The sequence below is a fragment of the Phoenix dactylifera genome, chromosome 11 (assembly GCF_009389715.1).
Source record: "Phoenix dactylifera cultivar Barhee BC4 chromosome 11, palm_55x_up_171113_PBpolish2nd_filt_p, whole genome shotgun sequence".
Lineage (NCBI taxonomy): Eukaryota > Viridiplantae > Streptophyta > Magnoliopsida > Arecales > Arecaceae > Phoenix > Phoenix dactylifera.
Window position 1 is genome coordinate 5,748,803 of NC_052402.1, and position 142,505 is coordinate 5,891,307.

Here is a 142,505-nt window from a genome sequence, read left to right on the forward strand (position 1 = left end):
TATGATTGAGAACACAAGCACACAACTGAAGATGAAGGAGAAGGTAAAAAAGAAATTTTTTTTTCTATTCTTTTCAGCAACTGTGGCATCCCTTTCCAATCTGGCTAAATAAGAAAAGATCTTACGCAAATATGAGCTTGTGCCTCTAGAGAGAGTTACATCAACTGTTAACATATAATGAGCACCTAATGGAGCACTATATCGAGCAGCCCAGCATCAAAAATAACCTTACTTTACCTGAAAAATGGAGAGTAACCCATCAATAAAATGTCACTGAAGAATTGGTGAATGCCGCTGAGAGGTCGCAATCATGAGTCAGAAGCTACGCTGGTAGAGTGCTGCCGGTGAATCTGCTGGAGGAGCAGGGACCGTGCGCGGTTGACGGCGAGGAAGAAGAGGCAGATGTGCTCGTCGAGGTCCCGGAGCTGGTAGAGAAAGCTCGGGTGGTTTATGCGGAGCTGCCGCACCACCCCCTCGATGGGGTGGCGCTGACCCCGCCCCCTCTCCAGCACCAGACGCACCAGCTTCTTGTCGCTCTCCACCGTCTCGTGGAGCCGCGCCACCAGCCTCTCGATCGTATCCAAATCTTTGTCGAGCACATAGGTCCCCCTCGCCGCCGCGTCCAGCTGCGCCATGTGCTCCCTCGCCTGCCGCCTCCGGCCCGCGAGCAGGTCACCCGTCGGCAGGCACACGGCAGCCGCCGCCGCCGCCATCGCCGCCAGCGCATGGGTGGCAAGCGCCAGCCCGGCCACGGCGGCCCCCGTGGCAGCGCCGATCAGGCAGGCGGCCGCGCCGCGGGTGCCGTGGCGCAGCAGGCGGTGGCGGCGGCGGGCCTTGCGGAGGCGGGACTCGAGCTGCTGCCGGAGCTCGGGGAAGCATCGGCGCATGCCCTGGAAGCCGGCGGAGGGGGCGGGGAAGGGGTTGTCGGGGCGGTCAAATTCGAGGAAGGTGTCGAAGGCCAGGTCGCACTGTACCGGGGTGAGGAAGGAGCCAGGGGAAGAGGGGGAGGTGGAGGTGGAAGGGAGAAGATCGAGGAGGGTGGTGATGGGGGCGTAGATTCTGCGGGCGCGATCGACGGCGCGGTGGAGAGAGAAGCAGAGGGCGGAGGTGCTCTCGCTGCTGTCGAAGTAGTGGGAGACGAGGCGAGCAAGGTGGGTGGGCGTGGCGGCGCCGAGGGCCTCCTGGATGGCCGCGCGGTCCGGCTGTAGGACCCGCGCGACCCATCGGGCCGGCGATGACTCCACGGTTTCCGGCCCGTCGCCCGGGTGGATTTTCGCCCAGATTTCGCTGTAGGAGTTGGTTTGCATCGCGAGGGTGTACTCGCGGCTGAGGTTGATGGTGGAGCCGGAGGAGGTGGTGGGCGTCTGGGAGTTGCTCGACATCGGGCTCTGGTGCCGCCTTCGCCGCCGGTCATTCCGTCCGGCGTCCTCGTCGTCGGTCTCCGTCTCGGTTGGTGAGGAGTGAAGCCCGGGCGAGGATGATGGGTGGGTTTGAAATTTGGACAGAGGAATGCTTTGCTTTTGTTTCATTTAGTGCCGTTAACTTTCTCTATTTAGTCGAGAGGGGGAAAAAACGAGAAGGCGTTAAAAAGGGATGTCGGTGATGGTGATGTTGGGGACCCTCCGGCTGGTCTCCACTGAAGCAGTCGAATCGATTGGAAGAGGTGGCGGTGGTTAGTACAACCACTCAGCTAAGTAACCAATTTGGCTGGTAATATTGGATCCGTTTTGGATTTTTGGAAGTCCGGGACTCAAATGAGAAGGAGAGGGTCGGCCGTCGGCCATCTCTCTCTTTGCATGCGACACGAGAGAGGAGGGTCTTTGAATCCCGCCGCAAGAACAAGTGAGGCAGTGCAAGATAAAATGGCCATCGGATTAGGCTTCAAGGTAGTTGTTATAGTCTGATTTTATTGCAAGTGTGCCAGAGAATACATTTTTGGTTATAAGCTAGCTTGGTTCCGAAGCAATTCCAACTGGAGCCAGAGAATGCGCAGAAATGTTGAAGAAACTAATCAGAAAGCAGAAAGCAAATGAAGATACAAATCAGGCGAGAAAAGCTACACTTTGGACCTGCCAGTCTTGTCTCATTGTGCGAAAATACATTCAGACTTTACCCAAGCTCAACCCAAAAACGATTGCAAATGTCGAGCGAGAATGGCTATAAATGTTTTTGAGTATTCAAGCTTGATCGAGCAATTACTGAATGAGCTGGAACAGCATACCGTCATGCAATACCGCTGCTACTTTTGTTCAGAGAGCCCATACTGTTTTTGAGTCATTAGCTTGCGATGAGGCTTGAGGTTGGCATTTTGACTTTAACAAGCTCAAACGATGACAAAGGCAATGCTCGAGCAGCATCATTACTAGAGCGAGAAAAAGCAACAGAGCTTACATCAACCTTCAAGAGGTCAAACAGGGGCTGGGAAATCAATATACTAAAATCCCAGCTCCCTCTCGAAGAACAAAGTCTGTCATTTCGCAGCACTCGAGCTATTCATGAAGAGCTTGGCTTGTTTGTTGTCTCAGAAACAAGTGGTTTGAGGGAAAAGCCACTTCATGATGTACATAATTAAACTAAAATGCGTTCCCATTGCATCTCCCCTGAAATGCAATTCGGCATTGCCATCCATGAAAGAATAATAAGAAAAACAGAATATTCACCAAAAGTTTGTTTCCAGATACAAACACAAACACAGTATAACATGAGTAACAAACGCCTCATAGGCACCATCTACAAAACAGAGTAGTATAAACAGTAGTTTACCTTATACAGAGAACAATTCCATCCTTCAAATACAATCCGAACCACGCCTTTCACACTAACACATCTTATAATGGAGCAGTAGGACGACGTCCATTTATTTGTGACATCCTCTATGAGGATCCGATGAAGATGGCCAACTTCATCCTTCGCAGATTAAGAAGAAGCAGATTTGCCAGATGGGTTGAGAGCCTTCTGTTCAGCACAGTCAAGATTTTCTCCAGAGGACTCGCGCCCGACCCCCATCAGGTCCAGGTAATATTGGTAGTGGGATATGATGGTGTTCATGGAATCAACGAAGCCCTGACCGCAGACAAGATCCCCATACAGAATGTTCATGGTCATCCCGAAGCCAGGTAGCCTCTTCTCCAAGGTATCATTCTTCGATGGCTTCCAGTTGCCCACAAACACATCATGGGCCGAAGGCTGCTTCTTCTTCATCGGGGTCATCCACCTCCACATGGCAGCTTGGAAAGCCAGGGTAGCATTCTGCTCTAGGTATTCTGGATGATCCAACAGAGCGATCTTGAGTGCCTCCCCAACAAGTCCATAATTGTAGTTCCTGAAAGTCATCCAGCAAAGTATAAGGCGAGGTTCCGTTAAACTTATTATTAGAGCTCATGAAAGATGGAAAGATGATATTTGCATACCAGTACACAGGAAGAGCACCGCGACCATAGTACTCAGCACCCGGGGTGCAAGGGTACTTGTAGTCATCTGCACAATAGGACTGGCTTGGGCTCATTTCATGGTTATAGCAAAGTCCCCATGCAAGGGGGCCGCCGGTGGCAACACCATACCCACCTGCAAAAGGCAAATCAGGAATCAGAAGACAAATCGTAATTGCGCCACCGATGGCGGTGACCATCAAAAATTTCTTCAGCCTGCATACATCATGGAATAAGTTCAGTTATGTAGGGTTTGATAGAAATTTTCCTAAGAAGTTCATTAAACCAACGGGTAACATCTCGCGAACAAATTTGGTTATAAAGATGAGAAAAGTTGCATCATATTTAGGATATGCTATGGCCTCAGGACTCCAAGAGGCACCGATAATTCTAATGTTGGCATGATGTCTCAAGAGTATTTTCTCGAAGCAATCATCGCTAGATCTTGTCAAATTTCTTCATCACATGGAAGAATATACAATCATAAGAACCCTGCATCAAATTCAATAACCTAACAGCAATAACACCTTTGGTCTGCATCAGACTCTTTTTTATTCAGACTCCAATATCCATCATGAATACTTGACAAAGATGAACACCTGTTTTAATCAATATGAAGAAGGAAGCCACCTAATAAACACACATATACGATGCGGATCTGGCGCAGAATTGCAATGCAGATCCAATCTATCAAGACTCTGCGAATGCGCATGTTGGCTCCAAAAAATGCAAAGAAATGCAAGTCCAGTTCTTGAATTTCTCTTCATTCTCTTGGCAATTCCAGCTGCATGTATTTCCATCTCCCCCAAATAATCCTTGCCTTTTAAACAAGACAGCAATCCTCAACAATAATCATTTATTAAAACCTTTCCATAAATCTAAGGATGCATATCTAGATCTATTTTAATCGACACCCCTCCCCAAAGTTCGCTCCAATCTATTCCCCCTTCCCTCTGTAAGAAAAGAGAAATTAGGTTTCCCAAAATTGGAAAGGGAAAACTATCAGATCCATCGATCCCAAGCCATCAGCCTCCAAATTAACAATTTACCACCAAGAATAGAAGCAATAGAATAGGTGCATTGCATTCATCGGAAGAGAAATCTTACATGAGGTCTTGCTGCCGACATGGCCGAGGAAGGCGGCGACCTCCTTCATCCCCATCTGCTTGCCGCCGGTGGTTCCGAAGCCGAGGGGCTCGTACACGGAGGCCGCCGTGATGAAGGAGTGGTAATCCCAGAACCCGACCGCATGGGCGACGGGCGCATTCCTCTTGCTGAATAGATTCTCGAACTGATACACCTGGAAGTAGTCGGTGATCGTCTCGTTGCAGCAGTATTTACTCCCACTGCACTCCCACCCCTTATTGCACACCTTCTCCTTCGACTTTTTCTTCCCCTCCCCCACGCTCACCACCACCAGCAGAACCACCATCGCCACCACCACCGCCGACAACCTCCCCATCCCTGCCGACGACCCTCTTCTACTCGTTCGACGCAATGCCTGAGAGAAAAATAAAGAGAGAAAAGAAGAAGGCAGCGTAGATCTATCAAAAGGAAGCCAAACTACGGAGAGAGGAGGAGTCGTGGACGCGAGGAGAGAGAGCGGGGTGGGTGGAGGTGAAATAGAGGGAGAATACCTTCGGATGGAGTCGGTGGCGAGGGTGGGGCTTTTGGCAGCTGCCGTCGTTGTTAGGTGGCAAGAGTTTTCTCGAAGAGAAACGCTTGCTCAAGAAAAAAGCCACAAGGTGACACGAGACACCCTGGAAACGTGACACATCAGCTTTGTTGCTCGCTGTGAGGTGTCTTTGTTGCATCATCCGTAGTGGCTTTTTTTTTTTTTTTTTTTTGTGCAGATTAGAAGGCAATTCCAAGGTTGAGATTCTTTCCCACTCTTTTTTTTTTTAACATGACTCACTATTTCTTATATGTATTCCCCAAAAATTCACTGGAGTCCTAATACTGTGTGGTCCTCGACACATGCAAGCTTGGGAGGGTTTAGATTTTTAAATGGTGAGGACAGGTTGGAGACAGCAACCTCTGACCCACCATCCTTTTCCGGGTCCTTTTCTTTTTCTTAATCACAAGAATAAGGAATTGTATTTCATTCTTTTTTTTTCCCTTCTAGTACTGCAACTGCAGACCAGTTTGAGAATTGTAATAACATATTTCATCAAGTTATTGAAAACTGATAATATACAAGAATTTTTTTTATTATTATCTAAGTTTTAAATGGTCTTAGAAATATATATCTTCACTTCATCAGAGAAAAGAAAAAAAAAAAGTTGCCCATGATCTAAATGTTGTGCACTTTTAAGGTCTTTATTTGATATAAAATATCATCATCAACTCACCTTTTCTTCTACTACTATTATTATTATGATTAATTAGAGAAGGTTTTTACATTGGTTGGCACTCTCTCGTTCTCAAGTGGAGGGGATGTCACAACTCACAACCTACCATCGTCTCTCTTGTTCGTTGAGAATGGCGGATCTGCTATCTCTACACCAAGATGAGCGGTGGAAATCAATTATCGAGTGTCGGCAGGGTTGTCATGCCACCGTCCTTCTCAAACACCGACACTAATTGTTCCTTTATGGTTTTTTTGTAAAGTCCGTCAGCTTATACTTCAAGTTAAATTATAATAAATGAACAGCCTAATTGACGTTACTTTGTTGTTTTGCAAATTGTTTTTTATTGAAAAGATTTCCTGGTCACGAAACACGTGTGCACGCTTGCACATACATCCGGACACGATGGAGTCTGCATATCTCCCATTGTTACCAAAATTTCCATGTTGGATAATTCACACAGTCATTATAATTATATATATATATTGGAAAACTAGCGGGCTAGAAAAAAGAAATAATGTTTTTTTATGAAATGAATAGTGCTGTTGCTTTTATTTTTCGTTGTAATATCATTAAAATAGAAGTTTTTTAAATGCTAAGGAAGCTTGAATACTACCCTTGAGAAGAAATTACTGCCAAAACAGTCAGCATGACCATTATGCCACTATAATGCCATTATAGAAACCTTAGTAGAACCCTGCATTCCACATACATGGAGGTCCTGATTTAAGGAGCTGGATTTGGTTCATCCCTTCATGCTTCACAGCTGCAGCTTTATTTTTTCTTTGTAATTGCCAAATTGCATGCAATGGAATATTTGCTCACAACCCTGTGGGGTGGCTATGGGGAAAGACCTTCCAAATCACAGGGGGTAAGAAAAAAGCAAAAGAAACAAAAGAAACTGCATAATTTTATAGCTTTTCTGTGCATTCCATCAACTAATCACTCTTGAATCAGCCACACGCGTCCCATGTGGGATGGAGGCGTTGAAGAATTCTGTTTATTTGTAATTAATTTCAAGGCCACTTGCTGTGGAGCACGCATGCTTTCATCTTTGCATCATTTATGTTCTAATATTTCCTTCTTAATGAGTAAACCCTGTTCGGTTGACTCCAGCATCAGATCCCAATGGTCAACATCTTGATCGATCGCTCTAATCTTCCCGACGACTTAAAACCTAAGCCAAAACTTGTGCATCTGATTCATTTCTCATCATAAGCTTGTCCGCTTTGCCCATGATGCCCATTCATTGGAAGCATTCGGTTCTAAACATTCATCTGAAATCCATGACAATGCTGCCTCCAAACGAATAGGCCTTATTTTAAGCCCCTAAATTCACAACTTTACCTGAATTCACCAAACAAGCCCATCTGATGAAGCCATGATCAAGCACTTCGATCATATCATACTCATCTACCAAACTCTAATTCCCATTATATCACATATATTGCACCTACCATCTACCAATCACTGGTTGCTCCACAACCATTCACCAGAATCAGACATGATGAGCTATAGTATGTACAAGCACTAATCCACCGCAATGCAGCATAAGGCGATACGCTTAGTGCCAAATATATCTGCACTTCCTGCTAACAGATCTGCACTTCCTGAAAAACAACTGACAGCAATACAAAGCCAAACAAACATTTCTGAAGAACCAGTGGCAAAATGCTGTATCCTGGCAAGCCATCATCATTTTGCCAAATGATCCTGCACCAAGGGAAAAAATAAAGAAAAAAGTACCAGAAACATGGCTTAGTTTGGTAAAGCTTCTAAAACAAGCAAGATTTATGCAATCATGCAACATTTCTTGCACAAAGTAACAAGAGATGCTAAATCATGAACCAGGAACGATCCAACTATATACATACAATGACCTCTTCCTTCTATAGCATTATAAAAAAAAGGGGGAAGCCACACAAAGAAACCTCTGATGTACAATGCAAGTCTCGGTGTTGCTGGCCTAGTATGACATGGGATGTAGAACAAAACCCACCCATATAAAAAGCACAGAAGGGGGGGTTGCACGCTGAACGGACCCACGGCCAGCTCCCTTTGTATAAATAATGCACATTGATGACAACAATATAGGAGCAAGGGCAATCCAACTACCAAACTACTAACACAAGCAAAGCACCCAATGAATGAGCTTTTCTGATACCAGAAATGATAAAATACAAGACGATCATATGGCTGGCCGGCTTCTCCACTACTGCCTGCTGATCAAGGATGCCTATGCGCACCAGGAGGTGCAGTAGGCATTGGGAAGTTATAGGTGTACCGAGCACCAGCAAACTGCGGGGCCTCCACATATGGGCTCTGGCAAATAAAGAGAATTTTTTTCAATCATCTACTCACTAATTTTTTTCTTGAGCATGGGAAGATTAAAAAAATGCAGAGAACCAAGGCTCCCACTCAATGATGGCCCAAACTGTAGATATAGAAAACGGAGGCCAACTAAATTATAAAGATTTCCAATCAACAACCAAGCATCTCGAGCGGGACCAGTTCTTTCGCACATATTGAAATGATAATGGATGAGAATGGCTACATATGCATACCTGCGGAGCAGGCGGAGTTGCATAAGGTAGCTGCTCGATGGGAGCTTTTGGTGATGCATCAGAACTACCACCGTTGGACTGGTCATTTCCATTTAACTGGTTTGGTACTCCACTTCTCAGTGATGCTTCGCTCTCACTTGCACTGACAGACTTAACCCTCTATACAATAGAATGCATACATAATTAATTATATATAGGAAATAAGTAACTAAGTAATTCATGGTATGGAATCATGAAAGATACCTGAAATATTTTTCCAAGAGTTTTCAACCCTTTGGCTCGAGCTCGGAGTTCCTCTCTCTTGACACTGTTGTCTTGGAGAACCTGAAATAAGTTTATCACCATAAATTCAACCCAAAAGGTTAAGGTGAAAAAAGACAAGATCTTAAAAAGGAAGGAGAAGGCAGACCATCTGACAGACTCGGGATAGGGTAGCTTCAATATCAGCAACATTTAGCTTCCACAAGGAATCCACCATTAACTTTTTGTGAGTCTGCATATAGTCCTCAAGTTCTTCCTCTGTAAAATTGCCCTCAGCACTTAGTTGCTTCCTCAGGTCCTCTTGCAGCTGCATTAGAGCAATGGCACCTGCAAATCCAAAAATCAACCACTACTTTCAAAATCTGTCATATATTATATGTTCAATCAGGACTCTGAAGAGCATAAATACATGCTCTGAACACATGAATGCACAAATACCAAGCGCTTGCTAAATGAAAGCAGACAGAAGAAGAATCATAAAGGCCGAGAATTAAGTAAAATGTGCATTTTCGATGAGCCAATTTAGTTGTTCACCTGTCACAGCTGTTACTTGGGACTTGATAAAGTGGCCTTTGTTTCTGAACCATTCAGCAACAAATGGCACACCTAAATATATAGCTTTTTTTCCAAGCTCTTTTGCTGCCTGTCTTGCATAGATGTAACCAATAGTACTTAACATATCCGCTCCATAAGCTGTAGCAATCATTAGATGGAATTAATTAGAAAGAAATCACCAGAAAGAAATTATATGGAACCAACATTTCAAATGCAAATCTAGAGAAGGTAGGCACACAATATGGGGAAAAAATTCAAGTGTGCACCATAAAGATGCCTATATTTTTAACCATTGACACATATAGAGATGGTCAAATAATAGAGGTCTGGCATATAGTCCTTTGTCATGAACAAATATCTAGAAGGGAAACTAGATGGTGTCATAAGACCATGAGAAGCTGCTGAGCAATCCAGGCAAATTGCATCTAGTTGACCAGGTGATGTGCCATACAGGTAATGCAATTCGTGCATGTTTCATTGAGTTATACTTTATATCCACCTCTGGAGACTCCTGAGACAACAACCTCTAACTGACATGTAGCGCCATTGTGTGCTGGGCCATATGTGCCAATGGAAAGGGGAAGCATTTAGTGTTCTCAGAAGTCAGTGTATAAGGCATCTTTTTCCAATCTAGTTCCCTGATTTTAACGGCTATGCTCATTTACTTTCCTAATCAATCTAAATTTTAAGAAATTTCTCAGAACATAATATAATAAAAATGGGATCCAGGCATGTGTTTGTGCTCATGGCTTATGTCCCTGAAAATAGAAGGATGAAATGCATTTATAGCTACATGCTAGAAAAAAGATAAGGATTTTATAATATCAAAATTAATAATTATCTGTAATTTTTAGGAATACATTAAGACTTGCATGTTTGTTTATGCTCATGTCAGGAAGTTACATTAAAAAAAATAAAAAAGGATTTTAAAAGTTCACTATAAATATACATATACATATATATATAATATATATATATATATATAGAGAGAGAGAGAGAGAGGCAATCTATTACCTCTAAACTGCTTACACACCAAAAATTGTATAATTTGGAGATTCCTAACCTATATCAAATAGTCAAAAAATAAAAAAAAAGTTTTGCATTATTTAAACTATCCCATTTTTTTGACTACCTAGGGGTCTCTAAAACACATGATTTTTGATATGTAAGAGATGAAAGGCCAAAGGAACATGAAAAAGAATTCATGAAATGAGGAGTCCTGCTAAGAATAATAGATGGTGAGAAAAGGACAATGAAAAAGTTGCATGGAAGTCTATTTAAAGAACGTCATGGTTGGGGATTAGATGCACTTAAATGACTTGAGTTGGATCACATGGAGTCAATTCTGGAAAAGGAGGGAGACATGAATTGTGGTCCTTCAGAAGGAAAGTAATTACAAACAGATAAGATGGGTTTAGTAAAAAATCTAATGGCTCCAAAGTCACAACAGCTCTAGGTAGACATGAAATTGGTGCTATCATATAGTAGCTTTAAATGATGCAAGGCCTCTTGCCTACTATAATCAGGATACGTAGCAAATGAGCAGCAAAGTGTCATAATAATCTAAGATGTTTCTGGAAAAATTCAATGATTCTGTTCCCACATTCTTTATAGTTAATGATAAATTGAATTTTGAGATTTTTTCAAAGAGAAAACAGAGAAACCAACAATATACATTATTACCTGCATTAGAAAGTCTCACCGCCTCAGCCTCAGCATGACTAATAAATTCATCTTTGTGTCCTTGAACGTAAAGGTTAAGCCGGTCTTTCAGTATCTGTGCAAGTTTGTCCTCTCTTTCTTTTTGAACAACCTGTAGTTGGGGAAGCAAAATATCATTAGCAAATTTTATAAGATAAATATAATACTGAATGGTAGAATCTTATTTTGACCATCAAACAACTAATTAAAAGAGAAAAATTGTATGAACTTTAAAAATTAATAAGTAGAAAAGTAAATTAAGACATAAAAAAATGGACCAAAAAAAAAATGTCAGTATAACATCTTAAACTTGCATAAATGAACCCAAAGCATGCAATCAGGTTTGAACCATGACTAGACAGATGTAAACACAGAAATGCTGGAGTGCTAATATATGTAACTCGATATTCATTAAGAGTTGCATGTAAAAACCCCGAGTTATTTCATGTAAAATATACATACATATATATGCAAACCCCAAGTTAAATATCAAGCCTTGTCCCCAATAAATCCTATAATGGTCTACCTCCCTTATCACATATCTGAATTTCCATATTTCCATATCCATTATTTCCATATCTGAACTTCTTTGCCTGCTTTATTACATTATCACTTATTATGGTTGGTCATAACTATCTTATTCCACAAATCTTCACACTAGCCAACAAAATAAATGACCTACACCTATGGGGTATTATCACCAGAAAAATCCAGGAGGCTCCTAATACATATGGCACAATATTTCATGGAAGGATTCCACCTCCATCTGTTTGCCATATCTTCTAGAAGCCCATTGGTGAAAGCGAGAAACAAAAACAAAAAATAAAAAATTATAGACTAACTGAAGGATTATGCAACAGGAGATCACTAGTTGAAAACAATACCCTCATCTTCTCTTGTAACATTTTGGCATCAACCTGTTCCCCTTCAGTGAACATATCAAGTGAAGCCATTGATGCCATGGCAAGTTGACCAATGTAATCCTCAAAAAGCTCACTACCAAATAGCATAGCAAAGATTGCAGCAGGATCGATAATTTTTTCCCTACAATGTCAGCAAAAAACGAAATATTAGCACATAGTATTCCCAATGATTATTTAAACATAACAAAAAGATGAAAGATTGAAAGTGGTGAACCCTTTTTCCTTTGGAACTGCATATAAACTAAAAAAAGAGCATTTCATTTCCCCAAATATTCAGTTTTTCCCCTTTTCTTAAAGGGTACATGCTTAAACAGAGAGCATACGTTGAAATGCCTGATTTTCCATAAGTGTCATAAGCTTGGCGCTGTGCTGGATCACTAAGCACCTGGTAAGCCTCCCCTAAAACCTGAATCACAATAGCACTAAGAGTGAGTAGCGAATACGTTAAATGAAAAACTGATGGTTAAAACTAAAAGTTCCCAATAGGCAAATATAGTACAGCAGCATCAAGCAAATCCATTACAAAATTTAAAGACAATTACTAAGCTTTTAACACACAAGAGGTTGATTTGTGTTTTGAACCAATAACACCCAGGTCACAGTGGAGCAACCTTAAGTTAAACCAATGCTCGTCCTCTAACCAAGATCTATGATGTTTACATTAAATCTTCTTCTTCTATCTACTTGATGTTTCCTTTTGAGGAAACATGACTGATGTTTTCCCATTCTTTCTTTTTTTCTAGAACCTTTTCGCTTCTTTCAGAAGTTAACCATAGGTTGAATTTCCATTTTTTTAAAAAATTCTTCCTATAAATATAATTGTAGCATAAAAGAGACAATGTCGCTTGCTGGGAATTTAAAATATTATCCTAATTACCTATAAAATGTCTGCAGGTGAATGGAAAAGAATTCTAAGAATATATCAAGCAACGACTATAGGTAAGGAACAGATAACTGCAATCATCAGTCAGAGAAACACCAAGTGAGCCAAACAGCTACTCCATTATATTGCTCAAGCATGATATACAATGATCGTCAGGTAATTTTTATAAGGGGTCTGTTGGATGCTTCCCTATTGATGAGTTGGAAGGGATCCCTATTGATGAGTTGGAAGGGATGGAAAGACGAGACTGCACGAGGCAAAAAAAAGGGGGAAGTTTTAAATCAAGTAATGCCAATACATTAAGGATATTATCATCTTTTTAAAAGGTAGGTTGCAGAATCCCAAGATTTCCAGGATTGTGGAATCTAGTGGTCTCCTTTGATTTGCTTGTTCTCCCCTTTCCCCCTGCACAGATTTCTACTTCCTACCAATGTGAGGGATATAAAATGAATAGGTGTCATCCAAACAGGCCCAGCTTTACTTGGCTGTGGAGTACGTGAAAGAATGGGAAGTTAGAGAAGAATCTATTGCCCATTGTTTCATATGCTAAAGAAATTTCAGAGAGAAAAACAAATAGATAATAAAGAATCAAAATTTTGTCGGCCAGATGTAAAAGTTTTTCCTACAAAAGCTAGAGATTTTGAAAGAAACTAACAAATAGCCAAGTGGTTAAAGATAATCGTATCACAACCAAACTCTACAATTTTCTTAGTTTAACTAACCAAGAAAATTCTCCATATTCTTTTCTTTTACTTTCTTCTGCTGATTTGCTTTTCGTTTCTTCAATTATATTGGCAACCAAAGAGAGTCTGAAGGAATTCTTCAAAAAAGCATATATGGCTAAGAGGAGCAAAGTCAATGAACAAGAACTTTCCCCACTGTCTCAACCCTCAACTAACTAACAATAGCTTAACGGACGAGTGAATGAATATTGCTGAACACCAGCAAACATAGCCTGACCATTCCAGAAGCTGAAGTGAAATATCATATAAATATTAGACTAAGAAAAATATAGGACTTGCCTGAAAATTTTGTGCTGCAAGGGGATCATTTGGATTTTTATCTGGATGGACCTGCCTAGCCTACAAGTAGCAAAGAAAGCATATAATACAAAGTTAGTAACGTCTAGCTTGAATAATTTATTCAGCTGCAAGAACAAAAGCATTCTAAATACATACAACAGGAAAAGTAAATGAGCACTATACAAACAAAAAACTGCAAACGACAAGGCTGTTAGAGGCAGCCATCTAGATGCCTGCTGGGTTGTTAGAGGAGTGCACCCTTTAATTAGTGGAAGGGTTGATCAATGCATTTTACTCTTACTGCTTTCTTTTATCTTTGCTCCATAGATTCTTTTGAGAGCTTCCGTTAAGAGCTTGGCCTATCAAAAATAACCCTTTGCCCCCTTCTCATGGCTACAATAGCATAGCATCTAGGAATGATTCCACCATGCCATTTGCACTTCCCATTTAACTTGTACTTGGCACATGCCATGCATAGGGAAGGACTTAAGTCTTCTGCATGTAGGGTCAGGTATATCTGCTTTATGTCCTTAAAATTTATTTTTGTAAAAAATAATATTTCATGGAATTCACCTTCTCCTTGAAGAACTGTAAATCCAAGATAATTCCTATATTAGTAGAATATATGATAAAAAGCTACACGTGAAAGGTCTTGGAATTTGGCATGGCGCTACACTCCAAGCCTTTAATATTACATATAAAGAGAAGTCAATATTAGCAATTTCTTGTTTTCCATTTAAATTTGCATGTCAGTGGTAGCTACTACCAATTGAAAAATGATTTGAAGAAGATAATGGCTTGCTAGGAATAAAGATTATGCTAAACAAATTTGACTTCAAAAGGAAGAAAAAAAGAATTTAAATTATAAAGAGCAGCAGTAGAAAAGGTCATCAATCTTTAGTTACAGGAGCCTTTCTCATATTGAAATTAAATAAAAAAAAATGTTATTCATATCAATGGCATGCCCTCATCAAAACTGTGATCATGGAGTATAAGGTAGATTGAACTTACCAGTACAGTGTTTAGCATGCAAGAAATTTTCAGAAAGATGTATGTAAAAAATGAAAAAGGGAAGATTCTCTACAACAGGGAATATTGATCCGGTGGATCCTTAAAATTTTCGCTTTCAGCCAATATGTTGGAGTCTTTAGTACATATCTTGATAGCCACATGTCCAAATTGGAGTCTTTTCCATTAAATACCAGACCATACAACACGGATACCAGATTATCAGCCTATCCATGCATTTAGCCTATCTATGCATTTCAATCAAATACACGCAAGCAAACACACCTCACAAGCATAGATAATACATTATTGCTGTCTTTTTATTATTTCAGCCAAATTCAAATTATTGTAATGCCCCCTCTACTGATTTACTTCCAATCATTACGTCCATCAAATGTTGAGCGAGTCTCCTAATTAAGGTCAAGAGGAAAAATGAAGATACAGATTAAAAATTAATCACATCTGGTAACTGATTTTTTTTTCGATAAATGGTAACTGAATTTTTTAAAAAGTTTGCGAGTGAAGCTAATAGCATATGGCTCTGACTTCCATCCCGAGGACCTGCAGCACTACAAAGCAACTTCATGCACAAGATTTTTGAAAGTTCAGAACAGACTGACAAAAATCAAGCAATTAAAAATGCTGACGTGGCCACCATCACAATAACTAGGAATTCTTACACAATCGAATGGACTTCAAATTAAGCACATATTTTGAAAAGATCACAGTCTAAGTGGCCACAGCCGAGGTAGTCGCTCTAAATCTCCGGGAAAAATTTGAGGACACTAGATATCAGTCCCATCATCATAGCAGAGCCACGATCGCATGTAACTTGCATGATTTCCATGAAATTCTTTAAATTTAATGGAAGCGGATGGGTTTTTATCGATGTCCCTGTCTAGTTCCCAAATAACCAGGACAGAGAGTGGAAGGTACAAAGTGGAATTTAAAGGAGATCTGGCTCCAAAGCCTATCATCATCAGATCTGGCTCGCCGATCACAACCCTCGCGATGACTTTCTGCCTCGACTCAGTTAGGGAAGATAAAATGGATACTCATTGCATGCAAAGAAATCGACAAACATCCTTGTTCCAATGCAGTTTTCACTATTTTCTTAAGTGCAAATCTAAACCCCGATCGTGGAGCATCCGACCGCCATTAAATGTAAGAATTGAGCGAAAGAGAAAGGAACCGACGAAGGGCACGCCCTCCGATATCAAAAGCGCCCGTACTGCCCCAATTGAAGAGAATCGGAATGCCAACAATGTTGCCCAACTGCTAGACCTAGCCAACAGATAGGGACAAAGGAACGCAAACCAAAAAAAAACAATTTTTTATAGCAACAAGAGGAAGATGAGAGAGAAGAAACAGCCACACTTATCTCTCTTCTGGATCTATAGATAACCCACAAAAAAAAAAAAAAAAAAAATTCACGGAAACAGTACCGATGAGAAGCAACACCAGAATCGGAAGACTGAAAAGCCCTAATTCAATCGCATATGGAAAAAAGAAATTACCTTGACGTAGTAGGCCTTCTTGATCTCTGCCTCCGTAGCCGTAGGGCTGATGCCCAGGACGTCGTAGTAGTCCGTCTCCTTCACCATCTCCTCCTCCTCCCCTTCCTCTACTTCTCTCTCGCAAAAGAGATCAGATCGAGCCCAAAGAGACGAGAGCGATGACAAAAGGCAAGGAACAAAGAAGATCGGATTCGGCCTGAAACGTTATTCCCCGTGGGAGGACGGAGGAGAACTCTCTTTTTTTTCCCTATTCTCGGAAAAGTCGAAGTGAGACGCAGTGGCCTTGGTCTCGAGTCTTCCTTTTGACGGGAGACACCGACGACACACACGGCGGACAAGGGGCAGGCGGCGGAGAGAAAGAGATGGAAGGAGAGAGAAGCAAGTCGAATTGATTCCCCTTTAACAAAAAGCGCGTCTGATTTCATTGGAGAGAGAAGAAGAGAAAAGTTTGATTTTTATTTATTTTTTATTCGTTGGGGGTTGCTGACCTCGGAGGCTCTGACACGACCCTCGCGGAGAGATTATTGCCCGCGCTGCATGCTTTTTGGCGATGCATCAAAATAATCCGCGGTTGTTATTGGCTGCGCGCACGGCCACGTGGTGCACGCGGTGTACGCAATAATTTCACCCCGCGTTGCTTGCGCGTGCGTGCGTGCGTGGTGCTGGGGCGGCCTTCGTGACTTCCTCTGCCTTTCCGCCCCACTTTCACACGTCCTTTGTCCTCTAGCCTTTTGACCTCTTTCTTACCGTCCGCGGAGTTGGTATCAACTGCCTTCGTATATCTTCTGTATACTTATTTCCGCCTGTTCCTTCGCATGAATGACATCAACTTGAATGGACGGCGGATTTTGAGTTTTTGACCCGGTGAATTAACAATTTTTTTTTTATACACTAAAATGGTAGTGCGGTGGGAACGGAGATTTAATTTTACTAAAGTGGCTCAGAATCGAAACGCGCGGACCTCGATTAAATGCGAGGATCGAATGTCTTCCTGGTCTACCAGTACTTAGATGGTGCTGGTGTGACGTACTCACATGGAGATATGACTGCCATGCTAGTAGGGCTCTGCCACAGATGGGGAGGGTATGAGTAAAAAATATTCTATCTGCATCGAACACTCTCCAGCAGGAAGAGGGTCCAGTAGGGGTTGCTATGCACGTGAGGTTCTCCTCATCCTCCTCTTCCCTTTCCCCAAGCAAAATAATAATAATAATAATATTTTTTTGGTACAACAGGCAACGAATATGAGCGCAGCCAACTGAATTAAAAAAAGATGAAACAGTATTAAAGAACAGATACCAATGCAGTATAGTGGGCTGCGAAGAAAGCCACCCAATCAGCAGCGTTATTTGCCTCTCTGAAGATGTGCGAAGCTTGTGATAGTCGACACTTGGCTAAGAGTCTACGGATGTCCTAAAACAACAGTCTGAAATCAGCACCACGTCTTCGACCTCGTATCTACTCGATCACTATGGCCGAATCATCCTCAAGAAAGATGTGGTCCGCCTCCGGTCTCACATAGATAATACCCTTCTATGCAGCTCTGAGCTCGACGAAAAGTTAAGGCCCAAAAGATTTCCGCGTGTGTTATTTGAAAACAAATAAGTTAATAATTGCTATTTTTAAATTATTTGTCGAAAAGTTATGTTTACCAGAAAAATCATTATTTTTTACATAATTTTTTATTTCTTTAACATATTTGTGATTGAGCCCAGAGATTTATTTTTTAATAAATTAGAAAATAAAATATTTCAGAGAGAGAGAGAGAGAGAGAGAGAGAGAGAGAGAAGCATATTCGCACGTCTACAATCCCTCGTCAAATGCTTAGCCATAAAGATACAACCTAATCCACTAAGAATGTAATTTAATCCGTCGTTTTGTTGGCTTTTCAATAAATATGACTAGCTTGGAAAGTGATATACTTCCCATCATACCGCCAAATAACTTAAAACAGGGAGGGCAGAGGTTAATAGTTTTTAAAAATAAGTTTCATGACGTAGCTTTTAGCAATCTTCTATTCTTTATTTTTTAACATATAAAACACGGTTTGCTGGTGTCAGATTTTGAGTGGAAATCGAATTCTACTTGGTAGTCTCGTTCCATGTTGAATACGGCCGAGTTATACTCATTTGTTTGAACAAGCTTTCTTGCTATTAGATTTTCGTTCATGAAGAACGGTGTATGCAAACAAGCTTATATTTTGGAGGAGTCGCCAACAAACTTGTCTACATTCTTTCAAAGGAGTATATGATGCAGGAGAACTGCAGAAAAGAGAGAAAAGAAGGAAGAAGAAGAAAAGAGGAGAGAAAGAAGAAGATCCAAGGGCTCGGGTTACAAAATAACAAAAAAACCTCTAAAAAAAATAATTTAATAAAGATTCTAAAATAACAATATACAAACAAAGTCAATTAATATAAAATAAAATAAATTAATTCAGTCACAACAAAAGTGGCTAGACTGTTCTTCTGTAACGACCGTAGCTTTATATAATAGGTGGTCTGGTACTGATGTCGGCACGAGCACATGATTAGTAAGCTAGGTTCAAATGCACCAGCCTTGCAGTTATATTAGAAAATAAGAATCATCCGCATAAAAACCATTGATGGCAGATCTGACCCATCATTTCACCTCCGTGTGAAAAATAGAGTGCATTGTTGACTAAATGTAACCATTATCTATTTATCTACCATATATGATCAGCTTTATGAATCTCAAAAGAGTACGAAGTTCCAAATCCCCATCATATGCTCATCACAAGGATTTTTTTTATATATAAAAAAATCATACTGTTGCTGGAAATTGGACCCGGGGGCGGCCGTCGGCTGAGGAGGAGGAGCTCCGAAAGGGCTTGGCGAACGGCGGTGATCCAGCGATGTACGGCGTCCTCCGGGGGACCTGCAAAAAGCCGGTGGCCGGGCTGTCCGGCGCCTGCCCTCTGACGCTCAAGTCAGTGAGGGCAAGTGTATGAACGAAGGTAGAAGTAGTTAGGATTTTTCTTCCCCCCCTCAAAATGGAGAAATTCCTTTTTTATAGAGGGGGCTGGGTTACCTGTGATGTGATGGGGCAAACAGCCTTTCGTACAATTGGGCATGCAGTAGAAATTAATACTCGATCGTGTGAGTCAATGCTGTTACTGCAGGAGATTAGGCCAAAGCCCTCAAGCCCTTGTGGAGTCATGTCATCATTCGTAGCCAAGCGGGCTCGCCGTAAAAGGCTTGATGTCCGTAGGCAACCGAAACCATACGCTTTAATTGTTGAGCGAGCTGAGTGCCTGCAGGGGCCATACACATTAATTGTTGACGAAGACAAAGTGCGGTCTTTCGGTCGCGCCGCAGGGGGGGAATGTGACCTCAGCGCGTAAGTCGGGCGTCTTCGGGTTGGTGGAACCGTTCGGCTGCTTCCGGGTCGGAGGGGGTCTGCTCGGTCGGCCCCCGCTCGGAGGGGGTCTGCTCGGTCGGCCCCCGCTCAGAGGGGGTCTGCTCCGCCGGGCGTAGCGACATTTTCCCCCAATACATACAAATACATTCATTAAAAAAGTAAGGAAAATACTGCAACCCAAAAAATTTTTCGAGATAATTGTACATGCTTAGTCAACGGCTTTAGCTGTAGAGGCGAAAAAAACTTTATGTTGCATGTTCCAATGCCGTGCGCATGCATTTTAGGTATCCAACATACAATCTTAATAATTTATTTGGTTGTTGAGAATGTGAATGAATTTTGAAAGAGAGTGTGTCCCAAAGGATATAAGATCTACAAGCAATATTGTTATATGGATCTAAAGATCAAGGATGCACCATTCCATAATTGAACATCAATCTTTGGTTGCTAAATATATAGAGTGTGCGGCCGCTAAGACAAACACCAATTCACATAAATTTGTTAGCGAGAGAATGGAAGAAATTTCTTTTTCTGATGTTCAAGGGTAAGAAGAAAATTCAAAGAGAAAAATCCAAAGAAAAATACATGGTAAAAAAATTCCTTAAGAAGTTTGTTTTTTTATTCAAAACATTGCAATTTAGAAAAAAAAAAATAATAAGAAGGTGAGCAGTTCAAAATAACTTAATAATCATATACCTTAACCATTTTCTTAACGACTTTCAATACAATTTTTTTAAACTAAACATAAGAAAATACTCAATTTTCTTTTGTCTTCTCTTCTTTTCTTTTATTCCACCGGTTTATCTTTCGTTTCTTCTATTTGCTTAGCAATCAAACAAAGCTTTAAATTTAAGCCAGGGCAATTTGCGTATGGCCACAATCCAAATAGCTCATTTCTCTGGAACTCATGCTTCGATTTTTGCTTGTTTTCAGCACATAAATTTTATCAACATCCAAAAACCATCTCTTTCTCCCCTTCTACAATCCAATGCACACCCTTTTTTGTTATGGCTGCTGTTATAAAGCATGATAAAGCTAGATGGGACCAACTTGGAAAATAGGCTGTATAATGCTCACGGATGAGAGGCCATACAAGCTGACAGCCTAGTGCCTATTTTTCATCTTTTCCGGTGCCTAACCGTTAATACCAAACAACAAGGATTACAATTTCAATAATTCTAAATTACTCTAAAAAAATCTACCAAGTTTCATTTCGCAGAGTTTTTGGTAGGCCAGAAAGCACACTTTCTGACCTTCCTAAAGTGACGTTTGGTAAAAAAATCGAAGAGCTATTTTATCTTTGCTATAAAGCTAAAACATCTTCTCGGAAGATGTTCCAAAAATGATGCTTCTTCAGAAAAACACTTTTAGCATACACCTGAAATCTGTTTTGATTTATAAAATTTTTTCTTTATAAATCAAAATATGCATAATAAAATATTATAATTATAAAAAAATAGTTCTTAAAAATATTATACTAATAAAATATTAATATATAATAATAATTATTATAATATTTTATATTTTTATTATTGTATTATACTATAAATATTATATTATATTATATTATATCATTGATATGTTATGTTATATAATATCAAGTTATGTTATATTGCCTATACAATATCATATAACTATATTAAAATAATATAATATTATATTGTATCATATATTTATATATTAATATATATTATATTTTATTATGCTCTAATATATAATACTATGCAATATTTTTGATGATTATTTTATTATATTAAAAATATTTTTAAATTTATTTATCAAGCATTCTACGTTATTTTTAAAAATATAATTACAAAACAGTGAATATTTTTTTTTATAAAAGTTCTACTCTTTTAAAAAAAAAAAAATCTACACTTAACACTTCTACCATCAACGGTCTGCCAAACGGGGCTTAATTCATTCGTACCTTTTTAATTAGATATAGTTGGCAATAAATGCTAAGGACAAAGGAGATAAAAAGTAGGTGACGAGCAACGGACGAGCCAGCTCTTTCCCAACTCCCAACTTCTTGGTCTGGCGTGTGGACGGCGGCGTAGATGCGTGGTTGTCGCGGAAGCCGTTTCATATAACTCCCATCGCACCGCGCCGACACCGCCGACGCCGGAGGAGGATCGGAATCCATCATGTCCAACGCTTTGGCCAATGGCTTCGCCGGTGCCGGCGGAGGCATCATCGCCCAGATCATCACTTATCCCCTCCAAACCGTAACAAGCCCCCCTTTCTCTCTCTCTCTCTCTCTCTCTCGGTGTTTCTCATGCGCTCCCTCTCTTCCGTCGCTCTCCCTGACTTCATTTCGTTCTCGCAGGTAAACACTCGGCAGCAGACTGAGAGGACCGCCAAGAAGAAATCGATCGCCGCCGACGGCGCCGCCACCGCCCCGCCGGGCGGTGGAACTCTCTTCCAAATCCTCCAGGTCATCAGAACGGAAGGCTGGGGAGGACTTTACAGCGGTCTCAAGCCATCTCTCGTCGGCACAGCCGCATCGCAGGTGTATTTCCTTTTTCCCCACCTTCGATTCAGAGAATTCAATTGCAATTGCGACCCCTATTTCTTGAAAGGAAAATCTTTAAGCTTCCGCTGTCGCTGCTGCGCAGTAGACTGATTTTTACCCAGTTTGTGGTCTTTTATGGCGATGTCCAGGGCATATATTATTACTTCTACCAGGTGTTTAAGAACAGGGCGGAGGCGAGAGCGGTCGCCCGCAAGAAGAAAGGTCTCGGCGATGGCACTGTCGGCATGTTCTCCTGGCTTATTGTTGCAGCGGTTGCAGGGTGAGATCATCCTTGTCTACTGCTTTGTTATACAAGCTGCTGCTAGTTGTTTAGCTTCTCACGGGAATGCAGAATTCCGGGATGATTCAAATTGCAACAATGGGGCATATATGATAATCGATACAAGTCCTGAGATACTTAGGTGCCGATTTTTTTTTTTCACCATAAAGGAGGCAGTACTTTCCCTTTGGTTTAGGGATCGAACACAACCCATGGATCTTACCTCAGAAATTAGTGAAGTTCCTGATAGCAGAATCTCACCTGCTTGTCCTTGTCTAGGGCATTATGGAGAGTTAACACCTCATGGTTATGCGCAGTCCCTGATCTTAAGCAAACTGCTTTCCATGTTTTTCAACACCAATTCAGGCAATATATATGTGCTTTCCAAGTTTTTCGACACCAATTCGGAAATGTCTATGTCAGGTGGACTTACAACCTAAAATGTCTTAAAATTTGATGGAACATACTTAGGCATCTTAAGCAGACTGGCTGACCCCACAATCCATGGAGATACAAGGCTTGTCGGTTGAGGCTGATATACAAACTGATCCCTTTTTGATCTCCTCTTGTGAGATCCATGTGGGCGTGTGTTTGGTCCCACATTGGCTATGCACTAGTAAGATCTTGGGTACCTATACGTGGCTAAGGAATCCAAATAATACCTTTGATTAGCCTTTTTGGGAGAGATCTTGGGTTGTTACAAATGATGCCAGAGCAAACCTAGCTCATAGCCATATGGACTAGGGGATACTGCAACATGAGTCCATTTGGATTGACCATGGTTTGATCGTGGTTTTTGTGATTGGATTTGTTATACTTGTGATGAGATTTGAATAGATTTGGACTCTTAGCCCGACGAGAACATTGAAATTTAAACAAGAGGAGGATGTGAGGACCCATGAGGGTGTATATTTAGTTCCACATTGGCTATGTACTAGGTAGATCTTGGGTATTTATATAGAGCTAAGGAATCTAAATAATACCTTTCGGCTAATCTTTTTTGGTGAGATCCTAGGTTATTACACCTCTTCTGAGGATATATCGTTCTTCTTGTTTAACTTTGGAGTTAGTGCTCTTATTCTGGGAGGGGGAGTAAGCCAAGATCCTTTATGGGATTGGTCAAAATAATTTTAACATAGCTATATTCCCTAAAAGGAGAATCTATTTGTTTATTGCTGACTATTGGTCTCTGTTTATGGTTTTACAGGTCAGTGAATGTCCTACTGACTATTCCGATATGGGTTCTTGTGACTCGTATGCAGGTACGTCAGGAACTAAGTTCATGTATGATCTACGATCATGTGTATTCTCCATGGGCGCCAACCCAAAAACAATGCTACCATATTGGCATAGCGATGTGGATCACCGTAGACAACTAATATTTTTTAACATACTTTCTAGTGTCTATAACCAATTTTCCCTCCAATGTTGAAATATTATACATAATCATGCCTGGAAAGCATCATCTTAGGGTCATCTAAGCCATAACCAAATTGAACTTCAAGGAATAAGACTATTTCGGAGAATATTGTTGAAGATTTGTTTGCTGTGTTTGCTAAGTCAACAGCTACTTTAGGTTTCCATTCAAAGTGGGTGCTTGCCCTGATGGATTACACAATGCTGAAGCAATCAGCTGTAAGTGGTTTTTACATGCTGAATTCTTCTGTTATTAGGGGAATTCAGCAAATCTAAAATCTGATCGCCATCTTCAGGTTTGAAATCAAATTTTGAGATCTTTCAAATCACTAACTCTATTCCAAATGAGTGTAAATATTTGACACTCTCGATTTTTTTGTAACATGCTCTCTATTGCCCATATGGATCTCATCATGCATTATGTTTTCTCTATTACCATGTGGTATTCACTTATGCTTTTATATTTCATTTAAGGCTGTCATAATCTCATGGGATTTTGTTCATGGTTAGTTCCAAATATGTTGTATGAATATACCGACTGGTCTAAGTGATGAACAGCCAAATGCAAGTCAATCTTAAGTCAATATCCATTCCTTCTGTTACTAATAATCATAGCTTTAAAATTAACATAGTAAGATATAATTGTCATACTTCTTTGTTTCTGTCAGACTCATACACAAGCAGAAAGAAAAATCATGGAGGCTAAGAGGGAGGCTATTCTGATGGAAGCATCTGATGCTGATGCCACTGATATTGAAACTCTTAAGGAAAAGTTGTCTGAACTTGATTCAGTCAAACCTCGTCCCTATGGAACCTGTCATGCGGTTGGTATATCATACATATTAATATGTGTCTGTATACTTCTAGACATCTTTTGTATGTATTTAAGTTAGAATCATTACCCTTTCTATATTGCATGGAATTTGTCAATGCTTTATTACTTAATGTAAGCTCTAGAAGTAATAGAGACTATGCATGGAATCCATACCTTGATATCACTATTGGCCTTCGAACATGAATACACACATTTAGAATAATCCTTGACTATTCAAATTCTTATCAGCCTTACAGATCTTCCAATCACCTTCCAAGGACCAAGTTTTCCAAAACTGAGAGTTATATAGATACATTGTTGTTGTTTCGCACTTTTATTTGGCTTTAACTTACATGGGAGACCTTATTGGGGTCCTACGCTACACATGCCTTTAGCAAATTTTCTCTTCCAATCTCTAGTAAGCTGCTTCTCAAGCTTCAAACTCTTGGTTGCACTCCAAGTCCATGTATTTCATGTTTTGCAACTGGTAACATACCTGTTGCATCTCAGAGATATGCTAGCCCAAAACCGTGTATTATATGCAAGTTCAGTGTCCAAGGGAAAGCAATATTTTATGTCTAATGATCCTTAAAGCAATAGAAAATTATCGATACTACAAACTCAGATTACATAAGTACAGGTTTACTGGTTTACATGCTTCTGAGACCTCAGTAAACAGAATGCACCAACTATTCATATCATTTATTTGGTTAAAAAAAGAAACGTTATAGAGAGCTTGTCTTGCTCTACAACATCATCCTGCAAAGTTGTTGTTTTTTTTTTTTTTTTTTTTTTTTGGTTGACATCAAAATGGGGTCGGCTATGGACCAAAACACTAAGTTGCGAAGGATTTATGGAATGATTGGGTAGATCTTTTGACCAATTATCACAAGACGTCAACCCTTAAAGAACATGTGCCAATATCTTGACCAATGCAACTTTAGGTGGGACAGGAGCCTGCCATCAAGACTTAGAAGACTAGTTGAGATATGAGGAAATCTACCTTATTGGTTGCATATAGTACTCATGCAGCTTAGGAGCAATCCTTTTTAATATCCTTTCAAAGAGCTTGATAAAGAGGAAAGGTGGTCTGATCAATATGGAAATACTTTCCTCTCCGAGGCACAAAATATAAGAATATGGTAAAATTGAAACACAATCCCTTTTGCAATAGAGAAGCTGGTCGACAGCATAACCTTTCCTTATCACCCTATTCGCTTTCATAATCTTTCCCTTTTGCAAGAGGGAAGCTGGTCAGCAGCAAAACCTTTCCTGATCACTCTATACACTATCATAATCTTGTACCTCCATTCACAAGGTTGCAAGGACCAAAAAAAAAAAAACATTTTATGGATTTACCAAATAGAAACCTCCTGAATTGTTTTGCTAGATTCTCTGACTCTATTACAAGTGGCCCTGTTTTGGGAGTCCTTGGGATAATACTTTGAAACTTCCCTTTGCTTTCAATTAATGTTCTTTCTTCAGCTAGCTAACTTGGTCAATCAATTGGACAGGCATGGGAGGTTTACAATGAAGCAGGCATAAAAGGATTCTGGAAAGGACTCATGCCAACACTTATCATGGTCAGCGTCCTTAATTGACTGATGGCACAGAATCTAAATCTAAATCTCATGTTTTATGGAAGTGTTAATTCTAAATAAGAGTTATCATAAGCAGCTAACTATTTTGAAGCATATTGTATTGATAGGTATGCAATCCATCAATCCAATTTATGATTTATGAAACCTCATTAAAGCGCCTTCAGTCAAAGCATTCTGAAAACAAGCGTGGGATGAAAAATATCACTCCCTTCGAGGTATATCTAACTGTTTGAACCACCAGTTGGCTGGATTCTATGATTGATGAAGGGCTTGATCTCTTCCCCCTTGTAGTCATCTTTGTATTAAACTAGACAGGCAATGTAATTATTCAAAAAAGTCGCTTTGGGAGCAGGTATTCTTGTTGGGGGCACTGGCGAAATTGGGAGCAACAGTTTCAACATATCCTTTGTTAGTTGTGAAGGTATACTTAGATCTTTGGTCATTTTATATATTTATTTGAAGTATTAAGAATAGTGCAGTACTTGAAAGTTTTATATGCATTAAATGTCATAGTGTAAGGAGTAGTACAGCATCCAAATCTAAATTTGTGAATTAGGTAGGGAGTTGCCAAAACTCAATCAAAGCAAAAGAGAACTTTGGGAGCTTTCCATTACTGTTGACATGTTACATGATCTATAAGGTCCAATCAAACCAATAATCATGATAAATTTCTGTCAGTTTTTGTTTCTTGTAAGCTTCACTTCATTTTTTACTGATTCAAGTGAATATGTGATTCAAGCGAGTGAAGTTGCAAGATCCATGTGAAAGTAATAGAGAAATAAAAAAAATTAAAGAATATAGGAGATCTTGGAAAAATATCATATATATATATATATATAGTATCATAATATTGTTATTGGCAATCTCTCTTATTAGGGATTAGAGTAATGGATTTCAATGTTTTTATCTCTTCTTTTTTTCTAATGGACTCCTACTCCAAAAAAAGGGGAAAAAAGAGAGAAAGAAGAAGAAATAATGCCAGCTATTTTAATTCAATAATGATTTTTTACTTTTTTAAGAAGTGGTAAAAACCAAAAGAGAGGCGCTAGAGATTTCAAAGGAAAAGAAAGGAAGGGCCAAACTAACTCTAGTCTTCAGCAGTGGTTAAACAGTTCTCTCATTATTGGAACAATAGGATCAAGGACAGTCTCACCTTTTGTTAAAGAATTAGAATAATATTTATGCCATATATTATATAAAACACGCATATATACTCTGACCTGTGAATTGCTTCCGATGGAGGTTGTTTGCACCTTAAGGTTTATAGCTAAAGACCAAGAAATAGTGTGATATTGGAAAAAATATATTATTTATGGGCATAATGTTAGCCATTTAGTGATGTGGAGTGATGAAAGGTGAGTGTTCTTGGAGTCTTCGTGGAAATTATTTAATGTCTTAGCTTTATGTATTGGTTCTGGTTCAGAAATTGTATTAACTATATTGTTTTTTGCATGTCTTGCTTTTCTTATTTCTCAATTTCTTGTGTAAATGATTTTTATAATTTTAATCTCAATGCAGTCCAGGCTACAAGCAAAACAAGAAATCGGCAGGAATGTCATGTTAAGATATACAGGTAAGTTTTCTGTTTATTTGATGAGCAAGCCAGTCAACTGTCATAGAATTCTCCTGTTTGTTGCATTATCCTGAAGTGGATAACTTGAGACTTTTATATTATCTTTGAGCATTAGCCTTCTTGGTTTCATGTTGAGTTTGTCTGACATTAGCAGGGACGTTGTGACTGCACATGTGCAGGATATGGGCTTGTTGCTTGTCAATTAATGATATAATTACGAGACCTAACCACATTCTTGGAAGGCCAGATTTGCCATGTGCTAAAACTCTGTTGGTAGATCTATGAAACTTACTCTCAAATTGCCATATCTTAGAACAGAAGTGCTAATAATTGTGCCTAAAATCTCGGGCAGTCAAGTCTGGGCTGTTACATGCGTTTGGACCTCTGATTCAGTTCAGTTAATGTGCAATGCTTGCCCAGTTCATTATTTGTTCCTGGCTTCCTAATTCTTGATTGTTCTCATGAATTAAATGAATGTAATCAATACAAGTTCACTGAGTTGGTGGTTTAAAGCAGGCATTAAACCTAACTGCAAGCCACCAAGTAGGAGACCTGGACTACCTCATTGCATGTCATAGTGTTTGCTTTTATATGATGCTATAGCTGCATTGTTTCCGTAAGAACTGTACTGAAGTATGAGATTTATCACAAAATTGTACTCTGATTCTTGTCAATGAAATAATGTCTGCTTTAGAATAACAGATAAGCAGTGAACTTTCTTCATTTTGTCTTGCCATGGGGGAAACAATAATAAGCTTTCTCTACTACAAAAATAATAAGTTTTCTCTACTACAGGTACTCTGGATGCAATAATAAAGATGATCCAGTATGAAGGACTGTATGGATTTTATAAAGGGATGGGCACAAAGATTGTACAGAGTGTTTTTGCAGCATCAGTTCTTTTCATGGTAAAGGAAGAGTTGGTCAAGGCAATTCTTTTCCTTACTGATGAGAGCAGGAAAATCCTGTTAACTTTTGGGAAGCGATAAACAGTCAGTAGGAAACATGTTGCTTCCATCTTGGGTTGTCTCATGGCTGACGTTCTGATTGGTAGTAAAAAAAAAGGATGATAAAAGATGGTGCATTTCTATTATGTGTTCTAGGATATATTGCCATTATTACACTCATAAAATAAACGTACATTTTGAATTTATCTGCTTATAAGCATGTTTGTTGCTTTGAAGTGTAATTTATCAAGGCTTATACACAGTTATTTTTTAATCCTTTTGAGGATGAAACATATCATATTGCAGGTGTTATTTAGTAAGTTTGCCTCCAACTTTAAGAATCAGTTGGTGTACATAATGATTTGTGTTAGAATCAAGCAGGGATTTTAAAGCAATTAATCTCGATGCCTAGTAAATGTACTATTAACACCTCTATGGTTGAATTCTTAAACCATCCTCTTATACCAGTGGTGCATGCACATACACATTCTTAAACCAACCTCTATTGTTGATTTGGAGTTTTTTTGCCTCTATATAACATTGACATGATAAGGCTTGCCATATTTTGAAGGATATTGCCAATTAGGAATGATGAGCTGACTTCTTAGATCCAGTGCTTGTTTGGGTTACTTAGTTTCTGATAAACTTGACCGCTATTGAGTGACTAAATCTCTTGCATCGATTTTTGGAGCCATATCCAGTATCTGTCTGTGATTTCCACCTGATGAACGCATTCCAGGTGCCAAGGTTTTTAACATTTTGGTGCAACCTTTTGCATTAACTTCCAGATCTACGAGTACTTTCCTGACAGATATGTTAAGCTTGTAAGGTTTCATTGCCCAGTCACATTTTCAGATGACTTTATGTTGAGAAATTGTTTTAAAATCATTCATCATTTGTTTGCATTATGCACCAGCAAATAACCACTGAGGGGCTTGCACACAGGAAAAGTCAATTAGGTGCTTGTAGTAATTTATAAACTATGTAAGTAATCGCAAGATTAGACAACTAACTTGCCTAAAGTTCCAACTTCTGAGGATAATTGCTTAAATCTCTCACTGTCGTATACAAACAATAAGAGGTTAGTGTGTTAATGTTTTTGTACCATGTGTTTACACCTAAAAATTAATTGATCATCGACCAATTATAATAAGTGACCAATAAGAGGCTTGTATTGACCAATGATTTAATTAATTATTTGTGTTTTGACGCATGGAAAGCTCAAGGTTGGCCACTTTTTACTTATATAAGAGGCTACATTTGGGTGGTTGATTGCTGGAACTTTTCAATTTTGAGGAGGGTTTGGCACTGCATTTTCTTTTATAAAGTTGTGCCCTAGAGTCTATACATTGGCTTTGGAGAGCTGGCTGATTATATCGTGTTGAAATCCTCGATCTCATTGTCTTATTCTACGTTTGGAAGAGAACTGTTTGGTGCTGAGATTGAGAATTTTGTTTTGATCCTACATAGAGTGGTTTGTTTGTATTAACTTCGAAAGGGCAGCTGTTGTTGCTTGGATTGTGTGGTCGTACTCCATATAATGTTCCATGACTTATCCTTTATTCTCTCCATTTTTTTGCCCTAAGCTTGATGCTAATGATGGAGTCTTACTACTGATCCAAGACAATTGCTTTCTTAGTTGCTTGATTGGTACCATAACTATTATCATAACCATCTGGCATTTTCCAAATTATTTGGGGTTGGCTTTGCGGATACTCATTCACCATGTTTCCTATTTAGGGTTATGGTATATAGTGTAATTGGAAGAATGTCAGCATAGATGACACCTGCAACTCGCAAGTGTATGTTCTATGTGCCTTTGAAGTTTGAATCACACCATGATTCCTCATTTCTCTGCTAGCTACATATGAACCAATTTATCATTATGTTTAGGCTGGTGGCATTCAAGTTGATATTCCTCTTTCTTTCTCTTGTTGATTATGGATGCCTGCCATCTTATGCTGATGGAAAGTTTCTTTGACTTTTGGACCAGTGCTGATGGCATTGATTCCAGCTTATTTACTTGTTGAACTAACTACCAAGTTATCATGGATGCCTATCCTCCTAAAAGTTTTTGAGCTCTCTCTTAAACTGATTACAAGTCATTGATGCAATGATGTGACTGATAAGCAATATGTGTTGTCTTTACTTACAAACTGGCTTTGAACTTTTAATATCATCATATTGTTTACATTTTATAATATGTGATGTTATTTTAAGAAAACAAGCATATATTCTAAAAAATTGACCTGTTTTTACTTTGAAAAAAGTAAATCCATTATGGCCATTCAATAACAGATTTGTTTTTTGTTCCCTCTTATCTTAGCTCTTATTAGCAGGACACTGACACTTATGGTGGCTCATCCATTTCAGAATCTCTTAGGAAACTTGTTGATGCACCCACTTCCTACGTATTTCCTTGTTCATTTTTTTAAGAATTCAGTTTCCCCATACCCGCAACCTAATCCGCTCCTGCACCTGCACCTGCTTGTGGTAACTAAAATCTGTCAGCAATCTGATGTTCCATTTCTGTAAGCCCTTATAAGCTGGCGGTTAAGGATCTTCTGCCGTGCATTACATGTAACCACATGTTTCTGTTCCTGGTTATTTCTTTTAAGTCATTGATGTTTTGGTTTGCCTCATGATGATTAATTCTATAAGATTGTCATAAGTTAGTATTATAATTTGGGATTCATGTGGAGAGTTTAGGCACCATTTACACTTTTCTGCTTTTATTGTTAAACTGACATCCATTTTTGATCTAAACTCAAGTTTATATATCTTGCATTTGAATCAACGTACATAACTGCTTAACAAGACACTGCAAGATTCAATTAACATGCTCAGCATTCAATAAGACACTGCAACTATAGGAGCTGCATGGCTGGATTTTGTGTTATGATGAAGAATGTGATGAAGTTGGAGGAGTCTTCCTTGGATACTTTTGGGCCTTTTTAGCTTTGTTGTTTGTAATGCTGGGATCTTTGCATGGATTAATCCATTTGCGCATATGCCTATTAGTTGTGAACCCCCTTATGCTGTTGTTCACCTTCAGTTTCCACAGCAGAATTTGTATATCAGGAGCAAGTTTCTAGCTTAGTTAATTTATAGCTGCAAAATGAGATCTTACCATTGTTTCACCCCTGCAAAACCTCTCAGTGCAACTCCAAAAGTGATTCAGATCCCTGCGCAAAAGACAATGGCTGCTTTAGTATTCTTATGCAATTTTGAGAAATATGGTGGTCATGTACCACCACTGTGAATCGAATCTGAGACCTCTTCCAAAGGGGAGAGGATGCCTACCAGCTGCATAGGTTGTGTTGACATTCTTATGTAATTCTTACTTATGACATCTCAAAAATGCCCATTACTTACATGTATTTCATGCTGTTGCTTTGTTGTTTCAGCTTTAAAAGGTCCTTGTAGAGCTTTGAATTCTTTGCATGCATCTGTATATCTGCTTTTGCTTCCTCAAACAACAAATCCTGGCTGTATGGCTCAACGCTTGCATCTCCCTGTTGTATTGATGATATCGACAGCCATCTCTGCTTATAGGAGGCCATTTCAGGATCTTTGATGAGACTATCTCCACATCCTTCAGTCAAGTGACCAGAGATATGAGGTATCTCTGGACTCCAGGCTATGCTTTCTCTGATTATTCTGCTAATATGTTTTTCTTTGTGGGCTTGCATTTGCCTGCTGTTCTGCAGTTTTGTGGACCTCCAATTACTGTTCAATGTACACCCAGAATTCTGGCTCATGCTTCGTTTCAGAACAAGCCCTCTGCCATCCAGGCTACTGGATGGTCTGGATATTTGAAGAAATTGTGTTCTCTGTTTTTGGGTACAATCTGGGGCTTGCTTTTCATTGTAAGTTGTGGATTTTGTACTCACAAATTCTAGCTGTGTTGGTTCATGACTGATATTCACAGTGACCGGGCATCCAAGAGCAGCTTTAAGGGCATTTGAGATGGATTCTTCAGACTTTTCAGCTGCTAGTTTATCTTCTGAGTTCTTGAACATTAAGTGCAATATGGCTTCGCCTGTCAAGAGTGGTGTACAAATAACTGATAAGTGAGAAGTCCCATAGGAGATTATGGAGTTGCTTCAGTTTGGCAGAAGTGCATTACCTCTTGAGACAGTTAGTGATACAAGCTTCCCTTTCTGGTTCAAGAATTCTGCTAGGACTTTATCCTGGATCCTCTCTAGGATGCTGTGCCATACTTCCTCCACATCAATTCTTTTGAAACTTTCTTTCAGGTTATCAGCATTAGTACTTTGTTCTGGCACTGAATTAGGGGCATGATGCCTGACCGCATTGCTGTCAATGTGATCAGAGGGTCCAGGCTTGTTGATATCTGTCCCATCCGACATGCATGCTGTGTCAGAACTGTCTCCTGCAAGCATGTTGAATGTTGGACACCCATTCACTACATGTAGCAAATTATATGGTATTTGCCTCGAAACTTTCTTTGGAATGAGTGTACAAGCTTAAGAGGACCAGTGATCTTCCACATGATTTGTTAATGTGAAGAGAATACCTGCTAGGGTTGTCTCTTTAGGCAGTATGATATCTGAAGAACTGCCACTGAAGCTGTCCCCCGATGCAATCTGCAGTAGAGCAGCAGTAGCCCAGGTGGTGTGGTTGCATGGAGAGATAATCAGCTGCTTCTCAGTTTCCGTAAGTATTTTCAAAGCTCGACACAATCTCTCTGGTTGGTTATCCCCTGCAACAAAGTGTAGTTTGTGAACCGGAGATATCCAGTGACTGAAAAGGAAAATATAGGTAACTAGTTGTGACTGAGTTTGCATTTTTCTCTTATCCTGTGATGTTGCCAATGGAGAAGTACCAGCTAGAATTTCCATTACAAGAGAAGCTAACTGAGACACAAGATCCTGTGGTTCAACGCCGAGTGCGATCAGATCCCTAGTGCATCTCATTGTCTCCAGGGAATTGCCAACAAGTGCTGCCTCAAGTAAGTGACTTAGCTGGTCATGTGAAACCAGACCCACCTATGAATAGACAATTTCAGATAAGAATGGAACAGTTAAACAAATAAGCAGCAGCATTGGGATAATTCGCTAATAGCAGCTTGACAATAGATGATAGAAAGTGGCTAAGGGTACAAACTAGTTTTTGAACCATAGAAGTGGTGATGCATTGTCCAAGAAGTGCTAGCTGATCCAGCAAGATCTCAGCTTCCCTGAGACTTCCATCAGCTTTTATGGCCACTAGTTGCAGAGCATCCTTGCTGATTTTAATTCCCTCATGAGATGCGATTGTTGCCAGTTTCTGTGCGATGTCACTGTCTTTGAGCTTGGCAAAAGCAAATTTCTGACATCGAGATGAGACTGTTCTAGGAATGGCTTTTGCATCCTCTGTTATCAAAATTACAACTAGGGAACCATCACAATTCTCCTCTTCTATCATTTCCAGCAGTTCTCGCCAGGAATATTCTGCCAGAGAATGACACTCATTGATGATGAAAACCTTGAAGCCAGGAAATGTCTGCACGAATGTAGTGCCCTCAAGTAGGGTTCTTATGTTTTCAAGAGCAGAATTTTTATTTCCAGAGCGCAGCTCTGCTGTATACAGGCTTCGGGAACAACTGGTGCATTTCCAGCATGGCTTGGAAGGAGAAAGAGACTCACAGTTCAAAGCTATGCTAAAAATCTTGGCGGTGGATGTTTTGCCGGTCCCACTGGGTCCATGGAAGATATAGAGAGGTGAGACCCTTTTCGTCTGGATGGCATTTGAGAGTGCTTTGACCACCATCTCATTGCCAATGATCTCCTCAAATACCTTGGGCTGGTACTTGTGGCTTAGGCCTGGATTGCACACCTTGCTAGGACCTCTGCTGTCTCCATCAACAGAGGCCCTGTGACCTTCTTGGTTTTTGCTTGGCAAGGCCTGTGGGACGCTGGAGTCCGTCATGGTATCGCCTCTAATAATGTGATCGATATCTTTGCCTGAACAGACTGGTCTATCAAAGGAAATGAATCGGCTCTCCTCTTTGGTTGAGATGCTCTGCTGCTCTGCAATTTTTGCTGCTGACTTATGATGGCATTGCTGGCTCAATTCATCAGTAGATGATCTTCCTTTCAGATCTGCGGGCACCTCCTTTCTGCTGATGATCGCCATCGGCATCCCTGACCACTGCTTCATTGGATGTTTACTGCAGCAGGCTCCTTCATTTCGTGGTGACCTGTGGCCATTGCTCACAGAATACTCCTGCCCTGCTTGCAAGGAATGCAAGACATCCACCTGCTGTGATGCAAAGTGTTTAGAGAGGGATGGGTGGTGGCAGCTGTGGCTATTGTTGGATTTGGAGTGGTGTCTCCCAGTTGAGCTGCTCCGAGATCGACGTGGCAGGCCGATCCTTTCCGACCATTCTGCTCTATCATTTGTCTTCTGCTGCCGCTTGACAATTTGTTGTTCAGCAGCCATTGATACCCTGCAGGTTATAAGTACCAATCCTATATTTGTTTCTACCCTTTTTCTCCTATATCACAGTAGTGACTAGCAGAGATTGGGAATGAGAAAAGATCGGCTAAGTTCCGACCGTGTTGAAGGGTAGAAGGAGCATGATTCTCAATGAAGGTTGAGCTGCTGAGATAAATGTCTCTGCCGGCCAGCCTAAATGATCAAATTCCAACTGAGCAATGCATCAAGGTGTCCACCGAGGAGAGGATGGGCGAGTTTGTTAGTTTTTTTGGCCGGCAGAAACATTGTTTACCAATCCAGCAATCGGTGTCAACTTCCCTACTCATCCTATTATCACCATCATCTTTATATTATAGTAGTCTCAATCATCACTGCAGTCTTCCGTCAGACCACAGTAGTTTCTTACAATATGACCGGGTTGGTTTGTTCCCAAAAAGATAGACGATCATTTTGTTTGTTCCGCCATGGGTGAGTTTTAAACGATGGATAGCATCCATTGCTCATTGTGTCTATTAGTATTGCTGATGATGATTCCAGCAATATCCCCATTAAAATGGACGGTAGCAAAGGAGAAGGCATTTAAAACTGGGAAGTCAATGGGTGTGTATGTTGAAAGAGAGGTGTCTACCGTTCCTCCTCCACTGAGTTGTCTTCTTTCTTTTGACTCTATTAGCTGTGTTCATACAAAATTAGTATGAGCGGCTGTTGTACCAAAAAAGAGAAAGACAGGTGGGGCGGGCCGAGGTCGCACGGTGACCAGGAACCACCAGTGAATAAATGATTCAGAAACTCACCATTGAGAGCGGAGGGCACCGCGAGGGTTGGTGAGACTGCAGTTTTGGAACCTTTTGTTTTCCTTCGTCCAAATGGTGGAGGGGGGTGTAGAACCTATGCCATCTTTTTCTGTTTCCGTGTGTCTTCTTTACATCTGGGAGAGTTTTTGTGGAACTTGATTGAGGCCTCTCTTCATTTAGGTTAGCCTCTCTGCTTCTTATTAGGAGGGAACATTAAATGACTTGGTAGGAACTCAAGCTGTTAAATGAATGGATGGTTGTTTCCTTCTTGCCATATTGCCATGGGAGCATGCAGACGACACTCTTTTTAATCGCTTGGTGCTCTGGTGTAGAACTTACAATCAATCAGTTATGCATGAGATGTATGATAATTTGCATATCGCTTCGGCACAAGCATCAACTATCGGTCCCTGTAACTTATGTTAATAATATGTGACTTATGTTGCTTCATTGGATTGTTAAAATGGTTTGATCAGTGTTGGATTTCCCATTCATTGGATTGTTAAAATGATCTGATGAGTGTCGGATCTCCCATTTGAGAAACAGCTGATGGAGAGGACATCTTATCATTGTTATCCAAGTTACACCATTATGATGGATCGTCGCCACCTGGTTAGCAAGTGTTTCAAATCCCTCTCTAGGGCTCCTGGGTTCTTGTTTAATTATCTTAAATTTAAAAACAAACTCCAGATAGATGCCAGGTAAAAATTTTATATATTGCATACTATCGTTTTATGATACAATATCTTTTATGATATAATTAGATAGTTGATTTGTATATCTTTAGTACTGTTTGTGTTAGAATTATTGTTGACCTGAAAAATCTAATGGATGATAATTAATACTCTATCTAATTCGATCCAACTTGAATAGAATTGGATTAGGTTTAGATTCGTTGTTTTTTTAACTAGATTCATTCCTCATCCAACCCAACTCACTTTATAGCCTTAGCAGTGAGGCTGCAGCACTTTTAGTTGGTCATCAGAGGGATTTCACTCTTCCGAATTCTGAAATAGTTAGCCTCCAGCGATTTGTTTCTTCTTTGTTCAGCTAAGCAGAATTTGCAACTATTTTGATTTATTTCAGGTTTTTATTGAGACAGAATACTATATATATTTGCCTTGAAAAAGAATAAAATGGAATATTTTACTATTATACAAGTTTCACCTTCATGAGGGGTTGTAGGCTTGTGGCCTTCCGGGTGGTAGTGAAACTCCTTCTCGGTGCATGAGTGCTGCATTCAGATTTCTGGGGATTTCTGGGAATTAGAGCATTGCATGCTGGTGTCCGCTGCCCGTTTTATTAAAGATAAGTGGAATTTTGAACAGCTAAATGATTATAGCCTCTTAGAAAGTTAAATATTATTATACTAAAATTTTTGAAAACTAATTGACACCATAACCAGAACTTTTAAATCTTTCATTGAGAAATTATGATGAAGATTAGAAAAATTGCAAAGTGATTAGCGGACAATTTCGTGGGAAAGACACCACCCAAAACTCACATTCACAACCATATTTTTAATTTCCATTTTCCTTCCCGGTTATGGTGTACTTCTACAACAGCTAGGTAACAGGAAATGCAGATAAGATCCCATGCTTTACGTATGCTTCATGTAAGGTTTAGGCCAATCAGAAACCAAGACGGTGGGCTTTGAGTTTGGACATAATTCTCTGAAGATTTTTTAGTGAACGCTTAACATATATGATATATCATTTTTCAAACAACACTTTTTTCTGATGTAAAAAATAAACCTTGAAGGATAATTATTCAAGTCACGAAAAGTTCGGAGAAGAAGCAACACCTTTTTCCAACTAATCATCTGCACTAAAAAATGCTTTAGGGTTCGTTTGGTTCGAGAAAATCATTTTTTCTTCTAGAAATATGATTCTTGGAAAGCAGATTTTTAGGAAGAAAATGCATGGAAAAGTACTTTTGGCATGTTTGGTTGACTATGAAAAAATGACAGATTTTCAGAGTGCTTATATTTGGTTGACCATCCATTTTTCTGAAAATGTTATGTGTAATTTTTATTATAATCTTAATAAAAATTAGGCCTTTAATGCATTTTTAATGCTGAAGGATTTTTTTGAGAAAAAATAAAAATGGAGTAATTCTCGACTCATGAAAAAGTAACTTCCTCATGTTTCTCATGAAAAAAAAATTTCTATAAAATATGAAAATCATGTTTCTATGAAAATATAATTTTTTCATTTTTTTTTTTAAAAATCCTAACTAAATAAGTGGTATCTTATTACTTTTTCGTTAACCATATTTTTTTTCTCCGCGATAAAAAAAAGGAATTCCAATAGCTTTTTTTTTTTATAAACATCATTTACGATATCATTAGTGAACTGCATTAATTAATACATGATTCTGTCTCTGACCCAACTCTTTTCCGTGGTCCGAATCAATTAAAGCTTAACTCCCCCACCTGTGCTCAGCCATGCTCGAATAAGAACCATGAAGTTTAACGCTGCCTTTTTGGCATTTTGCAGCGAGTACGAATGTGCAATAAATGTGGTTCGCATGGCAGCACTGGCCAGCAACAACTTCGTAAACCCAAAAAAAGAATCTGCCGAAGAGCACGAATATTTATTTGTTATGTGGATTTGGACTTATCATCTAAAATTTGCTGATAAATAAATCTCGAATTCGATACTTCTTTGAAAGCTCAAGATCTGTTCATGGTGCGGCACTTTTTTTTTCCTCCTCTTTCAAAAAAAGGCACTGAAAACTTGGATCGAGCTCATTTATATCTATCGAAGCTTATTTTATTGACGGAGTAGCTGCATCCCACTGCATACATTCAGAATATTATTGGAGCTTACAGATTAAGATATAATACATATTAGAGAGAGAGAGAGAGAGAGAGAGAGAGAGAGAGAGAGATGTGAGTGAATTCCAGAAGGCAGACAGAATAAGAGATAATTAATCTACTAGCAAGTGAGAATTTTCAGGGCCCATGAACGTTAAGCAGAGCGGAGTAGCTCGGGTAGCGGGACGCCGGAGACGTATCCCAGCCTCCGTTCACCGCCGGCAGCATCGCCGTGGCGGAAGGGACGCCGCCGCCGTGCATCCACGGGATGTAGCAAGGAATGTAAGGCAAGACGGGACAGTATTTTGGTTGCTTTAAAAACCAGGCGCATTCCTCCGGCGACCTCTGGTCCGGCAAGCCCGGGATGCAGTTGTGCCGGACGTCGAGAATTCCCCTGTCTATCAGCTCCCAGCAGCTGAACCCCAGCCGGGTGAAGTAGTTGCTGGAGAGAGACAGGTTGGCGAGGTGACCGTAATCGGCCAGGCGGCACACGACGTCCGGCACCTTCCCGTAGAGCAGATTCCGGGCCAAGTTCAGCTGCTCCACCTTCAGCAAGCAGCCGAAGGAGAGCGGTATCGGGCCGGTGATCTGGTTGGTGCCGGCGTCGAACACCGTGGCCTTCTTCAGCAGCCCAACTTGGTAGGGGAGGCAGCCGGAGAGGCTGTTGTTGAGCAAGAGCACTTCCATGAGCGTATTGCAGGCTTTGCCGATGGAGGCCGGAATCGGGCCGGTGAAGCCGTTGTTGGCGAGGGTGAGGTAAGAGGCGTTGGTGCTGCCGAGGTCGTCCGGGAGGGCCTGGGTGAAGTTGTTGTTGTTGATGAAGAGGACGTCGAGTTTGATGCCGAAGACAGAGGGCGGGACGGTGCCGAAGAACTGGTTGAAGCGGAGGTCGAGGAAGGAGATGTTGGCGAGCAGGGGGAGGACGTTGATGGGGAAGGAGCCCGTCAACTTGTTGTTGCTGAAGTCGAGCTCGTAGAGGAAGCGGAGCTTGGAGAGGTCCGGGACGGTGCCGGAGAAGTTGTTGGAATTGGCGTGGAAGATGGCAAGATCCGGCATCCGGTCGATGAAGCCCTGGAGGGTCTCGGCGCCGAGATTGTAGCCGTTGAAATCGATGGAGGCGACGTTGCGCATCGTCTTCCGAGTTGGAGGGATGCCGCAGAAGAAGCCTTTGTAAGTATCCTGAGTGTGCTTATGACAGATATCGTACCCTCTCCAGCTCTTGCTGATTCCTTTGGGGTCGTCTGTGATCGTTTTCCTGAAGCGTTGGATGACAAAGTAGGCTCTGTACAGCAGGATGTTTTCGAAGTCCGATGGCCCCGGCCCCACTGGCTTCGGCGGCGGCGGCGGAGGCGGAGGAAGTGGGGGAGGTGGGCAAGGAGGAGGAGGAGGAGGTGGTGGACAGATGGGCTCGGATTCTGGAGGGGGACTGCCGCCGCCGCCGATGCCGATGCCGATGCCGATTTCGATGGCTTCCCGGCTGTTGCTGTGAAGTAATGTCGGCAGGCTGTTATTGGACAAACTTAGGACACTGGCCGCCGCCGCCGGCGGCAGCAGCAGCAGCAGCAGCAGTGATGTGAAGAGTGTAGATGAATAGCTGCTTCTGCTGCCTCCCATACCTCAGTCAGTACTCGCACTGGCAATTAAACAAGAGTCCAAGTCGAATGAGAGAAGCGAACTATTCCAGGAAAAAATCTTAATACTGCACTTTAATAGGGAGAATCTGTCTAATACCGGGCCATAGATGTATATGGAGAGAGTGTGTGCGTGTGACAGAGAATGCAGTCAGAAATGTGATATATTGGCAGATAGTCTCGGAATGCATGCGCGAGCATGTGTGATAGGAGAATGCAACGACGATCACTCCTTGCAGGGGTTTTATAAATAGTATTTGTGCCTTTTTTTCTGGGTCCCTTCATCTTTTTGTTAGGACCGTAGGCAATCCGCTGGTGATGGTGAAGACTTAACCATGATCTTTAAACCGACCATCCCAAGCATCCCCCGACGTTCTATTGCGATTTGTCCCACACCGGCCTCCACCACGGGCAAGCCTTGTTGATCACTTGGCCCACACCGGCCTCCGTCAACACTTTTGGTCATCTCAAAGTTAACTTCGATAGCGGCATATCGATGGATGGAGCATATGGAGGAGCGGAATTTATGATCATAGACCACCAAGGCAAACTGATGGCGGCAGGTGGTTGGCGCACTCTCGGTCGGACTGTTATTGAGGCAGAGCTTCAGGCATCATAGGAGGGCATCTCCTATACGAGGCGGGTACTGGGTGCAGACAGAATATGTCTTGAGGAGGACTCCACTACGGTGATCGATTGGATACGGGGACGATCATCCACTGATTCGTAAGACTCGTACGTAGATTGGTCAAGAGTTTGGCTTCTTTTCAGACAGTGCACGTGTATCGAAAGACTAACAGAGCTACGGATTGGATCGCCTCATATATGGCTCGGAGCATTGGAGAGATTTTTTAGACTAGTATTAATAAGATCTCCTCTTCTTTGTATCAATTTATTGCTTTTGGCTTGGCAGGTTGTATAAGAGTTACATGATTGCCGTTTTTACCAAAAAAAAAAAAAAAAAACATAAACAGTATTTGTCGGTGCTGACCAGCAGTAGCAATCGCTGACGGCTAAGACGGGAAGACCTGCGAAGAAAAAGTTTGAAGGGAAAATGAAGTTTGACCGGGGAGAAGCTCCCACTTCGACTACTCACGGGCTTGCTGCTCCGCCGGCTCCCTTTCCCGGTACGGCCCGTTTGGACGCTCACGGACGTAAAATGGTTGGTGGCGCGGCCACGTCTCGTCGGATGGCGTCAGCCCGCGCTGGTGCGCTCCTCGTGTTCCTCCTCATCTTTTTTATTGATACCAGTTCACGGGAGTCGCACGAGGGGAAATTATTGATGCGAGTTCACGGGAGTCGCACGAGGGAACAGCAATCACATGGCGGGCACCCATAAAAATTACGCATGCTAGAAGAGACAATTCACACACACAAAAGAAAAAGAAAAAAAAAACCATTCTCATCACCTTTCTTTTTTGTTGAGCCTGTTCTTCCATCGTCTTCCTCATCATGCCGTCTCTTATATCTTCTTTCGAGTCGTTTTCTTTCTTTTTAAAAATTATGTATCAATTTATCTAAATATGTGTATTGAAATATTGGATGATTATTTTACTAGGTGTGCATTACATGATCTATAGTATGTGCTAGTGAATATCATGTTTTAGAAACAATATATCGATTTACATAAAGATATGTATTGGGTTGTTGCTAAGCATGTATCAGAAAGCTAATGAGTGTGCATTATTTGACTATGTAGTGTATACTAGTGAGCATCATATTATGAAAATTGTATATCAATTTATCTGGAGGTATGCATTAGGATGTTGAATGACTATATTGCTACGCTTTACCAACTAATCATATACTATTACGTTGGTGAATACGGCCATATCCTAGAAACTATGTATTGATTTATCTAAAGATACGTATTAAGTTGCTACTAGGTACATATTAAAGAAGTTTATAGCATGTATCAGGAAGCCGATGAATATATATCATTTGACGAGAAAAAAAGAGAGAATGTAATAGTCTTTCATCGCACATGGTCTCTATTGGCTTGTCGATTCTTTGAATAGAAAAGTTTTATTTTTATTTGATTTTTGAGTTTTTTCCTTAAGATGTGCATAGGAGAAAATGCTGTAAGCTGGAAAAAAAAAACTTTACCCCATATGAATTATGTTCCGCGCAAGGTAGTTCTTGGCCCCGACCCCAGGCCCAATTCATTAGGTTGCAGGGAGCACGAAAGAATTAAAGTCAGAAATGTTGTAGCCTTTAAGGCATGAACCAATGCTTTCTTTAAGATGTCAGCTGCTCCCATTTTGAGATATCCCAAGTTCGTTGATGGGCTCCAAATAATGCACCCATGAAATACAGCAGTCTGCTAGTAATTAACAATCTTGAAAATTATTTGAAACTTGTCTCTCTCGTACGGATAATTAAAAAATAATGATGCAATTGTGTATGGAATCTAAATTGCATGCTGAAATGGGCTCCGCTGCGTTTATGGAAGCCAACCGTTGCAAAAAAGACAGAAGCATGGCGTCGAAGGAGGATTCTGGGGGCTCTCAAACGATGAATGGGGTCCCTCATGAATAGGTAATCGTATGTGACCCGGAATGAATCAACGGAAGAGTCGGTGACATTTATTATTTTTAAATATCCAACAGTAGATGAATATGACAGCTGCCAGCTTTCATCCTCTCTCTCTCTCTCTCTCTCTCTCTCTCTTTTTCTTTTTCTTTTTTTTTTTTTTTTTTTTTTTTTTTTTTTGGTGAAAGCTTTTATCCTCTCTAATAGATCGCCGTCCCACTAAACATGTGGTTGTTGTCCCATCCAAGATAAATAGAAGTCAGCATTACAGGTCCGAATTCCAAAGTAATTACAGCCGACATCTGCCAGATTTTTGATATATCGATCTCAGAGACAGAGTTGAGGACAACCTAGCTTGGCTTGAGTTGTTGCTTGTCTGCATGTGCTATAGTATTGCAGGACGACTCAGCGACGGTTATTAGCTAGATCCAGCAGAGTATGGATAGTGTGGGCGATAGCCATTCGCTACTCAAGGACATTCGAACTATGATACGTGGGAGATGGCCATTCAGGCTATGTATCGAGAGGCCAGCGGGACAGTAGACTGGGTAGCCTCTTATGTGGCTAACTATTCTGGAGAGACCTTCTGACTAGGAGAGGAGGACCTATCCAGAGTACTCCGGAATTTATTATCTTTTAATTTTTTTTTGGTATATTCGTATCCGCCAGATATGATACATTCGTTTTAGGAAAGAAAAAAAAAGACAAATAGAAGTGACCGCGGCTAAAGCAAGAAGTTGGCAGTACATTGTTGATTTGTTGCATAGATCAAAAATTTTTTAACTCCAGCCACCAGTAGTTAATTTTGGACCCAACAAACTATACCACAAGACCTCTATCAAAAAAACCCATACCACAAGATAATTTCTGTGCAAGTTCATCTCCCATTGGTAAGATTGCGTCGTCTCGAAGCCTAATAAAACCTTGTGAAAGTTATATTTATTTAGTTATTCACTGAGGCAGTAATGCCAAAGCTCTCGCTGGTCCCCGGACTAGAGGATTTGAAGCTCAATTATTTGAAGGTTAGATGACACTGACCTTTCAAACATAGTAGATATTTAATTTTCCTGCAGCAGCTAGCGTGTACCAATATACACCACCAGTGAAACTCAAAGTTTCACTCTCCTCTTTTTTTGTTTATTTTTTGTTACACCACCACTGTCTCATGCTTCACTGTACCAAGTACTGTGAAAAATAAAGTGGGAAGGATGATGGCATTTTTGTTAGTGAACTTGGATATTTAAGATAAAAACAGGCTCTAATCCAGTGGTTGCATCCCTTTTTTATCAAAGGAAATTTCACATTCAAATCCAAGGAGTTCTTGGATCATGGCATTGTTGGATCTCAGATCATTTGATCCACGGCACAAAGGTCTAACTTGAATCTTTATTTAATTTTTGAATCTATTAATGTTAATTCAAATTTGAACCAAATTTAACTCAATCAAGCTTTGATTCGAGCTCGATCCTTGAACTGATGCCTAGCTTGATTTAAGATTTTCAAGTTGATTTTTTCTCAAAAAAAAAAAAAGCCAAGCAATTAAGCTACACATACGCGCGCACAATAATATATATATATATATATAAAAGGCATTTTGGCCCACAAATCAAAAGGATTAATAGTTTAATTTGATCTGACTCCATTGGAACAAGAAGAGGGGGTTTTCAGTACGCTAACAATTGAATGCAGGTAGGCCAATATAAACAGACATCATTAGAATAAACGAAGAATGGCAGCCAGCCTGCAAACGAAAAGGCATCATAACCTCTAGGCATCACAGGGTTACATTATTCTATAGAGACCGAAATCCTGCTTCTCAATTGCCCCACCACCACTACTTTTTTTGGATTCATCAGCTGCAGTTCAGATTCCACATAATATTTTACTTGTAGCCTCATATGGTCGGCCCTACAAAAGAATGCTGTTATGTAAGAAGAATGCTTGAAGAAGACAAGACTGTAAAATTTCCAGTCCAATGCAAATACATCAGAACAATCATTTGTGCCATCATTTATGGGATGGATGGATTCAATCAAAGCTTCCAGACTAGGAAGCGTAGAGATACACAAGGAGATTATAAAGATGTAAGGATACAGAAAACATTATTCAATTAAATGGACAAAAACTCAAGCATCGTAACTCATTAATATACAAATCTCAGTATTTTAACGTTTGAAGACCACTACATGACGAAGTTGGTGATGACCTTTTGAACTAAATGCTCTCCATAAATAGACTTCTCATACTTTGCGATTCCACCTGTCTTTTGCTTACAAAAATCTGCCGGTTCTATGCATGTATCAAAATTTGGCTGTTCATGTAACAAGCACGCATTAGGAAGTGAACATGAGGAAAAAAAAGAAGCGAATAGATTGATTGCCATACCTCATAAAAGAATGCAACAGAAACACGATACTTCGGAGAGTTGTTAACCACCCTATGTAGAGTTGACTCATATAATCCATTAGACCAGATCTAGAAACCATGAAAGCAATGAATCTTTTTCTTTAATGAAATTAAAGAAGAATATTGAACATGTTTGATAGAAGGCAAACCTTTAGCATATCACCGATGTTACAAACAAAAGTACCAGGGATAGGAACAGCACATATCCACTCACCAGATCGGTTTCTCACCTGCAATCGAGCTCATCAACCAAGTAATAATATCTTGTCTAAAATAGTCAGAAGCTGATCTACTGGCAACAAAATTCCACTCAGTATGTTGGCTTCTCAGGCACAATCCATTAAAAAGTGTACTTATTCATGGAAGTTAAAATAAGAGTTAAGCCATCAGCAACAGGGGGCATATGATAGTATTATATCCTGATATTAAATTGAGTTTCAATAAAACTCAAACATGTGAATTTCAATCCAAACAACCCAATCAAATCCAGGAAAAGGTTCAAAAAGCAAATTTATTTCATTTTTCAAAATATTTCTGTTGACCTTCACTTCCCCTGCTTATACCCATAAGTCAAAATGGTAAAAATATTATCTTATTTTTGAAAATAAAACCAATCTAGAAATTAAACTATTTTAATAGTCATAATATCTGAAAAAAACTGGTTCCTAACCAATCATGTTCCCTTAATAAGAAAACTATTCTAAAATATTGGACTCTTATACAACAAATCTAGTTTTCACCAATATGGTCCCATATATTGCATGCCTAATGAGACAAATATTTTGTTTAGTTATCCAAGAAATTTACATACTATCTATCAATTTAATTATTCTTTCAGGTAGAACATTTTAAAAGAAACAAGGACAAGATTTGAACATATGTTGTAAAAACACAAAAACTTACAACTTGTTTTTAACTCTATAAATTACATAGTTGCTAATTTTACTTCTCAAGACTAGTTGTTGATAAGTAATTTAAAAGCCACATAATCACATAAATTATAGAAAATGGACCCCCTTATGATCTACTATGTAATTAGCATAATCAACTTGGTTCTCATGATGCAGAGGAATGTAATATCCATCATATTGATCTAAATCTTGTGAACCTCCACTGATCCTGATCTACGGAAAGGGTCCAGATCATTTAGTACCAATTTGATCCAGATCGTGAACTGTAAGATCTTAACAACATTGACATCAGCTACTAAAGAAAAAAAGATATTTGCATAAGAAGTGATCAACTATATGATTTATCTTTATCCAATTCTATGTTGTCTTTTCTAAAATTGAGAAACTAATAGAAGCATCAGTTGCCTAAACAATCACTCTTGGTTTGGTGTTACTAAAGTAGTGAATTAAACTATGTAGAGATATTGAATGTCAAAACATACAAGCCAGTGCTGGTTACATGATTATTTACACCAGAGAATCAGCATTCAACAAAAATTATGAAAACTTCAGCAGAAGTGGCATTAAAAAAAAAGACAACCTTAGCTTCTTATGTGGGCGCTCATGGTAGGTGGATATATGTGGTTCATGGTGGCCAAACATATCAGCATTAGGTGACACACATGGCTGCCTAACTATGTGTTTTTTTTAAAATCCATAAAAAAGAATGTTGGATTTAATATTGTAGACAAGCTTTACCACGATCTTTTACTTTGTAAGAGTTATACCAAGCAATGTGTTGCCGATTGCTTCTGGTGTTTGAAGAATTTTTCTTTTTGAGTGCATTTGGTGTTTGAAGAATTACTTGAAGTTCTAGGAAATTAAAGTGGAAGCACTAATTGTTTGAATCCACTTTGATTAATAGACAGACTTGTGAGAAAAATCATATACCACAATTATGAATAAGTCTGGTTTCGCTTCAAAGAATAATATTTTTTTAGTTGAGCCCAATATGCATATGCATACGCATGTGCAGTTTTACTATATATAACATAACATTACAAAACAAACACCATAGAAGAACAAACAAAAGTGTTAATAATCTAGTTCCCCTGTAAATTAACTATTCATTCCGACATGCATTTCAATTTATTTTTTTTATAGTGAAGCATAATAGTTACTACATACTGTGTATCTAATATAAAATTTTATGGTACGACTTTCTAAGCACTAGCATCTTCTATGATAGCATGAGTTAAATCTGAAATTGTAACATAACTTCCATAATATCTACTGTCCCTATGCAGATAAATGCATTCATTCTTTCTAAAAAATTATTCTGATTACTTGGGAAAAACAGTGCACTTTCCTAGGACTGCAAAATTATTTTGAATAGAAAAAATGTCAAAATAAAGATTACATCGCCAAATATACACGGTGCTGCTAATATTGAATGTAATAGTAAAGATAATTAGTATCTAGGATACCATTATACAGTGGAAAACCTTTCAATGAAATTCAATGGCAGTGGAAAACCTCTCAATGAAACTCAGTGATATCTTTGAAGTTGTCAAGATTTATTGGCTAGACATTCAGCTAAACACTGAGGTTTACAGGACAAAGTAATACCTCAAGAGCATGAATGTCATCATCTTGGTTAACCAATGTGAGAAGACCTGTGAATTGCAAAAAATTACAATGAGAATGTAGATTAACTTAATAGAATAAACAAGGAGACATTTACATGATCTTCAAAACTCAAGTACACAGAATACTGAGAAATGCCACCTTAGTACAAGACTAAACATAAATGTAATCTAAAAAAAAAGGAGTACTAATTTCAAGAACCCTTAACCATTAATCTATGAGAAGATACTATCTTACCATAATCTGTGTGAGCTCCACTGTGTTTGTTTATTTTACATATGCAGCAGAAAACAGAAAAAAACGTCATAAGAAACTTAATGATCAAGAGGTCTGATTCTTTCAGAACATTTTGACCATGCATCTAATAAACAGTATGTCAGTACCATCCTGTATCTGTACGTTGCGTCTCTGGGATATTGGATGAGACTGGATATCCAATTAGTCGCATTACCCAAAAAGGATCTCCTGCTACTTGACCTTCAAATGCATCTGCTGTCCCACCCAAGGCTAAAGCAATTCCACGCATTATCTTTCTTGAAAGATCTGTAATAATGAAATAATAGTATTACTGGAATACATAAACCTAGACATGCTAAGTATAGAAATAAGCAAATAACAAGGTGATGAAGAAAAGTAAACCTCTGAGAAGGCAGATATATTCTTCCATCAGTTCTTTGAAGTGTGAAGGATAATCTGGCCTGCAGTAGAAAAACTTAAAATCCTATTCCACAGTTTAGAAAGTTTTCTCAATTTCTAGTCAATATCTCCTATTAGCAAACATCCCAAAAGTTAGAATTTCCAACAGTATCTCTAAGCTTGGACTCACAATTGATAGTTGCGATTAACTCAAATTTCTATTGATAGTCTTTGCTACTATATATATATATGTGTGTGTGTGTGTGTGTGTGTGTGTGTGTGGCATAAGATAACCTACATCATTAATCTCAACATACAACATCTACAATATTTTATAACCAAAAATTGACATTTTAGAATTTTATAATGCATCAAATAGAAACAAAATGGATAACATTGATAGTGCATCAGTGCCAAAAATATATTTTGGGCTTTTAAATGGAAAATCCACCCACTCAATGATTCATACATATTCAAAGACATATGGGTCAAATTGCAAAGTTCAGTCATTTTGGATGCTTCCATTAAGGCCATGTTTGTTTCTAGATAAGTGTTAGAAGTGAGAATTAGTACTGAGAAGTTGAGTTCTGCTATTCATTTTTGCAGGATATTGGCGAATAGGAAGTGCAATATTTAGGTGCTATATCACTAAATCATTATGAATAATAATTATCGTTTAAATATTAAGGGAATGAGTGGGAAAGTGTTAAAGTAGCATAAACACCCCCCCCCCCCCCCCCCCCAAAAAAAAAAAAAAAAAAAAAATCAAGATCAATGGTTTTGGATGAAATGACAGCTTAGGTTCCTCACTTTAGGATCAGTTATAAGGAGACAATGGTCAAATGAGGGCACTTGTAATTGAACTTGAGTTCAGGACCCTGAGTTACCGGGATATATACACGGTCTTGACACTTTAAATCGAAACATTTATCTTAACATCTAAAAATAAATATTCATTTTGTGACTGCCCAATTTGGTGGTATTTAGGAGCAAATGAGGAAAGTGAATCATCAAACAGTGGTTTTTTAAAAAAAGAAGAAAAGAAAGAAGCTTCAACCAATGGTTAGTGCAAGTTCAACTATTTAGCCACTGTACTTGTAGTCAAAGAACATATACTTCTGAGAAACCACATACCATAAATTGGATCCTTCCAAAGGTTTACCAAGAGTTCCATATGTTCCCGGATCAATTGCCCTATAGCACTACAAAAGCGACAATCCATTCACAAATTCATAAGAGGTTCTACACATAAAGAATAAGTAAAATCAAAATGAATGTATTTATAGATATAAATGAATCAATGGTGCCAATAGTGACACAAATAATGCGAAGCCCTACTTACATCAATAGCTTCATGCATGTCAGGCTTTCCCTTGGTTATATTTTCCCCAATTCTTTGATATCCTCTGATTATAAAAATCAGATAACCAGTTTAAGGTGGAGCTGTGAAATGGTGAAAATGTGCTTATTTCAAGAAAATACAAAATAATAAATGAATTCAACTGTACCTGTATCCACTTGCTGGTCTCATCTTAATCTTTAATTTATCCTCACAAGAAAGACCAAAGAATTTGTGCGTGATATCTCTAACTTCTTTAACCAGTGAATCAGGTATACCATGACCCTTCTGTTCAAGATAAAACAAGTATACAAATGGACAGAAGAATAAGTATGAACTCCAGTGACAAATATCCACTATCATTTGGAAAAATTAATGACTGATTTTCCACATTTCTAGTCAATATTTCATAGTAGAAATGAACTACTTTGCAGTATAAGCACAATTTACCACTTTGATCTACAGAAGAATGTATTTTAAATTCCTGTGATGATGCACCAATATGGGAAAGAAAAATAGAAAATGAATTAAAAGTAGTTTCTTTTATTTTTGGTTGATTGAAAGGGAGGCGATGCCACCCATGATTGAACTAAAATTAGCTTCAGTACCATTTGATTGACCTTGTGGAAACACAAAAGAGGATCTTCAGGAGAGTAAGAATATTAGAAATGATATGTAATGACAGAAGAGTGCATGCAAATTTCACCTGCATAATTGTTACCAGAGTTTGCAAAAATGTTTACCACTGTCTTTATAGTTTCAACTCAGTATCATCTCTTACTTAAGCATTACAAGATTAAAACACCCAAGAGCAACATATGAAAAAATTTTGCTGGACTCAGTAACATTTAGTTTAAACTCAAGTCTACAATAGAGGTGCTGAAGCTTATGTCAGAATATAAATATATAGTTTATACAAACTCAAATATGTGGAAAATTTTAATATGGGATAGAAGTAGATAATGAGATTCAATTAGTTCAGCTTCCACTAAATGAACATGATACTAGAGAAGTGTAGCTGCATACCATTGGATTAGCTGTTTGTTCTATTCTATATTTGATTCAATATTTATCATATCTTTTCTTTTTCTTTTTTTCTTAGTGTTATTTATTAGTTATTCCAATTTGGAACATTAACACTATACAAAGTAAATTCCTTCATGCAGACACAAGACTTCATGTGTTTCCACAGTCCATGCCTTCATAGATACTCTTATCTTTAATAAAGTACACACCTTGGTTCAGTTCATGATCCCTCTCCAGAGAGCAACAAGAAAAGTGCACCAGCCAAAAGTGGGAGTGCATTAATCAGATGACCAACGTATAAAATTTTATACTCATAAATAGGTAAAAGATATTCTCCAGTAGTTTGTCCGAATATGTTTTTCTAAGTTTTACTAACCACGCCAACCTACAATCCTACCATACGACTCGGAAGGTAAGTCACCTAGCCCTTGTTTCGTGCTTTTCTGTTGTTTTATCGCTAAAATGACATCAATGGTGCTGAGCAATTATGCACGTATCCTCCTAAGCTGTTCTTAGTGTATCTGCTGATCGCCTTCGTATCTTTTCTTATTCTACCATATTTCAGCAAAATTACATTATTCTCACTCATATTACACCTAATTTGATATATAAGTCGAGTTTTGTCTCCTCATCTAAGCTACGATGTAGGTTTCCTTTTTGACTGCTTCAAAGCTAACCTTTAATATAGAGAGATTTTTCAAGACTTTCAGAAAGGGAAGGGCATTTTCATATACATAGGAATTCCAATAACTCAGCTGATAGATTAGCAAGTGCAGGCCAGCAATTTGAAGCAAAGGACTATCAAGGCGCACTGTATGCTAATCTATATTTATCCAAAAAAAACATGATGGAGAAATTTTATGATGAATAACAGGTACCATAAAGCTAATTTTGAGCAATGACAAAGAATTACCACCCAAATAAGGCCAGATTAATGATGATAGACAAACTACCCAAGAAGAAACTTAATCCAATCATGAAAATAGCTCCCTTATAGTGGGATTTCCAACAATGTATAACTGAAGTTGAATATTATGATATCAAAAAAAAAAAAAAAAAGAAGATTAAGGGTCAAATAGAGAACAATATTAGGCAAAATCTAAGAGCTAAGATTTAAGGAAGATTTGTTACTCGTAAGTAAGCTGACTAACTGGTGCATGTGGAAAAGCATTAACAGGACTGATTCGTATAGTCTGTACAAACACAAACGAAGAATAAAAAGAGAATATATAGGGTCGCATCATCAAATACATGCTTATCGGATGTGACTCAAGTAGAGAACTGTATAAGGTTTAGTAAGTTGCTTTCGACATGAAATAAGTACAAAAGCATGTCAATAGGAGTTACCACATAGAAGAATCCCGCATCTTTACAAGCCTTGTCCAGCATTCTAATAACTTCCCTCATTTCTGCGTCATTGGTCATCTTTGGATCATCGATCTTTTCCACAAGAGGGCCAATATCTGAATAAAAAGAAAAAAGGTTAATAAAATGTTAAAATTATTGTAGGACTATTGATTGATTTGTGATTGATTGTGCCAAACTTAGTCGGCCCTACCGAACTTCATCTTGATTGATTTGTGATTGATTGTGCCAAACATAGTCGGCCTTACCAAATTTCGTCAGCCTCCTAGTATTATATAAAAGCTGTTCTTATACATTGTAATTGATAGACAAAAATACAACTCTCTCTCTTATTCTTTTTTTTCAACAACAATAATAATAAGAAAAAGATATCGAACAACATAAGAACATCAATAAAACAGAAAGTGTGAGAATCTACATGATGATAACAATAAAATATTAGGAAAATTTCAGACTGCCGTATTTTTCCCCAACTAATTCCTTTTCTTTTCTCGATAGAAGAACTAGCCTCAACGCAATCAAACCTCAAATATATAAAATATGGTGCAAGATATTTGCCGAAGCAAAACCCTAGCAATAAATAAATAAATAAATAAATAAAGTTCTTGTTCTTCCGTTCTAATTCCATATTCCGAGTTCAAATTCTGCCACACATCCACTTTCTTGAATTCAAGAAATTCCAATCGAAAAGTTCAGCTTAATCATTATTAGATCTAACACTCAAAAGCCTCGATCGAAGATTGTTAGGAAACCAAAAGTCTAAATTTGATGACAAAGAGTGGAAGTGAGTCGGAATCAATTTAGAGAGGGAAGGGAAGGGATCTGTCCACACCTATCACGGGGATGGTTTGGAAGTCGGATCCCATCGGCGACGATAGATGGGTAGAGAGTCGCCCTTTCGGATCTTTTCCGATGGAAAGGAGCAGGAGCTGGAGATCTGCGTGATGGTGAAGGAGGGATTAGAATCGAGAAAGGGAGGAGTTATCGTTTTGTTTTGTAGCGGGGGAGAGAGCGTTTGCAGAAGCGTGTCGGTCTCGTATCTTTCCGCAGCCTTCACGTGTTCCCAAAATAAAGAATCCTTACGGATTCCTAGGCCAACCAGGGAGCGACGAAAACTGGCTCGACCAGAGAATCCAATCTGACCTAACCGCGTCTAAATTTAGAGTCTGATTCAGGTTGGATATCGGTTAGAGTTCTTGACCTAGATTTTGAGTGGGTGTGGGACTGGTCACAGGTCAGACAAAACTTGGTTAATAATGGTAGAATTTTTGTATGAATCCGATTATTACAAGTACACCCAGGATCCTATGTGTTGAGCTGGCATACTGCAAAGTACTGTGCTTTCTTGGTTGGCCGTCGTCAAAAAATAGACAGCTATAATATGGTATATATGTATAGACTGTCTTATTTGATGGTCGTTCATCTTTTGATGGCAGCTATTCATGATATTCTATGGTGCTGCATGCGTTCCATAGAGATTTCGTATTTAACTAATCTTTTTCTAAGGTGAAGATAAAGGGTTGTGTTTATATTCTTTCCTCTCACTTTTGTACCCTAATTCATAATTAGGTAGGCTATGGTAGGGGTTGGACCATGTAAGGTGGAACGACTTTCACGGGAAGCAAGGCTTGATTAGATCATGGGAGTTCATGCTTGAGTGGGAATGGATCAGAAAGTCTCAACCATGTGCTAGATTTGGTCGGGTGTGATCAGGGTTGCTTAGGTTCTGGCTCGGGCTTGAATCAAGTCAAGCTTGACCAAATGTATCATTCACTCCAACCGCGAGTGGAGAATAACCAAATGTATTCTGTTCAGAGTCCAAAGCCTTCTTTTGATCCATTGAGCTGCATTGATATTTGGTAGATTGATGTGCCACACTAATTTGTGGAAGGTTGTCAATTTCAAGGACCCCATGAATGCATATGGCTTGAAGTAGTTTAGCGTGGAATCATGTGGATCTTAGAGTGGGAGGTATGTCTTATAGTACGATTCGTATTTATTTTATCGTGCAATATTTTACACATTGTTTCATCAATATATATATATATATATATATATATATATATTAGACATTGTTCCAAATATATATATATATATATATATATATATATATATATATATATATATATATATATATATTAGACATTGTTCCAAACAGGTCCACATTCACACGGTTACCAATGCAATCAAGGAGTTCACATAAGAGGAAATAGGAGTAAGGAGATGGACAATTTTGGGGTCCCATCTCGTTTTCCTTAGGGAGAAATATTTTGTCTACACCAAAATAATCATACTTAATACTACACCAAAATTTATAACTGTTCTTTATAATTGGTTATCTTTCTTGTTGTTTGTTTTTGAATGACCCACGTAGATATCTTTAACCCCTTGGTGGACTAATTTGAAGTAGTTATTAGTGTATATGTTAATCTTTGGGAAAATTACATAATCATCCCTTGTGCAGTTCCACTTAGATCCCAAACATTAAAAAAATTTCACTTAGCCACCAAACTTCATTTTTGTTCCAATATGACCCTGCAGTTTCTCTGGATCCTTGCACCATTAATGGAGCGAGAGAAAAAAAGACCAAAATAACCATTATTCAAAGAGGCTGAATCGTGGCTTTCTGCACAAATTTTAAAGCATTTTGTTCTCTATCATTAGTCCACCTGTATATATCTCAAAGCGCTCTATTCTTTATCATCCATCCACCTGCATAGATCAAATCACTACATCATATTATCCATCCGCTGCACAAATTTCAAAACGCTTCGTCCTCTATCATTCATCCACCTGAATAGATCTCAAAGCGCTCTATTTGTCATCTATTCACTACACAAAACTCAAAGCGTTCCATCCTCTTTTATTTATAGGCTTTCATAGTTCTGAAAGCACTCTATCTTCTATCATTCATCCATCTGCGCAGATCTTAAAGCGCTTCAACCTTTATCATCCATGCACTTGCATAAATTTCAAAGCGTTCCATCCTCTCTCATCCACCCACCTATATATCTCAAAGCACTTTGTCCTCTATCATGCATCCACTTGCATAGATCTCAAATACTCCCTCTATCATCTATCCACCTTATAGGTCTCAAAGTACTCCATCTATTATCATTCATCCGCTTGCACAAATCTCAAAGTGCTACATCTTGCTATCCATCCACTTGCATAGATCTTAAAGTACTTCATCTTTCGTCATCCATTTTCTGCACAAATCTTAAAGCACTCAATCCTCTATCAACTATATGCTTGCACAGATCTCAAAGTGCTTCATCATGTTTTCATGAAAAAACTCTGAGCACTTATTTCTCAATAGTGCACATGGTTTAATGTTTTTTCTTTTTTCTTTTTTTCTTTTTTTTTTGAGGAAAGCACATGGATTAATGTGGGTTTTCATCTCTCTGTTTACCATTGGTTTTGGCATACCATCAATAAGGTTTAATCTCCCTAGCTCTAATTTAGGGTGTAGAAAGTTTGGTGCACATGAGAGGTTCCACAGGTGGATATGAACTTCTAATGTCATGTATTACTAGGATAATGTGATAACTTTATCTTCTTTTTCCTAGCATATATTTCTCTCCAACCCTTCACCCAGAGTAACTACTAAATTAAGGTATACTAGCATATAATTAGAGTGGTTTCCGCATTGTGGAGTTGGACAATTACAATGGATGGAGCCACACAAAAAACACACTTGGGAGTTCAAACAGAGTGTGGCCATGGAAATCCAAAAACATGAATGCAGAGCTTCATTCCTCTCCTGATTTTGGATGTTGCATAAATTAGAATAGAGAGAGAATAGATATTGTTGAACTAAGGAACCTAATTTAATGGTGTTCTTCATCATTCCATCCACCAACTTCCCAAGAGACAAACCACCCCGTCTATGAGTACATGGTGTCTTCTTCCCCAATCTATGATGTTGTCCTCGCTAAAGGTAGGAGGACCACACAAGCCTTCAAGCCAATAAGATGGATATTCTCCTCCTGAAAGAACTATCTCATGGAACATATTTTCCTTCATGTATTCGCTGTCGGTATTCAAAGATTTGCTTTGTCCATTCAACGGCTCGTACAGTCAGCACCAACCAAATTCAATTATTGCCATACTATCGTTACAACCCAGGGCTAATGTCTTCTCCCATGCTTTCCGCAGCAAGTGGTGAATCGAAAGCTCACCAATAGGTAATAAACCAACAAACTATGAGGTCCTTAGCAACAGGATTTTCTGAATTATCAAGATTTTCTAAATTTTTCTCACTCACTGCTGTCCAAATTATATTCAGATGATTCATAGCCATCAAAAAATGATTCACAAATCTTTCTTGGATTTCAAATTAGCAATGCTATATATTATTGTTGGCACTGTTGCTTTTGCTATTGTCGAATCCCTTGTGCTCGCAGGTACAAAGACATTGTAATAATTTTATATTTATTATTTTATTATTTTTTAAAATTTTTATTGTTTAAATTTTTGCTGAACTTTTGACGTTTTTATCATGTATTTTCTAAGTTCCAAATTCTTATCTGAAGCTAAAATATCCCCAGGCACCCAAACTGCGAGGATCTATGTGGGTATGTGTTTAGCTTCACATTAGTTATTCGTTGAAAAAAATTTTAGGTACTTATACATAATTAAGAAACCAAAAAAATATCTTCCGACTAGCTATTTTGAGTGAGGTCCTGAATTGTTACAAATGGTATAGACTAGGAGAATACGGGCTCATTAAAGCTGACACAGACCAATTATAGTACTCGTCATTAGATTTGAATAAATTTGAATTCTTAGTCTGATGAAGATGTTCGAGCTTAAACGAAGAAAGTATGAAAGGATTCGTATGGATATGTATTTAATTTGATATTGGTTATTAGTCAGGAACAATTTTGGCAAACTAAAAATTTTTTTAAAAAAAAATCAACTAGCTATTTTGGATAAGGCTTTGAGCCGTTGCAGAAACTGGGACCATGTTGCCTATTTATAGTTCTTTTCTGTGCGGAAGCTCTCACCTCCATAGGAGAGGAGAAGAGGTAACGGTTGGGAAGGGGGAAGCCGGGAGCGATTTGTTTTAAAACTAGAAAACAGGGAAGTGCTACTCTTTGTCCCACCCCTACTTGTAAGAGAGCCTTCAGACGAGCTGAGAGCTTACACTCTCCTTTTTTTAATCTCTGTCATGGAAGGTGGGCTTCCTTTGCTTAATTGTCTATGGCAGCAAGCTCTTAGAAGTTTTTGTTCTTCGGAAAATCCTCCTAACTCTTCCAAGTGGGTGTATGCTGTCTTCTGGAGAATCCTCCCTCGAAACTTTCCTCCACCAAGGTAAGAGCTTAAAACCAAAGAAATGGAATTAGGCTCTCTTCTTCTTCTTCTTCTTCTTCTCGTAGTATGTGAGTCAGATATAAGGTGTTAAACTGGTGGCAGATGGGATGATGGACAAGGGATCTTGGATCGATCCACTGGAAACAAAAGAAATTGGTAAATATGAAATGGAATGTTTTTGCAATATATACAAAGCAAACTTCTCCTTCGTTCTCTCCATTCTCCTTTACTTTTTTTCCGTGAGACTTTTGGCATGATCTTTTGTTCAGGATTCTAGTGTGGGAAGATGGGTTCTGTGATTTTTACGAGGGCGAGCGAGTCGGAAATGCTTCAGGAAATGGCAGCTTTGCACCAGAGATCTTCTTTAAGATGTCGCATGAGGTCTACAATTATGGAGAAGGGTGAGAATGTTATGAACTACGATCTTGCCCCTGCATACCATTTAATCATGAAAATTTGAAAGAATAATGTCGACTAAATGCATGGATGAAGGAGGTGTTTCTTTTTCATGTTTAATTTCTTCAGATTAATGGGGAAGGTGGCAGCTGATAACAGCCACAAGTGGGTGTTCAGGGAATTGCACACAGAAACCGATCCCCACTTCTTTTCTTCATGGAATGCATCACTTGATGCAGTAAGTAGATATCCCTAGCTACTTCTCACGAAATTGTCTTTCTTTTCTTTTTCTTTCCCACTTTTAATGTATGCTCTTCTGTAATGCTGTAAACAGCAACCAAAGGCTTGGGAATTGCAGTTCAATTCAGGCATCCAGGTATGACTTTTAAATGGCAAATAACTGGAACACAACTTTTTTTTTTTTTTTTTTTTTGAGAGAGAGAGAGAGAGGAAGTGCAGTTTTTTTTCAGAACTTTGATCTTTAGCTATATGCTCCACTGCTTCACAGACTATTGCAATTGTTGCTGTAAAGGAAGGTGTGATTCAACTGGGTTCACTAGATAAGGTCATTCCTCAAATTCTCAGTATAAATTCTAAATATTAAATTATAGAATGAGATTTGGACAAGAACAAGAATAAATGGAGTTCTCCTGGATTTTCTTGATCTATAGTTTTTTTTATATATAATAAATTTGTTGAACTATTAGTTCTATTTGAATAACCGGTATCTCCTTGGCTGCTAAAGGTTGCAGAAGATCTTAACTTGGTGATCAATATACAAAGAAAATTTAATTACCTTCAGAGCATTCCTGGCGTCTTCGCCATGCAACGACCTCACCCAGTTTCTTCCGAGCATTGTATCAATATGCTCAAACATAACCTGCAGATTAGCAAGATATCGGGGAGTAGGACAAGTCTTGGTTGCGAGGAGGGAGAGGAATTTGCAAGAAAATCAGTTACTTTTGATGGAAATAGCACCATGAAGGACTCCATTTTCCAGTCTATCCCTCCCCTTCTCCCATCGATGTCTCACAGTCTCGGGATGCTTCTATCTAGATTACCTTCTGTCACTCCAAACAGCCATGCTCAATCTCTAAGTTCTGCTAGAAATGATGCGTTTCAAGTACCGAATTTAACTTGCAGTTATAGTCAGAACTGTAATGTGAGACTCAACATGTCTGAAGTGCCAGAAAGCAAAACCCAGCTCATCAGCCCTTACTCAAGCAATCCATGCGAGGAGACTGCATTTGTGCAAGAATTCAATGTTCAAGGTGAAGAACCAAGCAGCATTTCTCCTGTGCTTTAACAGTGCCATTCATTACAATTATGTTATCTGAAGCAAATTGGGTCCCCAATGCCTGTCAATTGCTTCAGTCATTATATTCACATGGAGGGAACTCATATGGGACAATACTTTTTTTATGTGATAAATATTTATTCTCTGATGATGTGGCCATTAGCTGTCTCTTTGACTCCATCAGCATTGGTTCTTGTCCAGCTTGAGTTATCAACAAACAAGTGCTTTTCACTAAAGAAGCAGATAAATTCTGCAGTTGGTTTGGGATCATTCCATTAGACAATTTTTCAAACACCTTTTCGCATTCGTAGAGAAAAAAGATGGTGTAGCCATCGAAGGAATAATTATGCTTTGCTGTAATTGTTGAGGCATTGGACAGAGAAAAAAATAAGTGACATCAAGACCTCAAATATTATGTAGTATATAGCAAAAACAGTATAGCTCCACATCTGAACAGACAGTGTTGTAGGACTGAGGATGAACAAAATAGACAGGCAAGATAATAGCTATTGGTTATAGTTTGATGTAGTTAAATGCTCAGCTTAAAAATATATTCTGGTATGAAGTTTCTACCTGGCTATCATCTGTCTGGCTGGAATTGGGGTGGCTGATCAAATCTCTAGATCATCCCTCTTAGTAGTTTTTGTTTTCTGAGCTTAATGGAGGTGGTAATCCACCATCTTTTGCTCAAGAAGGCAAATAGAAAAAAAAAAAATATACCTGGATTAAGCAGAATTTTCTCTGACTAGATATTGAATTAACTGGCATCATATATCAATAATGCCTTTTATATTAATATTAAGATTTCAATTTTAGCATTTACCCTAAGAGTAAGATTAACCTAAATTAATATTGAACCAGTTGTTCGACATCAAACTGACAGCCAAATCATACAACACCTGAACTTTGATGAGTTATAACTTCAAGAAGCAGACCTCTAGTAGTTAATGTAAGAGCTATAAATTGATGTTAAGGTAATCACAATTTAGTTCAACCAGAGTAATTCCAACTTTTTAAAACAAGAATTATACCAAATATTTTGGCTGCTCAAACCTTATATAAGATCTAACAGTTAAAGTTATAATCAGGAGGACATAACGGTTGCGGGATATTGAAATCATTTGTGATCCCCCTCAACATGCCACCATTTGTTGAGATTCATCATCACCATTCTGAAGATCATTTCTACTTTGTTCTATATGTATGACTACATGGATATGCCTATCTTCTAGAAGTGGAATAACATTTAGGGTCATTGCTGGTTTGTGAAAATTCAAAAACTTAATGGTAGTTAATAGTCCTGCAAGTTTATGTAACCTGAGAGAATTCAAAATAATGTTTTTCACGTATGGTGGTAGCATTGGCAGCAAATCATTTATTGAGGCTGACTCTTCAACTTGTTTATTCTCTTCACATTTTCATCTGCCTATACTGAGCATTATTACTTTAGTATTTGAATGAGAATAGGTGGTAAAAAGTAGGCTAATATCTGAGTTGCTATTGTGGAACTCTATAACTTTATTTCTGATTTCTTTGGAGGAATTGCTTCCGATTTCTTGACTTCTAGCATACAAGTGAAGAGATATGTTTATCTATGCATATAGGATAGAGTCATTTCAACCACTTAATTAATGACAATACTACTAAAGCTCTCATAATTTATCATGACTTCCTGAATTCCTAACATGTTTTGGCTTCCTGCACTTCATTATTCAGGACTCTCTTATTCTTCCTAGTAGTTTGAAGTTTGTTTCATTCACCTTCTAGAAACTACATGCCATCAAAACTAGTTTTGAGATATCACATTACTTTCAGTGGATGTTTAGATGGATTAAGATTTGGAGAACTCGTCATTTCTTTTCATTTGACGTTATTTCCCAAATCCAGATGGTTGGTGTTGAAATATTTGGAGAAGAAGAGAAAAACAAAGAAAGAGAGAGAGAGAGAGAGAAAGTAATTTTATTTCTCTGTTCCTTCCTCTCGTCTATTCGGTACATCTCGGAAGTTATATATACTCGTGTACAGACTTCATATATGAAAAATAATATAGGCAATACAAGTTATCATGTGATCCCTAAAATCACTCTAACAAATTTATGCTAACAAAGAAAACTAATAGAGGTTGACGCAGAATCACGCTGATAAAGAAAAATATTATGAGTGATGCAGTTTCTTACGTAATCCCTAAAATTATTCGAATATCTCTCCTCAAACTCAAGATGATACTATAGGTACCAACTTAAGTTTGAAAACTGGATCACGAATGTACCAAAAAACTAACGTACTAGATGAAGAATTAGAGTAGTAGCTCAAAAGCTAATGTAGCAAGAAGATACAAAGAAGATGATACTTGCAGCGAGGATAGATCTCAGAGAGAAGGCAACTGAAGCTCGACGATGCTCGTAGATGAAAGCAGCATAGAAGAAGAGCAAGAGATCTCGAATTGGATGAATAAAATCAGAGATTAAGGATTGGGGGTTGAGGACTGGGGCGACGCCATGCATATGTACACCTCTATGATCGAGTTCGGGACTGCGCCTATCGAGTTCACCTTCGCCAAGCTTCTAATGGTACGATGTAGTGAGTTACTCCATGCTCACCTGGTCCTCTAAGGTTTGTAGTGGGACCTCGCCTACCAAGTTTACCTTCGCCAAGATTCTGACGGTACGGTGTGGTGCGTTGCTCTATGCTCACCTAGTCCTCTAGGGTTAGGAGCAGGACAACGCCTACCAAGTTTACCTTTGCCAATCTTCTGACAGTACGGTGTGGCGCGTGCTGCCACCGCCTCCATGGAGAAATAGGAGCACGAGAAGCGGGTGCTTAAGAAGCTTAACTCCCTCATCTCCGGAGGAACAGGAGCACCAGAAGCGGGTGCTTAAGGAGCTTAACTCTCTCATCTCCGGAGGAATAGGAGCATCGAAAGCGGGTGCTCAGGGAGCTCAACTCCATCATCTCCGAAGGAACAGGAGGTGGCGGTGTAGACAGAGACAACGTTGGGTCTGAAGCCGCTCATGATAGTGCGGGCCATGCTAAGGCCCATCAAGTGGGCATGCTGGGCGAAGCTGAAAATTTGCTTGCGGATGACCTGGAAAGAGGGGCAAGGGTCCAAGTCCATGAAGATGACGTCGTTCGAGATGAAGATATTTGAGGAGTCCGAGATGGAGGTGTTGAGGTGGTTGGACTCGCGGCCGGTGAGGCTGTCGATGTCCGGGTGGGAGGACTTAGCGGTGAGCCAGCCGGGCATGTGGTCGAAGGAGCGGTTCTCCATCACCACCACCACCATCTTGGAGAATAAGAGAAAAACAAAGAAAAAGAGAGAGAGAGAGAGAGAGAGAGAGAGAGAGAGAGAGAGAGAGAGAAGTAATTTTATTTTTCTGTTCCTTCCTCCCGTCTATTCGGTACATCTCAGGGGTTATATATACTCGACTCCATCCATGGAAAATAATATAGGCGATATAGGTTATCATGTGATCCCTAAAATCACTCTAACAAGATTATGCTAACAAAAAAAACTAATATAGGTTGACATAGAATCATGATGATCAAGAAAAATATTATGAGTGATGTAGATTACTATGTGAGCCGTAAAATTATTCTAACAATTGGAAGTAAATTTCAGAACATGATCATTTTAATTCTAACCAAACTAATTAAATAATTAACTTTATCCTTGGGAATAAGAGTCTCATTTTGTGCATCCCTCCCTTCTCCCACCAATGTTTTGCATTCTTAGGATGCTTCTGTCACTCGACCAAGGCGCTCAGTCTGTAAGTTCTGCTGGAAATAATCAGTTTCATGCAGTTCTCTCTAACAACAACTATAACAGTTTGATGCAATGAATTTATCTTGCAGTTACAATCAGAACTCTGCTGTGAAGTAAACATATCTGCAGTGAGACAAAGCAAACCCAAGCTCATCAGCCCCTAGTCAAGCCAGCCTTGAGAGGAGACTGCATTAGTTCAAGAAAGATATTCAAGATGAAAAACAAAAGATTTCACTCCTTTGCTTCAACAGTGTTGTTCATTAAGTTTATGCCATCTGAAGCAAATTGGGTCCCCTATGCTTGTCAATTACTTCATTCATTAAATGAACATGGAGGCAACTCATATGGCCCAGTGTTTTTTTTAATCATCACAAATATTAAATCTCTGCTTAGGTGAACATTAGCTGTCTCTTTGACTCCACTGCCAAAGGTTCTTGTCGAGGTTGAGTTATCAGAAAACAGAACTGAGTGCTATTAATTGAGGGAGTGGGCAAAAGTTGTGCATTTTTGTTCAGACCATTCCAATAGAATTTTTTTTTCCAACAACTTTTCTCATTGGTGCAGGAAATAGAAGAGCCATCAATGAAACAGTAATGATTCGCTATCGTTTTTTTTAAAAAAAACAAAATGAGGCAAAAATTTAAAGGATTTGCTTATCTGAAAGAAAGAGAATATATGCCTGAGAAGTATTATGTACTGCATAGGGGAACCAACAAAGCACTAAACATACTAGGAGGCAGGAGAAGGGACAATCCAAAATAGCCAGTCAAGATAATGCCTGTTGGTTATAGACTAATGGTATTAAAAATCTCAGCTTACCAATAAGTTACACCACAAAGTTTCTATATGGTCCTTTTCAATTGAAGTTATCAGCAAAATTCACATAGTTGACAGTGAATTTCCAGCATCTGATCATTTGTTTTATGTCCTTACAAACGGATCGGATAATTAACTAAACATAATCTGTCATTAGCCTAATAGATTTAGGAGGTGAAGAATGAGATCTCGCTGATATGATTCAACTTCTCTTTGTGGCAGTATGTGAAATATAAAGCAAATGAATTATTAATTCTAACAAGATGCCCCAGCTTAGAAGTAATATACTAATGGCAGGGAGTTACAGGGAAACAAATGATGTGGCTTCCCGAAAACTAGCTAGTATTTGCTTCTTCAACAACTTGTTGATCTGTTGATTTAATTAGGGAATGGCTTTTCAGTTAATGACAGCTTCCGTATCTAGCAGTGGATGTAACAAGTCAGGAACAGGGAGAAATGGGAAGTAAAGCCACCTTTGTTAAAAGTTGCTAGCCTCATATACTCATCCACTCTCAAAAAGAAAACTAACAGATAAAAAAAAATGAGGAGGAGGACACGAAAGTTAAGAAGACAGGGTCAAGGGAAACAAGAGTACGCCAGTTCAGCAACCATCAAAAGGCCTGACACCCTTCCAGGAGCTCATAATCAAGCAACCAGTGCTGACATTTGGACAAGAAGCATCGAATATTTTCATTATATCAATAACTAATGGCGTTGGAGAGGTCACTATTTGGTGATATTGTTGTTATCACCCTAAAAAAATAATATTGCTGTCACCATGGACTTGTTTGGCCCGCAGAAAAAGCAAGAAAAAATGCAGTCGATTAGTTCAAAGAAGTGAGATAAAAAAGTTCGGTGACTGATGGAGCTTGCCTCCTTAGTCTCTAATTTTTTTTTAAAAAAACAATTTTTTCATAGAAATAAGATTCTCACATAAATTTTTTTTCAAAAATACTTCTAAGTTTTTAAATAGAATGGGACAATTTTTCTTTTCTTTATTTAGCGTATAACAGGCATTTTACATAACTTTCTGAAAAAAAAGTAGATACTCTACCAAACATAAGCGACTCTATAATATGTTATTTTCTCATGGTTAACCAAATATGTAAAAATTATCTTTCTAGACATTATATACTCAAGCATCCGCTTCTCAAGAAAAAGACATTCTAGTAAAAAAAGAATTCTGCAAATCAAATGAGTCCTAATATCTTGCCTGGTATTTCTTATGAGATTCATCTATTAGGTAAATAAATCCCTCTTAAGTCCCTCAAAGACAAAGCCTAATTTATAGAAGCTGTTATTTCTGATTCGTTTTATTGGTGTCCTAATTTATAGAAGCTTAGCTGCTACTCAAATCTCAAATTGATGAGATAGAGAAATTTCCTTGAGGCTTTAGATCAGATAATTATCAGAAAAGAACCCGATAAGCATGCGCAGCAGCAACGGAAATACTAGGAGCACTTCCTGTTTTAGCTTTTAGTTTACCTTAAGCTTGTCAAATGGTGATACCATACTATACTCTGCTGACTTGATAAACATTTCCCATATTCATCGCAAAGCTCCACCTTTCTGGTTGTTGTGCAGTCAATATTCAACCTTTCTGTCAGCCTGCAGTCCCACAGAAGAGAAATCAGGGCTTGCGAGATGCTTTCGCCAGAAAATTATTTATTCAAGCGAAGAGTTGGTCGAAGCATATCTACTTCCACTTTGTGAGTTAATAATTTAAATGGTCTTCTATTCTTTGGTCGATGCTTTATCCATGATTTCAGTTGGTATCTTTTATTATCATATTAATATTGTATTATCGCACTACACCATACTATACTTAAAGGCTGCAAATGGGTCGAATTGACCCGTTTGGACCCGATCCGATCCGTTTGGAGGACCCGTTCTATTTTCCGAGTGGGTTCAGGTTTACTGAATTTAGACCCAATGCGACCTGACCCGAACCGAACCTGATAACTCTAAGTTATGCCTTATGACCGATGTGCATGTCCTGTATGTGAGCAGTATTTTGCATCTTGAGTTTATAACTCCAATTCAAATCGTAGAATGATTCATGTAATTTCTTTGCTTGGTTTTGAAGGCCAATTAAAGATAATGAGTACTTTAGCAACAAAGTAATAACTAGGTCTCGAAAAGGCTTGAGTATGAAGACATGGGCTATTCTCCAAATAATCTGATTTGATGAGCACTACATGTTGTTTTTTTTTAGCTAATCAACTTTATCTGGTTTGTAGTTTTTTGTCCTTCAATATCCAAAAGGAAAGTCATTGAGGCTGCTTTCTACTTCACAGATAGTCATACTCTTTCAGATTCATTTGGTTCTGATCTAGACCCAAATCGGATTCAAATTTTTTGAGTTAGGATCAGATTATACATGAATCCTATCTGATCTGGATGACCTGTTAGGTCAAAAATTATAGCAATAGGCCCGACCCGACCCAATCTTAATGACATGTTAGGTCAAAAATTGTAGCAATAGGCCCGACCCGACCCAATCTTAATGACCTGTTAGGTCAAAAATTGTAGCAATAGGCCCGACCCGAACCAATCTTTTATTAGATTGGGTTTGGGTCCTACATTAGAACCCGAATAAGAAATCGAGTTGGGGCGGGGTTATTCATGACTCGATTCAATCCGACCCATTTGCACCACTAACCATACTATACTATACTATATTATTATATCCATTATGATATTTTATAGATTAAAATATCAAAATAAATAATTTATAAAATAAGAATATTTTACAATAATAGTTGTTTATCGTAGACAATTAAAAGTACTATACTATGCTATGCTATGCTATACTAAGCTATGCTATACCATGCTACTATGATATTCTATACTTTACTATGCTATGCTACATTATGCTATACTGTATTATGCTATGTTATACTATAATATACTATTCTATGCTATACTATCCTATGTTATGCTATTCTAGCATATGCCATGCTATGCTATACTATACCATGCTATACTATATTATGCTATAATATGCATACCATGCTATGATATTCTATCCTATACTATATTACACTATATTATGTTATGTTATACCATACTATATTATACTAGGCTATACTATCCTATATTATGCTATACTATACTATGCTATGCTATACTACACTATGCTATACTATGTTATGCTATACCATGCTATACCATACTATGCTATGCTATTCATTGCTTTGCTTTACCGGGACTGTGAGCTATCTATCAAAAGCAATCTTATTGCTTATTGTTACGTACTATAGTTATCGCTAATTAGAAGGAATTGTTTCAAAACGCAAGCATGCACCTGCCTGATCCAACTTCAGCCCACCACAGTTGAAGTCGGTCAGGCGCTTTTGAGAGAGTAATAAGTCTGGAGCCCCACAGTGCTGCTGCCACCATCTCCAAACCAAGCATATGAAAGTGGTAATTTCTGCTACAGTCCAAGTTCCAGCTTGCCACCTTCTCATAATCAAATACGTCGATTTTGATTAGGAAAGAGTAAAAATTCTTAGCCATTTTTCATTAATATTGGACTAACTAATGGAGACTTTTAATTTTCTTGGATCCTTGCTTTTAGCTTTGTTTGTGTTGTGGTGATTGGAGGTGCGACACAGTTGCTGATAGGACTTACTTGAAATGTTTCTGCTGCTCTTGGATCCTTGCTTTTAGCTCTGCCTGGTTTGCTTCATTTGATTGTTTTTTGTATTAAGATTGGATCATCTGCTAATTGTTCTTTCTTTTCATTTTTGTTTTTTTTCTTTTCTTTTAGTATTTTCCTTATCTACCTCTTGACTAGAGATATTATCTTTTTTATACTCTCTTTTGCATACAGTTAACAGAAATCATGTTTCTTAAAATAAAAATTCTCGAAATTGCGTAAACAGGATAAGCATCAAGACGTCAAGGTCCATCTTGTTGTCTTAATTCAGAATTTGTTGTTTAATAATGATGTGATAGTCTTCATTTGCGGAAGGTGCAGGGAGGGAGTTGGTGTTTCAAGGCATGAAATAATTCTTATTCACCATGGTCCATATACATCTTTTATGGATACTTCTAGTTCAATTATAGTACAGTTATCAATTGTATGAAACGCTGGTTTGCTGTATGTGCAAATCCATATCTGATATCAACATATGTAGCTGTACCTTATGAAATGAAACCTAAATGCTGATATAGTTGGTGGCTGAAAGGGTTATAGATCGAGCAAACATTGGAAGATCATTGGAGAGTTTCAAGTAGCAAACTAGCGTTGTTTACTCTCTCCTCCTCTACAACCTAAAATGCTGCTGGATTTCCAGCAGAAAACATTCCAACATAGATAAATACTCTCTCTTTGATGTGCCCAGCCCTAATCATCCTCTCCCTTGCATCCTGGGCTCTCTTTTCAAACAAATGCTCGTGGCCCTAGAAAATCTTTTTAAGACAATTCATGCATGTATCCCCTGTGCCTGATGCTAGTTTTTACAATGCAACTGACTTATATTACTGTTTCCACAATACCAGTTCCATTTTACTAGTGTCGATCTCTCAAGTTTCGTTTCTTTTTCTTATAAATTTCTTTCTTATTGAGTTAATTTAAGTTTAAAAACAATGAAACCAAATGTTAGAATAATTTGAGAGTGTTTAGAGTTGTAGTTAAATTTAAAAGCTTTCTCAAAAAGTTTCTGAACTTAAAGAGAAAAATAAATGATGCTACTGATTTTATTTTTATCTTCAGGCATAGTATTAATTCAAAAGGCATTGGAACCGTATAATAGGTGCAACAACAATTCCTGTATTTGTTGAAAAGCACCTCTTCAGGAGGAGAAAGGGTAGCATCTTGATGCCACAAATGGATGATCTTAATAGCATACATGACTTCAAATATAAATAAGTTGTGGATACAAAAACTTGTACAGAATTCCACATGGAACCTTCTTATAAAATTGGACATTTAATCCCCTATGGTAATTGGTGATACAGCTTGAAACAACTTCAGATTTTCTTCCCATTTTCTTTCTTCCTTGACATGAGTGTGAAGCTTCCCACTTGGAAGGTCTCATGCCGAGTGCCACATCCTTGCCTTTAGGTAGCATTACTAGAATGCAAAGAAGTCCCTGACTACATAGATTTGAAATAGCACAGATCATATGATGACATACACTAACCTGATGAGAACAAAAATACCTCAGAGAGGCTATAAATTTGAAACAAATATTATAAGATTGTGCCAAGGCAAAAGAAAAAAAGAATCAGTATCTTCTAGCCACAAAAAAAAAAAAAAAGTGGAGATATTTGGTGCAAGTTTTTTCCTTTCATAAAGATATAGGGATGACAGAAAGTGTTTCAAGTAATTTTGAATTTTGAAAACTTTGGGTTGGTGAAAAAACCTCTGTAGTAACAATATCGGGGTGATCTTGAGTTCCCACAATGTAGAGAAGCAGTATGATGACATGATCCTAGCAATCAGAAATGTAACTTGTGATGACCTGTGATCTCAAAAAAGTTTAACCATTCCATTCAACTCTAAGGTACCCTTCAGTGAATAGCAAGCAATTGCAGGAATAAACAATCCAGTGGCTTTCAGGATAGCATAGGTCATCCTTTTTTACTTTGAATATGAAATTCCAAAATTATTGAAATAAGGTAGTGAGTGATTCTTGTCCCTTTCTCTCTCAACTAGAAGCAATATATCAGCTCAAGGCTAAAGCTTCTGGACCACCTTTCACCAATTATTACCACACTCATCTTAAGGCAAATATTAGGTTTCCATGTGTCCCACATCCTTCATGCCCAAAATAAGGCTGCAAACCTCTTCTAACTTTGCCACACAAGTAGCTAGCAAAAGCAATCTTCTGGCAGAAATGATGTGCAACATTGGTGAGCAAAGCTTTGGTCTAAGAACAAATAAGAACAACTTTGTGCTCATGTAGGTGTTAAATAAACATGTAAATGAATGGTTCTGACAAATGATTCGAAGAAGTGCATTCCATAATAAGCTTCATCAGAAGAAGCACCAAAATTCATATGAGACGTCTAGATATACTTCTCCCTGAAAACTTCTTAACCTCCCCCTGTATCAGATTTTCCTTTAAATTTATGTTGCTTGCTAACCTGTTCTGTTGGGTAATCATCCATTACTGATGATATAAAGATTTATTTTTTGAGGAAAATGGTGATACAAAGATCAAAGCCGACAATTTGGTGGTTATCCGTCATCATCTATCGCCTCATAAGAACCAGAAGGAAGGTCCCGCCACAAACATAAAATTTGTTAGGAAGCAAATGCCTTTTCCGGGAACCTCAGGATAAACCAGAACAGGGTAGACAATGATATCCAGCGGACCTGAAAGTTGGTGCACAGCAACAAGCTGCACAACAATGGCACTCTCAACAGCTCCAAAAGAACTCAAAAAAAGAGAGAGCTAAATTTGCTCTTATTAGATGCTATAGAATGCTATAAATAACATAAAGAGGATGATCGGAAACAATATAACCAATTAAAACTACATGTGAATCCAGTTGAATTAATCTACACGATTACAAAAGCAAACTATTATAAAAATGTCCTTTAATTAATCCGACAACTGACAGATATATCTACAAGAGCTTATGATTATCATCAAATAGGCCAGGAACAGCTATCTTTAATTCGGGACGAGCTTACGAGTGCTGAGCACCAATTCCATCACTTTCATGCTTGTACGTGCACAATAAACAAATGCACATCTCAAGCACTGCTAAACCAATGCACTTCTCAAGCGCTGCTCCACTTGCCTTCAGCGCCAGAGTAAGCCCAATATGGCTTTGCAGGAGTGCGTTTCATGGCCTTGACTCCCAGTGGGTTGTTCTTGCTCTGTTTGTCAAACCAAATGAGATTATTAGAAAAACAAGGGTCAGTGTGAAAAAGGCTGCCTCGACAAAAAAATATACATAGATTTGCATCAAGGTTGAAAGTTTCACAGTATCAATGTAATAGTCAGGAAAAAGGTATCATGCATGCAAAATAGGACCGATATGTTGTAATTTCTCAAAATAAGGACGGATTTATTGTCAGTGAAGAATAACTTCCAATTGGTTGGTTATCTGGAAATTAAATTATGAGCAGACAGTCTAGTAGTGGTTGTCAACCAGAAGAAAATAAAGAATTGAGGCTGCAAGAATGGAAATGGGAAGCTCTGATCTATTTAGCGCTACTTTTATAATCCATTGGCATGCCTAATTTTGTGCTGATTTCCACCTATTTTCCACTCAGCCTGACTGTGGATCAGGCCTCAGATGATTTCGCCAAGAAATCATCCAAATTATCAGCAAGGGATTTAAATTTCACTCTGCTGATGAGGGTGATTTCAGGCTAGGATGCATGATGAGTATAAAGCATGAAAACTTGTTTTCCAAAGGTAGGGAGTTACCACTAGGCAAGTTCCTTCCTGAACATTGCAAATGGGATAGTCCTGAGGGCAGCAGCTATAGTGGTCTTCGCAGCAGGTCGCACCCTCAAGCGGGCAGCATCCCCATGCAAAGCAGTAGTTGCCAAATTCATAGACACAGCAGCATGTCGTGCTCTCCGGACAGGAATAGTAGTTATCGCAAACAGTCGGAGGCTTCACAGGGGAAGGAGGTGATGGACCAGGATTGGGTGGGTTCTGGCCCTTCTTTATGGGATATGATGCCTCCATTGCAATACCACACTTGCCTGTGGCTGCATTAACATTGCGCTCCATCCTGATGTACCCAGACTCTCCCCACTCCGAGCCCCATGAGTTCTTCACGATCCAGTAGCCCTGGCCATTCTCACTGCCATAGCCTACCGCAGTTACACCATGATCCAGCTCAGTCCCACAGTATCCGGTGAATATTCCCTGAGTTCAAAGGAAAATAAATAAAAGATTAGGGGAGAAATGCGTTTTAAGTCACAAACAAGCAACCAGAGAATCGTATGTTCAATAATCCAGTTGTCTTTTATGTAATTCAGATGTCATCTTATATGTAATTTAGATGTCTCATTATAATAAACAATTTGACATGATCTACTAAGTGTACAAAATAATTATGCAATCAGTCCGTACTAAGGTGTTCTGCATCCACTAATGGATCACATAAGCTTGTTGATATAGATAATGACTCTTGACCAATTCTAGATAAGCTAAACTTACAAGTAATACGAATACATTAGCAAGAAAAACATAAAGGCATGGGGTCTCTGTTTGCTGATGAGAAAACTTTGTTGACGATGAAAAGCTCAAGGACAAGTTTGGGCTTTCTTAAGGTTCAAGATGCCATGTGATTATAATGCAAGCTTGGATGGAATGGACAGCCAAATTTGACCATTAAGCAACAGCCAGATAGCTGCAGCCACAATGTGCAAATCACAACACCGCACACCAAAAGAAAAGAGAGCCTATTACAGCATACTGAAAGCCTAAAATATACATCTTAAAATAAGAAATAGCTCCAAGAGGATCCTTTGACCAAACTGCAAAATCCAAATGCAAAATTTGCTGCCTCTAGTGTTAATTTTGAAGTTTATAGGCCATAAAGCAAAGACGGAATACACCATATTAGACCAATCACCTACTATTACTAGGCAGCATGCCTCTATAATCCTAACTATCATTATATTTTTTTCAGAAAAACAAACAAACCAATTCCAATATACTACTTAATTACCTAATAATTGGGCATTTGTAAATCGGTGTTGATGAATATATCAATGATCAAAGTTGTACCCGTACATCTAGTTGAACTTTAACATGATTAGGGTTTTCATGTACAAGAAATTCTTTGCTCCATTATTCTCTATGGAAATATATAGCAGACAACTCAGAAATCATTAATAACGATCGCTAGTAGTTAGTAATCTTATGGACACAGAGGAGGGTAAAACATGTCAGCTGAAACCCACAAGCATCACGTTAGCAACCAGCAAAGGCATGGACCAATATACTTGCAGAAAAGCTGACACATCGCAAATTCCAGATAAGATACTGACATGATAAACTGCCTAACATGAAGAGAAAAAAAGGTAAAGAAGATTCCACCCATGCTTATATTTCAAGGATCCGTGTGATGTAATATATGGTAATTTTACATACGGTTGTTCCAGCAAGCAATGGATCATATTAAATAAGCTAAAATCAAAATGCTACAATGATCCTGGCAAGGAATTGATTATTTTCAGAAGCCACATCCATTGCACTAAATTGTAATCACGCAAGAGTTCTTCCCTAGCATCATCATGGACGGTCTACGCAGCAATTCATATATAAGGGGCATAATTCACAACTAAATTATCGCTTTTGATAAACTATATGACAGAAAACGTTATTGAAATCCATCAACTTATTGTTACGTTGCAAGCTTAGAACCTTACGGATTGATAAAGTTGGAATGCCCTGCCACCAGCTTCAATAGCGACACTAACAGGTTGGTTTGCTACTGCTTTCTGCAGAGATTGCTCATCATTAATCGGAACATCCTCGTATGAATCGATCGTAACAACATGCGCGTTCTTCTGCAGCACCGTAAAAGAAAACACCCCATCAAAATTATTACCAAGAAGGAAATAGCACAGGCCGAATGGCTGACATGTGGGAAGAAGAATCGGCAAGTTACCCTGTACTGGTCGCATGTATCATCCTGGCCGGTATAAGGGTAGTCCTCTTCGGTATCAATCCCACCGTTGTTGATGATGAACTCGAAGGCGTAATCCATGAGCCCGCCATTGCAGCCCTGGTTATAGTAGGTGTCGCAGTCGACCAGCTCTTGCTCCGACAGCGATATCAGATCACCGGTCACGATCTGGTTGATCCCCTCCACCGCTGCAACCGTCGAGAAAGCCCAGCAGCTCCCTGCAACACCATGACAGAACATAGAAACACCATCAGATCTCCAATTCTTCTTCACTTCTTTCACTGATACGATAATTTTGCCCTTTAAATTCTCATTCATACACAGTTAGCAGCTTAGTAGAGATTATCGAATCTAAAAACATGAGTAGGCAAGCTTATGACTGATCGGAATCAGCTGACGGAAAGACTTTCCGGTGGACCAAAGGACCAAAACACCCTTCTATAGAAGAAGGTGGATCGAGCTATCTAACCGTCAACTGCGAGGGTAAAATAGTAATAATGTTGCCGGGCTAAGAAAAAGGAAAGAAGATACTGACCGCAACTGCCCTGGTCTTTGACCTCCGCGACCGCGCCCTTGTCCCTCCAATCGATGGAGTCCGGCAGGTCGTCGCCGGAGCGGAACCGGTACCGGTTGCTGTCGACGGTGGAGTTCCGGCTGCGGCGGGAGCCGGCGGTCCGGACGCCGAGGTAGGTGGAGCGGTACTCCTCGTTGGTGAGATCCGCGAAGCGGGTGAGGCCGAGGCGGAAGGAGTACTCTCCGGCATCGGCGGCGGCGTTGTGCTGGTCGATGTAGCGGAGGTTGTCGCGGAAGATCTCGAAGCGCCGCTCGTCCTCGTCAAGCGCGTTGTAGGACCGCGCGCGCCGCGCTTTCCAGGCCTGGTAGAGACCGCGGACCTCCTCCTCGCTCCTCTCGCCGTAGCTCATGATGGACATGCCGGCGGCGGAGACGGTGGCGGTGGAGGCCAGGGCCAGGAGGAGGAGGAGGAAGACGGTAGAGGAAGTGGTACCCATGGCGCTGGATTTGGATGGGGAGGGGGAGAAGCTGTGGGGATAAAGATGGGATTTTTGGGGGTTGGGAGAAGAAGAAAAGGTGTCTCCTAATTTCCCGTATTTCTTTCTTCCTCTTCCGGGGGGGGGGGGGGGGGGGTGGCTCCACTGTTTATATAGAGGAAGGGGGGTGGGGAATTTATTAATTAATTATGACAATACCAATAATAATACAGAGGATTACGACTGCAGGCGTGATTTTTTTTCGTTTAATAGTAATTATTATCGTATAAATAATGGTGGTTGACAGCTTGGGGCTTTTTTTGTACACTTTTGAAATAATGGAGTTTTTTTTCTTTTGATTGATTGAGAGAGAGAGAAGAAATGGCGAAGAAAGGATAAGATGAGAGAAAGGGGAGGAGAGAGTGAGAGAGCCAGAGGTGGAGACAGATTAGCCAATCAAACCTAACCCTCTGAAAGGCGAAGCGCCGGTAGGAAGGGGTCAGAAGCTTCACTTGTCAAAAGGAATTTAGGAGGCTAATCCGAGAGGACGCATAAAAATGCGTGTGCGGGAGTTGAATGCATGAACAAGGTTTAGCTAATGGTGATTATAATTGTTGGGAAGATACTTCTCTTGGGTTGCATATCAATGATAGAATTTTAAGCATTGATCATTTTCTACTGGTTATTTTGTTACATGGCAATTATGCCATGAATATGACTTTTGAAAGATTATAGGTTCATTGTTTTCGACTCCTAGTGAAATGTTGATAGAAAGATGAATATGTTCATGAAGCTAATAAAAAGCAGATGTAGAGAACTTTATTAGATATTGTTGGAATATAGTGTACCACGTTGTGAGATTTTTGTTCAAAAATTTTTCTTTCTGTAATTAGCTATGATAATCCATGTTTATCCATAATTATCAAAAAATTCTAATAATATAACCTTTATGATAAAAAATCTCTCGGAAATAATAAAAATTAGATTGTTCGGTATTAAAAAGAGTATTCTCTTTCTGAAGAGAATGAACCTGGACAGCGAGAGGTATAGAAGCAAAATAGTTTCTATAGTAACAACAGTTAAGCAACCTAATTGCATTTTGAGCATTAGCTGATTTATTTCTTAACTATCTAGAAATAAATATTGGTAACCAATGTTACTATTCTATCGTTGCTTACCTGTTTCTATTATAGCAATCAAGAAAGACAATTTTTATGCTTATTTCATTTTATATTAATCTTCAAGAGCTAAAATATGCAATATGGGTGCAGCTGCCTTCACATTGAAGGGGACTCGACTATGATGATCGAGTGGATTCGATACTGGTACAGCGATGTTGGCGCGCAGTCGCTGCTCTAGGACATATACAAGCTATCGAAAAGTTGTAGCTTCTTTCGGATTACTTATGTCTATTGAGAGGCGAACATTGCTGCTGAGTAAGTCATCTTCTTTGCGGCTCACCATTTTGGAGAAATTTTTTAGGAAAACTAAGCATTTGTTTCTTCCTCTCTTCGCCAATTTCTTTTTTTTAACTTTGTTGATTGTACCTATGCACGTTTAGTATGAAGCACAGTTGTATAAAAAAATTATTATTTCATTCATAACCATAGCATAGGACAGTCATCTGGTACCTTTTTTATTTCAATTAAGCATCTCTTTTTCAAATATTTTCAGGACATCAGTGTGGCCTCAAAACCTGGCTTATGAGAGCAGATCGAACGGTCCCCTTGGAGCTTAGATGCATCACCCGCATAGATATTTTATGTGTACACAATTTTGTTCGGGAGATACTAACGTGTTCCGATCGTTTACCTTTTTACCACCCATAATTCCCAACGGTTACCTCCCCAGGATTCTTGAAAGCTGGAATCTTCCCGGGGCCATCGCGTACCGCACGTGGCGCTCAACCATTGGCTCCCGAAAAGGCATGGCCCTCCTAAGGCAACAAGAGAGGAGATCCCATGGGATCGTGGCGGTGGGCCCCACCTGCCCACGTCATGCTTTGGAGCTTCCGCACCGAACTCACCGATTCTCTCCACCACGGTTACTTACGTGATGCGAAAGAATCTACCATCAAAAGATCTTGACGGCTGTGATCTTCTGAAGTCCCGGGGCTCCAATTTTTAAACGGTGGAGATTCGTTGTGTGACATGGAGATCGGACAAAGATATCCTGATCACCCACAAGTGGGGAGGAATACTGTTCTCAGGTTTAACTGTACCGTGTGGCCCCTCGCGAGGCCACTTATGCTTCCTCGGATCACAATAAAAGATAAAAATTATTATGCACCAAAAAATAAAAATAAAATAAAAATAAAAAAATAGTTTTTTATATAATAAAATAATTTTCAAAATTATTATTCGAAGTCCTTGTTCGGCACTCATACCACACAAATATATCTCCCAATATCATTTTGTCTCATATCGATTTTAGGTTATAATTATTGTAAATTACGAAAGCTTCCAAATCATAATACTTATCTTACAAAAATATTCAATAATTTTAGGTTTTTAGCACATGTTATATCGTGGATATAATTGTTTATGGTACTATTTTATTTTGAAAACCTCAAACTGCAAATGATATCTTTGAAGGATCTATTAGCATTTCATTTGCTTTCTTTCCTAAGCTAAGATGCAGCCAAAGAAAATATAATAAACCAGCTTCTTATCTCACAAAAAAAGTACAAGCATAAGAATAAACAATCCTCGCAGCGTTGCAGAACTTTGTCTTCCATGGGAATCAATCTCTTTTGTAAAATTTTAAATATTTAAAAGGTACCAATTATGTGACAGCTGAGAGATCATTCAAAGGGCTCATGTGCTTCTAGATCTAACAATAATATATTTGAATTAATGGACTTCTTTTATTATATAGGTCTTTCCTAGAAATTCTATGAAAGCCTTTGTGCACCAAAGAAAAGTTTTATAAGGAGACTATATTTTTTATTATTGAAAAAAAAGCAACAAATAAAGTGTTAAAGGGTTCATTTGTAAGATTGCTTAAATTCCTGTGAAACATTCCTAAAGTTGGTTCATTTCATCTGGGGTTTAGTCGAGATGAGGCCTACCATACTTTATCACCACATGATTGTTCATGATCAATTGATGATTAATTGATGCGATCTGTTTTTGCCTTTGCCAAAGCAAAAAGCTTCAAGACTTTTCTGGGTTGCAACTTTTCGACCGTAGTTGATATGAGCACGCATGGTGTAGGAATCTGAATAAAAAAGAAGAAAAAGAGAGATTGGCTACGTGTGGCCATCCTAAAGCTCCTTTTTGATCTACAATTTCACATGTTGCCAATTAAAGTGCAATAAAGTATATATGAGTCAGCTATGTAATTTATTATTAATAAATTTTTAATTTTCAAAAAATAATTTTTTTTAATAAAAATAATAAATATTTAATTTATATTGTGTTTTTTTTGGTACATCGACTACTCAAACTAATCATGCATAAATGCAGCCAACCGCGTCAAAGAAACTATGCTCATTTTTTTTAAGACTACATATCCAAGTTTATGATACGACCAGCAAGAATGTTAATCATGCATCGATCCACTTGAAGTTGTGGATGACTTAATAGCAGGCAAATTTTTCAAAATAGGGCTAATCATAGGTTGAATTTGAGAAGAAAAAATATCAAATTTTAAATAAATTCGATCGGATGCCTGGCTAAAAATAAATATAATTTAGCTCCAACTAGGGCGGCAATACATGGATCTCGATTAAGGCTGCAAATGGGTCGGATTAACCTGTGATCCGATCCTCCGATCCGATCCGAATTTTAGAATTCATAGGGCCAGGTCGGGTCCACCCAATCTCGACCCGGATGCAAACCGATCCGACCGAATGACCTGTTAAGTCAAAATTTGTAGGCATGAATCCGACCTGATCCGATCTGATTTTCAACCGGATCTGCTCTGGGTCTAAAATTAGAATTCGAACAAAAAATCGGATCGAATCGGGGTCACTCAGGATCCGATCCGATCCGATCCGACCTATTTGCGGTCCTAATCTTGATCGTCTTCATAATAATATTTCTATAAAAATATATAATATTAATTGATGTGACGCGACTATGGGTGACTTCGATTCGATCCGGCAGTCCTAATCTTGATCGTGTTAATAATAATAATTCTATAAAAATATATAATATTAATTGATGTGATGCAACTCTATGTCACCCATCAACAATATACGATAGGGACAGCAAGGCAATCATTTCCCAAGAGTCGTGGGCTCCCTCCATTTAGATATTTTATGAATCAATGTACTAGTGTCAGAAAATGTGTCCCATTGCCATTAACCAGACCTTTTAAATCCATTAATGTTTCTCTCCTCCCCTTTAGATGCCATGACCCATTTGCCATAAAAAATTTACAAAGCCAAAAGTGAGAAAGATTCTTACAATCCAATAATAAAAATTCTTACAATTTTATTATATAAGTTTTATATGGGTTCTGAATCTACTACTACGTCATATAGATACCATGACCCGTAGCCCACCATTTGCAAGAGGTATCTCCACTTGTATTAGGGTTCTCCGGAGGACAGGCTTACGTACAGAACGGCCAAGGGACCACAACAACCCCTTAGCTTTCGTCCCCAAGTTATTTTGGCCATTTTCTCCTGAACTTGTTTTCATCCCTCCAACAACCCACGTCCAAATCAAGAGGAGATCGGTTTAACTTTTGATGAGCTTTAAATGCTTTCCTGCCATGCTGCAGTTTGGAGCCCCACAAGTTGGGTTTGTTCATATGGAAGGCTTGGAGGATGACCTGAAAAAGGTTTTCAACAGCAGTTATAATAGTTTAAAAAGTGTTTGTTATGTTATAAAAATACATAAAAAACTTTTTACATCAGTCATTGTTCAACAATTATCTCACTACAATGCTCATATGTTATTTTACTGTTCACCTGCTTCAAAAAAAAATTTTTCTTTTGAGAATTATTATTTTGTTAGCTAAGAAAATATACTTACGTATTACTCTGTTATTTATGATTGCTATGGTGGTGGTGGCGGGGTTTTCCACCGGATATTTAGTTCCGAGATAATGTGGGGCAATGTGTGGCTCGGCAACAGTTTGTAACTTTGAGGACTTGTTTGGTTCCTAGGAAAAGCAGAAAAAAAATATATAAAATAAAAAAAGTTAAAAATATCTTATATTTAGTTAGTGTTATAAAATGAGGGATAAAAAAGTATTTTTTAAAAAAATAAGGTTCTCACATTTCATAAAAATAAAAAATTTATCACTAAAAAATTAGAATAATTTTTTTTCTAATATATTTTTAAGCTTTTAGATAGAATGGAGTAAAATTTTTCTCTTTATTACAAATATAACAGATATTTTACATAATTTTTTCAGCTTAACCAAATATAAGATGTTTTTAAAAAAATAAAATTTTTTGGTATAACATTTACTATTTTTTCTTGATCAACTAAATATGTGATACATTTTTAGGGATCATATATTCAGATATCAACATTTTAGATAAAACATTTCAGTGAACAAAATTTTTTCTACAAACCAAACTAGTCCTAGACGAGCTAAGAGAGAAAAAAGCTCGGCTGTGGAGACGTGTTGGAGTAGCTAACCTTAGGGCTCGTTTGGTTTGCGGGAAGCATTTTCCTTCCTAGGAATATGATTCCTGGGAAATAAATTCCTAGGAAGAGGATGCCTAGGAAAGTACTTTTGGCATGTTTGGTTGACCATGGGAAAGTGACAAATTTCCAAGGTGCTTATGTTTGGTTGGCCATCCACTTTCCTAGGAAAGTTATATATAATTCCTATTATGCCCTTAATAAAAATTAGGTTTTTAATGCCTCTTTAATGCTTCTTTAATGCTGAAAGGATTTTTTGGGAAAAAGTAAAAATGGAGTGATTCCCGCCTCATGGGAAAGTCTTTCCCATGATTCTCATGGGAAAGACTTTCCCATGAAATGTGGGAATCACATTCCCATGGGAATATAACTTTCCCTTCTCTCTCCTTTGAAAACTCCAACCAAACAAGAGGCATCTCATTACTTTCCCGTTGACCACACTTTCCCCTCTTCTTTTCCCGCGAACCAAACGAGCCCTTAGAGTATGTGCCTCTAACGAAGCCAAATCTGACCATCGGACCGAAGGGCGCCATGAGTGCACGCCAAAAGCATGCGATATTGGCTTGACAATTTGCTCTTCAAGTATCCCATCAATTTTTGAACATTAGACTAATTTACTTGTATCCACAGGTATGACATAACCTTTCATGTGCATGGAAAAGATACCCCTAGGCTTACCCCACAGGTACATGGCCATGCACTACCAGTCATAGTGGTTTTCTTGTTTCTAGACTATGAAAGAAAGGGATTGGTATAATAGTTTGGAAACATAAAGTCTACAGTCATCGAGAAGGAGACAAATGCAAAGTAACATTTGTGTACGAGAGAGAGAGAGAGAGAGAGAGCGAGAGCGAGAGAGAAAGTTCAGTCTTTGAGAGGCTAGGACAGACGACGTATCCAAACAACCATTGCAGCTGCACTTTGGGCTTCGATTTTGTATTCATTTTCTAAAATTTAGAAGCGAAGCAAATTCATTTACCTGAAGGTCAAGTTGGATATGAGTAGATCATTGTTCATGTCTCCTCTGAATTGAATAAATGTTGCAGCAAATTCTATAACTTCGAACAACTTCCAAAAGAATTTTAATTGCAACAGGAAAGTGATTTGATTCAATCAGGATTCAGGAGGGTAAGATTTGTTTCGAGGAATTCTGAAGTATAGATCTTATGGTGTAATGTATTTCCTGTCAGGTATAATAATTTGGAGTCTGTAATGCAATTATGTGTCCATATTCTCCATTCTATATTTTTTTTTCCTGTATTTGTGATAGCAGTCCGTAAGTCATAGAATGCAATTCAAATCTTCCGGTAATTGATTCAAAATAAAAGATGTTACATTTCCAATCATAATAATTCACTATAAATCAAACCAAAAACTTTTGACAAAGACCCCACTAGTAAATTTTCATTAGCCAAAATTTCTTTTTTTTTTTGTCTAGTATATTTGTCAACTCTGATCTAAGAACTTACTTTGCAGAGGTGTTATCATGTAAACAAATGTCTTATCTAGATGACCATGAGATCATATGATCTAATTGGAGAGGGAAAATTTTCATTCAATTTATTCAACTTGAATCTCTTATTAGAAAACAACATTAACCAACATGTTAAGAAATACTAAATTTGCCATGTAATACTTTGAACAGTTAGTAATACTCCTTGGCCAAAGACCCCTACCACATCAGAGCCAAGCCATCTGACTCATGCTCCCTTCCATCACTACAATCTCCATGACAAGTTAAAGCTTGATAGCGTGGAAAAAGTCTTTGTACTACAACGGTAGTTTGTAGGTCATTTTACAACCCCCAACCCACCCCCCACCCCCCACCAAAAGAAACAAAAGAAAACTCAATCTAAATCAGGTCGAAGTCATATCAAATATTCACCCAACCAAACACATGAGCAACATATAAAGAACTTCTGAAGATTCCATCAAAGAGTGAAAAAAAAAAACCAACAACTTTGCATGAGACAAACCAAGCCATATCAAACAAGCAAGAGGTTTCTTCTCAGAAAAAAAAGAAGGAAAGAGCTCAAAAAATTACCCAATCATCAAACAAGGTAACAAAAATCAAAAAATTGACCAGGAGTCATTTCCACCAACCCCATTTGCACAGCAGGATGATATTAAAAAACCAGAAGGGTCTGACCACCATCTCACACCATGGCAATGCAGTCAAGTATCAAGTATTGCATCGACAAAAAAATAGATCAGCCAGCTAATATCAGCTGGTTGGTGCCCCACTCCTCGGTCTAGCTCCTAAGTTCGACTCAGATGGTTGCCCTCCCACCATATTCTCCAGAAAGGAAGAAAGAATAGCATCGCTTGGCTTGAAATTGGAAAGTCTCCAGCTTGTCAGACAGAGGTCATGCAGCAGTCCCACCAAATTCACAAAAAGCTTGCTGCATGCATAAATATGATCGCCAAATAAAATGAAATCACATCTCAGTCTTTTGGCATCCATCTCCATAGCACCTCAATGGGAGAAGTCCTGGTTTGAACCATTCAGAAGTTAAAATAGCATAAATGCCTGATCTCAGACATCTGGTCAACATTTATATTTTTATGCATAGATGGAGGTCATATCATAACCTAAACGGCTAAACCACAAAAAATTTACCTGGGGCAATGATTTAATGAAAGTTCACAACATCGCATTGTGAGGAGAGACCCCTCGCTAAGCTAGAACCATGCTGAGAGCTAAACCTTCAGGTATATTGTGCATGGGTATTGCTAAAGTAACCAGAAGACCTTGAGAAAGCCCTTTTGAACCAGCAAAGGATACCCTAACACCTGAACCATCCTTAAAAAGGTGAAGGTTCATTATTCCAATGACAAGTATACCTTTAGTTGCATCAGCACCTTTTATGTCTAACATTCTTCCCCATATTGTTCAAGAGACTGCAGAGAAAGAAATGTTATTATTTATCACAAATATCAATATACAATCCAGATCTAACAGCAAATAGAGAGCTTGCCTTGAGAAAATAATGTACTATAACAACAGAGGTCCAAATCCTAACAAATGTGATGTAGGTAACACTGGCTTGAAAACATGATGACAAATGACAGGCACTTTGAAAAGAACATAACCGCATGTAATTAGTGCATGCAAGGCAACTGGCAACTTACTGAAATGGAAGCTTCATGATATGCTTGACAAAGGAGTTCCACCTAAGATGTAACTATGTTATTTTATGAGACATTCCATGCACATTACCTACTTCCCAGAATGTATAGAACTTTTTGAATCAGGCAAATTTGTGTTATCTTAATCTTGTCATAAGTTAGTGCTCCCCATGCTTGTTTCATTAACTGAGTTTTCTGCAGGTTTAGATGTACTCGGAAGGCTTAGAAGTGCAGCAATACTCAGAAACATACTAAAGTTGAGCACCAATGTTACCCTTTTTAAGTCAACCATTTGTTCTCCACTTAAATTGATTGATTTAGAGAACCCTTTTGAGATGGAAGAAAGCAAAAGAGTCTTACTTTTCCCCCTTCTAACATACTTAAGTTATATAAAGTTTCAAGGACCTGTTAAATGTTAGTCCTTTGACACGTATCATTAGTGGACCTTCTGAACAAAAAATCATCAAGGTACATGCTGGCAAAGATTTTTCAACCTACACTTTTTTTGGTTGACTATATCTTTCCCATTCATCTTCTAACAAGTATGTACATCATAGTAATAACAATAAGATAACAGAAGCTGGCCTCATGGACAAAGTGGAACCATCAGTCCACTAAGAACTTCTTGTTGTTTATGACAAGTTGAAAGCATCAACATTGACAGGAATAGAGTGGCACAACAACAATAATATTTAGAGGCATAATTTTAATTTCCTTTCCTCAAGAGATTGTAATTCCATCCTAGTCAGAAACTAATAAGACATATTTGACATGAGAATTTAATTCTTGTTATGTGATGCAAGCATACTAGTTATGATAAGATAAAGGATATTAAGCTTAATGATCATCAACACTGAGTAACAAAAAATCCAATAATTGTTCAGCTATGCAATGTTGAAGACATCTAATCCAATAAGATGAATATTTACAGTCATGCCCTTCAAGCATAATGAGCAGATATTTTCAGATCTTCTTTGCTTATTTAGCATATTCTTTTATTCATGTTTATTTTTAGCATAATCCTATGGATCTCAAGTCCCAACAAGAAAAACTGAAAAGTTTGATTCCGTTGTCATAAGTTTCTCAAGTTATGAAACAAAAATTAATGGTCACATGTAAGTCTAACTAATGCTAACACACCATATATCTTCTTTTTCTTTCTTTTTTTGGTACAACGGCTGCTCACACTGCTCTCGCATGAGCACAGCCAACTACATAACTATCAAGAAGACTACACAAAGCAAAAGGAACAGAGAACACCATATATCTTAAATGGTCTGTCATAACAACATCAAATTGTAGAGACACGAAAAGCAATGCTACATCCAACAATACAAGGGTGTGGGAGAAAAATAGTTGCACGAGAAGCAGGTTTGATTTACCACTAGGAATGGTGGTATTTTGACAAGAATGTTAGCAATCTAACAACTACAATTATGGGAGAGTCATATTACTTGATACAAGAAGCAAAACAACAAGGAGACAAATATAAGGAGTTAGATAAATACAAACTTATATACAACAATGGATAGCCGAAGATTCAAATGATAAGAATAAATCATTACTATTAAGCTGGTAGAAGAATTGAGATAGGCAGGAGCAAAATAAAGATATTATTCAAAGAAAATGGATGCATTAAACCAAAGGTATAACAAAGTATAATAGATGCTTATAGATGGTGAATATGTCAAAGAATGTGGTAGCAAAATATGTGCAAAGATATGGTGGACAAGGATATGGATATAAAAAAAAAGGCCAACCTCACTATTGTGATAAGGCCCAAAAGTAAAATATCGTACCAAGTAGGGGCCGAACCTATGACTTTCTGCTTAGGAAACAAACGCTCTATCCACTGAGCTACAGGTGCGGTGTGGACAAGGGTATGGATGTTACAAGAAAATGGATCTGATTCTTAGTTTGCATCAACATATGGTCCAATAATAGTAAACATAGATTTCCGAAAGGAAGACATATATTGACTTATGAGAGTGGATTTAATCAGTCAAAAAATTTTCCTTCAAATAATGAATGAGAGCTACACATGCAAAGATTGCACAGTGATATCACTTGGAAGTTGGTCCATGGAAGCAAGAAGGGAAGTGATGAGAGAGAGAATTTAGAAGGGGAAGCATGGCATAAAAATGTTGCAAAATAAGTTCCAGAGAAATCTAGATGTAAGCTACAAAGAAGGCTAGTGATGGAAAGAACAGTACAAAAAGGTGACAAAACAAAAGAAGTCTACATCAGTGATGCTGAAAAATAACATAGAAGTCATTATAATATACTTAAAATAATTAAGGAGTCAAAACGAACTGGTTGAGCTAGGTATACTGCTTATGATGATCTAGGTATACTGCTTATGATGATCTAGGTTAACAATTTATGAATCAAGTATGATGAGACAAAAAGGAAATAAAGATAGTGACCAAATTAGGTAAAATACAAGCGATTACATTAAAAAGGCACAACAGAATCATGGAAAATATAAGGAAAACTATGTGATATCATTTAGTAGTGCAAGAAGAAAAGCAGGAAGGAAAGCACAAGATCAGATACCTTCTTAGTTCCCAAATGACAATCCAGTTTCCACTGTCAGATCTGTCCTTCTTGCACTAGGTCAAAGCTTGCAGCCAACATCAGTCCAGCAGCCAAACCATTGCAAGAGTAAGCCATGCAACTGTGGAAACTGAAGCTCTGCTAGTAGTAACATTCCTTTCACCAAACCCTTGAAACCTAGCCATGGAGATATCAAATCCAATCTCTGTGCTAGTTCCATCTATAACTGCATTAAGTTCCTATGAGGAGCTGTCCTTGACCTCTGGATGATTTCCTTCTCAGACTCTGCAATAGTGGAACCATGCAGCAAAACAATAAACATAAGCAAAAATAGTAGGACAGTTCTCAACCTTGAGGCCAACTATTCGAATAATGTTCAACATCAACACACTCTACCCTGTTTTCTTCTGAAACAGATTAAATATGCCAGTCCATATATAGCTACTAAACTGAACATGATTGTTCTTATATCCTAAACTTTAGGGATGCAGCGGACTATATATGAATCATAAAAAAAGGTCTTCACCTTGTGTTAGAGTTCAAAATTGCAGTGATGATATGGGCAAATCCTCCCTCTGATTTTTTAAGTTTTCCTATGTTCACTGCAGATTCACAATGATATTCACAGAATTAGATATTTCAAAATCAAAAGGTTCCAAAAAACTTGTGATATGTGATGCAATTGATCCTTTCACTCCAGAAGATATTCCATATCCAATGAGATATTTGAGCATCACATCAAGTACAGAATCAGGATCGATGAGCGCTGCACTATTGAATTGAGTAAATAGTAATCAAATTATACCTACATCGATAGAACTTCAGAAAATCATATAAAAAATTTACATAGAAGATGAATGACTATTATGATCCCAAAAAAACATACTTCCGAACCAGGAAACTCCTCAAATTAGTTCCTGCAGCTAAATTAACCGAAGTTTCAACACTATGAAAGGAGTACAATAAAATAGATCATAAGAACTATAAATTTCAACGGATAATACTCCAATGTTGGGAATTTAACAGGAATAGAAGTTGAGGTTTGTTGAATCCTGATAAAAATAAAACCAAACCAAAAATTAACATCAAAATCCGATCTTTCCCTTCACACCGTTCATGGAGATGTCCTTTCCAATCAAATTCAAATTTCCTAGTAGAATGCAATAAAAAAGGAGGGGTTCTGACCACACATTCAACGACAAAGAGAACTTTTTTCAGGCAAAAGAAGATTCATAAGAACCCCCCGAAGCAAAGATAAAAATTCCCAAAGCCGTCATCTCGAAAATTACCTCGAATGGGAGCTTCAAAATTCCCAAAAAATCCAAGACAATCCAAGCCATTGCTGCGACACTGGGGCAGCTGACGTTTAGTGCTCGGGGGTGGAGACTTGCCGGACGGCCGTCGGTGGAGGGTGACGGTCGGAGGACGGATGGACGAAAACTTGGGGCACGGATGAACTTGGTTGCCGATCTCTTTTTTTTTTAATAAAAATTAATTATCATGCATCCAAACCAAAAATTAATTAAAAATTAATTATTTTTGAATAGTCCCTAACTTATACATTAACAAATATATAAATATATATTTTTTTTATTATACTAGTATACTAAAAGACCAAGAGCAAGAGAAGAGAGAAGAGGTAATAGAAGGCCTCCCCCCCTAAACAGACCCTAAACAAAAAGAAAACATGGCACTCAAAAGCCACACTGCTTCATAAAAAGAAAGGAGCAGAACAAATCATAGTTATAATTGCAAGAGATTATTGTATATATATCCTTTAAATATTGAAATTTAAGTAAATATTTTTTGAAAATTGATATTTATATGTATATTTTTATAAAATATTTATTTTGTATGTATATTTTTTTTTGTATATATACATATGCCGTTAAAAAGTTAGTAGTTTAAAATTAAAATAACAAAATATATTTAATATAAAAATATAAAAAAAAGCTTATAAGGTTATACATTTAAATAACAATTTTGGAAGCTATTCATATAATTTCACATATGAGGAGAGTATTGATGACCCAAAGATTGATTTAAAGATTGATTTTGATGATCACAAAACCTTGAAGTATAAATACTAATGTTTATGTTGCAAGAAGAAAGATTATTTATTTTGCAAGGAACATAGCAAGTTGGAAGAATTCAAGAAGGCCTCCAAAGCTCTCAAGAAAAGTTAGAAGAAAGCCACACCTCATTGGCCCAAGATTCAAGTTCAAAGGCTTCAATTTAGAAGAGCAAGTTTTTAAGAAAAATTCAAAGGAAAGGCACTCGAGTCGACTCCTACAGTTCCGAGTCGACTCCAAGGAGCAACAGACAGCCGGACAGAAAGATTCATCTCAGAACCTGTCAACGAGTCGACTCCTGAAGAGCGCGAGTCGACTCCGATGTTCACCGAGTCGACTCCAGGGTAGTATGAGTCGACTCCTAGGAGTCACAGGCAGAAAAGTCTGAGAGCGTTTTCGGGTCTGAGATTCGAGTCGACTCCAGTGGAACGCGAGTCGACTCCGATGGTTGGCAAGTCGACTCCAAAGAAAGTGAGAGTCGACTCTCAGAGAAATACAAGGCAAAAAGTCAGAGAGCCAATTTCAGACACTGAGAGCCGAGTCGACTCCCGCAAAGTCCGAGTCGACTCCAAGACAGCGCAACCCCAAAGACAGAAGACGGTATTTTCGTCTCTGAGAGGCGAGTCGACTCCAAGACAGTTCGAGTCGACTCCAAGGCAGCGCGACCCCAAAATACAGAGGATCAGTTTTCGGGCTCTGAGAACCGAGTCGACTCCAAGAGAATCCGAGTCGACTCGAGGAAGAAAATCAGAAAGTATGTCCTCTGAATTCATGGGATGAGCCGACTCCGAAGATGCCAAGTCAGCTCCAGATGTTGGCGAGTCGACTCCGGGTTAAGACGAGTCGACTCCCAGTCGAGGATGCACAATAATTCAAATTTGGAACAGTGGCCGAGTCGTCTCCAGTAAAGCACGAGTCGACTCCTGCAACAGACGAGTCGACTCCGATCCCAACGGTAATATTGTCAGGAAGTGCAGACTATGTCCAACGGCTCTATTTTTGTCTCTAACGGCTATATTCTTGTTTCCACACCATCTAAAGCTATAAAAACAAGAAGAGAGCTAAGGGAGAACTCATGGAAGTGGGAGAAAACATCTAGGAAAGAGATTACAAGGGAAATCTCCCATAAGCACAAAAGGGCCATTCAAAGCAAAATAGAGAGAAGAAGAGCATCCAAGTGAATCACAAAGCTTCCTATCCATCCGTGTGCTGCCTCGGTGATCCTCTACTTCGTGCCAAATCAGAAGAGGGTCAAGTAAAGAAGAAGCCGAGCTCCTTCATCTTCAAAACTCGGTTGAGGGCTTCTCTTTACACTATTTTGTTTATATTATTATATTTGCTTGTTTAAGAAGCTTTGATTTGTTCTAAACTTTGTTTTTAATATCTTGTAACTTGATTCAATCAAGGGATTGAATCAAGGGGTTAAGATTTGTTGGTGAGCCAAAGGGAAAACCAACGGTGAGAGGTTTGTTGGTGAGCCTAGGTTGAAACCAACGGTGTAAGGGTTTGATTATGATCCCGGAAAAACAATCGGGGTGGTTCTAGTCGGTGAGCCTGGAAAAACCGACCGAGTTCGTTGTGCGCTCGTAAAACAACAAGTTGGGTTGTGAGCTTGTAAAACAACCGGCTGTAATCTGTAGGATTATAGTGAAATTCCCAAGAGGTCTTGGGGAGTGAATGTAGGTGCTGGGGTGCACCGAACCACTATATGTTTGTTGTGTTTGTAATGCCTCCTGTCATTGTCTAACTAACACACTTACTTACTTAGATAGATTGCTTGCTTAACTGTTATCCGCGCATCCTTTAGTTGCAAGCATATTCAATCAAGTCACATTCTATACATCAAACTGTTGCTAAGTTTGACTTTCACTGTGCATCCATACAACTTAGCATAATTAATCAAAAACTTTCAGAAGTAGGTTAAAAGTTTTAAAAGACCCAATTCACCCCCCCTCTTGGGTTGTATCTACTGGGCAACAAGTGGTATCAGAGCAGGTGCTCTAAGTTTAATTATAGATCTCACGATCAAGAGCCAAAGATCATGACAACTCAAATAGATAGTTTTCTAGGAGAAGGACAATCAATTGATACACCTCCACTATTTAATGGCATAAACTATACACATTGGAAAATACGCATGCGCATTTTCATTCAATCACAAAACTATTATTTATGGAAAATCATAATAAATGACCTTCACACACTCTCTCAAACTATTAATGAAAAGGACTTAGCACAATTGAATGCTAATGCTATGAACATATTATATTGTGCTATTCAAGAAACGAAGTTTAATGAAATTTTTGCATGCTTATCTGCTAAGGAGATCTGGGATACTTTAGAAAATATTTATGATAATCTCAGATTAGCTCACATGTGCTTCAATTGCATACTAACAATGAGACTGCAGAAAAAGGTGTTGAATCTCCCACCTCAGTCGAGTCGACTCCAAGTATTTCAGAGTCGACCCTCAAGTTAACCGAGTCAACTCCAATTATGTCCGAGTCGACTCCGAGGCAAATTAGCTTCCTAAAGACAAAGAAGAAGAGGAAGCAAGAAGAAAGGAAGAAAGAGATAAAAAGGAAGAAAGCCTTGACCAAGAAAGAGTCAAGCAAGAAATTAAAAGTTAGGAGCAACAATGATGATATTAGCTCCAAGGAACTACAAGAGGTAACTAACTCGTGCTTTATGGCACAAGAAGACAAGGTAAAATCTGAATCTACTCTTACCTCAAATGATTTTCAAGAAGAATTCTCTTATGATGAATTATTAAATGCTTTTCATGATTTGTATGGTGAATGTAGAAAATTAGCTGTGAAGAATAAAAATCTTAAGAAACTAAATTCTGAAAATGAAATTTTAAGGTTAAATTCAGAACAATTAATTCAGAAAAATCAGAATTTAATTAAAGAAAATCAAAACTTAAGTAAAGAAATTAACCAATTGAAGTCTTTTATTAACAAATTTACTGTAAGTTCAGAAAGATTAAAAATGATGTTTGAAAGCCAACATGCAGATTTTGATAAATCAAAATTTGGCTTAACTCCTTCACTTAGCAATGAATCCCTAAAGAAAAAGGTTATCAATTCACCAAGCAAACCATTAAATAAGATAACTTATTTCAAAAATGAAAAGAATGGGCATAACAACTTTACCTATCGTTCTAACACAATTAAATCAAATGGTAAAGTTATTATTATCAAACAGATTTGGATTCCAAAAGGAACCATATGTCCTAACTCTCAAGGACCCAAGCAAGCTTGGGTACCCAAAATGAAAATATGAGGATGTAGACATAGATGTGCTAAGATACCCATGAAACAAATAGATTCATACAAATGGGTGTTCTAGACACATTGAAACTTAAAATATACTTATGAAAAGTAATTTTAAATAATAATAATAATGAAATCAGTAATCCTTGCATCTCATCATTATTTTTGTTTTAGTATTTGATTAAAGTATGAATTGCATGTGTTGATCAATTTTGTGATATAGAAAATACTTTTGGAAATATAATCAAATCACTTCATTTTATAGGATACTTTACTCACCATTGGATAAAGTTGCTAAATGATTAATCATTATTAAGATTAATTCTATGAATTCTCTATATGCTTGATTGAGAGTTTTTATCCATGGCATTATTGTTTATTGATCATAGATATGATAATGTGTACTTGGTATGCTTTTGAATATATGCACTATGAATACCAAGATTAAAGAAACCATCCTTGGCACATAGAATCAACTCATGCTAGTATGTACTTAATCTCAAAAGACCTTGCCATAGGCTTACTTAGATTATCTACTTAAAGGTCAAAGTTTTGCTATGCATGCTAACTAAGGAAACAAACTAAAATCATTTCTAAATCTAAAGATGTTGTTTCCATCTCTAAGTTTTCAAAAGCTTACATTGGATTTGTTCTTGGAAAATAAAACTGAAGTGATTTTCTGTATTTGCTAAATCTTGTAAAAAGTGTTTCAAATGATAAAGGTTTTCAAACTGTGAAAGTATCATGGCACAGTGTTGAAAACCAAAATCCTGATAAAGTTTATACAGAAATTAAGTATTTCAGCACCAAGGACACCTTAAGTAAAATAGGGTTGATAGAATTCTTGAAGAAATGAAAAAGACAATTGTGTATGATAGTAATCTACTTAAATGATTTTTTAAAAGCTATCATCACTGCTTGTCATACATATGATTTCTATTAGATTTATTTTTGATGAAAACTCCTTTTGATCTTCTGAAAAATTGAAAATGAACCATTGCATATCTTTCATATTTTTCAGTCATACACGTTATGCTTGATATGTTCTTATGAAAATAATGCCTAGAGATATGTCTATCCTTGGATATCATTCATCAAGCAATGCATATAGAATATTCAATGAAAAGATTTTAGTTGCAGAAATATCAAGTCATTTTATTCTTTATGAGACTAATGATTTATTATCAAGATACTAAGATCAAATTATATATGCATATGGTTAATCTTTTACATATAACAATCTAAAAACATGTTAATAATTAGAACCAAATTGAGTTTTTCAGAAATGCACTTAATGAAGAAAAATTGATGACTACTAAAAGACTAAATCACGAAAAGATGAAATAGATCTTGATGAAATTTTTGCATGATTAGAAGTCAAGATCACCATCATCATGTGCGTGCTTTATGAGCTTTATATTCTGTCAAATGAATGTGTAGAATGCACTCCTATGTGGTTATTTCATTAAAAAGGAGATCTATATTAAATAACCACCATATTTGAAAACACTCATTACAAATATGTTAAAGCAATATATAATTTGGAACAAGCATCAACAGCATGATACAAAAGCTTAAGCAACCTTTTTGATAGAAAGTAATAGTGATAAATCTTTGCATCAAAAAGAAGAATTTGTGATATCTTACTTGCTCATAGTTTACATTGATGACATCATTTTTGGTTCTACTAATGAAGAGTTATATGAAGACTTTACTTAGCTCATGCAAGGAGAGTTTGAAATACGTATGATGAATGAATTAACATCTTCTCTCAAACTCCAAATTAAGACAAACAGGAAAGGGGATCTTCATTGACCAACGTTAGTCCACAAGAAAACCCTATAGAAGATTGGCATGAAAAAGGTATATCTATGACCCCATCTTGTAGAATTTGAAAAGGATGAGCAAAGTAGATCAATTGTTTAAAGCTGTATTGAAGCATGATAGAATAATTATTTTATCATACAGCTAGTAGACCTGAATGTATGCTTATTATGTGACCTTATGCAAGACTTCAATCCAACTTTAATGAATCATATTTTGAAAGAAACAACCGTTTAAGATAAGTTGATTAGAACCTAGCTAACATGTTTTCTTGATAATTATCTTAAGTAAAATCTAAGCTAAATCGATTTTGAAAATAAGAAATTGATTTGACATTGATAAATCTCTCTATTGCCTCACATGCTTGCTCTTGAACTATCTTGGCTAATGAAACTATCTCTTTAGTTCAAGTGATATATGCTTGCTTATATTTAGGCAATCTCTTGAGTAAAGTTACTCAATATTCAACTATTGTCTTATCTTATATTGAGTCATCTAGTTAGAAATATGTTAGATGAATGGTTTGTATCTTAAAGAAACTAAAGACTTTCCTTCAAGAAAGAAAAGGAGTTTGTTAATAATGCAGAATCCTTGAGCATGAAAATGAGTGAATTCAACTTGAAGGACACCTCCACATAAGATACAACAAACATTCACATGCAAACAAGAGAGAGGATCTTCTTCAGCCAAAAGTTCACACGTAAGAAATCTAGTAGATATTTGCTGAAGAATGTAGAATGAATTGGTAATTCTAGATACTTCTCTCATAAATTAATTGAGCAAAGTCAATAACTTAAATCCTATTATGGCATGATTAAGGTCTTTAATTATTAATTTTTGATATCACGTCCATATATGTATTAATTGACTTATGCTTTTGAAAATTGTTTCATGGTTTGCTCAAACTAAAATATTTCTATGGCTATATCATAACCATGAAATACACAAGTATATGATTTAGAATGACTTGTGAGAAGCTACGAATTCTTGGGCATAATGAAAATGTTGTTTGCATGATATACCTCTATATGATACATTTGATTATTTCTTTATTCTACTCTTTCATGTAAATTACTTGAGAATAACTAAAAGAGAGAGAGATAAAGAAAAGAAAATGGACATTATTCATGAGATGAAAAATCTAAGCAAAGGCATATACTCCAATCGTAAGGAAAAGCAAAACAAGCATAATATATTCGGCACTTTTGGAAGGGATAAAATCCATAATAAATTACACTCAAACAGGAAGAGTTTGAAGTGAACATTTTAACCTTTCTATATTGCTCATCATAGGGATGGTGCCAATGGGGAGGCTAGTGGTAGTACCCGGCACTATTTGACCCAACTATTCGGTGTAGGGTATATTAGGGACGGCACAAGAGGGAGGCTAGTGGTAGTACCTCGTGCCCCTTCCAACTCCACCGGATAGGGAGCAAATAGAGTATAGAGCATAAGAAAAAAAAAAAAGACAAAATAAATGAAAGTATATAAGAAGAATCAAGTCATTTTTTTTTATCACTTGAAAACACACTTTAAGGATGAAATCAATGCAAGATTATATTTAAATAGGGGGAGTTTATTTAAAAAGAATTGATTTTGATCCTTAACATGCTTGTTCTTAGTATTTTTATGCATGACTTAACACATAATATATTTTGCATGTGGCATGATGTTTTGAATTATAAGTTCTCAATATTTTGTAATGCCCCATGCTTGGATAAGTTGATTGAAATAGGTCTTAACTTGGAATATGTCTTAACTTTGCTCACAAGTCTTTGCTTCACTCTTGCCTCAAACTAACTTGTGTTCCAATGCTTGAATGTTTAAAATACTACATAAAGTTTTTTTTTAAGTAATATTAAAAAGAAATTTCAGTTTATCATTCACGATTAACTTTGAGAGTTAAATAGATTTACAAAAAGAAGAAGAGAAAGATATCTCTATTTAGGCAAAATGAATTGATCTTGATCTATCTTTCCTACTTGCCTAACTTTGATACATAATATCCTAATACTTGTTAAAATATCCTCCATTTTGTATCGAAACTCATTACTAAATACAAAGATTCTGAAAGTGCTCTAATGTTATTGAAATATGTGTTTTCAATCTTAGTAATTTAAGATGAGCTACAAAGTAGAAGATACATATCTCAAATTTTGAGAGCCTTCTTGGAAATTCTTATGAAAATTCAGAATCTGATTTTGTATAAAAGCTTAAACTCAATATGATTTCTAAATAAAATCTTAATTTAAAAAAAACAGAATTAATTTTGATGCCTTGGCTGATTGCTTCCGATACGCATCCGAAACATATCTTTTCTTATCATTAAAATCTACTAATATTGGTCTAAATGATCAATGATCTTGATTGCAAGCAAATATTTTTAAATATATGATTTTATTTTGATATTAAAAATATTTATTGTGCTTCATGTATACATTGCTGAAAAACTATGATTAAGAAATTGAGTTCTATAAATATATATATTTTAATGATCATCTATATATTTTTCTCTCCTACAGACTTTCATCAGAATATATATATAGAGTGAATGATCTTAAAGCTAGAAATATTTCAGCTCACTCAAATGATTCTTAAAAGAAAAAGAAAATGTAAATGCCTTTGAAAGAAACTGAGCTTCAAATGAATCATTTTCTGATTAATATTTCTATACATTTTCTCTAAGATTAGGAGAAAGCATAACTTGTTCTTAAAGGATTAGAAAGAGTGATTACTATAAATTTTGAATAATTCTAGATCACTCTACATTCTTGATATCATAAAGTTTCAGGTTTATTCACGTTTAACATTAAAATCTGAAATTCAACAAAAGAAAAGAATGATTAAAGAAGTATGCATCTTTTGAGGGGGAGCTTTAGATATCTTATCCTAAAGTTACTTCAATTTGAAGCATACCTTGATTTTTATGGATTGATTTTGATGAACCTCCTTAAAATGCAATACTTGCTTTAATTATAAGTTTATGCCTTGAGAAGAGTTCTATAAAGGTTATCTTATCTCATACCTTGAGTCTTATGAAAATAAGCTGAAACCTATGGAAAACATATTTTTGAGATTGACAATTTTCTTGAACATTATCTTCAAACTCTAAACTGTTAAATGGAATAATCAATTGAGGATGAGAAAGAAAATTTCAGAAGGAGAGGTATTATGGAACTTAATCGCAAAAATCTTTATGATACACCTTGAGGATTGTTATTTGGTTAATATTTCTTATGTATACATCATGAACCAAATTGCAAGTCAAACAGTTGATCTTAAGAGCCTCTAACTTAATGAAAAAGGGAGAGAATAATGTGTTGAATTTTCTTGAGTATCTCATAGAAAATCTATTTTGAAATTCACTAATGAGTCCAAATTGGCTTGCTCTTTAGAACTTAAATTGTGTGCCAATTCATATTTTTTTATGTATCAAATTGTGCTTATTTTCTAAAAGAACAAAAGAAAGTCTTTAAAAGAGCTCTAAGATGAATCATAAATTGCATGAATTCATATTTTGGTATTTGTGCCCCAATGGTCCTTATTATCATAAAAGAACCTTGAAGTCATTAAGAATTAATGATCCAACATGATGATATGTCTTTCAAATATATAAGTTTTGATCTTTTACTCTGAAAATCAATTAAATTGCTCTCATGTTGATAAAATACTTAATAGATTGGGCAAAAGGTCTTAAATGAACAAGCTTTCATACTTATTAAAGAGAGGTTAGATTTCCACTCATGTGTTTCCTTGAATATCATTTGTGGTACTTCTTGTATTAACCTAAGGAAGATTCCACCTATACTTGATTAGAAAACTATCTGTGGTATCAAATTAGAAAACTTCTTGAAATCATATTCGATGTGTTCTGCTCTGAAATTATCTTAATTGGCTCTGATCTATGCTTCTTAATCTGATTCTAACATTCAAATCAGAGTACAATAAGGGAAAGAAATATTTGAGTATTCTGATCTTTGTGCTTAATGTTTCACTATCTTTTTGATGTTGTCAAAAAGGGGGAGAAATATCTAAGTATATGCTCATAATGCTTTATGTTTTGCATTGAACACCAACTCAGCTTAAATTGAAATATGTTGATTGTGTTAAGCTGATTAAATCTAAAGCATTATCATGAAGTATGTTTTTAAATATATATGTTTTCTACTTCATGCAACTTAGCTATGTATTACTTCTAGAACACAATATATTTTATATTGCATATACTCTAAGTTTTGTCATCATCAAAAAGGGGGAGACTGATGACCCAAAGATTGATTTAAAGATTGATTTTGATGATCACAAAACCTTGAAGTATAAATACTAATGTTTATGTTGCAAGAAGAAAGATTATTTATTTTGCAAGGAACATAGCAAGTTGGAAGAATTCAAGAAGGCCTCCAAAGCTCTCAAGAAAAAGTTAGAAGAAAGCCACACCTCATTGGCCCAAGATTCAAGTTCAAAGGCTTCAATTTAGAAGAGCAAGTTTTTAAGAAAAATTCAAAGGAAAGGCACTCGAGTCGACTCCTACAGTTCCGAGTCGACTCCAAGGAGCAACAGACAGCCGGACAGAAAGATTCATCTCAGAACCTGTCAACGAGTCGACTCCTGAAGAGCGCGAGTCGACTCCGATGTTCACCGAGTCGACTCCAGGGTAGTATGAGTCGACTCCTAGGAGTCACAGGCAGAAAAGTCTGAGAGCAGTTTTCGGGTCTGAGATTCGAGTCGACTCCAGTGGAACGCGAGTCGACTCCGATGGTTGGCAAGTCGACTTCAAAGAAAGTGAGAGTCGACTCTTAGAGAAATACAAGGCAAAAAGTCAGAGAGCCAATTTTAGACACTGAGAGCCGAGTCGACTCCTGCAAAGTCCGAGTCGACTCCAAGACAGCGCAACCCCAAAGACAGAAGACGGTATTTTCGTCTCTGAGAGGCGAGTCGACTCCAAGACAGTTCGAGTCGACTCCAAGGCAGCGCGACCCCAAAATACAGAGGATCAGTTTTCGGGCTCTGAGAGCCGAGTCGACTCCAAGAGAATCCGAGTTGACTCGAGGAAGAAAATCAGAAAGTATGTCCTCTGAATTCATGGGATGAGCCGACTCCGAAGATGCCAAGTCAGCTCCAGATGTTGGCGAGTCGACTCCGGGTTAAGACGAGTCGACTCCCAGTCGAGGATGCACAATAATTCAAATTTGGAACAGTGGCCGAGTCGTCTCCAGTAAAGCACGAGTCGACTCCTGCAACAGACGAGTCGACTCCTGATCGCGCGAGTCGACTCCGATCCCAACGGTAATATTGTCAGGAAGTGCAGACTATGTCCAACGGCTCTATTTTTGTCTCTAACGGCTATATTCTTGTTTCCACACCATCTAAAGCTATAAAAACAAGAAGAGAGCTAGGGGAGAACTCATGGAAGTGGGAGAAAACATCTAGGAAAGAGATTACAAGGAAAATCTCCCATAAGCACAAAAGGGCCATTCAAAGCAAAATAGAGAGAAGAAGAGCATCCAAGTGAATCACAAAGCTTCCTCTCCATCCGTGTGCTGCCCTCGGTGATCCTCTACTTCGTGCCAAATCAGAAGAGGGTCAAGTAAAGAAGAAGCCGAGCTCCTTCATCTTCAAAACTCGGTTGAGGGCTTCTCTTTACACTATTTTGTTTATATTATTATATTTGCTTGTTTAAGAAGCTTTGATTTGTTCTAAACTTTGTTTTTAATATCTTGTAACTTGATTCAATCAAGGGATTGAATCAAGGGGTTAAGGTTTGTTGGTGAGCCAAGGAAAAACCAACGGTGAGAGGTTTGTTGGTGAGCCTAGGTTGAAACCAACGGTGTAAGGGTTTGATTGTGATCCCGGAAAAACAATCGGGGTGGTTCTAGTCGGTGAGCCTGGGAAAACCGACCGAGTTCGTTGTGCGCTCGTAAAACAACAAGTTGGGTTGTGAGCTTGTAAAACAACCGGCTGTAATCTGTAGGATTATAGTGAAATTCCCAAGAGATCTTGGGGAGTGGATGTAGGTGCTGGGGTGCACCGAACCACTATATGTTTGTTGTGTTTGTAATGCCTCCTGTCATTGTCTAACTAACACACTTACTTACTTAGATAGATTGCTTGCTTAATTGTTATCCGCGCATCCTTTAGTTGCAAGCATATTCAATCAAGTCCACATTCTATACATCAAACTGTTGCTAAGTTTGACTTTCACTGTGCATCCATACAACTTAGCATAATTAATCAAAAACTTTCAGAAGTAGGTTAAAAGTTTTAAAAGACCCAATTCACCCCCCCTCTTGGGTTGTATCTACTGGGCAACAAGTATACATGCAACTTTGCATAAATATCCTCCTAAATATCGAAATTTGTATGACGATCCTTTCAAATTGATATTTATGTGCATACCTTCACAAAGTACTATCTTTATATGAATACCTTCAACATAGCGATTCAACTAGGGGTAAAAGTGAATCGGATAATATCCGTCCGGATCCATTTTCGTATCCGAAACTATCTAGATATGGATAGAAATTTGAGTATCCGACTAATATTCGTATATATATCCATATCCGTTAAGAAAAAATAAATATGGATATGGATAGACAACTATTCGATCCGTATCCGAATATCTAATTTCATTTGTAATCCCATTTAATTTTATATAGCACTTATGAACTTTTAGAAAAATAAATGACCACACTAACATGCTATTAACTTGATTTATCATCCACTCAGTAATATTTTTGATTTTGTGGTCATAAAATTTAATTGTTCGATTTATATCCATACTTTCAATATCTGATTTGTATCTGTATTTATTTAAAACAAATATAGATATAAATTTTTACATCCAACTAACATCCGCATCTGTATTTGTCAAAAAAACATGGATATGGATATAATAGTATCTGATCCGTATTCGATCCAATTTTAGCCTTAGATTCAGCCGATGTAATTGCCAAAATTATATTTATTTAAATTAAAAATTAATTAAAATTATTAAATTATCTTTTTATCCATGAAGTGGGTAAGATGTTAGGTATCGTTGGAAACTAATATCTTTACCTCTTTTGAGAAACTTTTTATTTTTTTTATTCCTCCATCTGAAATCAAAATCATTTTTTTTTTGACTCTCTTCTCCACCATAAGCAACCCTTCTCTCTTTCTTATGTTTGTTGGAGTTCTTAGCACCGAAATTTGAGTCCCTCTTATTGTCATTGAAGTTCTTCTTTCATTGTATCTTTTTTACATAAAGATGATCATATCCTATCTTAAACTTTATGAATTATTTAAAAAAAAAGTGATATGGGAGATTTTGCAATATTTATTTTTTAGTGTATAAGATTTGCAATATTCAGCCGATGTAATTAGCCAAAATTTTTTAGAGTTAGAAAATTTCTTATGTGCAAGCTGGTGGCTAATTTAAAATTATCGTAACAAAACGGGCCCCATACACTAGATTTTTTTTCTTTTTCTAAAAATTGAAGCTTCAAAGAAAAGTGGCTTAAGGTATACAACATAAGGAGTGATCTTCTACCACATGGGCATAGAGATTGTTAATAAGTCTGAAGAGTTCTAGAGTCTTTCAAGAATTTTGCTTGAAGATAATTGATGTTATTCTTCCACCCACGAGCACAACAGTAGCAAGTAGACATAGTCATTACAATCTATAGTATGTCTTTAAGAGATTATAATTTCTTTATATATTCTTATATATGTCCTTATATATGCATCTATGACAATAAATATTACAAGCTACATTTCGATGAAATAAGATACAATGGCTATTATAAATAAAGAAGAATAATCTTACGATTAGTGAAAGAATTTCCCATAACTCTTTTTGTTATCTAATTGTCAAGTCAATTTTTTTCTTGAACAATATTTTTACAGAAAAAAAACACCAGAGAAATCCAAGTATTAAAACAAATTGAGATAGACAAAAATAAAAATAAAATTTTTTATATGTAAACCCTTCTAAATATGTGAAATTGCATAAATATCTTCAAAAAAGTTGTTATTTGTATGTATACCCTTATCAATATTTTTTTTTTTCATATCTCTCCATTAAAGATATTTTAATTTTTTTCAACTTTCAACTGCTAATTTTTTAATAATATTAGATGGTGTGGGCATATATCTCCCAACATAACACATAACCTCCTATCAGTATTTTTCTATTAAAACAAGCTAATGGCCCTAACTGATATCAATCACTTTCTAACCTATTTGAATCTTATAATATTTTCTAGTCTTTATTTTTTAATTTCTTTTGTTATTTATTTATTTTTTTCAAACTTCAAATTCTTATGTTTGATCAAATTATTATTAAATATCGAACTTGTAATAATGATTAGAACTCAGCACAACCGAGTATTCTTATTAAAATCCCAGATATTTATCAGATTTGGCTTTAAAAGAATTTAAAGGATCTATTGGTTTCTTTCAGCGAATTATTTTTTTTCCCAGTGATTACATATATGGTATTGGTTATATACAATTTCTTCTTATTTTTATTTTCTCCGCTCTCATTAATGCTTCCTAACATTTTCTTTATGTACTTCGCTATTTCCCATGTGTTTTCAAAGAAGACTGCTGTGACGTGTACACAATAATTGGCTCTACTCCTCAAAAATTGAGATCTTGTGTTATTAGTGCATTAAAAGTTTGCTTTACTAAAGACTACTTTAATAACCAACATGTATCCATGCAAGCCATCAAATAATTAATTAAGAAGCTGGATCCCCCCCTAATTTAAGATAGAACTAAAGAGATCAATAAATTGAGATCTTGTATTATTAGTACATTAAAAGTTTGCTTTACTAAAGACTACTTTAATAACAAAAATGTATTCATGCGAGCTATCAAATAATTAATTAAGAAGCTTGGATTCCCCCTAATTTAAGATACAACTAAAGAGATCTAGTCTACATCGCATGCAAGGTGCAAAACTACATACCATCGTAACTACGAAGTTGAACCATTTCAATTCCACCCCAAAAGAGGAGGATCTCAAATCGTAAAAATGTGACCGAGTGCATAAGGAAAATGAGATCGAGCTTATATCAGTCTGCATTTTATGATGATAACCTAGTTTCATATACGGAACGATCCAATCTAGATGTCAAGGCTAGCCATCTTCAAGTCTTTGACTTGGAATAGGGCATATACACCAATCCCATATTTTTTGTCAAGTTTGAAAGGTTATGCTGCCGGCTAAATGTCATAATCATCATTGGACTCATGTAATTTTGCTAGCTACTAAAGTAAAACCCTAGCATGAAGATTGCTACAAAGTCCTCACCCCTTGGTCTCACATGACCTCCAACAAAGTTTGTTCCCATAATGTAACCCAGCCACATCTTTCTTTCTTTCTTTCTTTCTTTTTGAAATAACCAAGCCACATCTTAGCACAAAAGGTACTCAACAAACCTAATGATTTCATTTTAAAGCCAACTGCGATGGGGACAATCCCATTTAGTACGTTCATGCCCACAAGCAACCTACCATGTCTCAGGCCACCCTGTTGCCACGTAACACATGAATGACCAGGCATAATGTAGGCCACGTGTACCATGTCTTTGGTTGGACCTAAAAAAGGCTGCAAGTGGGTGGGATTGATCTATGATCTGACCTGACCCATTTTGAAAAACCTATGAGACCGGATTGGATTCTAAAATTAAACCCATTTTATTTTTTAGATCGAACCTAGATTTTCTGAATTCAGACCATTCTTGAACCCGATCCGACTTATTTGAATTTTGATTGTAATAACTTATTGCTGCTTGTTAACAATCTCAATGTAATATCACTCTTACCCGCTACTTACATTAAAGAGACTTGAAGTATGAGCAATGAATGGATGTGCGCAACTATATCATTTTGTTTTTGTCCCTACCCAAATTTTATCAAGAACAGAATATATTAATACATTATAGATTAATGGTTTAAGCTTTTTAAAAGATCACCAACAAAAGAAAAAGGTATATTGCAGTTCTGAACCGATCCGAATTTTTTGGATTGAGATCGGATTATACATGGAAACCGACTCAACCAGAATGACTCGTTGGATTAGAAATTTTAGCAATGGATCCAATCTTCTGTTTGATTGGGTCTGCATCCAACATTAGAATCCGAACAAAAAATTGGATTGGATCGGAGTCACCATGACCGCGTTCGATCAAAACTATCTACACCCTAGACATAATGGGATTTTTTTTAAGGAATACGTCCAGGTAGTCAATTTGCATTCCATCTTTGCTATCATGTAGGTCCAAAGTTGCTCCAGAAATGCACAACATTTCTGCGCTATGAAATATTGCAATCACTTTCGCATAACTGCATGGAAGGTGCCCCTTCACGTCAGAGAACATGTCCATGCATCACTGGAAACTGACAGCATGCTTGATACTCACCAAGAAAATATTCAAAAATAAAAAAATAAAATAGCCAAGACCTTACATAGTTTCTTGACAGGAACTTATTTATGAATAAAAATATGAAAGATGCTAGGACTACAAAAACTCTCACAAACAAGAAAAGAAAGAAAAACTAAGACTGGTCTTTAATTAATCGAATTACCAGGTTAGGAGGCGGATGTTTGGAAGGTGAGGAGTAGACATGGAGAACGAATTTTTTGGTACTCTAATCATGTTTTTCTCAAGTTGTTGTCGTATCCCTTCTAATGTAAGAATTTCAGTGTGTAAAGCCAAATCAAAGTCAAATGTCACACCCAAATTTCTTTCTCCTAAGAAAATTATTCACATCACCAACTCAGCTGTTGGTCATAATTGCCAGCCAGCTATAAAATGAACAATCAACGTAGAAGACCGACCGACCACGTGTCTAAGAAAACAATGTTTCTCCGGCAAATTTTCCTTCTAAATAATAGAATATAAAATTCATGCCCCAGATCTCCCCTTGTTAGATTTTGGCTCTCAATCTAATCCAAAATATCATAATTGCGCTGCTCCCCCCAAACTCTATCCAAATATATGTGAACCCAATATATCATCTATAGATCACTAAGATGATCTCAGATTACTGATGATTCTTATCTCGGACTAATCTAATCTCCAATGATTAAGATCACCCGTTTATATGTTATATTCTAATGATTAAAAATTCTCAGATATCCATCAGTAATATATTTGGTATTCCATGAAAATTAAATTTTCTGATCATATAATATAAAAACTATCCATTGAAAGATATATTAATCATTAATATATTTTATAAAAAATATTTATTAGTCCTATAAATTATTAATTCAATAAAGAATATAGAATTAACATTTTATTTATACTTATCATACATTATTTTTCAGTGCTAATATTTATTTTGAGAGAAAAAATAAGGTAAATAGAAAGTACAATAATATATTTTTACTATAATTTAAAATTATCATTGAATAATAATACGTAAGAATATATTTTATAATATATTATAATATAATATATATAATATCAATAAAATTTAATTATATATATAATATATGAATGTTTTTTTTTTGCTGGACTGTGGGATATTTTTGTCCTCAAATTATAGTCAAGATCATTACACTGGAATGATCTTGGATTTTCTACCTTAAGAATGAGTATTCAATCGCTGGGTTGGATGGTGCAATCAAATACGATGATTTTAATCATTTCTATCTAAATTATACTTGACTTTGGGATGATCGGCCATGCCAAAAAAAAAAAAACTTATTGGAGGTTTGCAGAACGAAAATATTAATTATGCCCTCATCGGTTCAATTGAAAACCCAGTCTCTGTGAGTTTCAGAGGAAGCCAGCCATTCTTTTCTAGTCCCAACATCATACACCTACCGATCCGGGCCGACGTCTCTCTCTCTCTCTCTCCCCCCTGCGACCAAATCTCACCACCGGTACCGTTTTTCTTTGAATTGTTTTTGTAGGGTACGTGCCACTCTTCCGTTTGATATTAGCTCGCTTCGAACCGACGCCTTCCTCCCGCTTAAAACTTAAACTATACTTCACCTCCCAACCTCCCTCTTTTCCTCCCACCAACCTCCCTCTTTCCGTCCATCTCTCTCTCTCTCTTTTTCCCTACCAATTCTTGGTAATAATTATATAAAAATAAAACTAACACCACAAAGCCTAACTGCCGTCTTTCTTCATCTCCCCCTCCCCAAAAGTTGACGAGGAGAGGAAGAGAAGGGAGGGAGAGAAATGAAGGCGTCATTGATTCAGAGCCACAACAACCGCCGCATCGCCACATACCGGTCGGCCCCGGCGTTGTTGGACGGCGGCGGCGGCGCCGACGGCACGGGAAAGTCCCCGGCCAACTGCTTCTGGCTTTTCCTCCACGGCCTCTGCTGTCTCATCAGCCTCGTCCTCGGCTTCCGCTTCTCCCGCCTTGTGTTCTTCCTCCTCTTCTCCACCACCACCCTCTACACCTCCGCCCCCGTTCTCCGCGCAACCACCACCACCACCACCACGACCACCACCACCACCCGCACCGAGACCCTCACCCTCTCCCTCCCCACGCCCCCACCGCCGCCCCTCCGGCGGTCCTCTCCGTCCACAACCGCACCCGGAGTCGGGTGGGGGTCGGCCGGCACGGGATCCGCATCCGCCCATGGCCCCACCCCAACCCCGCCGAGGTCATGCGGGCCCACCGCATCATCGACCGAGTCCAGCGCGAGCAGCGGCTCCAGTACGGCGTCAAGGAACCCCGCCCCCTCGTCGTCGTGACGCCCACCTACGTCCGGACTTTCCAGGCCCTCCACCTCACCGGCCTCCTCCACTCCCTCTTGCTTGTCCCGTACTCCCTCACCTGGATCGTCGTCGAGGCCGGCGGCGTCTCCAATGAGACCGCCGCCATCCTCGCCCGTTCCCAGCTCCCCTTGCTCCACATCCCCTTCCCCGAGAAGATGCCCACCGAGTGGGCCGAGCGCCACCAGATGGAAGCTCGGATGCGTCTCCACGCACTGAGGTTGGCTGAAATTCCCCGTTTTCATCAATATCTCCTGATTTCTCTGTAATAAGATTCAACCTTTCTTGCTTTCTCTGTAAAACGATCTTACCTTTTGTGCTTTCTCTATGCAAAGATCCGATCTTTTTTGTTTTCTCTGCAAAACGATCCAATCTTTTCTGTTTTCCCTGCAAAAGATTCCATCTTTCTTGCTAGTAGATCTGATTCGGGTTTGGTGATGGAACAGAGTGGTGAGCGAACGGAAACTGGATGGCATCGTGGTGTTCGCCGACGATAGCAATATCCACAGCATGGAATTCTTCGATGAGGTGCAGAAGGTGAAGTGGATGGGAGCAATCTCAGTTGGAATTCTTGCCCATTCTGGGAAACTCCGAGCCGACACCTGATCGGCAATTCAGTCAGGAGGAGAAGGAGAACTTTCCAGTACCAATTCAAGGCCCTGCTTGCAACTCATCAGGCCAGTTGGTCGGCTGGCACACCTTCAATTCCTTGCCATACAGGGAGAAGAGTGCAACTTTTGTTGGCGAGGCAGCGACGGTCTTGCCAAGGAAGCTGGAGTGGGCTGGGTTTGTGCTGAACTCGAAATTGCTGTGGAAAGAAGCCGATGAGAAGCCTAATTGGGTTCGGGATCTCGATGCCGTAGGTGAATATGGAGAGGAGATCGAGGACCCACTCGCTCTGTTGAAGGATGAGTCCTTTATTGAGCCTCTGGGGAGCTGCGGGAAGAAGGCCCTGCTATGGTGGCTCCGCGTTGAAGCCCGGTCAGACAGCAAGTTCCCACCAGGGTTAGTTTGCAGAATCTTTTCTTGTAGTTCTCCTAATGTCTAAGATCTATTATGATTCATGTGGATTAATATTCAACTTCTTTAGACTCTACTCGCTGGATTTTTTTTTTTTTTTTTTTTGCCTTCTTGAGCAGTGAACAGTATAGGTTGCTCTGTGTGCCGGAAACTTTCTTTTCATACTCGCCATGAGTAATAGTTGAACCATGAATAGGTGTAGATATGGAAGCATTGCAGATCAAATGGTCTCACATATCATATTGTAGAAATAACAGGAAGACATGATTTGATCTTTCCTATTGCTTATTTTTGGAATACTTGGTGTTGCATTCTACTTTTCAGAAGTTTCCATCAAGCTTTCATATGAGGAAGATCCAAAGAACACAAAGCTAAGTTCCTAGATATCTAGCAAATTCCCACCAGGATTATCATATGATGTCTCATCACATCTCACTTATCATCCCTGCTTTCTTATATTGAAGACTGCTTGATTGGATTCATAAATTTGCATAAACCAAATGCAAAATCATGTCATAAACTACGTGGTGGCCCAGACCACAGCAGCTGCAACAACCCACAGCGATTGAATTAAATATTTCACCCTAATAAGCTCAAAGGATATAACTGCATTTGTTATCAGGCTATATTAGTATTATTTTATATTATTGCTGACATGAGTAAAGCTGCAGTCTTACTCTAGTTTTTACCTCACTGGTTTACATATATTTCAGTCAGTTTTGTTTGTAGTATGATGTGTGGAACAAGATAAATTAATATTGCCCTGTTCTTTTTGCTTATTCATTTCAAAAGATGCATCAGCTTTAGTTGACCCTTCCAACCTATTTCTAGTTTCGCTCTTAATATTTTATCTAGTGCATATAAGAAAACAAAATGTCCCCAGATGGCCATTTCATTTTTTTCATTTTGAAGCAAAATGCATAAAGATTCTCCTCCGACACTTGATTGATCATTTATGCGGAGGCAGGAACAGGATTCTTCAAGATCCACAACTGTTTATTATTGACCGTTTGTAGTGAAAGTCATATGGCATTCTGATAAAACAAATTTCTCGGAGAGATTTAGAAAAACTAATAGTTGAAAAGCATGTCTACAGGATGTTTATAGTTTTGGTACTTTTGGTAAGTTAGGAAAATACTTCACTAGTCTTTAGGAGGCCATCTTGGAGTCATGTCCCTTTCCAAATGAATTAGTGCAGAGTGATTTCTTTCTAAGCAACTTGGTCCTAATTAGGGACCACAACTTTTGGCGGGCCCAGTAACATGCTCAGAGAAGTCTTGTGCTGGCTTTGGATCAAAGACATCTTTATTTTTTTTCTTAATTGGGTTTGGGTCGAGCTTTAAGACATGAGTCTCTAAGCGGCTTGGTTTTGCTTCAGAAGCATGTCCTGTTTTGGCTCAAAGTAGAGATTAGTCTTACTAGATCTGAACATTGCTCTCGAGTTCAAGGGACAGCTTTTGCCTGCACACAAAAAATATATTACTGAAATCGTTATATTCGCATCTTCTACTATTTGTGGATCCTTCTTGATTATTTTATTTTTGTGTCATTTGTTTGCATCTGGTTTGTCTAAGATATGGTTGATATCTTATTAGTTTATTACCAGTTCATTATGTTCGTGATCTTATGATATTCTTTTCTAAGAAAATCTCATGCCATACTTTAATACCGGTTTGATCCGTTCTGCTATCAAAAGAGTTATAACACAATGTTTCTTGATGTGTAACCTCAAGATACGAAGTGTACCTGAATTAATATCAGAAGTTTTTTCCCCCCTAAATTTCCATGTTCTAGCAGATGTAGTAATATCAAATGCTAGATTCATTCTTACTGAAAATTGTAGCTCTATCATATGCTTGTTCCCCTTTTCCTTCTGTGAAGTGTTTAGAAGTTTTGGAACCATGGAGAGACCATTCATCTTCCTATGCTCGACATATTGTGAATATTTTCCTATATGGAACATCCCATATACATATTTTCACTTGCCAACTAGAGCTCAGCCATTAATTATTCTATAGATCGAATACTCAGTACTCGGACATCTTGATCCTAAAATCAATTATCACAGGTGCAATGTTCTAAACCGCTTCATACTGTTGGGCTAGATTGCATCATTCAGAGGACCATTGATGCCATTTGAGAATTGATCCCTCTATGTCGCATACATTGCCACAATATCCAACTCCAGTTTTATATCACTTCAGGAACAAAGGTTTTTGTGTTACAATGTGAATAATTACTTTGTTTAATAATAACCTGCAACTGGTATCTCACCTTAATTATCTATTAGCCATGCCATAACTTTGGATCATCGATCTATCTTTCTATATCAGCAGAGCTGCAGCTGCTTGTGTGTTGTGATAGGATCCTATAATTTGTTTATATCCAATTACTGATATATCTTCTACTGCTTGCAGATGGATCATAGATCCTCCTTTGAAGGTCACCGCCCCTGCAAAGCGTACTCCATGGTTTGATCCATCGCTCGAACTTCAATCTCAGACGATGACCGGCAAAGATCATGGAGGGGTGGCCTTCAAGAATAAGTAAATCGCATAATGAGAAGAAGCAAGATTCATGGGTAGATAAACTAATCTTTGGAATGACCCAGAGGCGAGAAAAATGATGCAGCATCACAGGTCTGTACAAATTCTTTTTCGACACCGTAACTATGGTAGGTCCTATGCACTGAGCAACACTAACATCATATATCCTCTATCAGAGGCTGTTCGCGCTCGCTGGAAGACTAATAAAGAGATTGAGGATTTCAGCATTCAACAGCCTGTTTTCTATGATAGCAGGTGCCTATTGTACTTGGTTGAAGCTACCAACTGGTGGAACCTACATACATATGGCATGTGTTCAATTAGCAGAATTCCTATTGTAGAGGTCTGTTCATTAAATTTTGTTGATTCATTCTATTTGGACTCTCAGGTCTTTGATGTGGTTTGGCTATGAATATATACCAGGGAATGTAATGTTGACATGAAATGTGGTTTGCTTATAGGATTCGCGGAACAATTCTGGTTCTAATAGCAAATATGCTTTCAGATAAGAATTTTAGCATATTCCTGCTAGTCAGTATATATACAACATTGAGGTTTTCCCAACATGACAATCTTTTTTTTTTTTTTTTTTTTTTGTGTGTGTGTATAAAGTATATTTGCTACTTGGATGTGACGTGAACACAGATACGGGTGCATTGGTACTACTTGGATGTATGCATATTTGTATATTTTTTAAGATATTGTCTATGCATGTATGTTTATTTATTTTAAAAAATTGAGTTTTTATACAATTTTTTTGCAGCCAAATATGCACAATACTCTCAAAAGTATATTAGAGGAATATCGAATTAGGCACTATTTAGGTGCTTGTGAATATAAGTAACTCCAGCACAATAATCTAGTCAAATAAAAATAAAAAAACAAGTATAACATTGCAACTAATAAATAAAAAATAAAAGTAAATATAAAAATAGCATCATCCTATCTCTCTTTCTAGACATGGCTACCATACTTATTCTGCAACTCTTGGCTATGGCGATTTGGATTGATGGCCCCTTCTCCCCTCTGTTAGCCTGACCTTTGCCATATAACGTCTGGCTACATCTCGAATATCATCTCCTTTCTCTCCTCATCACTTCCTGCCGGCCAACTTTTGGGAGAAGTCGCCTCTATCTTTACCTCGGCTGCCGGCTTCTTCTTGTTGGAGACCTCACGCGAGCCATACCCCGGCAATGCCAGTGGTGGTGTCGGAGAGCTTACGCGGATCCGAGCCGTATCCCGGCAATGCCAGTGTCAACCTCGTCATAAGATCGTCACTGGCAGCGGAAGATGATCCAATCATCGCTGGCCGATGATTCGAGCTATATGCCCGCAACGCTGGTGTCAACTTCGTCATAGGATCGTCCTCCCCGTTGTAATTGGCAGTGGAAGAAGATCCAACCGTATGCTGTGATGAGATAAAGGAAAAATTACTGTGATTCAATTCTAATGGGGTCGTACAAGATCTCTTATCACCATTATTGGAGAAGGTGGAGGTACGAGATCTCTTTGGAGAAGGTGGAGGAAGAGCAGGCGGAGAGACGGCGCTTGTTCATGATGGCGTACTCGATGCGACGGGAGAGGAGGTGGACGACGACGGCCTGGTTGCCAAGAGTTTTTATAGCGTTCAGATATATATTAAAAAAGGAGAAGAAAAAAAAAAAAGGAAGGAACTCACTTCGAGTAGAACTGGTTGGTGTTAGTACCATATTTGGCTTTTTTTTTTTTTTTTTTTTTTTTTTTTTTTGCTGAAAAGAAAGGAGGTAGGGGGGGAGGGACAAGCCCACCCCGCGTAGCAACCCCAACCGGGCCCCGCCCCCGCCAGGACTATGTTCGATTCGGGCAGAATGGCCGTTTGGTATAGGCCCAGCTCACCAGACCCCAGCCATATATTACTCATACCCTCCCCACCCGTGACCCCGGCTCGGTTACCCCTCTGGGCTCCGGCTCGAGAACCACGTGTGAGTACGTCACACCTGGCACCACCAAGGCTACCAGCCGACCAGTAGCACTTCTAGACCCCGTGTCCAGGCTAGGGGCATCCGGTCCCCACATTTAATCGACGCCCGCGCGTTTCGAACCTGGAACCACTTGGTTAGAAGCCGAGCTCCGTTCCAACTGAGCTACCGCCTTGGCGGCCCATATTTGGCTTTCAGGAAAGAAAATTAAGGGGATTCGGGAATAGCAGCCACGTAGATAGTAAGAGTAAGAGAAAGGAAACAATAACCAGAACGAAAGAGAGAGGAGACCAAAACTGCGTTGTTGCTTTGCTTAATTAATTTTCGATGAGGTAAAGCAATGCCAGCGCATAAGCCTCGTGCATCTTGAGCACATGGATGGCTGAGATCTTAGAGATCACGATGCTTTGTATTTTTGCCGAATAACCTAATTTAACCGGCCAAGACCAAGACCTTGGTTAACCTTGAGACCATCAAAGGAATCCAGAGAAAATTTGACGTGCTTCGAGCGCTTTTAATATTGCTAGGTTTGTATAATCGTTTGACTTGTTTAACTTAATTCAACTTTTGATTCGGGTTGATGGATTTTTTATCTATTTTGTATCCAATCTAATCCATATCTGATTCGAGATGACCATACTTTATCATCCAATTCTCCATTTTTGGGAGACGCATTTTTTTTTCCATTGTCATTTGTAACCTCCTTAAAACTGGAAGAATGTTGATCTACTCCAACAGAAACAAGTGAGAAAGCTTGTATTCATTGGGTCACTGATCAATTTTCTGCTTCAACAGTTTCATTTTGTAAAGTGATCTGCACTGGTCAAATATAATTGAATTCTCTTAAAAGCAGATGTAAGGAATCTTGTAAATAGCCTTTGTACAATGAAATTATGTCTTTTCATGATTTTGCTTGAATTTTAGTCCATCTCTCTTGTGGAATTGGCTTTGCTAAAGATAATTTATCTAAGTGAAAAATTAGAGAGAAAAAAAGATAAAGTTATATTCGTTTACTCCAACATCTTCACAAATAATTAATAATGACCAATAATATTACATACAACATTCACATTTGTAGTTGAAGCTAACTATTTTGTGACTTAAGTAAAATAGCCTAGGAAGAATTATAAGTAGATAGTGCCACTAAATATGTGTGATTTGTGTTCACCAAAATTGCATTAGTCATATTAGTTGCATGTAAATAATTAAGTTTTTTAAGTTTAATTAAAACATTGTAGTTTTGACTTTCTAGTAATAATCTAAAGCTAATTATGTATGGTAATCAAAATTGCATCAATCACATGCGTTGAATGTATAATGTTTCCAGCTTAATTTCTTTCCTGTCATTGGTTCTTATTTACAATTTGTAGAGAGTATGTTATAAGCACGCATTTTGAACAAACAAAAAAATTTCTTTATAGGTGGAAGAGAATTAGCTGAACTTGAAAAGCCTGATCAAACCTAATTCTTTGGGTCAAGCAGGGGCAAGGATTTCTTAGTTTGGGTTGGGTTTGGGTCAATTTTTTTGGCCTAAATCTTAAATGGCTAGATATTGGTCAAAAGTTTTGACCATTTGGGGCATAAGGGTCGAGCACTTTTCACATTTGGGTCATTTGGACATGTTGAACCATGAGCTTAACTAAGAATATTTTGAGTAGTTGGACTATTCTCAATATATATTAATTGTTCAAATCATCTCGTTAATGCAATGCTAAAAATTTCAAAGAGATTAGTCATGTTTCGATTGGATACATTGAGGATGGAGAGCTGTAAAATAATTTAGATTGGGATCAAATTAGATAAATCAGAACATGGCTCTTGATCTGTGAGTTAGTATTGGTTGCGATGTCTTAATTTGGTGTGGGGTTAGATTGGATATGGGTCAAAATTTGTATGGCTATTATCATCATTTGACTTATTCCAAAACCCAACTTGACTTGTTGGCATCCCTAGTTCTCTCTACCAATTTGCAGGAATTAGACATTGAATTGCTATGACGGTATTATATGGGCCTATGACACTGTTTATCTATACTAATGGGAACCTCAAAGCATCTTCTTTCCACTCTCCCAAAAAAATAGCACTCAAGTTTTGTTAGGAAATTCTGAAGCCACCAAACTTAAGTTTATGTTCAACTGCCATTGCTTTCCCCCCCTTTTTATTATCCGATTGACATAAAATTAGGTTAGGTATATTTCTTAGCTTCTTTTATATTTGGTATAATCATATAATTCATAAAATAAGATTCTTATATATATATATATATAGTTTAACTCATAACTCCCTGATGATTTGAAAAACTCAATATTAAATATTTATACAGAAAAAGTGGTCATAAGAATTCCCATAACTTTCTCCAATGCATTCTAGAGCAATTTCTAATAATTTGTATGTTTTTATTTTTTGCTTTAATAATAACTAAGACTTATTTTTTTTATTGATAGAATGATTACAGAAGAAGAGGAAATTAACAAAAGAGACGGAGAAGATTTTTATCTTTTTTTTCTATCTATTTAAATAATGTACAATCTCAAGGGTTATATGCTATTATCAACATTATATATAAGAAAAATACAGCATAATTATTTTTGCTTTAATAATTGAGATTTAACTTATTTATTAATAGAATAATATAGAAGAAGAGAAAATAAGAGAGAGGGAGAAGACTTTCTATTTCTATCTATTTAAATTTTGTACATTTAAGGTTATGTACTAATATAAACAGCAACATAAAAAATAAAAAAAAATACAGCTCTCACAATACCTAAAATTATGCAAATCATGCTAATATGGTAACAAGTTATCAAAGGAAATATAATTCTCACAATCTCTAAAATTATGCCAAATTACGCTAATATAGTAATATAGTATCAAAGGAAAATACTGTTTGCTGTTTCACAATCCTTAAAATTATGCAAATGCGCTAACATGGTAACATGGTATTAAAGAAAAATACGACACTCTCAATCTTTAGAATCATGCAAATCATACTAAGATTTATTACTAATAATGCATTAATGGTTACTTTACCCAAAAATGAATTAATAGACCCCCGCCGCCACAAGTCTGGCCTGTTGATCTTTGATGACAAAGCCGATGTCGCAACCGCCATCCTCCCTGCTATTGAAATTCACTTTGAGAAATGGGGCTCTCAGGATACAGGCATAAACCTAGACGCTGCTAGAGCATAATGAGAGCCCCCAGTTTTTCCCAAGCCAACCCAAGGGATGACGCAGTAATTTAAAGATCTCTGCCACAATGAAGTAGAACCCCGTCTGCTACCATTCTCGGGTGCACAGCTCGACCCCTCAAATATCTGAACATTCCTATCTAGCCAGTAATGATAAGCCGGGCAGGTCGCCGAATCTCCAGCTCTATAAGTTCGGGTCTCCGAGAAGACTGAACCAGAAAACTCAGAAAGTCTCTGTCGATGACCATCCCTGACACAGTCCGACGAAAGCCGGGATGCACTCCCCAAATCAGAGCCGCCCGCTGACAGCCGAAGAGGGCATGATGGATAGATATTCTACGTTTTTTGTTGGATAGTTATTTTATAAGATTTTGACCCCAGAAACTTTTTCTTTTTTGTTCCAGATTGATAATTATTCCGTCTTTTTATTCTTGATCATTTAAACCCATTTCGCTAGAGCAAGACCTGTTCCGCATAAAGTTATTCCAGACTTTCTTTCCATTTTTTTTTTATGCATCAGATGGTGGAAAACTGAAGAGTGACGTAAAGGTGCATTGCTAATGGGATCCCAGTTCCGTGGGATATTGTGACATTACTTGATTTAGCCAAAATAGAGACGTTATAATCTTGAGAAGAACAGTGCACATGGCACGCCAAATCAATTTAATCGAACGCGTCTTCAACCATATGAAAACCTTATTGTCTTCTCTTCAATTACCTCATCAATAAGAAATACCAAAGTCCACTCCTTTAATTCCACCATGTCAAGGTCCACCTTGGGAACTAAAATCGCCTTGATCTTGCTGCTGTTCCAAAAAAAGTTGAAGCTTCTTGCATGAACAATAGTTTTCAAGTAGTTGTTGAAAAATACTAAAGAAATCGTACCATAGAAGTACAATAATATTGAAATAAAACAGGTCCGATAGTAGCCACTGTTTTGATAAGGAGTGATCTAAATAGAGCTGCTTCTTTAAATAATCATTGAAGGTTAAGAAGTAATAATAAGACAAGAAATAACTATTAAGAATTGGAAATATGCATCTCGTAGATTGCCGGCTCCAAGTGTAAAATTGACATAAATGGATATTTATTCCAACTCCTTCCGATCATGACGACTTGTTATGCTTGAGGGGCGACGGACTTTAGTCCCACAATCGGAAGATAGTAGAAAGGACTATGCCTTATAAGGAGAGGAAGCACCCCTTTTCTTCGAAGGCGCCCACGTAATGTGAGACAAACCCGTGAGGACGACAAAAGCAGCCCGCTGCAAGAGGCCCGAACCCGAACCCAGAGCGGACAATACTCTCGAGGGGACACAAGTACCTGGACACGCTCTAACCCGATGTGCTGGCACAACCCTTCCCACTGGGGGGCTATGTAAGGGGGTTGAGGGGCAACGGACTTTAATCCCACGTTGGAAGAGTAGTAGAAAAGCTTGTGCCTTCTACAGGAGGGGAAGCACCCCTTTCCTTCAAGGCGCCACGTCATGTGGGACAAACCCGTGAGGACGGCAAAGGCAGCCTGCTGAAGAGGTCCGAACCCGAATCCAGAGCGGGACAATACTCTCGAGGGGACGCAATACCTGGACACGCTCTAACCCGATGTGCTGGTGGCCCATGCAGGTCGCTCCCCGAACCTCGGCACAGCCCTTCCCACTGGGGGGGCTATGTTGGGGGTTGAGGGGCGACGGACTTTAGTCCCATATCGGAAAAGTAGTTAAAAGGACATGCCTTATAAGGAGAGGAAGCACCCCTTTCCTTCAGGGGTGCCCATGTCATATGGGACAACCCGTGAGGACGGCAAAGACAGCCTGCTGAAGAGGCCGAATCCAGAGCGGACAATACTCTCAAGGGGACGCAACACCTGGACACGCTCTAAACCCGGCGTGGTCACCCTCACGCCAGATTTGAACCACAGCAGCTCTTATCCTCTTCTTCCATACTCCGGCAGCTCTCTCGACTCCCCCGCGTGGTCATCCTCGGGCCAAATTTGAACCGCAACAAGTCTATATAAAGTCATAAGACCCTGATACTTGCACTACAGTCATCTCCCAAGCAAGTCTGGGAGTTAAAACCTTTTAATAGTTAGTTCATGTTAACTTAAGCTGAAAGCTTCAAAGTCCAAGCCAAAGTAACAAAATATGAATTTCTTCAATTCTCTTATAGTAATAAGAAGACGAGCTCTAGAAAGTCATATTTGTCGCAGAGCTGATCCATCATGCATCTTGTCCCGCAATTAACGGAAGAAATCCGCTAAATGTTTTTGGATTGATTTGATCGTAAACTAGCCCATGAGAGAATATACCTAAGAATTAAAAAATTAACAAAAATATAAAAATAATTAGAAGAGGAGAAGAGAGAAGGGGTAGTTTCTATCAAGGATAGGCTTGTTGCAAATGGGATGAGCCAAGTCAAACAAGCTACATTTCTTATTGTACTTTATTCCGTATAATCCACTCCACTTGTGGAGTGCAATAAGGGAGTTGGTAAGTTGGATCAAGGTAAGAGTTGACCTAGGTGCCAGAGCCAGCCTCTTGCCGAATCCTGTCAAAGCCGCAGGTTTGTCCCTCGAATCCCCCATAACAAGACTGACTTGCAACCACTGAAATTCAGAGCCACAAAGCCCCTTTGACCATTAGCCTTAATGAGTGGTGCAAAAGCTATATGTGCATGAAAGTGAAAACCACCTTCTTCATTTTTTTTAAATAATACATAATAACATTTCATATAGCTCTAATATGGTACAGCCTGTTAAATCAAAAATAAAAGTAAGGAGTGCAAGAAAAAGTTATATATGCTACAGTCGTCCAGATGAAGTCTTCAGAGTGTTGAGCAATAAAGGAGGCAATTCAGTCTGTGTTCTGCTCACCTTCCGCACGATCGCTATAAAAATGTTGTGGTTTATGGTGGACTAGTGATTTTGACCAACACACTGGAGCTTGGCACATGGAATGTGAATGGCATTGGGATGCATTCATGCATAGACACAAACTTGGGTTAATCATATGGTTGAAGAGATCTAAGAAAGGGACTGATCTATTAGCCTTTGTAGGACCATTTTTATTTTCTCATATGGTGTACGTATGCTATGAAAAGCACCAAATCTTCAAAATATAGTTCAGGTCATAGAGTGAAAATAAATCTCGCATATTAGGAAATAGGGCTATTTCTTGTGCTGCTTGAGCTGCAGCTACATTATTCCACCATAATAACTCGCCAGTTGAACCAAGACAACTCTCCATGTAAAAGCCCATTTAAATCTAACTGCTTATCAAGTGAATCTAGTGAACTCATGCATATGGATCTATCATTCCTCCTGACAGAAATTATCATGCTTCCACAGCTCCTAATTTTATGATGACATGGCATGTTTGGATTGTAGAGGCAGGAGGTTAAGAGGCAGTTTTAACTTCCTTTTGTTTAATAGCCATAGCTTTGTTAGCTCCATTTATTAAGCATAATTGAGCTACCATGCAGAATTCTTGAGCGAAAGTCTATCTTAGACATGGTTTATCAAGATGTGAAATGGTTCGCTAAAGCAACATGGAAGTTAACATCGGAAACAAAGCCATATATCTCATAAAGTAGGCGCACTTGCATCTTTCGGACAAAAGAATGATTCACCATCGCATCACATAATGATCATTTCGAGATCCATACATGTGGATGAATAAAAGATTCAAAGTGCTTTAAGATCTGTGTAAGATACGATCTAGTAAGAGATGTCACCAAAGAAGATCAATCTTTCTTTAGCACCACCAAAGATACAACCTGAATTCTTAAAATGGAAAGCTATTTTTTTTTTAACGAATATTTTATATATTACGAGAACGAATACATTCAGTAGAATCAGCAAATAATAAGTTACACTATGTCCTAGGCAATTTTTTCTCCTCTACCCACAAGGTGTCTCCTGACCATATATATTGTCATCCAGTCTGCTTCTTCGTTGGTCTTTCAGTATACATGTATAGCCTAAAAGACCGCTATATCACGCATCATGTCCCAAAAGTCTCAAAATGGAAGACTATGTTTGATCAGAGAAAATATAGCCGTTGGAATTCTGAACCACTTCTGATAAAAAAAATACAATTATATAAAAAGGAAAAGAAAAGGACAAGTTGTACACGTGGGCCCCAGCCAATTCATCCCACCCAAAAACTACGGCTGGTAGCCGACCTCACAACCCCTTGGTTTCTTCCACAGATCCCCCCCACCTTTCGACCACCCCCAACCCAGTCGCCATCCTTCGCATCTCCTTCCCTCGATACCCATGTCAATCCAAGGCCAGCTTCTCGAGGTCACAGGTGAGTTCCTCCACAATCCCTTCAAACTCGAACAAAAATCCCCCAAATCCCATCCTAAATCCGACTTCTTTCTAACTCCGCGACCTTCCGATCAGTGGTCGGATGCAGCAAGTTGAAGGATACCGAGTGGATATCCCGGCAGGATCCCTACGTCTGCCTCGAATACGCCACGACCAAGTTCCGCACCAGGACCTGCACAGGTACTTAGGATCGATTTCTTCCATTTCTCGAGCGATTTGGTTCGATTTCTCCCAGCTGGAACAAACGTTATCTGCAGATGGAGGCAGGAACCCTTGCTTTCAGGAGAAGACGACCATCCCCCTCATCGAAGGCCTCCGCGAGATCACCGTCGGCGTCTGGAACAGCAACACCCTCACCTTCGATGATTTCATCGGCAGCGGCAGGTAAAAAAAAAAAAACTCTCTAATCTTCCACCTACCCTTCTCCAAGAGGGGTAAAAACAGAATCAAAACCTATAATCCAATCTTCTCCAGGGTCCAGCTGCAGAAGGTCCTCTCCGAAGGCTACGACGACTCCTCTTGGTCGCTCCAGTCTAAATCCGGAAAGTAATATCCTCAAACCCCTCTCATCGAAACTAGCCATCAAACCAATTCTACATTTGATGCAAACAATTGGGTACCCAATTCGTTTCTCAGGTTTGCCGGTGAAGTAAAGCTGATCATGCATTATGCAAATGCAGGCAAAGCACAAGTAGATTATTAACCCTATTTGAACTATAATTTTTCGATCGACTGGTCGACGTCGAGAACAACCCTGAAACCCTAATTTCTTATTGCAGAAACCTTGGAAGGCCGAAGCTCCGACGAGCTATGGACAAACAGCTCCGGCGTACAATCCGGCAGCTCGATATGCTCCTTCCTATCCTCCGATCGGAGGATACCCTGCTGCGAGCCCTTATACGGCAGCATATCCTCCATCGCTGTACCCATCACCAGCTAATCCTGCTCCTTATCAAACAGCAGCATACCCTCCCCCACCAATGCAGCCCCAAGCCTACCCAACTACTGCATATCCACACACCCAAGCATACCCACAAGCCACCTACCCATCTCAGCCATATCCCCCTCCACCCTCTTATCCACCAGGTAAATGAAACAACTTCCCCCATGTTTTGATCTCACTGAAAAATAAAACATTTGCATGATATCATTGTGTGTGATTTTGTGCATGCAGCACCTTACCCAGGGGTTTATCCTCCACCACCATATTAATGGGAGAAGGAATGCGGTTGCTACTGAGAGTCCAGTGTTGGTAGCTCATATGTGCAGTACATGCTACTGTGGTTGTGGCTTTTTTTTGTTCTTCTGTTGCAAAAATGCTTGCTGGAAAGTTAAAAACTGGTTCAGAATTGCTGCTATCAAGAAGCAATGATGTTACAAGTAGTTTGTGGAAATGCATGAGATTCCTTTTTTCCTAGCAAGGGCAGAGACTATCTTTTGCAACTCAAATATTTCCTCCTCTCGCTGACGGAGCTCCTGTTTCAATTTCTCTATATCCTCAACATGCTTGCAGTGATGTAAACATGTTCGTTGCCTTTTTGAATCGTTGGTCTCATCTTGTGCTGTCCTCTTGTTTAATGGATCGCATCCATTAGCCGGGGCGGCAGCTCTCATCCTTCGAACATAGAAGCTGATGCTTTTCCCAGTACTGATTTCCAAGAACACATTCTTCTGAGGTCGACCGTTGGAGTCCTGAATGTAGGAAAGGAAATGTAGAGATTTTCAGTCTTCTAACAAAATCATGGTTTGCTAGAGTTCTCCCAATGGATAAATCCTTGCTCACAACCAACATCCAAGATATTTTTGAGAAGATACAACATTATATGCAGAATGAAGCAAAGTATAGACAGGAAGTAAAGAAAAATCTTAAGAGTCTCAGTTATGTAAAATATAAGACTGCTTTAAAGATGAATATAACTGTGTCATTAGCACGAAATAAAGACTTGGCGTTGTACAGGGTAATACAGTCTGAGGGCCTGCTCTTATGTCCAATCACTGTGATATCTCCCAAGAAGAGTAAAAGTTGTTGAGAAAATCATGTAAGATAGAAATCTGAGGTACTGTGTGAGGTTACTGATATCCCTAATCCCTAGTTCAGATAACAGAGTCCGCTAGAAGGGCAATTTTTTTTTGGGTGTATTCGTTCGTACCCGCTGTGAATGATACATCCACTTCAGCAGCAGCCAAAAAAAAAAAAAAAGTAATTTTCCATATCTTCCTGCTATATACAAAGCGTGAAAATTTCTATCCACGGGCATTTTTGGTCATTAGATTCATTCCAACTCATAAAAAGCATTGTATTTTAAATGAGATTTCCACTACTATCCCAAATTTCAAGAAACACTATTCTCGTCACTCTGTTCCCAACTTACCATGAAAAGCTATTGGATCACCTTTTACATATCATCCACACTCAGAGTTTAAATCCTCCCTAACCTCAAGAATTCAACAACCTCGATAATTCAACTGCTCGGTTCATGTAACAAAATCCACCACCCGGCATTCACTCCAGCCATTTGTCTAGCTCATGTCGAACAAATTTACCTGGCCACACCAGTTACTGCTAATAAGATCGTTTATGTCAAGAAAGCTCTCAATACTCAGCTAAGCCACCATGGACTATTGGAGAAAGAGTAAAAATACAGCATCTGGAGACAGTGCTGTAACTATTGCACTCTAGTTGAAAAGGCTGCGTACCATAGCCTGTTGTCCTATTTCATAATACCCCTATTCCCATCATGAATGTTGTATATCCAGAACAGATGCAAATAACCCCCACACCAGGCACATCCTCTTAAGCCTCACTCAACTACTCTCCTCTCCTTAAACGGGATTCTGAGAAGAAACAAATAAACAAAAGAATAAAAGAACACCACCTAGAGTTAGATGAGGTCGATATGGCCATCCAAATGAAATCAACCCTAAGTGGGAGCTAGAATAGGGGCAAGCAATTGTGATTATAATTAGAACTCATATTTTCCCATAGATAATAAATTTTAACACCTACCAATAATCAACTGATTAAGCCTTTGTAAAAACAAACACAATAGTATAAAAAGAGTAAACTAACAGCTTTGGCTTACAAATCACAACCAAGAGAGTAAAATCACAACTACGGCTTCCATTTAGCCTAGAACTTGGTTAATTTCCCTCAACTAAGAGAAAGTAGTTCTTTTGATTAGTTCATTTTGAGAACTGAATCTAGCACATTGGATGGATGATAAATGTTCATTTTGAATTGTCTAAAAATATTATAAGTTAAATGTTTGATCTTTTAAGAATGCAAGAATCAAGCTTGTGATTGGCTTTAAGAGCATTTTGCATGTGCCTATTGACAAGTCCCTAGAAACAGGATAAGGGAATCCATGGCCACTTCAAACCCGGAAACTACTTACTTCCAAGGGGAGGTTATGATATGCATCAATGAGATAATTGGGTATAAAACTAAGCCCTAATAGCTAATGTAATATTTTAAGCACCAAATCTGAACTTCAACCAATATTTACACTAGTGTTACTTGGTAGTACATGTGGAAAGGCATATTTCCATGCCATTCCTTCAGGCATTAGTGCAACGGTAAGGTTGCTCCACTGTGAGCTAGGTGTCACATGTTCGAAGCATGGAACAACCTCTCTACACATGAAGGTAAGGCTGTATACATCTGATCCTCCCCGAACCCCATAGTGGTGGGGGCTTCATGCACCGTGATGCTCCTTTTTATATTTCCATGCCATTCCTTGCCTACATACAGCTCCTAGACATCTGTTTTATACAAAGTAAAACACTACAAACCAATAGATGTGAAATCCATCTACAGCTTCCCTTATGTCTAATCAGGCAATCAACTTCCTAGCCTTAACCAATGATAGGTGTTCTCAATGGACTAATGATTTTACCAGTATTGTAAAGATGTTCTGCCATGTCATGCTGTATCATTCTTTTTAGCTCCCTATAACAGATACATGCTTGCAGATTACATTAAAAAACTCAACAAGATCTAGAATTTAGCTTGAAAACTTCTAGGCTGAAGTTATTACTCTCCAAGCTTCACACAAAAAGTTTTTAATAAGAGAGCAAATATAACTGAAGGGTGAGGTCTAAATGATCTATAAAACAATTCGTAGTTGAAATTCTCCGCTTGTGGTGTCCATGCCACCACATACTCTTGCTCGTCCCTGCACCAGGCTACTATTTAACTTTGCATTTGCAAGGTTTTTACTCCTTTTACATTACGTCAATGTACTTCTTATAACAGCAACACTATACTCCAACAATTCTAACGTGTTCCAATTTTCAAATGTATTAGGAGAGTTCAAGCAGACAAAATGCCTTCATATTCCTCCTCGGCACTTACATTTTTCCACATTTTTGACACTTCAACCTGAATCTGAAATCCACACCTCGCCAAGGATATTTAGGTATAGATAAATATCATTGACTCTATAACATTTATTATTAGTCTCTGAGAAACTAATTCCCCCTAAAACATTTATAAAAAATCCCTTTCTGTTTGACTTATATGTTTCCCATTTTCCATATCATACTCTCTACTACTTTTTTCCGTACATATTACTCTCCACTACTTAACATAATGTGTTAGACCCACTCCCATTTCTTGTATTGGTTTCTGAACACAGTACTTAGCAAAGCACTTTTCAATCATGTGTTACCTCCTGCTTGAATTGATACTAAAAGATCAGATGAACATGTAACGAGATAATACCATCCAAAAGAAGAAAGTTGCAGAAGAGAAAGATCATTTAAGTCAGCTAAGGAGCACTGTAGTTGAAAAACATAGTGATCTGCAGTGCATACCCTGCTTTCTGAGGCTTCTATTCCTTTAAATGCTTCATCAGCCTCTCTGGCATCCTTGAAAACAGCAAATGTCGAATAGCTAGGGCCTCGGACTTTTAGATCATTCTGCAAAAGAAACTTTTATTACATTTCTGAAAACACAAAATACACTCCAAAAACATAAAGCATGAGTAGTCAAATACCTTAATATCAACATTATAATTCTCAGGAAATAATTTCAGGAGCTCTTGATAAGGCACGTCAACTGGTATTTTGTGAAGTAGCAGCTTTGCTTGATCAGAGTCAGATAACTGGAAAGTGGAAGTTTGACAGATTAGTCAAGTGTCTTCAACAAACAAATAAGACTTTGTTTCCTACTTCTTACAGACATTGTCGTCAACAACAGATATGGGATCGTCAAATCCATGTTCGAGCTTAGCTAGAACCAGCTTCATTGCAGCTTTTGCATCATTTAAGCAATTATGTGGTTCACCTTCTGCTCGGAGTGCAAAACCCAATACAGACTGCCATAAGAAAACAACTAACATGAGAAAAAGTGTAATGCTGAATAAAGATAAATAAGGAAACAGAGCATGCCTAAACAAATCATATACTTTATGCTGGGTTGGGGAGGGGGTTAGACATGCAGTTGTGCTATATGACAGTCCACGTGCTGCACAGCACATACTGGAAGGGACCAGCCTGCTAATTCTTTCTTCAATAAGCTTCTAAATTGAACCTATTTTACAACTCCTAGACCCACTAAGACACAATATGAATACATTGGTTTGCACCTACCAGATTACCCTCTTAAAGTGTGATGAAGCAGTGGGCCCACTTTACATAGCCTACTACCCAAGTAAGAGCCCAGTCTTTCCTTGTGTCATCACCAGGATTCAGGGTTTCAAAAAGCGGCTGCCTTCTGAAGGCATAAAGGTACCACATTGTGCCTAAGCAATATGAGGCTGTTTAGATGGGCACCTATGTAGCTCAACTTTAAAAAAAATATTAAATGATAAATAAATTTATAATAATAGATAAAAAACAGAAATATAGAACTAGCTCAGTAAGATTATGAAAAAAATAAGAAAAAATATGCAGATGAAGGCTCAGATATCCAAGGCTTAGGCTTATCTGGGCCACTTGGTGACCACCATGTGACCTATCTACACACAAAGGCAGCCTGGACCTTATGCAGGCCAATTAGGAGCCAGATAGGCATATGCAGAAGCATAGACCACTTTTAGAAAAAATGGGAGGGCAAGCGTCCAGGGCTCTCCCCTACATCCACGCCCTAGAGCATCAAAAAACCTTCTCTTTGCTCTACTCTCTCCCTTCTGGTATAGGTACCTGATAAGACTAAACAGGAACTTGTGCAAAGGTGTCATCATTTCAAGTGGGGATTCAGGACAAGTAAAAAGTTTGGAGGTCATGCCACGTCACTACAAGACTGTAGCTACGAGATCTTTCCATTAGCATACGACAACCCATACCCATGATGATCATTTAGAACATGCATGTCTGCATTCATGAAATATTTTTGCTTGCCATGCTTTTATCCTTGCAACTAATGACATGAATATTTGAATTCTGTTCCTAACTATCATGCTCTCAGTCATCATCCAAAAAAATCCAAGTTGTCCTAATTCAGATATTGATAGGCATCACAATTTTGGCATTAACCCATGATTCTGCAGGTCAGACATTGAGTTTCAAACCTTTTTATCACCTTTATTTTACACTACTCAAAAAGCACATAAGGCAAGTTTAACTTAAGCATGATTTTTATTTAGACTTGTTCTATCTTTTTGTTTAGATGCACTAAACCTAACATCAATTATCCAATTGTTGATTATTATTAACTGCCAACTTTTGATACTTATCCAAACGATGAAGATCAAAAATATAATGGGAATAGCTACCCTCATTTTTGATCAAGCTCTATGAAGAGAGCCATGTGAATGATCTTTATTGATTCCATCATTTGATATCAATGATGAATAAGAATACAAAGATGTCATAATATATGATCTTCAGAAGAAAAACAGATATGGCCTCTTTCTGGAGCTTCAATCATAGTGCAATTTTTTAAAAGACCGTGTCAATATATAATTAACCATGGTTAAAAATTCCCCTCGAATTATTACCTAAATTTGGGAGCTGAAGATAAAGAATAAGATCCATTTCATAGATATATAGATCCATGTTATCATGATGGAGATCCACAGCATTCACTGTTTTCTGTAAGAGGACTATTTATCAGCCAAGAGATTATTTATTAGTCATGAAGACGATTGGGTTGATCTTTTTCCTTTGGAAGAAAATTGAGTCGATGTTTTCAAAAGAGGAATTAAATGCAAAGGAGCATAACCATGAAGGTGCATCATCAAATTCATTAAGGAAGATCAAAGTTAATTTCATATGACTAAATGATGAGAAAAAATATAAACATACTAACCAATGTTGTTATGTTCACAAACTATAGAGCAAGTTGAACCAGAAACTTATGGTGGAAAAAGGGAGCTAAATATATGTTCTTTTATGGAATATAAAAAATTAAATGAGGAGAAAACGTGCAGAAATCTAATGGCAGGTTTATCATGAAACATGATGGAATGTCCACTTCAAACAGTCTATCAGCAGTCAAATCCCTGCACATGAAGCTGCATTACCATCTTCATGAAGGATAAGAGAAAAAATAAAGTCATGTACTTCATCACGAATCAGAAATCCATGCTTTAAATTTCATGTTGATGATGAGGAATGCACTTCGGAGATATGAGGTAAAAGAAGTTTCATACTGCAAGCAAATTAATTGAACAATGAAAAGAAAACACAATAACAAATCTTTCAGCCTCTAAGCACAATTTGAAATAAATTACAAAAAGTAAAATTGCCAGAAAAGTCAATGTCAAGAAGATAAAACAGAAACTCATTTTTTCAGAAAATACCTTACACAAATTGTTTAAAGAAGGTGAACCATTAGCTAAGTCTAAATATTTGAAGATGTGGCATGTGTCAATAACTCGTTGATGATCAATTTTTAGTGCTGCATAGTTTAAAAGCAAGAAGTTAGAAAATGACAAAATCTTGTATTTAATCCAATCAAATACTATACAATGTTGTAGTTAATCCATTTAAATACTACAAAACTATGACAAGTATGCGCATTAATATACATAGAATACCTCGTAAATCATTATGTAAAGAGTGGCCAACTAAAATAGTCCCATGAGATAAAAGCTTCTTAACGGATTTCTGCAAAAATGCCAGATTAACTTGGTGCAAGAAAAAGAGTAACTTATAAACTTACGGTGGTTAATACAACCTGTACATCAGCTAATGAACAAGTAACTCCCTCCAAATCTTTAGCAGATATCCCAGTGATGTCTGTTATATAGTCAGCAACAGCTTTATTGGGATTTACGAGTTTATCAAGTTTAACCTGAAAGTACGACTATTCTTAAAAGCTTGTATGAACTCAGACAGAAATAGCAAACATATGTAGATGCACTCATATGTATATAAATGCATGTGTGCATGCTCAGGAAGCACATATACTTCAAACCACATGTCATGGCGATATCTTAGTTATACCTAGATACCAATATTTGTTAGATACTTCTCAGGTGCGTGTCCAATACTTGTGTTAAGTAGTTTTTTAAAAAAAATTAAAAAAACACTCTGGATACCTCCTGAATACAGTTAGACGCTTCCACAATAACTCCAAAAATGCAGAGGAGGGTCAATTTCATAGTCAGTGATATTAATTTTACAATATGGAGTATGTTTTATGGTCCATGGAATAATGACTACATGACCAGCTTGTAAAAGATAATCATGTGTTATTTCATACATTCATAGATGTTGAATTTTTGATGTATCCTTGCTGTATCTTATCTTACTTTTTCCAGATTTGCCATATCAATTTATCTGTATCATGTCTTATCCATATCCCATATTCCTATCCATGTTTCATAGTTGCGTGCATACATGCATAAATACATTATGTGCAAATGCCTTTAACATCATGATAAACTACAGAATAGAAGACCAGGACATCAAGCGAAGAAGTAATTTACCTCCAAATTTTCATCTACTGCACAAACTTGTACAACGGCTTCAGTACCATCCTCACACAGAACCATCTCACAGTCAATCGAAATCATAGTTTTTGATTTCATTACTTCAGAAACTTTACCTAGCGGCATGAACATCCACTCCTGCCAAATCATACCATCAAATTATTATATTTCAGTATCATGACATGGGATTTAAACACTTCAATGGTAGGATGTCCTCAGATTCCTAAATCAGACAAACATTGCATATCTAACAGTCCAGTAGCCTATATGATGAATTTACCAGCAACTCATAATTAAAAAATTAACTGAATTCAGCATTTCAAAGTACCAGGTGTTTAAGTGAATTTACCAATACATCGAGGCATTCCTCTGCCATCGAACTTTATAAATTGGATAATAATGACGGAATTATTTTGTAGTAAAATATCATCAGTAAATAATTGTTCGCTACATTATTTGTATTTTGTCAAGTAGACTGTCATTCTTGTTGACAGTTACAGAAAAGGATAAGAAAAGAAATTTCAAAAGCTTAATCCCTTGTTGTTCCCATATATGACATGGGTGTCAAGTGTATAGCTGTTCAAAAGAATCTAGCAGATGAATATTTAAAAATTTTGATAAGGGAACAAATATATATATCTTTTAGATGGGTATAAGTATGTTTAGATGCATGCTATTGATGAATAATTAGTCAAACCAATTATTCCACATCTTTATAAAATTCATAAAATCTTTGTCAAGTATAGTGTTAGACTTAACAATTTTTATCTGAAAGTGTCAAGAAGATTCCCAGGTGTCCAGCCCATCAAGAAACCCAAGAATTGGGGTATCCACATAACACTAGATTTTTCTTTTGCTGACTTAAACATGAAAATGATTTTACAGTATGATCCATCAATGACAAGAGAGAAAATAAATAAATATTAAATGTATGACACTAATATCTGTAAGAATAAGAACCCCACGAGCATAATGAATCTTTTTAATCAAATTACAGAACAAGGGTAGGTGAGCAAGGGCATACATGAGTTGCATCGGCAGATCAAGGCACTACAAAAACTGTCTCTACCCAGAAGTTATGGCATGTGCAAAATGTAAAGAATCAAGTGCAAGATGAAACCAAACCTCATCGTGGGACGGGAAAGAATAAAATCGTGGGTAATGCGGATGTTCCATCGTCAAACGGACCAGTCTCTGCATTTGCACACATATAGGTCACTGACAATAATGAACTGATTTGACATCCTGAAAATTCAATTTTGCTAGCAAAGGTTTATGCACAAAACAAACTGAGCAAGAGCTATTATTGTAAAATTGAAAACACAAAATGACTTCCTTTCAAAAAAGGGCATAGCCGGACCACCCACAAATCTAAAGGTGGTCCAACTCATCAAAAAAAACAAAAATCAGCTAATGGAGATACTAAACGCATATTTTGATGTCTCCGAAATAAGAGAAGAAAGGTAGTCAATAATGTTAGCAGGATGGTCATCATACGGAAGAGAAGCAACTTAAAGCAGTTTTCATCAAATGAGATACTGCAAGTAAAATCCAAAAGAATGCCTAACCTAAAATCAGAACACCAAGCAACATATACCTGCTGAGGGGACTCTTGGCCTGGAAAGTCAGAGATGAACTTCTCAAATGCTTTGTATTCCGTAATACGTCTTATCATTTTTCGAAAAAACTGAAACCAAGACAGTATAAAAGCATCAAAGCTATTGAATGACAAGTGTTTTGTTCATACTAATGCAAAGCCTTCTGCACTAGTTACCTTCTGATCTTTTTCCTGGAACGTTTGCAGAAAAGCAACTAATATATCTTTAGACTTTCTCATTGGATCGTAGACAGCGCCGTATGACAAACTATTACTATGCAAAAAATCTTTCCACCCTCCTTCACGACCTTTTAATCCTTGTTTCTGGCTGAGCCTCACAATCTCAGCAAGAACCTGACAGAAATACTTGAGCCAAGCTAAGAATGCAACACAAGCTTTTTGTAACTAATGACACAGCAAATATAGCAATTCCTTATGAAGCATGACCACTAGTTATCTGAACCCTTAGTTAACCTATTTCCTGAGTATTATAACACAATTATATAAACTTTGATCGTAGTAAATTCCTTGCCAGAATAACACAATTAAATAAACACGACGAAGCTGTCTTCATCATCCATGACTAAACGTCACACAGCATAACGAGCCCGGTAAGGAAGAAAGTCACAGAAGATACGGATAGGATCACAAATACATGGAAAATAGAAAGAGTGAAGGTAAGTACCTCCCTGTCTGCGTTCAAGATCGGTTCCTCCATTGGAGAGGATTAAAGAAAAAAAAAAGCAGCTAAAACGAAAGGGGAGAAGAATCAAAAATTGGTGGAAAGAGGAGATATCCCTGGTTTTTGTCCCCGCCGAAACACCTTGCGGCTCTCGATTTCGCTCGCTTCGGCTCTTTTATTACATTCCTAGGGCTGGGAAGTGGGAGGGAGCGGCTTAGCGCACGGACCCGCGAATCCGCCCGCAGAAGAGTTCGGGTTCGGGATCGTGTTTTTTGGACCCGGTAAAATCCGAACCCGATCCAATCATGAGCGGGTTGCAGTGTTGGCATGAGTTTTTTTTTAAAATGTTTGCAGATGAGTTAAAATAGCCGTTAAATTTCTCACGGCATGCATTGCACGGCATCTGCATCATGGAGGTTTCACCTCGCTCTCGTCGGATCATAACAGTAGAAGCAATCCAACGGTTGTGACTTGAATTAAGCTTAAAAGGAAGCTTGAGGGGCCTATGTTCGTATTCCAAGAAGTTCATGTGTTCTGGGAGGCGAACAGGACTGCTAAGTTGCCTTACTTATTGCTAGTATTTTGATATGGTCCTATAGATGAATAATGTTGTCATCCCTACTTAGCTATGTTATTTTCTTCCGCTTGATTCTTCTAATTGTACTTATACACTAGACTAGCTTATGAGCCTTAATTTGTTCCTTCAACTCTATTTTTCATCTCTGAGATTTCTTTGATTTCATATCCATGTCCCTAATCAATTGAGCTCTTTTTAAAAATAAAAAAAATATATGATTTATCTAAGCCATGTACATTTTGCCCTAACTTTTAATTTTTATGTTAATTATTTTGAGCATGTATTGCACTTGTGCATTTCTAGTGTATGTACATGCATACATACATTCATGCATATATACATTCATACATACATACATATATACATGCATACACGCGCGCGCGCACATACAATATATACATACATATATATAATACACGCACGCACGCATGCCCATATACATAAATATATATAGCCTTATATTCTTGATTGAAAATAAACCAATAAAAACTAAAATATGATGATATCTTGGTCCAAAAAAATATCGACCGAGATCTTAGAAAATACTAGTTTTGTCCAAATTCTCTTACCATATCGACCAAGATAAATTAATCTCAATTGACCTCTACGGAAGCCACTCATAAAATAATCAATGTAATGAGATTTAAAAACCTAATGACATCTAGGATTGTTGGATCCAAACACCTAATAGATATTGAGAAAATAAAAAAATTAAGATTTATTTAGAATTTCAAAAGTAATTCATTATTTATAAAATCTTTCTAAATTCTAATATATTTAGTAACCTTAATAAAGAAGACCTCCACTCCAAAGTACCGGGCATTGTCAAGGCCTAGTCCTCCTTTCTTAGGTTAGACACCTACTCCTTCTTTCTTCGCTCGGAATAGGAATGAGATCAGAAATGCCATCCTTACCATAGCTTGATACGATACGTGGTGGCCACTTACTTGATGCAAAAACCTAAATTGGAGTTAAGATAAAGAGGCTATGAAGAAAATAAGAAAAAAAAATAGTGGTTAGATCTAATTGAATCTCTATTAAGATTTGGAAATGTTTATGTGACATGAGAGTAACTTGGTTGACTAAGTTGTTCATAAGATTTTGAAAAGAAGTTACATGATAAATGAAGAAAAAGTATAATTATCATGGTATTAAACTCATGAGCCATATATGAAACTATAGAAGAGGATTATTTACTATAGATTGAGGTGTGACATAGAAGTATCAGAGAACTAAATTGGTTTTATACCGGAAAAGTTGGCTATATAAGCTATTTTTCTCCTTTGAAGATTAATAGAAGTATAGAGAAAAAATTACAAGATTTTTATATAGATTTTATTGATTTTAAAGATGGCATATGACACGGTCCCTAAAGAAGTCTTGCAGTATGTGTTGAAAAAGAAAAAAAATCTGTTAGACTTATTAATATAATTAATGATATATATAACGAAGCAGTTACTAATGTGAGAACTAATGGTAGTAATACCAAAGAGCTTCCAATCATAGGTCTGTATCCAGGCTCAGCTCCAAGTATTTACCTTTTTGAGCTAGTTATAGATAAGCTTAGCAAGCATATTCAAGAAGATATTTCTTGTTACATAATATTTACAAATGATATAATTTTAGTGGATGAAACTAAAGTCGAGGTTTACAGTAAGTTGGAATTATGAAAGAGAGCATTAGAATCCTAGAGTTTTAGATTAAGTAGGACCAAGATAATATATATATAATATAATTTTAGTAAAATTAGAAATAAAGATGAAGGTAGAGTGAAAAATTGCGGATCGTAAAGTTTCTAAAAATGATCATTTTCTATATTTAAAATCAATTATTCATAAGAAATGGAAGACTAAAAAGAGGATATTTTATTTATGGGATTAAAGTATGTTGGATGAATTGGAAAATATATGTGTCAACAAGATATTTGCCATATTGAAAGGAAATTTTTATAAGACAACCATACATCCAATTACATTTTATGGAACAGAATGTCTGGCAGTTAGAATAAATATGTGCACAAAATGAATATGGCTGAAAGAAGACTGTTATGGTGGACATATGATAATATAAAAAAAAGGTAGAATAAAAAATAAATTATTCATAAAAAAATGAATACTAATAGAAAATAACTTAAGAGAATGATGACTTACATGATTTAGATATATGCAAGTAAGTTGAGAGATGCACCGTATGTGATCTGATATATAGATCGAAAATGATATAATATGAAATGGTAAGAATGGACTTAATATCTTTCATACAATATGTTTCTAAATTGAGTGGAATAGAGAAAATAGATTTATGTAGCCCGATCTCAACAAGTTCTGGCTCAAGATTTAATTGAGTTGAGCTGCAAATGTGATGAACTTGGATTATCTCCTTCTTGCCACACTAATCATATTAATACCATCACATCATTCCTCTTCTTGTCACTTTTTTTTTTCTGTCCATCTAATGACATTTCAACTTTTACTTTTTGAATATGCGAAAAAGCTTAGTCATGCACAGGTTTAAGGCAAAGTTGAGTTTGGGTGGGAATGATATGCTTTTCCATGTCAGTACAGTATGATGAACTTGAATTATCTCCTTCTGGTCACTTTAATCACATTAATGCTATCACATTTTGCCTCTTCTAGTCACTCCTTTTTCCCTCCAACGGCATTTCAACTTTTACTTTTTTGAAAGCGCGACAGAGCTTAGTCATGCGCAGGTCCACGGAGAAGAAACGTACCAAATACGGCAAGCACACAGCCGACGGAAGCCCCACCGTCTGGCCAACTGGCCGGTTGGGCGCTTCTCGACAGCTTCTGCTACAGTTGCGGCCGCGTCATTTACGAAATTTCGTGGCCCCCCCGAGAGAAATCTTAATACGTGGCCGTGCTCGCCGCCACTCACAGCATTCCCGTCATAACACGGTTTAGAGCCCAATCATGGCGCCAAAATCGGTCCCTGCCAAGTGTCGTGAATGAATTGGTGCTTAATCTTTTTTCTTTTTTTTTACTTCGGCCGATTGAAAAATAAATTTTTAAAAAAAAAATGCTGGAAAAAATACTTCTAACATGTTTGGTTTACCTTCCACTTTTCTGAGAAAGTTATGAGTAATTTCCATACCCTTAATAAAAATAAGATATTTAATATTTTGAATCAAATAAGAATGATTGGAAGATTTTTCTAAAAAAAATAAAAATTTTTCGATCCCTAGCTTATGAAAAGGTATTTTTTTTATGTTTCTCATTGAAATTTTTTTTTATTAAATGTTGAAATTATATTTCTACGGAAATACAATTTTTTCATCTCTCTTCCTTGAAAACTCCAACCAAACAAGAAATATCTTTTTACTTTTTCCGTTGACCATACTTTTTTCTCTTCTTTTTCCGCGAACCAAACGAGCTTTCCATGTCAATCCCTTTTCCTACCATATTACATGAACGTACGGTGCAAATTTTTTTGACCTCATTTTGTTTTAGACCGTTTGATTTCTAAAAATGATTCTCGGCTTGTTTGATTGATCATAAAAAAATATATATTTTAAAAATTGTAAAATAATTTATATTTGATTGAGCATTTATTTTTAAAAAATTATATAAAATATTCATCATATTTTTAATAAAATATATTTTATTCTATAAATTTTAATGACTTAAAGATATTTTTTAAAAAAAATTAATTTCCAACTAAAAAAATATTTTTTTGTTGTCAGTTGGCTATATTTTTTTTTTGTCCTAAATAAAAACGGCTCTAAGTAAATTACGAAAATAACTAATTCTGAACCTCACTTCAAGTCCAGCTTTCCTCTCCTAAATTAAGACACAAGAGAGGAGAAACGGCCCTCCACCGGTCCTCTCCGGCTCAGGATAAGATAACGCGATCCGCAGCCGCACCGTAAGCCTCGGTCGCCGTGGTTCATGGGCCTTACGGCCTCCACCCTATCCCGATCCCTATCCTCCTCGCCTCGCCGCCGCCGCTCCTCCAAGAGCTCTTCCGACCCCATGCCGCTCCAAACCGCTGCCGCGGTCATTAATCCGGCCCGCGACCACACCCTTGACCTCCCCGACGAGTGCCTGGCCCTCATCTTCCACTCCCTCGGCTCCGGCGACCGTAAGCGCTGCTCCCTCGTCTGCCGGCGGTGGCTAGCCGTCGAGGGCCAGAGCCGCCACCGTCTCGCCCTCGACGCCCGTGCCGCACTCCTTGACCCCGCCCCGGCCCTCTTCGCCCGTTTCGACGCCGTCACCAAGCTCGCCCTCAAGTGCGACCGCCGCTCCGAGAGCATCGGCGACGACGCCCTCGCCATCATCGCTGCCCGATGCCCCAAACTCTCGCGTCTCAAGCTTCGCGCCTGCCGCCAGCTCACAGACCGCGGCATGGCCGCCCTCGCCGCTAGCTGCCCCGCCCTCCGCAAGCTCTCTTGCGCCTCCTGCACATTCGGCCCCGCGGGCATCGCCGCCGTCCTCCTTTCTTGCCCCCTCCTCGAGGACCTCTCCATAAAACGTCTTCGCGGCCTCACCGACGCCGCCGACCCCGTCGGCCCTCCCTCCTCTGCCCTCCGATCCATCTGCCTCAAAGAGCTCTACAACGCCCAGTGCTTCGCCCCCCTCATCGCCGGCTCCCCCAACCTCAGATCCCTCAAGATCCTCCGCTGCTCCGGCGACTGGGACCTCCTCCTCGAGGAGATCGCCGGCCGCGTCCCCGGCATCTTCGAGGTTCACCTCGAGAAGATCCAGGTCAGCGACCGCGGCCTCTTCGCCCTCTCTTCCTGCCCTGATCTGGAGGTTCTCCACATCGTCAAGGTCCCCGAGTGCACCGACGCCGGCGTCACCGCCATCGCCGACAAGTGCCGCCTCCTCCGCAAGATCCACATCGACGGCTGGCGGACCAACCGGATCGGCGATCTCGGCCTCATAGCCATCGCCAGAGGCTGCCCCAATTTGCAAGAGCTGGTCCTGATCGGCGTCAATCCAACGGTGCTGAGTCTGGAGCCGATTGCCAGCATCTGCCGTGGCCTCGAGCGCCTGGCGCTCTGCGGCTGTGAGACCATCGGTGATGCCGAGATCTCTTGCATCGCCGCCAAGTGCGCGGCGCTCAAGAAGCTCTGCATCAAGGGGTGCCCGGTCTCGGACCGCGGCATGGAGGCCCTCGCCGACGGTTGCCCCAGTCTCGTGAAGGTGAAGCTCAAGAGGTGCCGAGGTGTGACTCCCGAGGGCGTGGAGTGGTTGAGGGCAGCGAGGGGGGAATCATTTGCTGTCAACTTGGATTCAGTTGAGAAGCAGGAGCAGGATTTGAGCATGAGCGAGAGCAGGGTGCAGGAAAATGGAGTCGAGCAGAATCCGGTATTGGCTGATCACATTGCTGCCATTGATCTTCCATCGAGCAGCAATAGTAATGGCCGGTCCGCATCGTCGAAGGCCAGGTTAAGGAATTTTGTTGCAAGTTTTAGGAGATTGTCAGTTGGGAGCAGCAATTCTCATCACTGACCGAAAGGAAGGGCCAAACTCTTTGCTCATTTGCAGCTTTAAATTTTGTATTTCTGTCTGCCTGCTGGTATTATTATGTTTATGTTGAACATCAATGTGTTCTTGTTACTGTTGCTATTTAACTAATCGTGTTGTCTTTCAAAATTGAACCGTCAGGGATCTGGTCGCTCAAAGTGTCAATATCATGAATTGCTTCTTGTTTTAGCTTTCTTCTGGTTTACTAACAATTTAGAAGATGGAACATGCTGTATTTATTTTAATGAATGCAATTTCGTTATATAGGGAATTGTTCATGAGGATGCTGAAGATGCAGATCTTAACAATCACATAAGTGATTTTAGCTCTTTTATTGCAAGAATTCTGCATTGAAATACTGATCTTTATAGTACTCTGATAGTTGGTTCCTGTGGTGATATGTTTACTTATAAGGTTTTTGGTTTCAAGATTCTTGGCATTTTATGTTAACTAAAAGTATTTATTTGAGATGGTAGGAATTCTATTGACGAATGCTAAGCAGATGAAGTCAAACAGTTTAAATGATGAAGTGTGTTGGTTTCTACTTTATTTACTTGATAAAAGGCAAATCCTTTTTTTTTTTTTGATAATCAAACACAATTTCTTTATACGGGGAAATCAATTCATGTAATGAATTGGATATGAAGATGCTGACCACACTGTGAACAAATGCTGAAGTAATTCATAGCTTTTTTATTGCAAGTATGCTGTGTTGGTACACTGTTCCTAACATACTTAGTTGCTTCTTGCCGCAACTCTTTCACTGTGTAGTAAGGTTCTTAGTTTCAAGCTCCTTTGCATTGTTATGTCGATTGGAAGTGTCTATGTGAGCCCTGTCCATGTTGCAATGTACTTCTTCCCCACTTTCTTATCCATTAGTGCAAAAATTATCGTCAATCAAGTTAATTAGCTCTGGCCTTGTTTCGGTTTATTTAATGTTTGATATTATAGTCTAGTGCATGTGGTGATGGTCATCAGTTTATTATGGAGGAGTAATTTTAATAGTTAATGTTACTCCCATATAGCATGTCCATTTGGAAGTGTACAGGTATGATATAATCGCTTTATTTCTTTATTTTCATATTCGCTACACATGTTTATCAACATAGCTATGATTATCAAATATTTATATCTGATAGCTTTGTAAATAGTACTCATGGCTCTTTTGTAAATTTCCTCTTAGCTTGTAGGCTGGGAAAGTGTTTTGTTCTTTTATCCATTCTTTCTGTGGACATATTCAGCATGCAAATTTAGGATATTGCAAAAACTCTGAGATGTGATTAGGTCTTAATCGGATTTGCATGATCTGCTGGTGCTGTAAGAGCTCTATTGCTTAAGAGGCTAAGATATAGTCATTTTTGTATCCTTCGACGTAACTGGTGAAGTAATTGAACATCTGATTTATAAGAGTATCCTATCTTTTTTATCTGGTAGTTTTTTTTGTCCAATATTATATGCATCCATTTATCTAATATACTACAATATGATTATGACACTTCACAGCAGTTTTTTTTTTGGGTTCAAAGAATGCATAACTTTTGAACCATGCATCTGAGAATATCTGGCTGCGCATCATATTGCATGTGTTTGATCATTTTCAGATTGGCTTATGCCCTAGCATGTAGGGTAATCTTTGGACTGTATACAGCTATCTTGCAATGTTGGCTATAAATAAATGTCCTTGGAGCCTCGTTAACGGCCCTGCTGCTCGAGGTTTAGTTCTCTCCTCTCTCATCCCCTCGCTTATCTGCCCTCTCCTCGATCACTTTGCACATGTTCTCCTCTAATTTTTTGCACCCCCTTCTTCTTTGGTCAAGCCCCTGACCTCAGCATCCCTCCCATCCTATGTTGTGCTGATCGACCCCATTTTCTACCCTAAAACCTCAAACCCTAATACTTAACTCTTAACATTCACCGCGCACTTCTTCAAAATGTGTGATATGTAGCACCTCCATGGCTATTGACCCCATGTATTGCTTAATCCACTCGAGATCTAACTGTAAAGCTAATCCCAAATTTCTACCTAAGCCCTATCTCAATTTCTACCGCTCCGTGTCCTATTTACCTTTGGTTTATGCTTGTGCTTGTATTTGTAATTTTATGCGCCCATTGGCGCTGACATGCCTGATCTATCTTGGATCAGGCATGTAGTGGTGCGTGTGGTGCCTAGGTGCTTGATATGCCTTAGATCAGGCACTTAGGGTTCCTATGTTGCCTGCATGCTCGATCCCGAGGGCTATGCGGTGCGTACCGATGCCTCTGGTGCTGCATGCCAGATCCTTATTACTTGTGTAGTAGTGTTTTTTTTTTCTCTTTTTTGTGGTTTATAATGATGGTCCTAATGGCTTAGGATGGGATCTTTTCTGTTGTGAATGGGACCTGTCTTTGTTAATTTTTGCATTGGTTGTGTGATGCCATGGTTATGAAGTGTTTTATGCATCTGTTGTGGCCTTCCATAGTTGTTTACTAGCTGTTTTGTATTTCATTATTATACAACTGTTTAGATGTTACAAGCAATTGCATTTTAGCAGCTTATTTGCTTGTTTATTGCCATTGCATCTAGCTTCATCATTATGCGTCTATTGCAATTGCAAATTATTGCAGCTTAAGAGAGTGCTTATTTCTACTGCTAATATGTATAATAAAATATCATTATAACTAAGTACCATCTTTGCATTACTTCATTAACATGTGCATTTTATATGTTCATGATAATCTCATGATCATGCATGTATAAATTTGTCTATGCAAAAGTATGCTTCCTTCAGTCGTAATATCTAGCTTTCTCCTTCCTATAAAATCTTGTATCAATAAGCTTCATATATATATATATATATATATATATATATACGTATATGTATATATATATATATACGTATATGTATATACATATATATACGTATATGTATATACATATATATACGTATATGTATATACATATATATACGTATATGTATATACATATATATACGTATATGTATATACATATATATACGTATATGTATATACATATATATACGTATATGTATATACATATATATACGTATATGTATATACATATATATACGTATATGTATATACATATATATACGTATATGTATATACATATATATACGTATATGTATATAATATATATACGTATATGTAATATATATATATATATATATATATATATATATATATATATATATATATATATATTCATGTGTTATGCAAAAAAATTTCATGTGCCCTCACTCAAGTGGCCTACTATGGCAACTCCCTCATTGCGACTCCTAAATTCTTTTTAAATATTTACATATATATTTATATATTGTACTCAAATTGCACAATTTTTTTTTATTGTGAAATGGTTGCATGGTAGCTGATTTGGATGGTAGATATGATGGATGTCAATAGTGGATACGTTTTGAGTATTATAGCTGACGCTGAGGTGTTATTTGCAAATAAATCTCTTGGGTGAACCTGTAACCGCCATTTCTTGGTGAGGTAACCGAGTGAGTTCTTATCCTTCATTTCGCCACTATTAATAGTGGGCGATGGAGAAAGAGAGGGCAAAGAAGCACTCGGAGCTCAGAGAGAGAGAGAGAGAGATGTCGTTCTCTTCCTCATCGGCAGCCAAGGCCACCTGCAGCGACCCGATCGCTTTCGAGATCCTCTCCAGGCTGCCGGCGAAGTCCGTCATGCGATTCAAGAGCGTCTGCAAGCAGTGGCTCGCCCTGGCCTCCGATCCCTTCTTCCTCGCCGCCCACACCCGGTGCAACCCCCCCACCTTTTCCGGCTTCCTCGTCCAAGACGCCGTGAAGGGCCCACTAACCTCCTTCTCCGCCGCCGGCGGCGCCTCGCCCGCCCTCCCCGACCCCTCACTCTCCTCCCTCAACCGCCGCTTCGCCGCCAGCGACGACATCTTGGTCTGGCAGTCCTGCAACGGCCTGCTCCTCTGCAGAACCCGCTCGCCGTGGCCGCCGGGCCTCTTGATCCTCAATCCCACCACCATGCAGTACAGGGAAATCCCCGACCCCCCTACCGGCCTTTATCCATTCAAATACCAGTTCATGCTTGCTTTCGATCCTTCAACATCCTTCCAGTATCGAATTGCCTGCTTCAGCTGCAACATCACGCCCACTGCGTTCGATCCCACAGCTTCTCAGCTTCACGTCGAGATATACTCGTCGGATACCGGTGCATGGGAGCTCTCGAGGTCGGGGGAGACTCTGCCCGGCTGCACACCTCTGCATAAAGGTGTTTACTGGAATGGCGCACTGAACTGGATCTCTCAAAATGATCTCTTTATCTCCTTTGATCTTGAGCAGCAGGTGGTGAGGACCACCCCGATGCCGCCATGGCATCACCACAAACCGATCCTTTACTTTGGAGAGTCTCGTGGCCACCTGTACACGATTGGGATTGCAGCGGACATTGGTTGCTGTGATTTTGACTGGCTGCATTTCCATGTTTTTGAGATGGGAAAAGACGATCTGAGCTGGTCTTTGATATACAATGTCGATCTCAATGGAGTGAGGGATCCTGGCATTATTAGCACGCCCCCGGATGAGAATCTTCTTAGGATATTACCTGACAGCGGCTTCTTTGCATTTCCTGTCTTTTTTGCTCGAGGAGGAGAGGGGGAAGATGACAAGCTGTATTTGAGCAATTCCGATAAGATTGTATGTTATAACCTTGCAGACAGGACCAGCCGCAAAATTTTTGCCCTGAATTCATGCATCAGAATGAATCTGCCTGCTTCACACGTGATAATCCAGTTCTTCCCATTTGCTCACAGTTTCTTCTCTCCATGATCTCCATCAGTTTGGTTTGTTAATGCTCAGATATAGATACATTTGATGGTGTCCTGGATTGTCGACTTTATACATTTTGGATACTTGTGTTGAGGAACCTACTTACACTTTGGTTTACAAGTTGACTCGATAGACCTATCTCCTTTTTTTCGCCTTCTGTTTTCTTTGTTGTAAGTTTCAACTGCTATCTCATGGAGGAGTTAGATGATTGGCATTCTGAGCCAGTTACATGGAATTTCTGGTGTCTGCTATCTTGCTCAAAGTTTGTCCTTTCTGTTTCAAAAGTTGATGTGCACCTGGCTTTCGCTCGATGAAATGGCTCTGATTAGCGTTCCTCGCATGATTTGGTTTCTTGTTTGCTGGTCCATATCATGATTCATAATTCATGTTTACCGAGATTTTATTGTATGTTAGTTGTGTTGATAGAACTAATCATGGAAAAATCACAAGACAAAAAAATGAAGTGTGAAAAAAGCTACTAGAACTTGACTTTGCAGATGATGAGACAGTTCATCATTTATTGTACTTCATTTTTCAAGGATGGAGTTTGCCTGAATCAGATACTTGTTTTGATGAGTGTGATTTGCAAACGTAGATTTCATTAGTCCATGAGGGATTGCATTCTGAAATTAAGGATTTCATATGTGCCTGATTTTGTTTTGGAATAGCATTTGTTGCTCATGCCAATTGTACTTTTTGTGTTGGCTGATAATGAAATACTCTGCCTAAGATCAGTCTTTCATTTATTGCTTCATTCAAATCATTACCTTGATTACATCTCTATCGCCTTTGAGTTTCTTACATCTCTATTGCCTTTGAGTTTTTTACATCTTCTCTATCGCCTTTGAGTTTCTTTGGTATCTACTCTGAGCTTGCATCTTTCTGTGCGGAACAGAAGCTTTGACTGTATTTTCATCTAAAGTAAGGACTATATTCTTTAATATCTCTGCGCATGTTAGAGGTTTAATTCTTTGTCATGAAGATGAGGCTTAATTCTGTTGCCAGGGGTTTGCTGTCCTTGAGTCATGATCAGAAATTTGTTAGTCACGAGGAACTGTGATTCTTAAGTATATGCACTAAGGGAGTGTCTTGGCTACTGTCAGATATCATGGAACTTCACTTTGAAGATGTATTATGGTTTCTCAATTGCTAGCAGTTATATTGCCTGGAGATGGTCCTGTCTCAACTGCTGCATGAGCAATTTGATGGGAACAATAGCTTCAACTTCTTAGGGGATACCAGCTTGGTTGGTATCAATTAAAATTAAAAAAAAACAGATCAAGACATAATTCAGATGAATTGCAAGTACCTAGGTATTCTTTAATGATCTAGTTTGGGTTGCAAGTCTTCTTACTCTGTTTTTCTTTCAAAATTTATGTTGGTATATGGAGATAGTGGGAGGTGTTGGTGATTTGTTAATCATAGCCAGCAATATAGATACTCAGGCGATATGCATTTCAACACTTACTCGAAGCTGGAGCACTATGGCCTGCACAAACTCAAACTGAAAACACTGCATTTAAGAACATTAGCCTGAACTCTCTAATATCTTTTACTTCTTCTCACTTCATTCCGTGTATAGAAATGATCAAGTAACGCCATTCATAGGTTAAGGGAGAGGGTTGTTGTAAGTCGTTCATTCTCTTTGTTCAATTCAACTACACTACAAAGAGTTACCTCCTGCTAAATATGAAGGTGCGTCTCCAAAGAAACATAGTTATTTCATGTAGAGAGAGCTGCTTTGAGGAGTTGGGAGATATCCTACCAAGGATATGTCATTCAAGAAGATCAAGATATCGCCTTC

The 142,505-nt window shown here is 38.2% G+C and overlaps 14 protein-coding genes and 1 long non-coding RNA gene across 21 annotated transcripts in view; 6 read left to right on the plus strand and 9 right to left on the minus strand.

The window, feature by feature from the left end:
* Positions 1–2,282, minus strand: part of LOC103711956 (UPF0496 protein At3g19330-like) — a 2,365-nt gene extending 83 nt beyond the window's left edge. Inside the window, exon 1 of the mRNA XM_039131386.1 lies at positions 1–2,282. This exon is cut by the window's left edge and continues 83 nt beyond it. Coding sequence (XP_038987314.1) covers positions 309–1,529 — 1,221 coding nt within the window. The 5' untranslated portion in view covers positions 1,530–2,282 and the 3' untranslated portion in view covers positions 1–308.
* A 354-nt stretch (positions 2,283–2,636) lies between these two features.
* Positions 2,637–5,260, minus strand: LOC103711921 (chitinase-like protein 1). Its single transcript, XM_008798240.4, has 4 exons — positions 5,066–5,260; positions 4,536–4,929; positions 3,411–3,564; positions 2,637–3,322 (listed from the first exon to the last, which is right to left on the minus strand). The coding sequence occupies exons 1-4, from the start codon at positions 5,243–5,245 to the stop codon at positions 2,917–2,919; spliced, it is 1,134 nt and encodes a 377-aa protein (XP_008796462.2). The 5' UTR covers positions 5,246–5,260; the 3' UTR covers positions 2,637–2,916.
* A 2,247-nt stretch (positions 5,261–7,507) lies between these two features.
* LOC103711922 (chaperone protein dnaJ 10-like) lies at positions 7,508–16,649 on the minus strand. Its single transcript, XM_008798241.4, has 10 exons — positions 16,211–16,649; positions 13,686–13,745; positions 12,104–12,186; positions 11,742–11,901; positions 10,840–10,969; positions 9,136–9,294; positions 8,750–8,928; positions 8,584–8,664; positions 8,341–8,499; positions 7,508–8,098 (listed from the first exon to the last, which is right to left on the minus strand). Exons 1-10 carry the CDS (start codon positions 16,295–16,297, stop codon positions 8,003–8,005), a joined length of 1,194 nt encoding a protein of 397 aa, XP_008796463.2. The 5' UTR covers positions 16,298–16,649; the 3' UTR covers positions 7,508–8,002.
* A 4,920-nt stretch (positions 16,650–21,569) lies between these two features.
* LOC103711924 (peroxisomal nicotinamide adenine dinucleotide carrier-like) lies at positions 21,570–29,051 on the plus strand. 3 transcript variants are annotated; one of them, XM_026806526.2, is made up of 10 exons: positions 21,570–21,813; positions 21,915–22,097; positions 22,223–22,380; positions 23,588–23,642; positions 24,465–24,620; positions 26,125–26,193; positions 26,319–26,426; positions 26,564–26,632; positions 27,735–27,784; positions 28,580–29,051. In XM_026806526.2, exons 1-10 carry the CDS (start codon positions 21,733–21,735, stop codon positions 28,614–28,616), a joined length of 966 nt encoding a protein of 321 aa, XP_026662327.2. In that variant the 5' UTR covers positions 21,570–21,732; the 3' UTR covers positions 28,617–29,051. The 3 variants fall into 3 exon arrangements, with proteins under 3 accessions (XP_026662327.2, XP_026662325.2, XP_026662326.2); XM_026806524.2 differs by having other exon boundaries at positions 21,572–21,813; positions 27,730–27,784; XM_026806525.2 differs by having other exon boundaries at positions 21,574–21,813; positions 22,250–22,380; positions 27,730–27,784.
* Positions 29,052–32,102: 3,051 nt separating this feature from the next.
* Positions 32,103–35,178, minus strand: LOC103711923 (protein STICHEL-like). The gene is made up of 5 exons (XM_026806531.2): positions 33,862–35,178; positions 33,581–33,743; positions 33,272–33,457; positions 32,861–33,127; positions 32,103–32,773 (listed from the first exon to the last, which is right to left on the minus strand). Exons 1-5 carry the CDS (start codon positions 35,176–35,178, stop codon positions 32,103–32,105), a joined length of 2,604 nt encoding a protein of 867 aa, XP_026662332.2.
* Positions 35,179–38,707: 3,529 nt separating this feature from the next.
* On the minus strand, positions 38,708–40,646 carry LOC103711957 (uncharacterized protein At4g06744-like). The gene has a single exon (XM_008798291.3). It carries the CDS (start codon positions 40,399–40,401, stop codon positions 38,926–38,928), a length of 1,476 nt encoding a protein of 491 aa, XP_008796513.3. The 5' UTR covers positions 40,402–40,646; the 3' UTR covers positions 38,708–38,925.
* Positions 40,647–44,542: 3,896 nt separating this feature from the next.
* Positions 44,543–53,319, minus strand: LOC103711926 (probable 2-oxoglutarate-dependent dioxygenase At3g50210). The gene is made up of 13 exons (XM_008798247.4): positions 53,092–53,319; positions 52,242–52,357; positions 50,038–50,156; positions 49,872–49,935; positions 49,664–49,731; positions 48,533–48,591; positions 48,277–48,436; positions 48,131–48,150; positions 47,876–47,922; positions 45,506–45,586; positions 45,336–45,425; positions 45,157–45,261; positions 44,543–44,858 (listed from the first exon to the last, which is right to left on the minus strand). Exons 1-13 carry the CDS (start codon positions 53,123–53,125, stop codon positions 44,814–44,816), a joined length of 1,008 nt encoding a protein of 335 aa, XP_008796469.2. The 5' UTR covers positions 53,126–53,319; the 3' UTR covers positions 44,543–44,813.
* A 3,924-nt stretch (positions 53,320–57,243) lies between these two features.
* LOC103711925 lies at positions 57,244–59,427 on the plus strand. The gene is made up of 7 exons (XM_008798246.4): positions 57,244–57,575; positions 57,678–57,731; positions 57,845–57,976; positions 58,101–58,209; positions 58,306–58,347; positions 58,480–58,536; positions 58,717–59,427. The coding sequence occupies exons 1-7, from the start codon at positions 57,433–57,435 to the stop codon at positions 59,275–59,277; spliced, it is 1,098 nt and encodes a 365-aa protein (XP_008796468.2). The 5' UTR covers positions 57,244–57,432; the 3' UTR covers positions 59,278–59,427.
* Positions 59,428–70,248: 10,821 nt separating this feature from the next.
* LOC103711928 (oryzain alpha chain-like) lies at positions 70,249–74,575 on the minus strand. Its single transcript, XM_008798248.4, has 5 exons — positions 73,998–74,575; positions 73,445–73,680; positions 73,203–73,343; positions 71,242–71,691; positions 70,249–70,685 (listed from the first exon to the last, which is right to left on the minus strand). The coding sequence occupies exons 1-5, from the start codon at positions 74,470–74,472 to the stop codon at positions 70,587–70,589; spliced, it is 1,401 nt and encodes a 466-aa protein (XP_008796470.2). The 5' UTR covers positions 74,473–74,575; the 3' UTR covers positions 70,249–70,586.
* A 7,392-nt stretch (positions 74,576–81,967) lies between these two features.
* On the minus strand, positions 81,968–87,414 carry LOC103711929. Of its 3 annotated transcripts, XR_003386607.2 has the most exons (5): positions 87,032–87,414; positions 86,269–86,344; positions 85,743–86,027; positions 82,678–82,958; positions 81,968–82,548 (listed from the first exon to the last, which is right to left on the minus strand). It is a non-coding gene; the product is annotated as an uncharacterized LOC103711929 (long non-coding RNA). The 3 variants fall into 3 exon arrangements; XR_604863.4 differs by having other exon boundaries at positions 86,269–87,412; XR_003386608.2 differs by lacking the exon at positions 86,269–86,344 and having other exon boundaries at positions 87,032–87,411.
* A 17,337-nt stretch (positions 87,415–104,751) lies between these two features.
* LOC103711930 (probable beta-1,4-xylosyltransferase IRX14) lies at positions 104,752–109,771 on the plus strand. The gene is given in 6 exon segments (XM_008798249.4): positions 104,752–105,420; positions 105,423–105,861; positions 106,088–106,228; positions 106,230–106,646; positions 109,079–109,300; positions 109,384–109,771. Coding segments are annotated over 5 exon segments (1,455 nt in total). The 5' UTR covers positions 104,752–105,095; the 3' UTR covers positions 109,212–109,300; positions 109,384–109,771.
* Positions 109,772–118,519: 8,748 nt separating this feature from the next.
* Positions 118,520–120,166, plus strand: LOC103711932 (elicitor-responsive protein 1-like). The gene is made up of 7 exons (XM_008798255.4): positions 118,520–118,661; positions 118,757–118,861; positions 118,939–119,065; positions 119,156–119,227; positions 119,318–119,372; positions 119,461–119,767; positions 119,856–120,166. The coding sequence occupies exons 1-7, from the start codon at positions 118,628–118,630 to the stop codon at positions 119,891–119,893; spliced, it is 738 nt and encodes a 245-aa protein (XP_008796477.2). The 5' UTR covers positions 118,520–118,627; the 3' UTR covers positions 119,894–120,166.
* LOC103711931 (small RNA degrading nuclease 1-like) lies at positions 119,963–130,004 on the minus strand. 3 transcript variants are annotated; one of them, XM_008798251.4, is made up of 12 exons: positions 129,843–130,003; positions 129,335–129,511; positions 129,158–129,247; positions 128,686–128,754; positions 127,558–127,698; positions 126,804–126,920; positions 126,664–126,733; positions 126,427–126,524; positions 123,865–123,999; positions 123,679–123,786; positions 123,497–123,601; positions 119,963–120,373 (listed from the first exon to the last, which is right to left on the minus strand). In XM_008798251.4, exons 1-12 carry the CDS (start codon positions 129,873–129,875, stop codon positions 120,056–120,058), a joined length of 1,461 nt encoding a protein of 486 aa, XP_008796473.2. In that variant the 5' UTR covers positions 129,876–130,003; the 3' UTR covers positions 119,963–120,055. The 3 variants fall into 3 exon arrangements, with proteins under 3 accessions (XP_008796473.2, XP_008796474.2, XP_008796475.2); XM_008798252.4 differs by lacking the exons at positions 126,427–126,524; positions 126,664–126,733 and having other exon boundaries at positions 126,789–126,920; positions 129,843–130,004; XM_008798253.4 differs by lacking the exons at positions 126,427–126,524; positions 126,664–126,733.
* Positions 130,005–134,218: 4,214 nt separating this feature from the next.
* LOC103711933 (F-box protein At1g47056-like) lies at positions 134,219–136,097 on the plus strand. Its single transcript, XM_008798256.4, has one exon. It carries the CDS (start codon positions 134,322–134,324, stop codon positions 135,885–135,887), a length of 1,566 nt encoding a protein of 521 aa, XP_008796478.2. The 5' UTR covers positions 134,219–134,321; the 3' UTR covers positions 135,888–136,097.
* Positions 136,098–139,098: 3,001 nt separating this feature from the next.
* LOC103711934 (F-box protein At5g07610-like) lies at positions 139,099–141,257 on the plus strand. Its single transcript, XM_008798257.4, has one exon. The coding sequence runs from the start codon at positions 139,442–139,444 to the stop codon at positions 140,699–140,701; it is 1,260 nt and encodes a 419-aa protein (XP_008796479.1). The 5' UTR covers positions 139,099–139,441; the 3' UTR covers positions 140,702–141,257.
* Positions 141,258–142,505: the final 1,248 nt, after the last annotated feature.

Coding starts and splice junctions, on each gene's coding strand:
- LOC103711921 (XM_008798240.4), bottom strand. CDS start 5,245: ATGATGCAACAAAGACACCTCACAGCGAGCAACAAAGCTGATGTGTCA. Junction 3,565..4,535: donor TGTCGGCAGCAAGACCTCAT/GTAAGATTTCTC, acceptor TGCCTTTTGCAG/GTGGGTATGGTGTTGCCACC. Junction 3,323..3,410: donor GGTGCTCTTCCTGTGTACTG/GTATGCAAATAT, acceptor GATGACTTTCAG/GAACTACAATTATGGACTTG.
- LOC103711922 (XM_008798241.4), bottom strand. CDS start 16,297: ATGGTGAAGGAGACGGACTACTACGACGTCCTGGGCATCAGCCCTACG. Junction 8,929..9,135: donor CCAAGTAACAGCTGTGACAG/GTGAACAACTAA, acceptor TTGGATTTGCAG/GTGCCATTGCTCTAATGCAG. Junction 8,500..8,583: donor CTCTTGGAAAAATATTTCAG/GTATCTTTCATG, acceptor TCTATTGTATAG/AGGGTTAAGTCTGTCAGTGC.
- LOC103711924 (XM_026806524.2), top strand. CDS start 21,733: ATGTCCAACGCTTTGGCCAATGGCTTCGCCGGTGCCGGCGGAGGCATC. Junction 23,643..24,464: donor TTCTTGTGACTCGTATGCAG/GTACGTCAGGAA, acceptor TGTTTCTGTCAG/ACTCATACACAAGCAGAAAG. Junction 26,427..26,563: donor AAAATATCACTCCCTTCGAG/GTATATCTAACT, acceptor CTTTGGGAGCAG/GTATTCTTGTTGGGGGCACT.
- LOC103711923 (XM_026806531.2), bottom strand. CDS start 35,178: ATGGCTGCTGAACAACAAATTGTCAAGCGGCAGCAGAAGACAAATGAT. Junction 33,744..33,861: donor CTTCTATGGTTCAAAAACTA/GTTTGTACCCTT, acceptor GTCTATTCATAG/GTGGGTCTGGTTTCACATGA. Junction 32,774..32,860: donor ATCACTAACTGTCTCAAGAG/GTAATGCACTTC, acceptor CACTCTTGACAG/GCGAAGCCATATTGCACTTA.
- LOC103711957 (XM_008798291.3), bottom strand. CDS start 40,401: ATGGGAGGCAGCAGAAGCAGCTATTCATCTACACTCTTCACATCACTG.
- LOC103711926 (XM_008798247.4), bottom strand. CDS start 53,125: ATGGGATCCGACTTCCAAACCATCCCCGTGATAG. Junction 52,358..53,091: donor CCAAACCATCCCCGTGATAG/GTGTGGACAGAT, acceptor CTTTTTATTCAG/ATATTGGCCCTCTTGTGGAA. Junction 45,426..45,505: donor ACATCGGTGATATGCTAAAG/GTTTGCCTTCTA, acceptor CATGGTTTCTAG/ATCTGGTCTAATGGATTATA.
- LOC103711925 (XM_008798246.4), top strand. CDS start 57,433: ATGGAAGGTGGGCTTCCTTTGCTTAATTGTCTATGGCAGCAAGCTCTT. Junction 57,977..58,100: donor GTCTACAATTATGGAGAAGG/GTGAGAATGTTA, acceptor TAATTTCTTCAG/ATTAATGGGGAAGGTGGCAG. Junction 58,537..58,716: donor AACTGGGTTCACTAGATAAG/GTCATTCCTCAA, acceptor TGGCTGCTAAAG/GTTGCAGAAGATCTTAACTT.
- LOC103711928 (XM_008798248.4), bottom strand. CDS start 74,472: ATGGGTACCACTTCCTCTACCGTCTTCCTCCTCCTCCTCCTGGCCCTG. Junction 73,681..73,997: donor CAAAGACCAGGGCAGTTGCG/GTCAGTATCTTC, acceptor ATGGTGTTGCAG/GGAGCTGCTGGGCTTTCTCG. Junction 71,692..73,202: donor CATTCCAACTTTATCAATCC/GTAAGGTTCTAA, acceptor CTTTGAACTCAG/GGAATATTCACCGGATACTG.
- LOC103711932 (XM_008798255.4), top strand. CDS start 118,628: ATGTCAATCCAAGGCCAGCTTCTCGAGGTCACAG. Junction 118,662..118,756: donor CCAGCTTCTCGAGGTCACAG/GTGAGTTCCTCC, acceptor CCTTCCGATCAG/TGGTCGGATGCAGCAAGTTG. Junction 119,768..119,855: donor TCCACCCTCTTATCCACCAG/GTAAATGAAACA, acceptor TTGTGCATGCAG/CACCTTACCCAGGGGTTTAT.
- LOC103711931 (XM_008798251.4), bottom strand. CDS start 129,875: ATGGAGGAACCGATCTTGAACGCAGACAGGGAG. Junction 129,512..129,842: donor TCTTGAACGCAGACAGGGAG/GTACTTACCTTC, acceptor TATTTCTGTCAG/GTTCTTGCTGAGATTGTGAG. Junction 126,921..127,557: donor CAGTAGATGAAAATTTGGAG/GTAAATTACTTC, acceptor TCGTACTTTCAG/GTTAAACTTGATAAACTCGT.
- LOC103711933 (XM_008798256.4), top strand. CDS start 134,322: ATGGGCCTTACGGCCTCCACCCTATCCCGATCCCTATCCTCCTCGCCT.
- LOC103711934 (XM_008798257.4), top strand. CDS start 139,442: ATGGAGAAAGAGAGGGCAAAGAAGCACTCGGAGCTCAGAGAGAGAGAG.